Consider the following 125,884-nt stretch of genomic DNA (forward strand, 5'->3'; position numbering starts at 1 on the left):
TGCAAACACAAACACAACTTTAATCGTTTTACAATTAATTTACAATATCAGCACAAACAATACAAATTGATAGGCTGTGGTTTTGGTTGTTTTGCACATACACTTTGAATTTGTTGCACTAAATTAACAGCTGACTCTCAGGGCGCTGTTTGTTCCCAGCTTCCCCCTGAACCAAGCGCAGGAAATGGAATGGGGCAAAGTGAAATGCCCTGCCTTGAGATGATTCTACTTTAAGAGGAAACCTTTTGACTCAGCTTCAACATCCCTGCAGTGCAAATGGAAGCAATGAAAATCAATCACTAGGCTCATTTTTCTTCTCACCCCAGTTCACCAATTTGCCTCTGCACCAGTCAGAAATATTTTAAGTGCTCCTTATCTTCATCAAATCAAAGAGCTTTAAACCACCGTCTACTAATCTAATATCCCTCAAACTTTTTCCTACTGCAACCTTAGTTCTGACAAAGTTGAGTCTTATGCAGAATGTAAATCAGAGCAGAATTCATTTAAAGTGTATGTATTTAAATGTGTACTTAAATGATCTAAAAATAGGAGAACTAGGAAAAGAGAAAAGATAAAGGCAAAACAAAATTTGAGGGAAAGAATCAAAACAAAGACAGGGCAGAGAAAATAACACAACAGTCCTCCCCAACCATGCGGTCCTTGGGGTAGCCAACAGAAAACAGAAGTATTGTTCTCCTCTGCCGAATCTCGGTTTTGAAATCTGGGGCGATGGTCCAAAGGGGAACTGACAGAGACTGTCTGTCTCTGAGATAAAATGGAGCTTCAAAGCAAAGGCCAGTTGAAGTTTAACATTGATTGGAAAGCATCAAAAATGTTTTCTCAAAAAACTAAAGCTGCCCACTCACTAACCTCAGCTTTTAGTGCATTTTTTTGGTGGTTCAATATTGTTTCTTATACATTTTCTTGTTGTCCATCTTGCCATGTGTGTTTCTGTTCATTGTATGAGGATGTCATTATTCTGTAAGCATTAAACACGACTTTTGCACAGAGAGGGTCAGGCAGAACCCAGAAGTATACAGCTGTCTTCAAATCAACCACAGTACCAAAAGTGTAGCATGTAGGGTAATTACAACAGTTTGCAAAATATGTTGTAATACCGAAATGGATGTAAATTATATTTAATATAACCAAACAAGCTTAAACTCACATTTCAAATATAAAGCACTTGTGGTACACTTAAACATAATCAGTTATAAATCCTTGTGAGGATGTGCACATATTAATTCACAAACACAAACCATTGTCAATAGGATTTTGACACCTGTAAGAGATAATATTTGAATGAAACATGCACAGAAACAAACTGTACTCAGCTCGTGTGGGAGATGACTTAAGTGAGGTACTGATGTATTCACTTTCCTTAACACCTCTAAACACCCCACGCCAGAGTCCTCTGCTGGTGTATCATATTAAGATGAGACATAAAAAGAAAGTAAGATGGTATGCTCTGAATGCTGTAACTGACAACAACATTATAAACATGTCACATGCACTACAACATGACAATGGCCAAATATAACAGTATGGAAAGATGTTAGATCTTTTTCTCCTGCTAGATGTGATTCAGCATTGAACACACGTTATTTGCTTCTTCACATTATCTCTGTATTGTTACAATACACAAAGAAATATAGAGTCCAGAGATGACTCACTCCATCATCCCATTATTTTACAATACTCACCTCAAAATTAGTCTTTTTAATAAAAAGTAGTTTATTTATCAGGTATAGTTGCATAGTTAAATGCAAAGAAGTTAGAAAAACAAGATATGAATTGATATGAAATGAATATGAAATAAAAATGAAAAAGTATGGAAAATAATGAGGTGGCATTAAAAAGCTTTTGTATCAAGACTTTATAAAACCCATCTGAAACTGTGTCATTGAGTTTGAGTTCCTGTGAGTGAAATAAGGGGAAAATGCGATTCATTGGAGGTGCTGCTGTTTGAATACCTAACGTGAGTTGCTTAAAAATGTATAACTATGAAATATAATATGGCTTTAAGTAGAGTTATTTTTCATGTGTGAATGCTTGACCTTGGCAGGGAAGTGCTTCAAAATGTCATTCAAAAGTCATGCTGTGAAGAACTGATTAATTACTTATTTGTTACTTATTTATTTGTTATTTTTATTCTGCGCATGTTGGTCATGAGTGAAGGGTTAAAGATACGAAAACTGAATAAAAAGTATTTTAAAAATTGCAAAAATGTTGTTGTTAGGCTCCGTCCATCAGTATATTGAATTTGAAATGAAATGTTGAATACAACATTAAAGTGCCAAGTCTTTATTTTTACATCAATACTGAAAGAACAGACTTGGCTGCTAAATACTGAGTGTTCACACAACTGAAGTGAAGCTCTCAGAAACCATCGCAGGTGTATGAGAGACTGAAAAAAACAACAAAAAAACGGTTACATTTTTAAATAGGCACACAGAGAAGAGCTAGAAAAAAACTAATCTTGTGGACTGATGGAAAATCAAGCATTTATTGCTCGGAGGTGTACCATCTGCTAGTAAAACTGGCACACTATCTACAGATACCACAAGTGCTTCCAAACTCACTGGCATTTTATCATTCAGCAGGACGATGACCCAAGTGGCAACCACTGTTGATGATTAGAATCTGTCACCTTAGTCTAAGTGCAACATGCAATCCCCACAGTCTGAACACCAACCATGCAGGACAGGCAGAGATATCCCACAATAAAGGATGGCCTAAAGGCCTGTGCAGTTGAGGTCTAAAAGAACATCAAAAGGGAAAATGCAAAGACTTCGTTATGTCTGTTGGTTAAAGACCTCAGCATTGTTGTTCCAAGGTGTGTCCTTACAGTGTGAAGCCCACATGTTTTTTCTCTTTATGTTAAACATCACGACAGAATAGTCTAGGGCAACGTCAAAGCAGGGATGTCAAACTCATTTTACATTGTGGGCCACATACAACCCAGTTTGATCCAAAGTGTGAAAGACCAGTGAAAAATATTTAAATTATATGTGTTAATATAAGAAAAAGAATTGCAATTTCAACAGTACGTATCAGTTTTTCGATATAATAAATGTATAAAATTACAGAAAAAGGTACCTCATTGTCCAGACTGTCCTGTATTTATACAGTAAAGCATAAAGTTTTTGGTTCGTTTACATTTGGTTTACTGTGGACCCACTGTAAAGAAATAAAATAAAAAATTCTACAATAGATACATTTAATCTTTTACTTATCTACTTTGGTGTAGTGTGAATGGCAAAAAACTATGAAAATACAGTTAAAAGTTCAAAATATGTGCGGTTCTTCAGCTCTTCTTCTAATATTCTTCCAAATATTATTAATATTATATTAATATTCCAAATATTATTTCCAAACTGAAGTCTTTGCCGCGGAGATCATAGTTCCCAGGACTTAGGTTTGGTACCCTGGCCTATATAGACCAGTGGACTTAAATATATGGTGAAAGTGAGTAAAATATTAAACACCAGTCCCTACATCAACAGCAGAGAGCTGAATCTTGGATGCCTGCTTTCTAAGCAGTGTTTCAGATAAAATGCCAAATCTGAGACTAACCGAGGAAAAAATAACACACATATATATATATATATATATATATATATATATATATATATATATATTAAACTTAAGGAAACAATAAAGATGAGCAAAAGAAAACAGACAACGGTCAGAAAAATATTATTTAAAAAATGTGGTTTGGAAAGATGAATCTAAATTGGATGTTTGAGTATATTTGAGAACAAACAAAAAAACCCAAAACATGATATCTGTGGAAAAAAAGTCTGTATATTTACAGTCTGGGCTAATGTAACATAAATTAGCATACATATATATATATAACATACATATATCATGAATAATTTAGCAAACACCAAAAGTTTAGCTTTGTAACTCCAAATGCTTTGTTTGACTGTGTTTGTACGTGCGTGTGTGTGCAACAAGACAATAAGACAGGCAAAAATTCATTCCTATGAACAATGGGAGTATTTGATTTACACAAAAAGTCAGTTTAAAGGTTATGGCAAGTTTTGAGCTGCGACAGCAGACTGATGAGGGGATTAAATAATTAAAAAGAGGCACTTGCTCATCCTGTCTCAACTGAATCTCAGCTTCTGTACCCAGGTAAAGCAGCTATTTGTGTGTTAAACTCAAAGGCAAATTATTATTTTATGCCCCCTTACAGACAATGCTGAAAACACTTCACTTGAACACAGATTTTGATGCATCAGTAACGAAGTCCAGTTTTCCCAAAAAAAGAAGTAAACTGTGTCAGACATCCTTATAACAGAGTATTTTAACACCTTAAAAGTTACTTTTTTGTATTTTTTCCCTTCAGTAACTTTAAGACATCTGACCATAGAATAGACATTAAGGCGGGGCGCTAAAGCAGACAGTAATGTGATTTGTTGTGATGCCAGCAGCTACTGAAAATGGCAATAATAGGCACCCTGGGATGAGAATGCATTGAAACCGAAATGGTTTTGATTGTAAGCTATTCCGTTCTTTAAATGTCATTTCTTTACTTTGTAAAAGTGAGAATGCAGATGTCATTGTTCTTATAAATCAATGAACATGTATAAATGAAAGGATTTTGCCTGTGTGCATCGAGGCTGGTGCAAGCTGTGTGTGTGTCCTTAGACAAAAAACAGGTAGCTGTCAGGTTTTGTCTCCAATAAAATTTCACAAATCTTCCCATGTGAGGTGTAATCAATGTCTGTTTGTGTGTGGGAGAGAAATAAACTATAGGTGAATTTGGCTGGCAGGTGAAGGGGTCAGTGATGTTTTCAGCACTGCTTTGGCTGATAGTCATAGGAAGGCAGATGGACAGGTTGGCAGAGCGATAGACAGGCCGACGGTTGCGCAGTGATGCTGACAGAGAAAGAAGACAGACAGGTGGGCAGAACAGCAGGACAGGTGAAGGAAATGGTCACAAAAGCAGACAAGCAAAGCGGACAGAGGAACATGGATGAATATTCAACCAGGCAGGGGGTCAGACGGATATTCAGACAGGGACAAAAGAGAGGGCAGGCTTTAAGGTGTACCAACTAGACGAGAGGAGAGGCATGTGAAATCAGATGTGTTTGCAAGCAGAAAGACAGAAAGGTGGCTGCTAGGTACAAATAAAAAGACAGAAATGGGATGTTAGATAAAGAAAGCCAAAGTGGAACAAAAGAGCAAAGTCAAAAGAGTGTATTGGAAGCAATTTTACCTTTTCATGTGTTTTAGGTTACGTTTTGGTCTGGTGTCAGGTAACTTTAATATAAATGATAGTATAATAATAAAAGTCATGCTCAATATGACTAATTGAGTGCAACATTTATTGTAATGTAACACTTTCATTTTTGATCTTCAGTAGGCAGTAGTAAAGTAAGATATTTTTTATATAGCGCTTTTCAAAACAGTGATCTATTACAGCTGTCCCCAACCCCCAGGCCTCGGACCGGTCCGTGAGTCGTTTGGTACCGGGCCGCGAGAGTTGAGGCTCAGGTGTGAAATGTATAGTTTTCAGGTTTTTATTGGTTTTCAGCGTTATTTTGTTATCATTTTTATCGTTTACTCGGTTTTCCTTGGTCTTTTCACGTGTGTTATGAATAAATTTTCTTTTTTCGGTACCGGTACTAGTTTTATTTTGTTGTATTTATCCGCGACAACTTAAAGGCCGGTCCATGAAAATATTGTCGGGCATAAACCGGTCCGTGGTGCAAAAAAGGTTGGAGACCGCTAATCTATTACAAAGTGCTTTACAAACATGTTAAAAATACAATTGAATGAAAATATCTTAATCACACAAAAACAGCATAATACACAAAAGCATTATAATAAAGCATGATCTTGAGGAAAGCTAGTATTCCATTTCAAAATGCCAATCCACACCCTGTGGCTGTTGCATTACTGAAGCAAATTTCCTCCTATAACAATGATCTAAAGTACAGCTCGAAACTATGCAAGACTTATTTAGCAAAGAATTTGTCATCTGGTTTTCTGTGTATAGTGGCACAGAAATCAGACCTCAGGGTATTTTAGTTGTTGTGAGAACAGTTTGATTAAAGGGTATATAAGTGCCCATTAAAACAATTAACACTGTGAGAGGATCTTCAGGAAGCATGTCGCCACATTATCTCATCAAACTGACAGCTACAGTGTAAATGTATAAAAGGCAGTGGATACTGCAAATGGACCATTCTTGGATGAAAGCAAAGTTTGGGTTACAAAATGGTTATTTTAAATAAAAGTTGTCATTTCTATCCTGTCTGTGACTTGACCACATTTCCTATTATCTCTCAGATTGGATTACTAAAAGTATGAGATTTTAAAAAATAAAATTAAAAGTAATAGGGCACTGTGAAAGTGTGGGCCTCTGGAGACTAAGAAAAGTGTGTTATTGTTTGCATATGACCAAGCCAACCCTGATGACTAGTTGACCACACAATAGTCGTTTGATGTGTGGCGGTTGTTTAATACTTTGGAAATATTCCTTCCAAACAGAATGATCATACTGTCTCAAAAAACGAGGAATTTCCTCGAGTCAGGTGAGGATACCAGGCTACAATATGAAAGTGCTGAAAACACATTTTCAGTATTTATATACAAGTGGGAAATTCCACCAGTAAGCCATATTTAAATGGCATGTGGAGGTAATCTTCAATATTTATGTGATTGACCTATTTTTTCATCAAGACCTGGAATAAGAATGAACACTGTGAAGCCCTTATGAAAAGAGCTATGCAGCATATGGTGGCCTGGTATCCCACTTCAACACACAGTGCAAGACAGGCTTAATTCTCACCTTGAATATGTCTCTTGATGTAATTTTCTTTCTGTTTTCCCTCCATCTGTTTTTTCATCTTCTTCAATAGCCTTGATTCTTTAAAGACGCAGCAGCTGAAGCACCATCTTATATCACCTCACATTCTATTTCCATTTACCTGTTCTTCTCCTCTCTCACTCCTCTGCTCTTCTTCCCCACTTACCATTCTCCTCTCCTCACTTTTCATCTCTTATCCACAATTCCCTCCTAAGCTTTTTCCCCCTCTCACCATAACCTCTGCTTCTCTCTCCTCCTACCTACCATTAGTCACCACCTCCCGCTCCTCTCCTGTCAAAATTTCTCTTCCCTGACTCTCTCCCTGTTTCAGTCCTTTCCTGTAAGGTCAGCCCATATTGGATCGATCAGGGTCATCTATCTTCCACTATCTCAGTGGGCGTGCCTCCTATTTCAAAAGTGATCATTAGCCAATCATTAATCTAGATCAGACCATCAGACCATTAACCAATCGTTAATCTGGATCCTGTTTAAACTCGGCCTGCTGATTGGGTCCCAGGTGACCTCTGACATGTGAGTTACCAAAGAAACACATCCGTTAAACAATGTATGATTGGATGTCCTCATACATAAAACAGGTAGCTGTCTGGTTTTGTCTCCAGTAAAATCTCACAAATCTTCCCATGTGACACATAATCAATGTGCTGTATTTTTTTTTTTTTTTTTTTTTGACATGTCAGGATTATGAATAAATGACACCAGTACCATGCCCATGACCATGTCCGCATTTCTTTCGCACTGACACTGTGAAAAGTGAGGGGTGGCTGGGTTGTAAAGTAAACATGGGGTTAAATCTCCTTGGAATGTGCGCAGAAAGACCACGCTCTGGTGCCAGTGGTCTCACCAGCACAGAGGCTGACTCGAGCCAAGCAGCGCGTGCGCTCTGGAAAGCTTCTACTTGGGTGTCTTTTGTTTTTCTGGGTGTTTTTTTAAGAAGGGGGAAACGTTTAAAAAAAAAAAAACAGCTGCCTTTGCCCCTGCCTTGTGGATGATAATGGGATGATTTTCCTTTGACTCCATTAAGCTATCAGACTTTTCCAGAGGTGGATTTCACTGCTTTGGAATGTGTTTGATGCGCATTAACCTTTTTCGACCTAGGCAGGGCTTGCCTACACACTCTGCTGCATTTTCTTTTCTGCCTGTGGAATATGTGGAAATGTTGCCGTTTGTTTCCACGACATGTTTAGTAATCCGAGGCTTGAATGATGAAAATCTTTTGAGATGAAAAACAGCACTTTTGGGGATAATTTTTTGCTTGTGCGCGGCTCGTGCCTAATCTCGCGCCTCAGCAGCCTGTTGTCTGTGTCCGAGGGAAAACGCACAACTTTACCACGAGCTGGAACCGGTCCTGTTGCGGGGGCTACCGCTGGTCTGTGCGGCACACCAGGGCCACAGGCAGGGGGCCAAGACGCAGACCAACGGAGCGGTCCCGGTGTTCAGCCGCTGTGTGGTTGGACCGGGCATCCGGTGGAGCTGTGGAGCGGGGATGATGAAGTCGGTGGGGATGGTGATGATGAGTGGCCCGGCAGCGCGACCAGGCACCAGGGTCTTGCCACTAATATGTTTAGTGTTGTGCGCTCTCATCTTTCTCCCGATTTGCGCTCACTCGCACCCGCAACCGTGCCAAGTGCTCAAACGAATCGGCCACACGGTTCGGATAGGAGCTCTGCACGTTCAGCCTCGCTTGCTCTCTGCTAGGGCTGTCAGCAGCTCTGAGGACTGGGGAAACGAAAGAGAGTTGACAGAAGAGCAGCAGTTGGAGTTGGAAAGACCGTTTAAAACAAGTGCCAGTGCGCCTGGGTATGGAAGCCTTAGGACTAGAGCGTCCGTTAACAGTCAGCGGGGCGCAAACAGGAGTAAAAGCCAGGCACGCCAACGGGAGGAGAACACCTCGGCGGAAAATCGCGTGTTCGCACCCCGAGACTCGGTTCTGCTCGCCGTCGAGGCTCTGAACCGGGCTGGGTTGCTACCCTACAATTTATCCTTGGAGATTGTCATGGCTGTTGGATCCACACTCGGAGAACTGCCCGCGTTCTCCTTTTCCTCTACGGGCAACCCCGAAAACGAGGACCCTCTGTCCTTCGTGGAGAGTGTATGTCACACTGTGGTTGTGCAGGGGGTTTCTGCCATGATCGCCTTTCCACGGAACAGGGACGAGTTCGTCAAGTTGGAATTCGTCTCACTCGCGCTTCAGGTACCTGTAGTCAGCGTTGTGCAGAGGGAGTTCTCGCGCCACAGTAAGGTAAAAAGTTATTTCCTAGCTAAATTTGAACTGTTAACTGTTGATTGCTTCACTTCGGCATACAACTGCAATGTGCTGTGTCTGCACTGGTTTGACGTGTTATAGTAATATAACGCAAGAAACTTTACACCGCAGTCTGACAACCTCTTTAAAGTGCGTGTACACCATGCACCGAATGCATGTAATTTATTTAACTAATTTAAATACGTGTGGATACAGACTACAGTGCACCGCGAGCCATCAGTGGCCATCATTTAAGCCAGGGACTGGAGCTAGAAACGCCTCCTTCAGTGGCTGATTGTTGATGTCCTTTCAACAAGAGCACAGATCTTCCCGTTCTTGTTCAGCGTTTACCTAGTCAATCAAACTTAAATGGCACAATTTAAGGTGAAATGGCACAAGCTGGCTTTCATAACTCTGAAAAAAAAAAGTTTAATTAAACAGTCAAAGACAAAAGGAGCATGGGGAAAAGCCGCTCTGTCCATGGTGCTGAAATCTACTGAATTTAAAGGGTGTTTCAGCAAAAAGAAGAACAGTGCTTCTGCTTCTGCAGAATAAAATGTTTAAAAATGGTTTGATTGACAGTGTGCAGTCAACAACAGTGTGCACCTAGCAGCACATGCCCCGCGGTATAGATACATAAACAAATACTTTGTTGATATTCAGAATCCCACTATGTCTGCATGAGTAGACGTTCAGCACTGTGGTGAAGGAGGTTACGGCAGTATAGTGCAGTCAAAACTCTTAGTCATAAGTCAGTGTGATGCTATATTTTGACATCTCATTTGCTGGACAACGGAGGTGAAGGCAGACAACACTCTTTAGTTAAATCACTGTGTTGGCATGTACATTTATGACCTAACACCTTTCCTTTTAACAAAGAAGTAAAAGGTTGCTCCTTTAGCCACCCAGCTACTAATATTTAGCAGGCCCATATCTAATAATGAGATTAGTGTCAGAAAACTGTAGCATACAAGAAAAACTCATTCATGCAGAACCGTTTTAAGCTGCATAACACTCCTCTCATTGGACCAGTTCAAGAGGTGAATCCACATAATAACCCATGGAGGAGATTTTGAGTGTATTTTGGTGGTTTTACAGTGAGGCTAAAACCTTGCTTCATTAGTAGTTTACATTATACCACTGGAAATACCTTGAGTACAGTTCCTTGTGTATACCATATGGAGTCCAGACTTGGCAGGAAACCATTACATCCCTGTATATACTAAAGTTTGCAGTGGTGTTCTGATTTATTTTCCATATACCAATATACACTCCTTATTATTATTATAAATAATAAGGCACTTTAATCCTTCAGTACAAGTAAACATTTCTTTTGGCACAAACATTGATTCTTTTGTAATTGTAACTCTTTATTTACTCAGACTTAGGTATATGAGTCAAAAGTGCTCAAAAAATTTTAATAGCTAGACAAGTTGTGAAAATTTTGAATACTTGTTGTTTACAGGCATCATATAAATGTGTATATATCTATATATCTATATATCTATCTATATATATATATCTATCTATATATATACATATATATATATATATATATATATATATATATATATATATAAACACAATATAGATTCTTGTCAGGGCTTTTGGAAAATAAAACAATACCCTGAAACCAGTATAAAATGAAATGGATTTTTATTCTGATTTATGTGAATTTTTAACAGTTAAGGCAAAAGCAGCAGCACTTCTTAAGTTGTAGATGGTTGAAAAATAAACTCTTGCACAACAGTGCGAAGCTTGCTGGTGGAGTTTGCAGCTAAAATGAGAGCAAAGGGGAAACTAGTTAGTATTGTAAATACTATATTTATTAGCGTGGAGGGGCATCAGTAATAATTCTGTGGAAAAATCACCTGCTGTGAGTTTGCCCCCTTATTTGTTTGTGCTATCGAGCACAAGAAGGAATAGCCACACGCACATTCCCAAAAATGATTTGGTGTAATACACTGTAAACCTCTTTAATTGGGTGATGCTACAAAGAAGAGATATTGCACATCAGTGAGAGAAAGCCAACAATCTGCGTGTGTTTCTGTATTTGTAATATTCTACACACAAACATCCAAAGGAGGGACAAAGAATGTGTTTTTTCATGCACACATCCAAACCCATTAGCTGGACTGAAGGGTTCTGGGATACTTGCCACCTACTAGGGTATAGTAACGTGTGTGTGTGTGGCTTTGTCAGACAGTTTGTGTCTGTTTATGTGTTGGTGTATGTGTGTGCGTAAGAATGTGTGTGTGTGTTTCTAGGATAATATCTAATTTCCTGCTTTGTGCACAAGGAAGGGTTTCTCTGTAAGGAGTCAGCAGGTGTTTAAAGTCAAAACTGATTCCTAGAAGTGAAATAACAGTAATGGATACAGCTGACAAACCAAAAGTTAAGGATGATTGATTGATAGAGGAGTAGATGGGAAGACTGTTGAATGGAAGGATGAACATGTGCTAGGAAATAGTGTGTGCAGTGCTTGTGTGAGACTTTTAGAGAAATGGCTTAACTCCCTTCTGACTCAATCTAGTTTCACTGGCAAATCCCAACTGCAGGCTGACAGCAATTTCTCTAAAACATTTTTTGTGTGTGAAAAGTGCAAAAACTTTTTGGATGTCTTGAGATGATCTCATTAGTGTTTATTTCCGCACTTTGTTTGACCTTGAGTTTTTTTTTATCCTGGAAAAGTTTAAAGTCAAATTTTAAAGACAAGGTTCACAGCTGAACATTTGTGTAATACAATGAATCATAAAAAAAAAAAAACCTTTTGATAACGTGATCTGCCCACAGTATGTTATGTAAGTGTCAGAATGATGAAGCTGCATGAGAATATGGAGATTATGGAGCAAAGGATAAAGTGACCTCAGAGTAAAGGAACTGGGCTGGGAGTTGTGGTGAGTGGTTTTGATAGCAGGAAAGAGATGAGAATTTAGCATATAAAAGCCAAAGAACTGACGAACTCTTGGCAAAAGGAAGCTCTCTGGGAAATACCAGTCATCTCAGATAGGGGGACTTAGTTTTAAAGTGGAAATATATCCCATGCTGACCCAGAGACTGTGGAAAGATAGCTACATACACGCATATATACAGAAAGACAGAGCATCTTCACTGACAACTTAAAGGATATATGCAAATATCAATTGCTACTTATTCCAGTTATGTGTCAGCACTAACTGGTGCAAAAAATCAACATTGCTACCATAGGATATGCACCAATATAATGATGCATGTGCAATATATACCATATAAACACTTTATTAGGTATACTGCTCCAATGTAATCAGACCTACAGAAAACATGCAATAAATTCTGTCTGTGCTAAGCAGCCTTTCCACATAGTGTCATGCAAATGGTCATTCAGTTTGAGCAGTCGACTTGCAATCTTTAAAACATCCAGCAATCTAACAGTATATGTGGTATAAAAAAGTATAATAGGCCCATGTTAAGTACTAAGTTTAATATATGTGCAAGAATGCCTTTGGAGCCAAAGGTTTGAGCTTTAGACTGCTCTTAATCCTTAGTTTCCATCATGATGTCAAGAGAGTGGGTATCATTAACGCGATCATCTCAGCCACACAGCTCTAGCTGTGATCAGTGCAGTATCTCCCACGCAGTGTTCAAACCTGTTTGCGAGGGCCATCCAATCAGAAGAGACTTGGCTTCAAGGCAAGGCTGGCCTTGAAGGGAGACAGAGGATGAACTGAGGGTGCAGATAGATAAGGATTATTTTGAACTGTGGATCCTCCACAGCTTTTCTAGTGGAATACAAAAATAAAAAATATTAAACTGGTACTGAGCATAATAGGTCTTCCATAACAATTCAGTTGTTCTGCAATGCATTCATTTAACTAAATTGGTTAACTAACGACTGTATTACAATAAAAATTGGTAGATGGTTATTGATTTTTCTTTGATTAGATGATTAATTGTATTAAGAACAATAACTAAGTTATTACTGGATTTGTCCACTGGCTCATGAGTCTGTCAGTCCATGCATTTTTTTTTACCATACAGCAACCTCTGCAAGTTTCTTAGCACAACAAGTTGCAGCTAATGTGTTTTAGATGTGGAAATCACAGGGGGAAATCATTTTTTGAAGCAAGGAGGGATTAAAAAAAGAGAGCACAGTGACAACAGAGCCGGGATTTCACAGCACTCTGAAAGCAGCCGATCTCTGTATTTATGTAGGGGAGCAAGGAGCCACACTCTGTACAATTTTTTTCCTGTTTATTTACATGAAGAACAAAGAGAGGGTTACAGATTTATGGAGATCACAGTGCAGAAGTGCCGCAGTTGAAAATAATCCATCCAATCCTCCTGGAGAATGAGAGCAGGTGAGACTCTGATGCCCTGTGGACTGCATTACCATTTTCCTCCCTGATAGAGGACTTTTAAATCTGAAATAAAACATTTGCAATTGCTTTTGTAGGTGCTTTTGTTCCAGCAATAATCTATCCATGTATATGCAATAAGCTGATTAATAAATATCTTATTTGCATGTCTATTAGACAGAGTGATTAACGGGATAAATCAAATTAAACAACAGATTAATCTAATGAACTTTTTTGTGCAAAGCTTGTGTAAAAGTTGTAAAGTCAATTAAAGTGAGTCACTCAGGCCCCTTAAACAACTTTAATTCTGTGTTTGGTGTTATGGGTTCAGGCAAGCAAACAAGTGTGCGACTGATTAAGTGGCATATTGTATACTGGGTACAGTATGCCGAGGTATACTGATGCAGATCTGGCAGCTCATGCAGCTCATGCAGCCCTCTGATCTATTTAATGTTATTTCAAGTATTACAGGGATGAGAGTGTCACCTTTCAAATGTATCTGCTCTGATCTATGTGTGTAGTCTGCATTTAACTGATTATTGCAAACAAATTAGCAAATTCATTACCACCAAACAGGAAATAACTATGCCAATGAATGAGCTTCAGACTATAGCTCAACACTATGGAACTGAGCATTTTGTTAACAAGGTATGTCTTTTGGAACTAACCAGTGTAGAACAACTTGAAAAACAACATCAATTATTCACCTTAATAGTGAATTTGATTATTTATTCTCTGACAGTAATGTCTTCAGACACCTGCTGAGTTCAATATTGACTCTCTTTTTATCTTGTTTCTATTCTGAGACTCTTGAAGAAAATATTTCAACTGCTATTAAAACCAACATGGTCTTTCATTCATAATTTGAATACATCAGCGTACGAATAAAAAAAGACTTTTATAACCTTTCATGAACATAAAATTAAATAAGACTGAAACTAGAATTAGAAATATAAACTGGAAATTTGCAGATTCTGGTGAAATTGCCATGTTACTGCCGTAAGCTGCGACTTGCTTTCAGGAGTCAGCTAAAAGCACAGACGGAAGTTTTACATAATAATAGTCTTGTAAGCAACCTGATGGTGGTGCTGCGATGAAAGTGGGTTGGATTGGATTGGAAAGTGCATGTATGACAGCATTAAAGAGTTAACTGTTAAGAATGGGACTGTGTTCTTTAGCCTTTAGTTAATTCGAGTATCAGAAATTTGCATCAAGCAATATTTGTTATTGTACTTTGGCAAACCTTAAATTTGGCATGGGTGTAAAGACTAGCCAGACTACTGATAAAACTTTTAAGTTCAAGAGTTATAGGCATTTCACTTGATTTGGCATGATATCTCAAATCAAAGAGATGTGCAGAGAAGACTGGATTCAATATAAAGACCGGCACTGCTGTTTCATAGTTGGTTACAAACTAACGTGAGCTCATAAAGTTTGACATTTTGAGCAATCATGGTTTTAGTGTGCTGGAATAGTGGCAACTGAAATTCATTGGACACTTCATTGGATACACCTTGCTAGTGCTAAGTTCGAGCCTTTCTCTCTTTGGAAGTACCTTAATTTTTCATATCTGAAAATTTCCTCTCAGGTTTTGGTCTAAATTGGTATGATGGTATCACACAGGTGCTGCAAATTTGTGGGCATCAAATCTGTGATGTGAATCTCCTGTTCCACCACATCCCAAAGGTGCTCTGCTCAAACTGGATCATTTTTGTGCCAAGAAAATATTCTCCACTCCATTACACCATAACTACCACTAAGTGTTGGTAGAAGGCTGGATGGATCCTTGTTTTTCTTGTTGTTTACACCAGATGTTGAAACTCATCAGACCAGCGAGCCTGTGATAATCTTAGCCTCAGCTTCCTGTTCTTAGCTGACAGCAGGTGTACCAGGTGTGGTCTTCTGCTGATATGGCCTGTCATCTTCAAGGTGCAACATGTTTGCATCAAGAGATGATATTCAGCATACCATGGTTGTAATTCATAGTTATTGGAGTTACAGTTTCTTTCCTTTTGCAGCTCTAAGGAGCATGGCCATTCTCATCAGACATATGGCATTTTTATTTTAAGAACTTCCACTTATTGAATTAAATAGTTTCTCTTTTTTGGGTCCATCCATCCATTCGCTTCCGCTTATCCTTTTCAGGGTCGCGGGGGGCGCTGGAGCCTATCCCAGCTGTCATAGGGCGAGAGGCGGGGTACACCCTGGACAGGTCGCCAGTCTGTCGCAGGGCCAACACACAGGGACAGACAACCATTCGCACTGTCATTCACTCGCACATTCACACCTAGTGGCAATTTGGATTATCCAATTAACCTATGGTCTTACGTCTTTGGACGGTGGGAGGAAGCCGGAGTACCCGGAGGGAACCCACGCAAACACGGGGAGAACATGCAAACTCCACACAGAAAGACCCCGGCCTGATGGTGGAATTGAACTCAGGACCTTCTTGCTGTGCGGCAACAGTGCTAACCACCGTGCCACCGTGCTGCCCTCTCTTTTTTGGGTCATTCTCTGTAAACCCTAGTGATGATTTAGAGGGGAAATTTCAGTAGATTAGCAGTTTCTGAGACACTCAGACCAGGCTGTCTGGCACCAAAAACTATCCCACAGTCAAAGTCACTTAAATCACATTTTTTTCCTTATTCTGATGCTTGTTTTGAACTTTAGCAGGTTGACTTGACCATGTCTACAAGCCTAAATGCATCGAGTCACTGCCACATGACTGGCTGATTAGATATCTGTGTTTAATGAGCAGCTGAACAGGGGTACATAATAAAGTGGCAAGTCAATGTAAATAACAGGGCGCTGGGGACTGTTTATCAGCCAGTGTTTGTTACTTAATTTAATGTTAGGGGCAAAGTTCCAAAAAATCAGCAGTTTTGTTTGTAGCACTGCTACGGTTGGAAATAAGTTTTCCACACTGGCAAGGATTTGTTAGCTGATTACAGATTAACAGAACAAAGGAACCGAATTCAAACATGTCAAGTGTATGAAAACAGTTAAACCAGCTCTGACCTAAAAGGCAGCAAATGAATCTTAAATGTACTATTTAGAATAAAAATGTCGATTAGAAGAAGAGTAATACGAAATGCGTCACCAATGGTGCAATACATGCAATGCTGCATTACTTGCATAAAGCGCTGAATTGTTTTTACCTCTGGAGGTGGTCCAGCAGATTTAGAACTTAAAGCCAGTTAGGCCGTACATTTTGGAATAAATCTATTTCATGCTTCTCATTTTACTTTCTTTCTAGAAAGATGCTAAAATTGGCGAAAGGTTTTCCTCACAGCAACAATACTATGAGACTGCACAATTTTATTGTATCAGATGAGGTCCTAGTGGTAATCAGCCACCATGTACTCATTGATCTGTCTAGGTCATTAATCAACTGCTGAAATTCTGAATCACATAAATTCAACAAAGGCGTAAACTAAATTAAATGTTGTGGTGCTGAGTAGGTGAAGGGCTCTTTTGAAATGAACTGCAATTCTTAAAGTGACTACACATTTAAAAAATGTGATTAGTTTTATTTATAGAAACAGGTAAGTGGAGGTTATCCATTATACACAGCAAACTATGTTAACTGAAGACAAAAAGTAACTACATTTGGATTTATGAACCCTTCTCTTTTTCCTGTTTCTTCCTCTGCTCTTCTGTTTTATTTCACTTCCTTATGCCCATCCTATTTCTTTCTTTTTCACCAACATCATTTCTCCGCTATCCTCATGTTGCTTTTTCTCACAATATCATCAATTCCAAAACCAATCATCTGATGCTGTGTCTCTCTTGCTATCTGTCTCCCATATATAAAATCCAACTGATTCCCATCGACACTTTGTCCTCCGATCACAACATTTTTATTCCCTCCTTTATTTCCTTCTGTTTATGTTTAACGGTCCCTCCTCTCTATCTCATATTATTTAATTCCACTGCTTTTGCCATTTTCTCATCCATTTATCTTAATCTCTTAAATCTTCTCCTCCTGTCACACCTATTCACCTCGTACCTTTTTAAATGCACTCCTCCACTTTTCAAAATCACATTTTTCCCTGTTTTTTTCTGTTATTTCAACTTTTCCCCTACAACTTTTTTTTTACCTTCCACTCCATTTGCCAATTCAACTCCCATTACACCTGTCCTCCTTTTACCAACTTTTCACAGAATCCTCTACATTTCCAAATGGCGATGCGAACTGTGGAGGCTCCACAATCCCAGCTGCTCTACACCCTGCTGATGATGAATGGCTGGTGGGACATCAGCATTCTGCTCTGCCAGGAATGGAATATTAGTGACTTCCTTTTCCTCATCAAAAACAACACCCGCTTTCACCTGGGCACTCTTGTCAACCTGACAACTATTGCCTTAACCTCTTCAGTATCTTCATCTGCACTACCAACCTCAGCGGTGGCATCAGGTATTGCAACCTTACCCTATTTTTCCTCTGCTGCCTCTGCTTCTTCTTCATCCACTTCTTCTAAATCAGACCAGCAGCAAACTCTCCTGCGACAGCTGGAGACCCTTAGAGAACACTCAGCCACAACAGGATTGGTGACATTTGGGTGCGACATTCGCGAGGTGCGACGTTTGTGGACGCTGGTCACGCGGATGACGCTTCCAGAGTTTCACTGGGTCTTGGGAGACAGCCAGAATGTGGCTGAGCTGAGAACAGAAGGGTTACCCCTGGGGTTACTGGCCCATGGGGTCATGGGATCCCCTTCTCTGGATCACTACGTCCATGACTCATTAGAACTCGGAGCGCGTGCCGTGGGCAGTGCTGCCCAGGATAATCCTGCCTTGGCACTCATACCAGGGACTACCAATTGTATGGATAAACAACAGAGCAATGGGAGCTCGGGGGAATACTTGGCAAGGTAGGGAATATACAGATACAAAGTTTCATGCAATGTCCTCAAACTCTAATAAGGCATTCTATAAGCACAACTCACTTCCATAGAGTGCAGTTATTATTCTGCTACTGTATCGGGGGGAAGAACAGTCAGTTTTGTTTTGCTTTTTTATATTTGCTTAGGCCGATCACAAACATTTTTGGTTGTGCAACATTTATAAAATGATGGTGGGGGCGAGTCTTCTGAAAAGTGGGTGAGAGCACGTTTTGTTGGAACATTTGCACATGGGGAAGCAAGCATTCATCATAATGACACAGCTCTGTGGAGAAATGTCTGGCTGTGTAAGATCAGGTCTTTGTAGGTCTTATAGCCATTTGAAAGAACCTAGCAGGCCAGCCGTACTGCATCCAAATCTGGATCAGAACTTGCCACTTTCAGTGTGTAGGCTGTGAGGACACATGTTGTGTTCTGTAATAAAGGAAATTTTGAAAATGGTTAGAGGATAGTGGGAAACAGATTGCCACCAGCATAGTGGATCAGTGTAAGGCTTACTATATACATGCAGTTTGCAAACCAGACAAACCTAAAAAATGTTGTGATAATTATGCCCCACAAAATGATTATTTCAGCAGCTTAACTTACATGATGGATTTTGGTATAGATGTTTTTTCTATTTTTTTTCCCCTTGCAATAACAGAAAAAAATGATGTGTGTCAGTTCAATGTTCATGTAAAATCACCCAGGTGCCACTTTACTATCTTACCAACATACAAAGGTATTCTGCCCATAGTACTAGTAAACCAAAAATATTGTCTCTTGCCTTTTTCAAACATGCAAAAAATGAATTCATTGGCAAAAATTAAAAGTTACCCAGTACCAGCCAAACATATTAAATGTGACACAGATGACAAAATATGCACATACACTGATCTGCTTCCGTTTGGGTTACCACTGCAGCACCACATTCAGTGAATATAACACACTTGAGAGGTTGATAGAACTTTTGTGATAATCCAGTTAACTAAACTTAGTCATTCAGGATTGCTGAGTTCTTATGGAGTCCATGATTGACGGCTAGTGCTCCACTAATTTGTCAGAACAGCAACTATGCTTGCAAAATGCATGGTATCATCTGGACCAGTAATGATTATGCTCTCTCAGTATGACTGAGTGACTGATATAGCTTGCAGCCGCTGGCCCAGGGCAGTTTGCCAAATTACTGGAGCAGTGGCGATGCCAAAGATCAACTTACTGTATTCATATAGACTCTTGTGAGTATGATGGTTGTTATATTTTCCTTTATAGATATAGATAGGACCCAAGCAAGGTAATCTCTTAAAAACTCTCACTGTGCTAAAGAATCACAAGTGTCATCTTTGCGTGGGATTGGATATTGGTCTATACGTATTATGGGATTCAGTGACAAATAAGTCCTTTGCCTGTTGTCTTTTTTCCAAAAGATACTGTTAGCATTGCCCAGTCACATCAGTTCTTTACAGCTAATATTCCTTGGTGTACCGAATACTGAAACACTGCTTAGATTTTAAGCCGTATACAACATGACTTGCCTGTGAAACCTTGGTCTTGCGCTCTCTTCAAGCTCAGTCAATCCCCTCCCTCAACACTGAATCTCTTTACAGTATTTCTGACACAACTTCTATTCTGTTTGGCGCATGGCCTTTATGATAGGTTTGTAGCTTAAACCTATTCACTGGAACGTTGAAGACAATATAATTACACAGCAAAGCAAGACACGAAGTAGGCAAAGTTCTTCATGTTTCTCGTGCACGGGAGAGAACCGGACAAACGCCGTTCCTTCGCTTGACCCCAGTTGCTCTCGTCCGCTCCCCCGTAACACTGCTCTTTTATTGAGGTTACATGAATATGCATAGGTTCATTAACATATGACGTCTACATACAAACAAAGAGTACCTTGCCTGTGCGATGTGTAAGTGTGTGTGTGTGTGTGTGTGGGGGGTCAGAGTGTGACCCCATAAATGACTTCCCTAAACCTGCTGGTCTGGAAGTCCAGCAGTTCATCTAAACAAAAGGCACTTAGCCTAAAACAGATATAGCTACGTTTATCCTACCATAAAACAATAAGAGAAGGTACGACCTCTCCCATGCTCCCAGAGTGTGGGTGTGGATGCCAGAACACTCTGGAATGCGCACAAAGCCTTTGCAGACTATTAAGGATCACACATCCTATCACTACACAATCAATTATACACCTCTACCAATCTAAAACTAATTATAAAACTCTAAGCATATATAAGTAGATATTTCTAAGCATAAATGACAATCAACATTACAAAACCTAACATTTTATCTCATGCCAAAGAGACATATATGTGCCTATATTTCACCTTTAACTTCAGCTTTTGCAGTATTGTGATTGTCGCTCCTGTGTAAGTTATCAATCCCACATTTGTATATTTCAGGTTGAGTTTAGGAACATTTTCCTGGATGTGAGCACTGACCCACTGCCTAGTTTCATCTTTCATGGCACTCTGTAAACATTAGGTGTCAGCCATATAACTTCTGTCACTGACAAATCATCCTCATTTGAGTCTCTCATGTTACCTCTGTACCTTCTTGTCCTTGATTCTTGTTTTCTTTGTCTGTCTTTAATTTACATATTTTCTCTATGTACCCTATTTTATTGCCCATCCTGCAACTTTTATCCTTAAACCAGAAATCTGCAGGATGGTGCAACATTTTAACACTTTAATCAAGTCTGAGTTTTGTGTACTAATTTATGTGCTGTGTTTTCCATAAATATGGAAATTTCCAAATTGCAAGCCAATGTTAGTCTATATTCTGTAAAAAGCCATTTCAGATTGGCCTCATTGCTCAGTCCACACACAAGCCTGTTCCTTAGTGCGTACTCCCCGACATGGCAATGCTCTCCTAATCTATGAAGCTCTGCCATATACTCCAATATGAATTCAATATTTGACTCATTCCTTTTGTAAAACCTGAACCATTCAGCTATCGCCAGAGGTGTTAGATTTAAAAGCCTCTTAGTACGTCTGAGATCTCATCAAAAGTTTTGTAAGCCAGTTTGCTAGCAGGGCAAGTTGGAAGTTTTAGTGCCCAACTTTTTAAACAAAAGATGATCATCTATCCATATGGCCCATACTCCCAGACATTTTTAGTTAGTTTTGTTTCCTTTTCACAGTGTAATATCACTACTAGTCCTAGTCTAGTCTTTGTTCAACACTTTCAACACTCACATCCCCTCCTCCAGCTAGCTTCCCCATCATCCTAGCATCTATTCTAGGATGGACAGATGAAAGTCCAATGAAGTTGCATCAATAAAATCTGATGCTATTTTGCTCATCTGTTGCATCTGTCTCATATATTAACAGCAGTCATCAATGGATTAAACTACATGTAAAGATACAGTTTACATGCCTTAAATCTTAATCCTGCAGGTACAACTCTGCTGACTCACTTATTCTGTTAAATAGGTATGGTAGGTATGGTACTAGTAAATAAAAGTAGTACTATTTGCACTTTTTTTCAAATATGTAAACAATGTGTCCTTCCTCTTACTACATAGCAATAGAGTTACATATAAAGGAGTGGTTATACATATTTTAGACCATATTGTGCAAAATAGGTTATATTATATATTCATCAGAATATTTTGCATTCTTTGTATTACAGTAAATATCTGTTAGTGTTTCAGGGCTCTTCTTTCTGTTATTAATTAATGCACCGATTTAGTGGAGCTTAGGCTTCATTAAATTAAATATACAAACAGTAAGACTTACACAGTACCAAATCTGGGTTCTCTCCATCCAACAATTAATCAATAATATCCAAATGTACAGTGTATACATTACTCTACTTCTTTCATATCTTTCAAATGTTTACTCGAGCAGTAACAAATAATTCATACACACCTACACCGTCTTGCATTTGCACAGCATGTAGTTTATGGGGATGCACACTGTAGTACAGTCAATAACTGCAGCACTGTGGTAAAATGCTAATATGTAATGAATTGCATTTAACAGCACTGTAATCTGCAGCTGCTCCACTCTAGAGATGTAAGTGACAGTGGATGTGTGATCACCCACCGCTGCATTACAAGTACTGTTTGACCTTTCCTGCTAAGATTCTCCTCAAAACACTCGAATCAGCAGAATGAATATCCAGTGAAGGTAATTATTAAACATAGTGAGCTCAGAGGTCCTGAAGGTCCTTCCATTGCTTTACTTTATTTAAAAAAGGGAGTTGATTCATTTGTCCGTGTTTTACATATTGCAGAAACACTTGCCAAACAAGACCTTTTGTCCAGTGAGAGTCCTCGTGCAGTCTTTGACCCCATGAAAACAGGGAGAAACTACTTGATGAGGTTTAGTTTCCTTTGTATGTGATAGTGGTTCTAATTCAAGCTGTTTCACACATGGGTGATTTGGAAAAGTCAGTCGCACACCTGCCTCGGTGAAAACTGAAAGTATTGGAAAGACTTATATGGAGGGGCTAGAGAAAAAAGAAAAAAAAGCAAAGATGAATGTTTGTAAGCAACCTGCAAATATGAAAAAAATAGTTTTTCTCCCCAAATCATTCGTTTCAGTATTTCTAAAGCTCTGAGACTGTTTGGGCTGTCTGATCACATTCATGCTAAAGGGATTAAAAGATACAGAGAGTGGACTTATATTGAGTCAGGGTCATCATCATCTGTTACCATTACATTTTTTTCCACACTATGAAACATATTACTGTGTGGAGTCTAACAATTACATTAGTTTCGCTTTTCTTTTCTTTTTGAAATCATTTGTAATCTTATTGTGGAGGCAGAGTGCTTTAGTGGTCAGATAAACTGACCCACCTAATCTTTTTTTTTCTTTTTTTTTTAAAACAACACTGGCTGTGGTAGCTGGAAATAATAGATGAGAAACCTAGAAGGCACAAAGAGGTTAGAGCAGCCAATCAGCAATCTTATGGGTGTTGGTCCCCTGAGTCCCTGTGCAGATGTGTGTAAACGTCATTACATCTTTGTATATGGTAAACAGACTAGTACTTGCATACCATTTTATAATCTAATTGACCAATCAGAGTTAACTCTGTATGCAGCCCACTGAATTGAGTTAAACATAATTTTTTCATAAAAAGTTAAAATAATATATCTGAAACATGCACTATGTTATGTTATTATTCTGTACATTTTTGTTATGTTTTTTTTTCTCACCTATAGCACATTTAAACAACAGAGGCTAACCCAAGGTAGTGCCTGCTGGAGTAGCTGAGGCTTGAACCATTGACCTTCCTGTTAGTAGATGACCCACTCTTCCTACTGCCCCTTGTATGACCACTTACAGAAATCTGCATATGAAAAAAACATACTAAACTAGTATTGATAACACAGATCTATATTAGACTATATGTAGTAGCTGTATTTTCACAAGCTGAAGAACATCAGGCACTGAACTAATCGAAATATATTTATTTTTGATAAGAGTTTTCAGGGCAGAATTTATATACACACAGAGGCAAACTCTCTCCAAACCTTAAAAACAAAGTGTGTGTCTATCAAAATACATATAGCAAAGCCATGCTCCAAACAAACTATAAATAAACATGAATAGGATCAATGCTCTTACAGTACTAAAGCATGAACGTAATCTCTTCACCAAATGTCTCATGCTCTAGCTTCCTCTCACCAGAGGAAAAGCAAATGTTCTCTTTAGATAAGGGGCTTGGTTTCCTGTTGTTAGACTGATCATTCAGTGAAGTCCAACTAGGGCTGTGCGATATGACCAAAATATCCCGATATAAGAATTCTATCGTCTAATGATACAAATCACAAAAATATAACATTTTCTGTAAATTCTGTGAATCTCGGGCAGCTCGACTTGCGGGAAGTGTTTCCAGCTGCGTGTCATGTAGCTGGAGTCGAGTGTTTTAACAGATGCATGAAACTACACATTTTTAGACATAAGTTGTAACAGCCGCCGTTTTCTTTGTGAGTATTTATTACACAGCGTGCTGCGGGGGAAAGCCTGTTCTAACGTTTGAGTCTAAAGTTTATTTTTTAGCACCTGGCGGCTCTTTTTTACTTCTCATCCATAAATAATCTGCTCTTTCACGTGATTCAGTTTATTTTGAAAAGTCTCAACAGGATCTTGAGCTTTATTGTGAAAGATTTATGTGGAACATAAACAAGCGGACATGCGATGGTGTTACCATCGTTGTTGCTAACCACAACGCATAAAAACAGGCGCTTGCCCATGTAGTGTGGTTATATTAAATATAAGAGAAAGAGAGAACTTTAAGAAATTAATATAGCCACTACAGTGACCATCAGAACAATGAAAAAAATTATTTTGCGACACCACGAAACAAACGATAGCGTAAAATGAAATGATAGACGTTTTTATATCGTCATCCGATATATATCGTTATATCGAACAGCCCTAAGTCCACCCATAAAAATACACAAAAATTCTACAAATCAATTCAGCATGACCTCAGCCACACCTCTAATCCATTAATACAGACAGTGGCAGACTTCTCTCCCTGGACCCTGCAGCCAGTCAGAAAATGCAAATGAGAGAAAATCTGAGACACATTTAACAGAAGTATCTGACATTTTTCTGAACAAAACCACAGCAGAACATGTATATATTGTTAGCTTAACTGTAATAGAGAGGCCATATCACTACCTAGCTTAGTGGTAAAGAAGCCTCTACAACAGATAGATTTTAATTGCACAGAAAGTTTATATCAGATAAAAGCACATGATCATGGACGCAAAATAGAGCAGATCATATGTTTTACAAGTTTATGAGTGTACTTTAGCCTGCTTGTGGTCTTCATATTTTACGGCACTCTTAGATCTCTGCAGTGTTTGTACCTCTGATCATGCTAGGAGGGTGCAGGGGACATCTTTAAGCTTTAAGGCTGGGCTATAGGCTGGCCACCTCAGCAGATGTCAGAGAGAGTCTTGTATTTTTTGTGCTCTTTGCAGCTTACTTAGTTGCCGCTTCTTTTTTATACCCTAAGAAAATATCAGATGGGCTCAAGTAAACCTTCAATAACGTGTTCAGCATATATGATGCAAACTTTAAAAGAGAGAAAAAAGCAATAATAATAAAAATAACGAGTGTCATTCCGGTAATAAATTGGTGGTCAAAGCAAAATGAATCTGCATACACAGAATGACAAAAGGACTCATTAACAAGCTCTTTGTGCTTCTAATGAGACACCTGAGTCCACCTGCCTTTCCAGAGTTTTGACACTTCTGGAGGCGTCAGTGGCCGCAACTGTAATCAGGCTGTTTCCCACATGAAGTCGGCTCCTTCTGCTTAGTTTTGATTTGGTTAGATGCTAAGAAAATTACTCCACATGAGTAGGTATATCCAAAGCTTAAATGTTTATTGATTGTATAAAGATTTTCTTTCTTACCACCACACTCGAGTTGAGCTGTTTTTCCTGAATGTCTTATATTTAGGAGAAATCCATCAGTTTTTCCTGCAGTCTTGATCAGCCGTTGCTAGTTACAATTGACCAGTCTAGTGACATTGGTCTCACTGTTACTGAAATAAGGGTCTCAGGTTACTGCTGAGTTTGTACAGATGCTGTGTAAATGCTAGCAGAAGGTTAGCACAGGGCAGCCGTGGCACAGGTGGTTGTGTGGGTCGTCTATCAGTCAGAAGGTCAGTGCGTCGATCCCTGACTCCTCCGGTCTGCATGCCAAGGTATCCTTGGCGTCCTTATGCTGAGTTGGCCTCGATGCATCCACTGGAGTATGAGTAAAGGTTGGAAAAATGCATCTTCACATTTCCTCTCTTACTGTTACAACTTTCTTGACCTGGGTTTCAACTATATCTATATCTATTTTTCGTTGCTAAAAAGGTTAAAGGTTAACATTAAGATTACTGTGAGCTAAAACTGCAGACACATATTATTTATACCAGCTATTCATCACTTTTAGCAATCCATGCTGACATTTCTGTTAGCATCCTCACGTCACTTTATGGCAAGCTGTGAGTGCTGACAATTCCTTATATGTACGGGACATAATTTAAATTGATCCAGTGCTTGGCGCATCATCCAATAATGATCTTAATCTCATTTTTTGTCTTCTGTAAGATAGAGGTACTTTGCAAATGTCTATATACACCCACAGGACCATCGATACCCAACTGGGAACAGTGTTGGGGAGTAACGGAATACATGTACCGCTGTTACGTATTTAAAATACAAAATATGAGTAACTGTATTCCGTTACAGATACAGTTTAAAAAGGTGGTATTTAGAATACAGTTACTTTGTTGAAATAAATGGATTACACGGCGGTCAATTCCTATTTCATATGTTAGGCTATACCCTCTCTATTTTTGGTAAATCCACGCCGGTGGAAACCCAAACAAATCACGCATTAAGAGGCTCTGATGCCTGTGTCTCAATCTTGCGGCCCATGTCACCTCTACTTGCGGCCCGCATAATGACGTGGAGAAATATTTTTTAAAAATTATTGTTCAAAAAATTATTTAATATGAAGGCAATAAGCAGAGTGTTACAGGCATAGCCCTAAAGAATGTAGCCTCATGGGCAGTGTAAGTGTAAGTAAGCTATTAAGACTCGACTGTACACTGTGTTCATGTTTTTCTCCGAAACAATAAGTTCCTTTGGAGAAGCCTTTCAACACCTCTCTCTGTCTCTCGCTAGCAAACTTGACCCAGACAACAAAGTAAAGCTAGTTTTTGGCTACGAGCCCGACACGAACCAACGTATTAGCCAGAGGTCCCTTTACTCCCGTTCGGAGCCGCGGACCTGTTTTATATATGCACAGAATAGTTTTCTATACAAGATCGCTGCAAAAAGTGCAGCCTTACCTAATGTCCACCCTACTGTTACTCATTTTATATTAAGATTTAAAAATCTAGTTGGTATTGGTATGGCGAGTATCCTTCAGTAATAGTAATAAATCACACAGCAATAGTACAGTTGTAAAAAGCATGATAATATATTAAGTAATCCAAAGTATTCAGAATACATTACTCTCATTGAGTAACGTAACACGTTACAAAATACATTTTGGGGCATGTATTCTGTAATCTGTAGTGGAATACATTTTAAAAGTAACCTTCCCAACACTGACTGGGAATGAATCCATTAAGCTATGACTTCAACTATGTCGGTAAAATGACATAATTGCAGCTAATCACTAAGTTAAGTAGATACTGGAATCCACAAAAACAAACAAACAAAACAAAAAGAAAGAATCTGTTTTGTAGTTGTTTAACTGCATTGCATTACTAAAATTGAGCTGATAGCAATGTAGAATCTAATGGGATATTTAAATGTTTCTTAGATCTTTAGTAAGCTATAAGAACAATACACAAGTGCTGCATCTCTTTACATTCAGCCTCCTAAATACACAGTAATGTCTCTTTTTGACCCTTTTCTTACAGCGAGCAGCTAGTCAAACACATATCTCTCCATTTTCAAAATAATTAAAGTGCATTTACTTTTACTCTCTAGTTATTTCTCCAAATGTCTATTACAAATCTGCGGGAACATATTTCCCCCATGGTTTACACCATTCATACCCAGCGGCTTTTTAGAGTGAAGATTGTGGTCATTTTCACTCATTTCATACATTTCAGATTCAGTGAGAATTTTGTTGTCTGAATAGCAGGTGCTTGGTGGATGAGTTGACCTGGAGGGAGCAGTTGTCACCACAGCAGTGTTGAAGCCAAAGACCATGTGACAGATGAGCAACGGAAAAATTGTAGCTGTTCTCAGTTGAACACTGAACTCTTCAGGGCATCTGTTTCATGATTATTATGGACCTGGTTGCAGCAGTGTTGCTGGGAATGCCATCAACCTCTCTCAATGGGAGAAGGCAGGTGACATATAGAGGTGTTTGCCACCAGACAGCTGTAGTGTCATGGGACTTGCGTCTGGGACACTATCGAAATAACCAGCTTTATGCTAACCCAGGGCATGTGTGGAGCATAGATATTTTTAGCATGATGGGAAAAATCTAGAATTCATAGCAAATAAGGGCCTCCAAAAGCAGTTTTACCTTATTCTAGCTGAATGGCAGTAATATGCTTACTGTATAGAAAAGTAATGACAAAAACATCAGAATAACACATGAAATGCAGATTTATGCAAACTGGGAATGACTATGTTTTGTATAAAAAGGATTTTTGTGATGCTACACTTTAGAAAGGCACATAAATCATTTAAAAAGGAAGTCAGAAATGCAAGGTCTAGCTAATCTGTGAAACAATGAAACAGCTTAGTTAGCATCATAGCCACACTTTCACAGGTCACAAGGTCAAGACAAAAACACGAATAACTTTTTAAAATATTTACCCAGATGTTTCCATCTAGGTTCTGTAATAAAACTAGCAGAGCGGACGTGAGACTTACACAGGGGCTGTAAATACTGCATAAAATGGAAGGAATTTGAGGAATATAAATTGAAAGTAATAGGAGGTAGCTGTGTACGTGGTACTCATTAATCAGTATCATCCTGCTATCTTGTTGTCTGATAGCTAAAAACTTCCACAATCAGTTTATGCTGATTATGGAAGCTGAAGTTTCATTTTTCAAAACCCAAAACAGCTGTTTAGGTCCTGCCATGATGGCTTAATTAGCTACAAAGAGAACAGCAGACCCCAGATGTCACGCTTTTTGAAATAAGACATGTTTCCTATGTCACTTCCTAATAAGATACTAATCGCTTAGTTAGAATTCCTAATCCTAATTTTATGCATTGGACAAATCTATCAATAAAATCCACATAACTGCACTGTAGGATTAAAAACTGGTATATAGTTTGATGTCTGCTTTTGACATGTTGAAAATTGAAACAAAAACTCTAAGAGATTACGTTTCTGTACCATGACTACCAATATAAATAAATGGCTTGCTTTCGTTTACTCTAGTTAGCCTCCATCTGGGTCCTCCAACTCCACAATATATCATCTGCATACTCCGCAGTTCATGACACACTAGAATACTAACTTGTGTCAGTGTGCAGGACTGGAGCCTATAATATTACACTAACAATTATCCCACAACTCATTTCTCACCATGTTATGGAGTCATACAAACGTAAGTAGGTAGCTTACAAAATTATGTTCTATGTGGAGTATTTGAGTAAAAGGGTAATGTGTAATACATCCCAACACAAATTCTAAATTGGCCATAGGTGTGAATGGATAACCAACTGTTTAGGTTATCAGGTTACCCTCCACCCCATCGTCTTGCCCCATGTCAGCTGGGTTTTAGGCTCAAGCCCCACCTTGACCCTGATCTGGATATGCAGTTCAGAAGCTGGATGGACTGGAAAATTAGAATTTTATGTATCACTGATTTGAGTTTATCACATTTATCTGCAGGCGCTGTTTCAAAGAGGATTGAGTGTTTGCTTGTTTAAATGTATTGAAAAAGTCAACATTTTTCATGGGCTTTACTTATTTTTTTCACACAACTGTAGACAGGCAGCTGTTCTCTGAAATTGCTCCAGGGATAGAGAACTAATCAGCCAGTCATGCTGTAATGCGTGGCTGGTGGGTAAAATAGCCTGATCGTATGGAAGTTGGATTTAGTCCATTTTCAAGTGAGAATGGTTCTCAGGAAATCTTGCAGTTTATTTCTACCAGGTAAAATTTAATTGTCTCAAATTCAAATTTAGTTGTATCAAATTCAAAAATATTGAATGTAATATGCAGAATAAATAGACTGACATACTTTTGAGATACATAAAGATTAATATTACATTATGAGAGTTTATATAATTAATTCATCTACATCATAAATATGATTTATAGTTACTGCTGAATATTCTGCTTGACTCTGCAGTTCATATATTCAGTTTTGCTTTAATTTCCATCTCTCTCCATCGGGCTTTGAACCAAGAAAGATCAGTAAAGGATCAGGCTGTGCATAAACCCTTCATTCTGACATTTACATCCGAGATCTTTTTTCTTTTCTTTTTTCTATTTATCACTGTGTTCCATTCGCCAAGCACTCTAAAAGCTGGACTTTTTGTGACTCATTCATTTGGTCCTGTGGGAAAATTCTTTCAAGGCAGACCACTTTGTATTATGAGAAATGAATTGCCTAAAAGAGAGTATACTGCATAGCATCACAAAGCGATGGAGCACTTCTGCGGGAAGTCAGTGTTCTGCAAACTGTACTGCAATCAGCTGGCAAAAAAAGTAGTTTTCTAGAAAAATGCTCAAATCTGTTACATGTAAGGAATTATAAAAATCAAATGTTTTCTATTGCACATAATATGTTATATTTTGTATCTGCTAGAGCCTGATGAAACACTTTTATAATATAATAATAATGTGTATGTGTTAGTCCCCATAGGGAAATTACTCCTCTGCATTTAACACATTCACCCAGTGAAGCAGTGGGCAGCCACCAATGCAGCACCCGGGGAGCAGTGTGTAGGGACGGTACTTTGTTTGCTTATTGTTTCATTGAAACCTTTACTGCAGGGGTGTCCAATTTCAGGCCTCAAGGGCTGGTGTCCTGCAGGTTTTAGATATCACCCTGGGTCAACACACCTGAACCAAATGATTAGTTCATCACCAGCCATTTAAATCAGCTATGTTGGATCAAGGACACATCTAAAACCTGCAGCACACTGACCCTCAAGGCCTGGAGTTGGACACCCCTGCTTTACTCCAACTGCCCATCATTTAGAAACCAAAGCCATTTAATATCTGATGGTTCTACAGATTATACTTTCATTAAAAAATGCAAAATGTCCTGGGAAAAAAGTTGGCATTGTCCCCAATTTATGGATAGTTTAGAAAACAAGGATGAGTAACGCTCACATGAGGTGCATATTATAAGCAAGAAAGAAGTAACACTTGCTCTTTAGCTTATCAGTAATATGTAGTGTAATAGTCTGTCAATTTTAATGTTAATTGCAAGAGAATAAATGATGAGGACCAACCTCTGTGTTTCACAAATGTAATTCTGTCTTGCATAATAAATCTAGCTGTGGTTTGCAGGAGTGCAAATTTCCATAAATATAAAACAAGTTACCACACTCTCTGGTATAGTAGAAAGCTTGACTGGGGCAAGTCAAACGTAAGCTGCATAGTAAAGTAGCTGCAGGCCATGCATACATGCTTGTTACACTTGCACATAAATCAATGTTGTTTCACTTCTATATTTCTTTAAGTTATTATGATTTTCAATGTTGTTTCACTTGATACGTATTGCAACATATAGACATAAACATGTCGAGAAACCACAGTTTAATAAGCCTTTTCTTATCTATTGTTGCTGTTGCAATACTTTTGTTCTTAAATCCAGTTGATAGGATTAGTTTAAAACAAAATACTGGCATTTGAGGGAACTGTGCAAAAATATTGTAAACATATTTGGGTTTTTTCCAAAACGTTTTAACAATCAGTCATCAAAGATAATATTTTAATCTAATTCAGGGGACCAGGAATGTCAAGCATAAGGTCCAGGGGACAGAATCTCCCCAGCAAAGACTGAAGGAGTTGTAGATTTTGAACTTTTAACTGCTTTACAGTTTTTCCTGTCAATAAAGAATGACCCTCATTCATACTATACTATTACTATTATTAGTAATAGATAAACAATTAAATAACAGAAAGTTGCTGTTTTTTCACTATTTTATACATTTATGATTTTACAGTCGATTCACAGAAAGACAAGAAAAAAATAAATTTTCTTTGAATGAACAAAAATCATATTTTATCATTACAGTACAGGGCAATGAACTACAGAACTTTTTCTGTAATTGTACATGTTGATCATGTAGCTTCACTGGTTTGGCACACTTGAGATTACAGTAGTGAATATGTGGCTCAATGTGTAAAATGAGTTTGACATCCCTGCCATAGATGGTTGACTGAGTAAACAATCTAATATAGTGGCTCTTTATATTTTTATTTGGGCATTCAAATAATTTGGATGTCAGGTAGGGCTCACTGAAAAAGGAAAACGTGTTTTTTCACTTTTATCCTGTGACGAATCACATCTAGTTGGGATTGAGGGGTTTCCAGGGGGTTTAAAGTCAGTGTGCAAAAGTTAAAATCACACATGACGGGATAGCAAAGCCTAAGAAGATAAAAGTGGGGAAAAAATGAAGATAAAGACCTAAACCTAAGATATAAATGTGCATTTTTACAGAGATACACTATACACCCTTCTGAGAGTTCAGTGAGCAAAAGTCCTTTATAACCAGATATTGTGCCGAGACAAATTTCCACAGGTTATCTTATTTATTTTTTCCCCACCATAGACAATCCGTCTTGATAGAAATCATTTTAAACTGATCCATGCCCGTCAAAGTAAAGGTTAGTACCCACATGTGCCAGCTGGATGAACCATAAAGATAGAAAATGGTATATGATAAATGTCCCCTCTGAGGCTTGTATTCCCTGAACCAATGTCAGTGAAACACTTTCTGTTTGCTTCAGGCGAGGATTGGTTTAACAAGAAGGAATACTCTCGGCAGAGATTTCTATGCTGCTACAAAGGCAGCAGCATTTCCTTTTTTCTATATTTTATTTTTAAGAGCAAAATGTTTTCTTGCTTAAAAAAACATTCATTGTTGCTGATTAATGTTGTGAGAGTAATGAATAAGATGGATTTAAGTGCACTCCCATTCCTTTTCATTTAACTTGCTTGGTCAGTGATGTACACACAACAACAGCCTTGTGGTTATATCATGTTAAAAATCTTTTTTATTTTTTATTTTTTTTGGGTGATGCATGAGGCGAGAACACAAGGCAGCCTTGACACTGAGTTAGTCTTGATCTGGAAAATATATGATTCACCCAGACGTCATTCTTTGGCTACAAATACCATCATTTTATCTTTTCATGAAGTGGAAGTGAATCACGTCACGTTGAATAAAAAGTTCCACCATAGTTTTTATTTCGAGCATAGAAGGTAAAGTAGCAGCTCCGGATATAGTGAACTACAGCACGTCAGCAAGTAGTTTTGAAGGTCAAATAATTGTTTGGTATGATAAGTTGAGTGGGGAGAAATATGGAGCTTAAGATAAGTATATTGGGGCTTGGTTTAAATATTTTAGCTACATTTATGCTTGAAGATGTGCTTTCTCAAACTGAAGCTGTTTTCGTAGGAACAGGCAGGACAAACTGAAAACAAACTTCAAATTATGTAGTGTAAATTGGCAGACAAACAGGCAATGGTGGTATTTTAATTAGGTTAGTTTGTTTAAAATAGTGTTGAAATGGTAGTTAGTTGTTGACATCTCTAAATGTTTTTTGGAATTTAAAGTGCTCTTTATTTAAATAATCAGTGTGATTCTTGGTTTTCTTGGGGATCACATTATTTAATGTATTTCCTTCCCCTTAGTGTAATCACTCAAACTGTTGTTTTCCAGGTTCATTTTGATAAACTTAGTCTTGTGTATTTTGTATTTACTTTAAACTTCCTTGTCTAATTTTTCTGATGACTATGTTCCCTGCTGTTTAGCATCTCCCTAAGTGCCTTGTTGTAATCCTGTTTCCTTTGTGTACTGAGCTCTAGTTCCCCATGTTTCTGTTTTCCTGCTTTCTCTCGTGGACTTTGGTTTGCCTTTTTTTTTTTTTATGTAATCGATGCCTGCCTTTGACTCTGCATTTGAGTCATCCAGTCTACCTTTACAAACATTTGTGAGACAATGGGTTTTTCAAAATAACTCACTGAATTCTAGCACAGTACTGTTATAGGTTGTCACCGGTGCAACAAGTAAGTTTGCAAATTGCAAAAGAAGCGGTTAGGAACCATAGCAATTTAGCCACAAAGTGGCAGGCCAGATAAAAAGCAGGGTGGCAAAGTGTTGAGGCATGTAGTGAAATCTGCCAAAGCTCTGCTGATTCAATAACTGCAGATTCTAACCCTCCTCTAGTATTAACATCAGCACAAAAATTATGTCCTAAGAGCTTCATGGCATGGTTTTCCTTGGCTGAGCAGCTCCACTTGGAGTAATGTGTAGGTGGCCCAGTGCTTTTGTGTGTCTCTGAACTCGATTCTGTGTTCAAAGACATCCAAAGTCAGCAGAGACAGAACAGTCCTGTGGGTGTGCCAGTTTAACTATACTGAGCTTGTCTGATTAGAAGAGTTCAATAGTTCATAATGAGTGGAGCCACTTAGGATCAATCCCAGTTGTAATAACTATCCTTGGAGTTCTGATTACGTGATTGGTGTTGCAGCGGTCTGACCCCTTTTTTTTAACTGAGTCCTTATGTGGATGAAACACATGGATACCGGTTTAACTTGGACATCTATATCAATTATTGCTACAAAACTGTGATTCCCTTTTCACAGCTACTTTTCTGAGACACCTTGCCTATATTAATCTGACAGTAAATTCAGACTTGAACTTGAAACATACTCAAATAATACAGATGTCTTGCCTAAACACATGACCTTTTAGTAAGAAAGTGACATTTCACATTTAGCATGGAACACTTTCTGCAATGTCAGGAAACTGCGAGAGCATGACACTGGCTGCCATCAGGAGAGAGACACACTCCCCAGGTAGTTCAACATCTACAAGCTACTGTGAAAACACTGACCTTCAGACAGCTTGCTTGAGTTGTCAGGTTGGCTAAAAACCTGTAAAAGATGAAGGGAAGTTGACAAGGTGGTGGGACGGGAAATTTTTCAGTGAGCAAGGTGACACGATGGAGATATTTTGAAAAAGGTCACTTCAGGTACATCATTACCTCCTCAAGGCATATCAAAGAGCTGTGCATCTACCTGGATGCCTGCATGTTTTCTTAAATTCAAACATATCCAATCCAGTGTGTGTCTTTCTTGTGTGTGGGTGTGAGTGTGTGTGTCTGTTCTGGTATCTGACACTCTCAGACAGCCAGTAGCATGGCTCAGTGAGGGAGATGGCGTGATCACTGGACCGTGGTTTGTCTTATGCTGTCACACATACACACACTCACAGATAGACAGCCACTAAGGCCGCCAAGATAATACACCTCTCTGGTGTTGCTTTTACACCAATAAAGTAGAAATTGATATATGAACTAACCAAGAGTAAAACATAATTGTACATTTAAGCCCATAAATCCCAAGAACAGAGATCCAAACATGTCTGGATAGAAGCGATAAAGAATAAAAAAGCAAGGCAGCAGAAAACTTTTTTTTTTTTTTTTTACAGCTGTGCATCCTGCAATTTACTTTATTGGGCAACATGAACTGTGCTCAGTGCACTCTCAGTCTCTCTGTTGTATTTAAGATATAAAAGAAAATGGGATTCAGCTTTCTGAGTCATAAAGAAGACATATGTATATGTCATGCATATTCATATTTATCAAACATACTGTCAGGGTAGCATCATAAACTTGATCTCTCCAGGATGAGCTGGTCATAAAAAAATGCAACACTGGTCATTTGTTCAAACAACTGCTATTAATGTGTGTCAAAGTCAGAAGTAGTCAGCACGGTGTTGTTGTGCTCTCCAGGATCAGGCTGGATTGGATCAGTGAGTAAACAAAGCATGTAGTGTTGACAAGACAGACTGATGATTATTCTCGTAGGGATGCACCGATACCGATACTGGTATCGGGGCCGATACTGTAAAATGTGTGTACTCATACTCGTAAAAGTTAACCGATACCATGAACCGATACCAACTTATTTCATTAATCAGATGGTGGCATGTCATTTCTGTTGTAGTTTTTTAGATTGGCCACTAGGGGGGCAATTAATATTTTATTTATTATTTATTTTATAATTTTTTATATTTTATTATTTATTTAATAATAATTATTTTGTTTGTTTATTTACAATATGGACACTCTGCAATAATTTAAAAGTTTATTTTATTTGCAAACCTAATTTGTATTTATTTTATTCCAAACAGAAGTGTTTATTCATTATTCTGAAAGCTCGAGATAGTGCCAATAGTTCAGTGATATTTTGTAAAATTACAATGTGGAGACTCTGCAATAATTTGAGCTTATTTTTCACTTGAAATTTTTTTGTGGTCATTTTTATTAAGATTTTATTTTTTATCGGCAGGGAATATAATAAAACCTGTCTTCCAAGTAATTGTATTTGTGTGTGTGTGTGTGTGTGTGTGTGTGTGTGTGTGTGTGTGGTAGAAGTATCGTTTTTTGTACTCTGTATCGGCAAGTACTCAGATCCAAGTATCGGTATCGTATCGGTTTGAAAAAATTGGTATTGTTGCATCCCTAATTTCTTGTCTTTTGGAGGGTTTTTTGTTAATGTTTTTTAAGATTACCACAATATTTCAGCTGCTTTCACCAAGTGAAATCATTTTTATTATTTTTTTACTAATTTCATTTGTAATCCAAACAATCTTTCATCTTTTTCAGTTAGCATCATTTTACTGTACCCACTAAAGTGAAGAGAAGTGAACGGAACTTTAAAATGTAACATTGAAAGGACGCCCTAAATGATACTTACAGAGCATCTTGAGAACATACAATTGTGTACAGTCTAATAAGACCTACGTTTTCTTGAACCTTCTATATCCTATACATTTAGTGCGAAATTTTCACAACAGTTCTTTCAAGCTGCTTTATAATGTGAAGATCATATAATAACAGAGAGAAAAACCCTAGTAATCAAATGACAAAGAAGGAGAGCGACAAGACAGAAGGCGCACGGTGGGAGAGAACCAGGGATTATTAATAACTAATGATTAAACGCAAAATGGTTTATAAACAAATAGTGAGTGAAAAGAGGTAAGTAAATGACATGTGATACACACATATATATATATGGTGTACACCCTGGACAGTTTACCAGTCTGTTGTAGAACTAATACTCAGAGACAGACAACCATTCATACCTGTTAGCTTAACTTCCATGTATCTGGATTTTGGAGACAGAGAACCCACACAACCAATCTGTAAATGTGCAAATTCCATACAGAAAGACCCCATCCAGCCAGTGGATTTAAAACCAGGACATTCTTCCCATGAGGAGATAGTGCCAACCTGCAAACAGTGCTCCCACACACAAAAAATGTATATAAAAAATTTACCTATATCTCTCTTTTTGATACTTCAAATGTCTTTGATTACAAATGGAATTGAATGCACAGAAAATATTAACTTTTTAATATAATTCATTTAAGTCATTTAAGAGGGCTGATTTCTCAGAGAAACACAAAACCTTTAAGATCTAGCATTTAACTGCATTAGTATTAGTGCGCAAAAGAGATAGACTTGTGTTCAGTTTAGACAAACAAATCAAATTAGATTACAAACCTGTTCTCTTGAGACTTCCTGTAAGAATGTTGTCTACAGGGGATAAAATGTGCTATTATACTGAACATCTGTATGCACTGAGCCCAGAGTTTGATTTTTGATTGACTTTTGACTGGGTATCACTCTTTGCAAACATACTAAGTATATTGTTAAAAAATGTTCCCAAAATTGTAATGATGTTTGAGATTAAGCATGTGTCCAGTAAAACTGTGTGTACCCTTCTGCTCGCCTTTTTTCTCTTCCAAGCTTCTTCACAATGTTCCTCGCTCTTTTTTTTTCCCTGACACTTCTTGTTTTCTCTTTCTCTTCATTCTCCTCAGATTTGTAGCCAACACATCATTTGAGGGCCAGAGCGGTTTCATATCCAGCAACAGTCAGAGCCAGAATGTCATCTCAGAAGCCCATCACTACATCTGGTCCCTCCAGCTGGATCCCTTAGGCCAGCCAACCTGGACCCGCCTGGGACGCTGGCGCAGGGGGAGAATTCTGATGGACCCAGCAGCCTGGCCAAACCATCCAGGTTCTGGAGGAGGTGGCGATTGGCGCCGACCTCCACGGTTGCACATGCGAGTAGTGACACTGGTGGAGCACCCATTTGTATTTACCCGTGAAGTGGATTCGGATGGGTTATGTCCTGCCGGGCAGCTGTGCCTGGACCCGCTTACCAATGACTCCTCAGTTTTGGAAGGACTTTTCCATAACCTCAGAGGAACCAATGGATCTGTTCCCACAGATCTAAAGAAATGCTGCTATGGCTACTGCATTGATCTATTGGAGAAGCTGGGGGAGGACATGGGCTTTACTTTCGATCTCTACATTGTTGGTGATGGGAAATACGGGGGGTTTAAGAATGGTCGTTGGACAGGATTGGTGGGTGATCTTCTCAGTGGTGCTGCCCACCTGGCAGTGACATCTTTTAGCATTAATTCAGCTAGGAGCCAGGTGATTGACTTCACCTCACCTTTCTTCTCCACGAGCCTAGGAATTCTGGTCAGTGTTGCTCTTCACTCTCTGGCTTCTTTTTCCTCCTCTTTTCCTCTCCACTTCTTCTCCTAATTTCTGTTACTCTTTAACCCATCTCTCTTTGGTGTGTGTCATTGACCTCACCTCAACTCTCTCCTCTCAGTATGCAGACGGTCAGTATCAATATGTTTTACCACTGCCAACCATACATTATTGGATTCCAGTGCAATCCCATATGCGGGGCTGTTCTGGGGGTTATACAGCTTTGCAGAAAGAACTTATTATTACAATTACTGCAGCTAGTCTCAACAGCTGACAGGCATGGGGATGGTGGTAATCAGTATTGTTACTTTTTCCTAGTATGCTGCTACAGATGTAGACGTTCTGCTTTATTTACAGTGGATGTATTTTCTATTATCTGTATTTTTTTCTTTTTCCCATTCCACTAGAAGTATCTCTCTTACAAACAGCAGCGTCAGAAACAGCATTTGCTTCACAATCACTGGACTGTGAAACCAATTTTCTCCAATTGAGGCAAGGGTACTATAATGAATTTGCACCATCCCACTGTGATCAGTTTTTATTATTATAGAGTTTATTTGTAGTGAAGGGAGAGGGAGGATGGGGAGGGGGGCTGATAGGATCTTTCCATAATAGTCCTAATTAATGTCTTCCAAATACTCCACATTTCCTCTGTTCAATATTCCTTATGCAGTGCTTTTTTTTTTTTCTTCAATCCTGTATCCCCACCTGCCCAGGTGCGTACTCGTGATACAGCTGCACCCATCGGTGCCTTTATGTGGCCTCTACACTGGTCCATGTGGCTCGGCATCTTTGTTTCCCTCCATGTCACCGCCATCTTCCTCACTCTGTATGAGTGGCACAGTCCATTTGGTATGACGCCACGTGGACGCAACCGCGACCGAGTGTTCTCCTTCTCCTCAGCACTTAATGTGTGCTATGCCATTCTCTTTGGAAGAACAGTGGCCATCAAGCCACCAAAATGCTGGACTGGGCGCCTGCTGATGAACCTTTGGGCCATCTTCTGTCTATTCTGTCTGTCCACCTATACTGCTAACCTGGCTGCTGTAATGGTTGGGGAGAAAACTTATGAACAGTTGTCGGGAATCCATGATCCAAAGGTAAAAAACAGTCTTTAGTCACCACTCATGTCTTTATATTGGAGCCAAAGGAAAATATACACACAAATTTATTGAAACACTGACTACAGTGGAATATATAAGGAGAAATATTCAGTGTGATAAGAGTACGTCTTCTTCCTGTGTTTATATTGATATTATTAAATCATAATAACAAATTACAATGATAACATTTGGTTCTGAGTTGTTTTTGTTCTAAATGAATTTTATTTAAACAAATATTTAAAATGTCTAGAGGTTATTTGTTTGCTTTTGTACTTACACTGATGTTTCATTGTCTTAAAATTGTTACTCAGCAAATATACTCTTTAATTAAACACCCTTGTAGGGGCACGTGGGAATTAAGGTGATTAATTGGTTTTCGGCAGTTCATTAAGTCACTGAATAACAAGAATCCTGGAATGTTTAGAGTCGGCATGTTCAAGAAAAAAAAAGAAACAAATTAGTGTAAAGAAACAAAGAAAATGTAAAGCAACAAACTTTCTTGATTTGAGTTCTGAAGGTATCTTGTTTTATTTCTTCTTTCTTGCAGCTGCACCATCCCTCTCAGGGATTCAGATTTGCTACAGTGAGAGAAAGCAGTGCAGAGGACTACGTCAAGAAGAGTTTCCCCGAGATGCACGAGTACATGAGAAGATACAATGTCCCGGCAACGCCAGATGGCATACATCATCTCAAGTAGGGCTATAAGATGCATACAGGCCACATATAGCCTACAGGCAGACATAAATTTTTTTTGGAGGACCATAATCAAATCTTTATTGATTTATGCTCAGTCTTTACTGATCCAGGTACAGCTGTCAGCTTTCCTAATATCGGCTCAGTTAGGTAACTTCTCTAGTCATTGCCCCTGAAAATCAACTTCTGTTTGGTTACACAAGTGAAAAAAAGAAACTGCATCATCTTTGATAAAAATAAAAAAATAAGAGTGTGCGCATACTGAATGAAAGCCAGATTTGAAAAAAAAAAGAGAAGAAAATTGCATCCCTGCTGCTGTCATTCCCCACCACAAGCCTGCCTGTTCTCATTCAGATCTTACCCTCCTCTTTTTCCTGCCACTGCTGTCATCCTCAGCCCTTTCAACATTCAACTAGCAACCCCATGGTGCATAACAGAATATAGTTTTAGGTTTGTTTTTTTTTTAAAAAAAAAGACAGCAGGTCTGCATGGAACACAATTTGAACGGATGAAACAAGATTTATTTTTACTGAGCTTGTAAAATGCTGATTAGAGGGAAAGCAAAAATGTCATCTTTAGAAAATTACAACTTGGCAACAAGACAGTATACAAATGTGCCGCAATGCAATCCTCTGCATTGGGATTTACTTCACTAGGGACTAAGCATTATGTATATACATATGCAAGACACTTGTGCACTAACAGACTGATAGTATATCTCTAATATATACTGCACTAATTGCACTAAAGTTTTCATAGAAGTGTAAGTATACTTGCTTTTCTTGGATTTTACTTTGGATCATATCTTTTGTCATATTTTGATAATTAATTCAATGTACTGCCTGTGGGGTGGAGGAATGTAGTCTTTTCAGCTTCAATGTCTATTTGAGGGGTAATTAGAGTGAGGTCAGCTCTAGTGAGCAATGTTTTTTTTTTTCTTTTTTCCTTCCTAATAAGAACGGACCAACTTTCCAAAGTACACAGTGCTATGTAGAAATATTTTTATCTATTTTTCAATGCCAGACTGCTGTTTAGCAAAAAAAAAAAAAAAGTATTTATAGTTGTACTGTCCTCACCCTCCAATGCCTTGCAAGCCTAGTGTTGACAAACAGACTAAACTCCATGCTGACCAATTTGTAAGCAATTTAATGCACTTCGACATAGTCAGGTCAGCCTGGTAAAGTTCAAACTAAGCATCAGAATGGGGAAGAAAGGTATCTTAAGTGACTTTAAATGTGGCATGGTTGTTGTTGCCAGACGGGCTGGTATAAGTATTTCTGATTATCTTATGGAAGTTTCCCACAGAATCATCTCAGGGAAACCCCCTAAAGAAGAGAAAATATCCAGTGAAAATGCCATGCTGATGTCAGAGGAATATGACAAGACTATGACAAGACTGAGCAATAACTCAATTACCCACTTACTGCAATTATGGTATGCAGAAGAGCATGGAGGGAGCACTCCTGTCAGCTAAGAACAGGACACCGAGGCTTCAGTTCACTCAGACTCACCAAAATTGGATGATAGATGATTGGAAAAACATTGCCTGGTTCAAATGAGTTGCTATTTCTACTGCAACATCAGGTAGGGTCTGAATTTGCCATAAAGAATAGCATAGATCCACTCTGCCTTGTATCAGTGGTTGGGGCTGGTGGTGTAATGTAAAGCTTGTTTTGGGGGGTTTGTTTCTTTCTTTCTTTTTCTCTTGGCACACTTTGGGCAAAATAAAAAAACTCAGCCTAACTGAACATTGTGAGCTTGTTTGACCACATGCTCCTATCTTCTGATGCCTGCTTCCCGGAGAATCTCTAAGCAATGTTTCTAGCACCTTGTTGAATATATGCCATGAAAAATTAAGGCAATTTTAAAGGCAAAAAGGAGCCCAACCCAGTACTAGAGGTGTACCAAACAAAGAGCAAGCAGTACAGCTGAATATTGAGTGTATTTTCACAAGGAGGTAAACATTACAAACATGCTGATGACGCTGACAGTGATCATGGGAATGGTAAATAAGATTGTGCCACACAGGCTGTTGGGGCACACTCTTATTTATCAAATGGATAATTAACAAAAAAAAAAACAAGACAGATAAACAAAATGCTGCTGTATATGTAGCACACATTGTGAAATGCTTGAGAAAATACAGTAATTTAGATGACTACTTGGAGTTGTCATCCCTACACACTAGGCACCGATTACAGTAAGCACTGATTTTTATCAGGGCAATTCTTTTGTTTTGTTTTTTCAATAATGTCTCAACTTTAATGACCATGTCTCACCAGTGCTACTGAAACAAACTAACAACACCACTGACTGCAGCCTGTCTTCTTTATAATTAGAGCATTTGGAAAAAGTTCACTGGCTGAAGCATTACAAGCCATCAGACAGCTGTCATGTACCATTACGGCTGGCCTATTAATGGATATACAGGGAATGCTACTCTAATACGACAGAGAAGACAATTTATTAGAGAGCAATTTCAACCTGCGAGTGTACTTCATAATGCAAAGACTTATCCCTATAACCCCACAGTAATGGAAACTCTGGCTTTACATAAAAGTACATCACAGACATTTTGATGTCAGTAGTGGTGTTTTCCATTCATGCAAATATGTGATTTATAGATAGATGACGTAAAAAGGGATGCATCATGATTTAATCATATTAGTTTGTTAGATGGCTGATGTCAAGATAGTGCTTTGACCATAAATGACATGCTGTGGTAAAAGACCAAGGATGCAAGCTGCAGCATAATTCAGCCGGTAATAATGAACAGGCAGCTTGCGGGGAGAAGATAGTGCAAGATTTCAAACACTGTCCTTGATAACAAGCAAAACACAGTATATCTTGAAAAAGTCTTTGTAGCGTTTGTATCCCGGTAGACTCTAGCTGTCAGTAAAGACATTTTAAAGTTGATTTGTAAAAGCCTCTCAGAGTGTTGTGACTTAATATCTCACCTCTATATAACAGACTTGTGAGGAATACAAATAAATTGGCAAAAACCTGTAGGCAGGCAGTAATTTTCCTGAAAGGTAGCCAATGAAAGGATTGGGGAAAAAGTAAAGCCAAGGCCAGCATCAGAATCATGAAGTTCAAACAAGGCAAAAATATTTGTTGAATCACTTACATTTCATTCTCAGTGATAATTTCTGGGTGTGCTGCCATTTAAAAGGCTTTGTAAAACGCCCACAAGCGCAAAGAAAAACAATTCATTCTTGCATGCTTTTATGCTTTGCTCGCTGTTTTCGGTTTCATTTTCAGTTTGTATTGTGCATTAAGTAGCACCATGTCTGCAGTCAGTCTTCGTGCTTTACCGTTAATTAAACTTTGCATGTTTTGATTTCCAGAGAAGAAAAATGCAAACAGTTTTCATAGGGCCTATACATGAAGTTAGGTAGAGCATAAAAAAGGTTTGTAGGACTTGTTAAAACAGAATGACTGAAGGTGAAGTTCATTCTTTCTACTCACCCTGTGAAGTGACACGAGGACAGACACAGGGAAAATAAGCCTCAGAGTCACAGACGAAGAGTGAGACAATGAGATAAGGTTCATTTAAGTTACTGTCTCGTGAGGTAGTGAAGATTAATTTTTCGTGTCAAATTCAGAAGGCGCCTTAAAATAGTGTAAAAGATTTGCTGTTGGTCACCTGATATTGGGAGAATCACTCAATGAGTCTTGCAAATTATCCATCTATCACACTGCAAATGCCAGTTTGTTTACTTGATGTAGTATTACAAAGTTCAACTGCCTAAAAATGACCCACACAATATAAATTACATTTATTACAATTATATTTGAATTCTTATTATGTTTGCAAAATTATGCAGCACAATATATGCATAATCTCTTACTGTTTAGCTTGAGGAATGATGGCAACATTTGAGTGAACACAAATGTTTGATTTCATCACTATGCTGTGCTGGATGAGTGTTATGAATGTGCACAGGGTACTTTTTGCAGCTGCAGTGTACTTACAGTATGTTGTTTTGCTTACAGGGCTGACCCTCAGAAATTGGATGCATTCATCATGGACAAAGCACTGTTGGACTATGAGGTCTCCATAGATGCAGATTGTAAAACACTAACAGTAGGAAAACCTTTTGCAATTGAAGGTAATGTGCAAGCATATCAATTATGAACATTTTAGATGAAATCTATCACTACTCTGACATGTGAATAGCATCCACCAGCTCTGGTTTTAATCATCACCTGATTTTAAGAGGTCTTTCTGCGTCACTGCAGACTAACTGACCATGAGCAATTTTAGAACAAGCCTAAATTTAACAATATCAATCACTCACCGTTTACACAGTGGTTAATCTTTTGGCTTTCAAAAGCTTACACTCTCCAGTGTCTGCTGTTAATCTGTGGTCCATTTAGAAAGCCTCTTCCTCCCGCTGTGAAAATGTTCCCGTGGCAGTTGCTTCCATTACAAGCCATCGTAGTCCCACATTCCAGCGGTGTTGTTAATTACTTAATGCACTCTTAAGCCTTCAAGATACAATACACATCAATCAGCACGCTTCCTACCAAGGAAAGGTACTTTTGCAATTGGCTGTTGCTGAATTTGTCACACTTTCCTGGCCTGCTAAGACGTTCAGAGATATAATTATATCATCAAGCTTTGCAGTGGAAAAATTATGACTTTTTAAATTAAAAAAGCTAAATTATCCAGGCCTCCAAGTGTATCAGCTCAGCAGCTTGTTTTTCCCATAGCTGTAGACCGGGGAAAGAATACAACAGCAGCATGAAGGTGACATGAAAAAAGGTGTTTTTGCCGTTATGACAGAAGAATAATCGCTAAAGAATCTCTGTGTGTGTTTGTGTGTGTCCAATGGCAGGCTATGGCATTGGCCTCCCTCAGAACTCTCCACTCACTTCCAACATCTCGGAGCTTATTAGTCAATACAAGTCAGATGGCTTCATGGACATGCTGCATGACAAATGGTACAAGGTCGTTCCCTGCGGGAAGCGCAGTTTCGCTGTGACTGAGGTAAGATTAAAGCGAGGCAGTGTAGGGAAAATAGAGCGTATTTATCATTTCATTATATCATAAATGATCATTTCTACAATTTCAAAATCAGAACAATATAATATAACGCATTTGTCTCATTTTTATGTCTTACTCAAATCTTACTCAATTTTCTTTGATGTCAAATATTTATGTGGAAACTCTATTTGAAAGCTCTGAAAAGTCTTATGTACCCCACATAGTGTCTTACTCAGAAAAGTAATCTTTCATATTTTGTTCACTACACATAAAGTCTACTTCAATAATTATACTACAAGATGTCAATGCAAAAGAGGCCATTTTCTCGAGTAACTCATAGTATGAGAAATATATGTTTTATTAGAAATGCAATACTAGTTATTTCTGGCCATATTTCTCCCCGACTGTGACTTCAAACACTATAAAAGAGGCTCCTATAGCTCAGTGCAGACTGCACACAGCATACTGCACTTGATCCTTTTGTACTTTGTTCTTTTTATTTATTTTTCTTAGCTGCTGTGAGGATGGCAACATAATGTCTGTCGATCACAAGGATGTCGCCTAAATAAGCACTCGTGATTTGTACCTTGAATGACAGCGTCTACTAAATACTTAATCTTAAATGTAAATTGCCATTTTATGAGCTCAGAAGCAGGAGTTGTGGCAATGTGGTACGTTGCATTGCCACAGATTCAATGTCACCTAAGTGAATCATTTCCCGGTGTGTAGCAGCTAGACGTGTTATAGATGCTATCTAGAGCTGCAGACATTTAAATTGCTCCGGGTACAATTCATTTTGCACCATCATACCTCAGTCTGCCTAACGTTACGGAGGAGAAATCTGCTCAACTGATATTTAGCTTCATCAGGGTGTGTATTTCAATTTTTTGCCTCACAGAAACCGCAGTACGGTGATCATGTGCACACTTAGGGTTCTCATATTATTGGTAATGATTTTAAATATCAAGTATATATCATTAACTTAAAATGACCTAAACTGATTTCTAAACTTTGTTGTTCACTTGCATACATCGGGCAACATCAGCAGGGACCTCATGTCATATAAGCGATATGAGTTACTGACAAGGTTGGCCCAGTTTTAGCCCTGCTCAGCACTTTTTTTTTTAGCAATTATTTATACCGATGAGTGACTACCACCAGCAGTAAGCCTAAGGATTCTGAAAAGATGAAAAATCTGATGGATTGGCTTCACTGAGGTACAGTAGCCAAGCTCTCTGGCATTCACCCAGCTCTCCGTCACCCCAAAGAATCTGATCCCATTTGAAGTAATAAAATCAATACCAATAAATTGCATATTATTCAATTACCTAACATTAGGAGGACCAAACTTAGCATTACCGAGAAATAAATGGTGATAAAAGAAGTGAAGATGTGCTTTTTTATTGATTTTTTTCTGTTAATTTATGCAGTCAAATGGTGAAATATAACAGCACCATTAGAAATGATTGTTGTATATAGTGGTATGAGACTAGAAGCATGTGTTACCAAAAACCTTTAGCATATAGTATGTGTTTTCATGTGCTGAGCCTTCTAATGAGCAGTGTTGGGAAGGTTACTTTTTGAGATTACAGAATACAGAATACATGCCCCAAAATTTATTTTGTAACTATTCCGTTACGTTACCCAATGAGAGTAATGTATTCTGAATACTTTGGATTACTTAACATATTATCATGCTTTTTACAACTACATTAATGTACTATTGCTGTGATTTATTACTGTTACTGAAGGTTCGCGGCTCTTAACCGTAGTAAAGGGACCTCTGGCTAATACGTTGGGTTCGTGTCGGGCTCGTAGCCGAAAAATAGCTTTACTTTGTTGTCTGGGTCAACTTTGCTAGCGAGAGACAGAGAGAGGCGTTGAAAGGCTGCTCCAACGGAACTTATTGTTTCGGAGGAAAACACGAACACGGTGTACAGTCGAGTCTTAATAGCTTACTTACAACTGGGCTCTTCAGGCACTCTTCTTGGCTGCAGTGGTTATTATTATATTTACATGCTTCCAGCTCCCGTTTCTGCTCGATGACAACTCGTAGTTTTCCACTCTCCTTTTTCTCCCTCCCTCGCTCACAGACACATAACGGGTATGGCAGTCCATTCTCCCTGCAGCACGGACTACACTGCCCATGAGGCCACATTGTTTAGGGCTATGTCTCTAACACTCTGCCTATTAGCTTAGCACAACAACAACAACAAAAAGGCGGTCTCTCACCCAGGAAACACACAGTCGCAGAGAGAGCGCGTCACCCTGTAACCACGGCAACCGTAACGCTGCCGCCTGGAACAACAGAACGTAGCTGTCAAACAAAACCCAAACAGTCCTGACCCCACAATATGAAACAGGGAAGTACCGCCGTGTAATCCATTTATTTCAACAAAGTAACTGTATTCTAAATACCACCTTTTTAAACGGTAACTGTAACGGAATACAGTTACTCATATTTTGTATTTTAAATACGTAACGGCGGTACATGTATTCCGTTACTCCCCAACACTGCTAATGAGGAATGTTGGAGTGTGCTATTGGACACAGACTCAAATGTGTTCTTTATTCACTGAAGCTGGAGTATTAGGCTACGTTCACACTGCAGGGAAAGCGCATCAAATCCGACTTTTTTGACCCTTTGCGACCCATATCCGATCATGGTATGACAGTCTGAACAGCACAAATCTGATATTTTCAAATCCGATCTGGGTCACTTTCGTATGTGGTACTGAATCCGATACATATCTGATGTTTTAGAAAGCGACTGCTGTTTAAATGGTCATGTCGCATTAAATTCGTCTTTTACGTCACTGACACAAGACAGATGCCAATTATCAGCGCCAGAGAAAACAAACGAGAAAGCATTGCGGCCATTGTTAAAGCATGGGCTCTCTTTTTTTCTCAGTGTCCTTCTCTCTCTAATTAATTTCTCAAAATTCTGTCGGTTATGACTGTGCAGGAATTGATAGACTGCTGCAACAACATCTACTAGCTCTGTAGCCGCCATTTTTACTTCCGCAAACAGAACGCGTTGTGTGTGACATCTTCTTTTGCGCATGCGGGCCGCTTTGAGGGCCGTGAACCGTTCACACTAGAGCACGTTTGCTGTCACGTTTCCTTTGTAGTATGAACTACCAGACAAAAAAAATCGGATTTGATCAAAAAATTGGAATTGAGCATTAAGACCTGCAGTGTGAACGTAGCCTTAGATCAGATTAATGTCACATATATACAGTGAGCTCATCTTGACTTTGAAGGATACCGCAGTAGTTTTTTCCCCTATCCCAATGGATTTCTATAGAGTTTAAAATGTATGCCAGCACAGCCAAAGGTTACTATTCTCTTTATTCAACAACTTCTCAGGAATCATTATCTTCCATCCTCCAAAATTTCATTACTGCTAGCGTGCCAAGTCACAAAAATGCATTGATAAATTTAATCCATCGTGTATTCTTCACCAACATGACTTTATAATGTAATCACTGCAGCTGCCCCGGTATCAAAAAGCTATTGCACACTCAGCACTAAAAAGATTCTTATGGGAATATACGTAACTGCAGTAACTGCAACAAGTGGTCAGTTAAGCAAAGTGTTATATCACATTTGTAGATGGCTACATGTACAGACTCGCACAATAATATGGACACATTTAGAACAGAACGAGTGTAAATTAAGATGTGAAGGAGGCAATCACAATCTCGATCGAAAGTGTGATATCCCAGAGGGATTCTCTTATATTTCAGAACAATGAGAAAACTTGTTCCAAGAGATTTGAAATTAATTTCATGACGTGTTTGCCCTGAGTTTGTAAATGCAAGGTGGTCTTACTTCAGATTTCCAATCCTCTGAAAAATTATTCTGTTTTTATTTAAATGAAACAAGCAATTTTTACTTGTGACTGACTTCGTAATGATATTTGGAGGCTATCGCCTTAATTTTGCCCTCAGTTTTTTTTTATGAGCAAAATAAGCTAATAATCCATATGAATGACATGTAAGCAATACATTTAATATATTATTTATTGCATTGTGTGTCTCAAATAATTAGACAATGAGAATTTCAAGATATAAGTATAAAGCTTAAAGTCATTTACTGTCATGTGAATAAGAGGACTTTATGCAGTCCTGTGAAAATCTAACTACACCCTAAATTACAGATTCAGTTACTTATAAAACCATCTTTAGCAGGAATAACTTAAAGTACTTGTTTTCTGTATGACTTTGTAATGCCCTCACACTGTTGTGTGACATACTGGGTCATTGCAACACCTTGATTCTCAATGTTCTATGCTTCATTGTACTGAGATCATTGCCCTGTTGCATGACCGAAGTGAAGCTTCAGCAGTTCATCAGATTGCCTAGCATTTGGCTCTAGAATAGTTTGGTGCAGGGGTCCTGTGGCTGCAAAACCAACCTCTAAATCATCATCACTAAAGTGTTGTGCTTGACAGAGGTGTTTGTGCCGATATGATTTGTTTGTTTTTTGCCAAACATCTTTGTTTTGGTCTCATCTGTTCAAAGGACATTGATCCAGACGTCTTGTGGTTTCTTCAGATTCAGTTTTGCAAACATAAACAGTGCTACCATGTTCTTTTTAGAGAGAAGAGGCTTGCAACACTTCCAAACACACACTTGATCATTTAAAAAAAAAAATCATACTGTCATGAACTTTAATATTTAATGTGCTAACTGGAGGCTGTAACATATGAGGTATTGCTCCTAGGTTTTTTGCAGTTTCTCTGAGCTTGCAAGGTCTGACCTCTGGGTAATTCTGCTGGGGCATCCACTCATGGGAAGATTGTGTCATTGTGTTAACAAACAACTGAATGCTCCAGACCAGTAAATTGCCAAAGCCTTTACTTTTATAGACCGTTGCATAGCATCCTGCGAAAACAATCTGTTTCACTTGACTGTTCATGGATTGTTTTTAAATATCTACTTCTCCATATGCATATCTGTATACACACTCCCTGTATAACCTCCTTTATCCTTCCCACCTTTTCACTTTCTCAAGTTTCTCTATCATATACTGATTGTCTCATTTCTTTCTCTCCAGACGCTGCAGATGGGTATAAAGCATTTTTCTGGTCTGTTTGTGATGTTGTGTGTGGGCGTGGCTTTATCTTTGCTGACCACCATAGCAGAACACATTGTGTACAAGCTGGTGATCCCAAGGGTCAAGGAGCCACGCTTCAAATACTGGCTACACACAAGCCAGGTACGGACCAGACTCACACTCAAACCCACATGTGGTGACCGTGACTGTGGTCACACTATAATTTAAAAATAGTTTGTGCAAGCAATTATGAAAAATCTACTAAGATTTATAAAATGAATAATTTTTATCTACAGTTTCTGGTTTTGCAAATTTTGTGCATTTGTTTTTTGTTCTTGCTTTGTTGTTGCTGCTTATGGTCAATTCAGACACATCATTTACAGTAAGCACATGTTGTTGCTTGTTTTCCAGAGATTACACCGGGCCCTCAACTCAGTCTTCACAGATGACAAACTACCGACTATTACAAAGCCTGAAAAGAGGTACTGTTATTGTCTTTAAAGTGTGGGCATTGTATTATTTCAGTTTGGTCTTTCATCATCTATACTTGATGAAACATCCATCCCTAAGTGACTGATCTGAATCTGATCTGAGCACATATGTGTTGTAATTATTTATGAATTGTTTGGAACATTTATTGTTACCTTCATCGGCACATTACAAAAATTCAGTATATGGTGCAACAGATCCATTTTAAACACTTTACACCAGTTTTTGTTATTTTTGCTGTTTTTCGCAGGTGTGATGTAAGAATTGTTTATTAAATGCTGCTTATTTTCCCATCACTTTGGATTTTTAAACACAATAACATAGTTACATATTACAAACGAAGATGAAAAATGCTCCTAAATGTGATGCATGCTTAAATAGACCACATTGACTGAGACTAAAAATGCAAACAAGGTGTTCCTGTAAGAAGCCAATATTTGAAAGTTAAATGGTGCATTGGCCAAATTATAAGCTGAACAGTAAGTGACATCAATTAACATCCAAATGGAAGTTAAGGGACCCATTTTTAATCAAAAACTAAATAGAAAGGTCAATCTGTTGGAAGCCAATTATCAGTGAGGGAAATTGAGAAAATAATCTCACGCTGACGTCACGTGGTATTGTTGAAAACAGTGGGTGAGAAAGGGAGAATCAGTAAATCATGAAAGCGTCTTTATGTAGGCACTTTCAGTGTCCTTTGCATGGGGCCATTTAATTCCACATATTAGTACATATTAGTTGCATACACTTTAATACTGTGTGCCATAGTGTAGCCCTGCCCTCTTCACATTTAACCATCACACATCTAATCATACCACCACCCTTTCTCTTGATTTGGATTTACTTGCAAAATAAAAGTTCAATTTTATAGTATTACATTCAACTTGAAAGATTGTCCTGCACATTCACATCTACTACTCACTCCACACTGAGAGCACACTCAGGTGGAGCACTTAAAGTAAGGATTAAATACACTTAATAATTATGGAGCCGAGGCCATGTGAGGGATGCCTGTGGTAATGAGGATGGATTGCCTACTCTTGCATAATTATACTCATTCAATCAAGTTATTCTGCATGCTGTCTAAGAGTCAGAAATTATTACCGTCTCATTGTCAGTGCTCTGCCGAAAAACTTGTGTGTCAAAAGTGTCTTTTGTGCAATCAGAGCACTGAAATCAGATCTTCCCGTGCAGGATTTTATACTCTAGACAGTTTCAGCTTGAATTAAACTGTGCGAAACGATGCCAAAATGCATCATTATCAGTCCTAGTCTGTACTGTATGGTACTGAAAATCACTATACAGGATGACCAAATGGAACACATGGATGGAAATTAAATTGGAAATCACTACTACTTAGGATGAAGCTATGGCACATTTCATTTCCTAAACGTGTTAACTAGGATGTGGGAAAACCCACAGACAGCAGAGAACACTGTCTGTGTGAGATAATTAGCAGCAGTGTCTGTAATACCGTGAAATATCCTCGGATGGCCAGTTAAGATTGCATGCTTTGGTATCAAGCACAGTGTTAAGGTCATGAAGCTCTGGCAATGACTGACAGCCAGGCTAAAATAGGATAATCTGTCGCTCTGAATACACCAATGATATCAGTTACAATTCAGCTACAATACTCTATAGTGGAGAATTGTTCTGTCTCTTTAATACCTAATACTAAAATTACGTAAATTAGTTGGGTTTTTTTTAATAAGCAGTACACTTATTTAACATTGTATTTCATATTATTTTATTAACAGTTTTCTTTTTTTGTGGCCTTCCATTTAATATGCATTATTTTATTTTATTTTGTTTTTATCTGAGTAGGGTTTTCATTTTCTAATCCCACTGTCTCATTTAGGAAAATTTAAAATGCAGGTATGATTCATGCCATGGCTGCCATGTGCTTAGATGGAATATGTGGAATTCTCATATAAAGAATATAATTCAAATCGAGTGCATCTTTAGTTCAGGCTGGAAACAAAAATCAAGCTAATAGTTCAGTCATATGCATTTGGCAAATCTCTTGCAGGGCGTGCTGTTTAGGTAATTTTAACTTCATACTTCAAGCTGCTTTGCAACCAACCTCTACCCCAGCTTCTTTTTTATGTAATGTGTCACTTAATGTCAGTTATCATTGATGATTCTTTGAATCTTTCTGCTTTTGGCTTTTCATATATGTTGGAAGGGTTGTGAGAATTTTACTGGAGGAGGACCAAAAATCTAACCTTTAATCCAACCAGTGGTAATACACAGAAAGGCAGCATTGAAGCACAAGTAATGCAGACATAGGGCAGGCAAAATGCAAAATTCAAAAACATGACAAAATATCATACAAGAGGAAACCAGAGACTAAAAACGAATAAAAACACCAGGAACTCCAGAAAAAAAGGTACAGGAAAAAAAATCACTAGAGTAATAGTAACAAGACAATATGGGAGAACAAATGGGTGTATATATACTGGGGTGAGTGATTAAGTAATTGGACACAAAAGAGTAATTGGTAGTTTGGGAATGAATGTAGAAAGCAACGCCGGTCAGATTAATCAGGTCATAGATTATAATTATCAAGGATGGGAAAACTACTAAAGGGAGGAAGTAAAACTGATTAGAATACACAAAGACTAATGATTACAAAATATAGCAGGAAATGACTTGAACCGGAACATAACACTCCAAAACCGAAGGTGAGCAACTTTCCAAAACTTAAATAACTACACATGGAAACAACAGTCTTTCTATACATATATCTTGATTTTAAAACATAGATCCAGTACATTACTATAGAGGAAAAGTTGTCTCGGGCTGGAGAAAATAAATAAAAATGTGTGCTATGTGAAGAACACGTTCTAATGTTGCAGAAAAATAATGATTCAAATTTTGGCATGACTTCAGTGTGACAAAGTTGCACACATTATGTTGCACATTTTTCTTTCTGACCTTGATAAGCATTATATTTTGTGGGTCACTGCATGGTGGTAATTTCTACAAGGGCAATAAAAGTAAAGTCTGTGTTCATATATTTTCCATTGAAATGGTTTCAATCATTGTACCAATTCATAAAAGATGAAGGAGCTGCTCTCGGAGTTAACACCCTGAATACCAAATCAAGGAAAATTGCTTAGATGGATGGATAAACAATGAAGGAATCCAGCTTTTTAGTTAATGCGAAAGGAGGAAATGCTGTAGAATACTAATGAAAAAGAATCATCTTTATCTCACACTTTTCAGAGCAGTGGAAGTGCTTTAAAACAAACAATAAATAATCAATAATATAATCAGAAAAGAAGGATAATATATGTCAGTTAACATTAAAGTATACAAGTCTAAAAACTGACTCCTTTTATTTCACCTTCGGCTTAAAAGCCTTAGTTTTCCACAAATGCTTTAGTGCTGACAGTGCAAAGACCTCATACCTCTATTTCTTTAAATCTAAATGTTCTCAACCACACCAGGGACCTACCTGTGAATATCTCACTTCGTTCAGCCTTACATACTGGTCATATTTCCTGCCTTCACAGTATGCTCCAGTTCCATTTTGATCTGGCCCAGAATTCCTTCATAATAAGTGTTTAAACCGAAATTGGAAATATATATAAATTGATATGCATACATACATCTGTTTTCACGTAACATAATTTCTTGTATTACCAAAAGATAAAAAGATAACAGTTGTGACGATTCAAATATATTTTATCTACTTTTTATGGGGTCTATCATATAACCATGTTAAACACTGTGCTTAATGCTATAAGATAAAAAAAAAAAGCTAATTTTAAATATTAAATCAACAATAATATAATGTTAATGCATTAGTCAATATCAGAATATGCAGCATAATTTTCATTGTTTTTAAGGTGTTCTTTTTTGAGCAGTGTACACAAATTTTTAACATCTGTAAAACAGTATGAAAAATTAAAATATTAAATTTTTTGTGTATTTTGGGTCACTTTGGAAAAAGACTGGTTTAAAGGATGAAATTTATTTTATTTTTACTTATTTCAAACATCAAAATTAGTCAAATTTGACCTGTATAGAATGTAATAGTTATAGAATAGTTGAAGAACTTCCTACTGGTTACATTTGTAAATGCTGAAACTTCCATGATTATCTCAAGACTTCAAAATGTTCCCTCTTTTACTGCAGACACAAGTGCAGGTGTCCTCCTGTCAAAAAGATGCACATATGAATTTAATAAAATTAAAAACAACTCTTTTCATGTTGTGTGTCAGCTTTAGCTTACAGTCTCTTTTGATGTCTGGAGTATCCGATGAAATTCTCCTTGTTACTTTTTTTTATCGCCAAGTGAAAATTCCTTTGATTCAAAGAGCTCGTCTGTTAGGCTTTACTTTGTGTGATGAGAGTATCTCATCTTCACTGCTTTAATAAAATCATGTTAGTTTTTTTTCAGCTTGCAGAGGTGGTCCAGTAGATTTTAAAAAGTTTCTTTTTGGAAAGGAAAAGAAAAGAAATTTTGTTCTCTTGTTAGACTTCAAGTTCAGTAAGGCCTACAGCAAACATTGGAGTTAAAGGGAATATGTTTTATGGTATATTGGTCCTTAATATACTTTAAAGTTGTATTTTCATCTTCAGTAATAAAGAGCAGACAGTTAAGACAATCTGAGGTATTTTTATTATGGTCTACAGTTTGTATACATAAAATATGTTTTCTTAACTTCACTTTTCATACTTTGAATCATAAATATAATTTTGTTAAGTGCATATTTTACAAAATTTGTGTGTTTCTTTAAATTGTAACACTGAATATTTCCCTTGGCTTTTAATTCTCTAACTTAACCAAACAGCTCATAATCTTTAATAAATCAATTGTAGACAATGAAGAAATAAATGAAGCTTATTATATACTAACCAAACAAAACAATGGAATAATAGCTAAATATACAAAATCAATGATAAGGGCAACATCAGCCTCTAGCAAACATTTCCATGGTTGGTGAAGCATAAAAGCAAGGACACAGTGGTATTTTCTCCAGTGATAACAGAACACTCATCTTCTCAACTTCTCCTTTATGTAGTGTAAATGCCTTTATTTATATCTTCTTCCTATTAAGTTCTTGCTGTGTTTTTTTACATGCCTTTTTTAATCTTTTTTAACATGGGTTTATTTTCATAGTCAGTACAATCAAAGAAATTGACATATCACCAAGGTGAACTACAGTTACATGTTCTTCAGAGGTTGTGTAGCTTTGAAGTGCTAGTCAAACCTCTTTGAATTGTGAATTTATATTTTCTTGTTTGTTATCCTTCTACATTGCATGTTACGTGATATTAAATGATTTTTAAAAGGCAAGAGGAATGATGTACATTGGACAATGATTAAGGATCATAGTGCTACTAAGAATGGAGGACAGCAAAAGGGGGGAGGGAGGAAAAAAGAGGATTTGTAAGGTAATACATGTTAAAGGTGCAAATGAACATGAAATCTGTGGTGTTGTGTCAAAGTAATGTCTCTCTGGACCTTCAGTCCACATTACTGCTGCTAGTGCTTGTTAGGGCAAAGATCACAATGGACCTGGGGTTGGATAGGAAAGGTTTTGGGGATCAGGGCTGGTGGTAGAGGAAATTAATTGGACATGAATTTGACTTCTATATTGAGCTCTGGCAATGTCTTCTTTTTTTGTGTTCAGTACCTACATGTGGCGATAGCCTATTCATTAAAAAACTTGTGCATAAGACTGAATCCAAGCATCTGTCAAATATTATTTGGCGAGTTGCTGCTATTCCTGTGGTTTTTCAAACTTTAACACCAGGTTCAAAGTTCTGACAAAACTGAATTGGCAATATAACCATTCAGCCAGTCAGTCAGATAATGAGACGTACTTTAAGAAATTCCAAAAACAAAGCAGTCTGGAGACCCACCGACTGTTTTTTGATGGCCCAGCCTTTGGGGACAACAATGAATGTACAGATTTAGGGCTTTTTAAAAAAAGCTAATAACAAACTGTCACTGTGGGAAGATAACCAATACTTTTGAGATCGCAGTTTGGCAAATGCATTCCCTTTTTATGCCCTCCACATGGATGTTTTACTTGCATTCAGCAGCATTTTAAATGGTCCATAGAACTTGGACTACAAGTAGAACACAAATGTAACTGGGAAATGGTCCAGTACTTATTACTCAGATCATCCATTTGGTGGATTACCTGCTAGAGGATCTTTGTTACTACAGTTATGTGGAAAAAGTCCACTGCATGACCTTGTAGAGCCACCTTTAGCAGCAATAACTTGAAGCTTTCATTTTCTGTATGACTTTATCAGTATATCACATAGGGGACTTTTGGCCCACTCTTCTTGACAGAGTCTCTTCAGTTCATTGAGGTTTGCAGGTTCACACAGCTGCCTGGACTTTGTCAGGACTTTGACCAGGCCATTGCAACACCCAGTTGCAATGGCCTGGCCCAGTAGCTGTGGTACAGATGGCCTCACATTTGACTCTGGAGTGCTTTGGTATACTGAGGAGCTCATGATAAACTCAATAACTGAAAGGTGCAGAGGTCCTGTGGAGGTTTCTTCCGAGCAACACTTTCAATCAACCTCTTACTTACTTGTTTTTTTATTCTTACTGTACTGTCATACTGACATTAAGATATACATGAACATGAACATTTGAAGGTATGACTTGGGGTGAATTTGCTGTAGCGCCCATCCTGGGAAGACTGTGGCAACACGCCTGAATGCTCAACTGAATCAAACTAGTGGTGGTCACACTTGCTATTGGTCAGATAATCAAGTGCATTTGATCTGCAGCATCTGGCTGCTAGTTAGTCAAGGTGTCTTTATATACTGGCAAGGCTGTAAGCCAAGCTAATATCCACCCACAGCTTTTCTTTAAAAGAAATTGTTTAGTTTTGTTTCATTTTACCAAGCGGCTTAACAGGATAGCATTTCCTTAGGGAGGCAAAAAGCAATTAAATGAGGAGGGTTTGGTCCTCATTACCTGGAATGACCTGAAATACTTCAGAATCACTTTAAAAATCTATTATCTTTTAGTCCTACCTAGACTACTGTATCTGTTTATATCTCTACCTATCAAAATCCCCAAATCTCAGTTCCATGACTGGGACAAACAAATATCTTGATTTATTTGGAGCGGGCGGAAACCTAGAATTAAATATAGCACATTATTAATTCATAAAGATAAAGGCGGCTTTTCCCTCCCAAGTCTCTGAGATTACTACCTTGCTGCTCAACTCAAAATAGTTATACAATGGTGTGATGATACTTGTGGGGCCGATGGAAAGACACTGAGAATATGTGTGGGGTCATTCCAATACAAGCCCTGATAGGAGATTAGAAACTGGCAACAGCTTGTCAGAAAGAACTGAACCCCTTGGCATCTTTTACATTGCTTATCTGGTTTGAGTTAGGAAAAGAACTAAATCTAAGGAACCACATTCAAGTACTTAAGTGGGTGGCTTATGACTGAGTTTAAACCAAACCAGCTGGATTTACAATTTAAGAACTGGTCACATAAAGTTATTGATGCATACTGTAAAATAATGGATAAGAATGGCCTTCAAAGTTTTCAAACATTACAAAAAAAATACGAGCTATGAAAAAGTGACTTTTTCATATACCTACAATTATGGCAATATTTGTCCTCAAAAGTGACTAAAGAAATTAATACACAACCTAATGAAATAATTAATCTGATTTTGCAAACATACTTTAAGGGATGTAAGCCAGTTATGTTTAAACTCTACCAGGGCATATTAAAAAGTAGGGGAACTTCAACAGATTATATAAAGGAACGATGGGAGAGAGAGTTGTCCACAGTTATAACTTCTGAGCAATGGGACAATATGTGTGAGACTGCTACTTCAACCTCATCTTCTGCATACTGGCGAGAATTTAGTTGGAAAAACTTGGTACGACTTTTCATAACACCAAAACAACAAACATTCTGGAGGAGCTGTGGAGAAACTGTTGCAAACCATACCCACATATTCTGGTCTTGTCGAAAACTTTCTAAATTTTGGGAAGATGTTATATCAAAGATAGAACAGACTATAGGTTTTAAATCAAAACAACGGCCCATCATAACATTTTATTTAGGAGACTTACCCGAAGAATTAACAAGCAATAACAAATATCTCCTGAAGATTCTCACTGCTGCTGCAAAAAAAGCAATTACTCGTAAGTGGCTCTGTACTGACCCCCCTGTTCTGGACGACTGGTTGGGCGTTGTTGAGGAGATTCATAAAATGGAAAAACTTACCTTTTTGTTAAGGTTGCAAGCTAATATTTATACCACAAGATGGGACAAGTGGTTGAAATCTATCCGAAATTAGAATGGGATTTATTCTTTTTTAATTCCTGTTTGTGCCTACTCACATCTATATAAACTTCTGTATGCCTCACCGAGGCTGCTCTTACATCTGTAGATGTGTTGTCAATTCATGAATATAAAGTCATGTTCTCACTGCCAGAATTGCTTTGAAGGGAAAACCTGTGTTTTTCAGTTGACTGCTTGTTTTGTTACTGTTGTTTTTGTTTGTTTGTTGTGTTCCTTTTCTGTTGTAAAAAAAAAATATGTAAAAGCTTTATTAAAAATTAAGTAACAAAAAAAAACCCGATTATCTTTTATGCACCAAATGAGAAGATTTTGTCTGCCTGTTAGAAAAAACATCAGTATATTACCATACTCACACTCTTGTAGTACTGCATGCCAAGGATCCTTGAGCAAGATACTAACTGCAAGTTGCTCTCCAATGCATTCATCAGAGGAACGATGTGTTTGAATGCTAGATAAAAAAGCACTTACGTAGAAAAATTCATTGAAAAAAAAAAGTGCTATGAGTGGATGAGGCAAGTTGTGTAAAACGCTTTGACTGCTCAGGTAGAGTAGAAAGGTGCTATCTCAAGAATAAAAGCAATGTCTCTTACTCGAATACCACAGTCAGTAGGATTCAACTAATGTCCAAAGTTTCATGATGATTCAAAAATGATATTTAAATGTTGTCTACTGATCAGCCAGCAGAGCCATAAGTCATCCCTAAGAACGTGGTGCTTGTGTAGACAATATAAACAATAAACAGGACAATACCCAAAGAACACCCTTTTCATGTAATGACATATTTAAGGAAAAGCGAAAAACTATTTCTTGGTAAGCAGTCACACTGCTATTCTTCCAAGACTCAATGTAACCCCCATAACAATCATTTCCACTCTTTACCCCCATAAGCAATCTTCTAGAAATTGTTCATCTCTTTCAGCCCAGCTCTGTGTAAATTGCAGTTTGTCATATAACACATTCAGAATTGTGTGTGCAGTGGCAACTCATGGTTTAGCCATAGCTGATGCCTTGATTTTATATTGGATTCGGAATGGAAACATTTCAATTCAATTCAATTTTATTTATATAGCGCCAAATGACAACAAAAGTCGCCTCAAGGCGCTTTATATTGTACTGCAAACATGCAGTCAGATGAACTGATGAAGGTTTCTCCTATTTCCAGGTGCAATGAGGGAAACAACCAGTCTACGCCTTGGAATCCTCCAGAGTCGTCCCACTGTAACAGGCGAAGGATCCTTCCACAAGAGATGCAAAATGACCTGGAACGCCCGTCATCCCAGGATTTCCCTCCTCCACCGCCCCCTTCTCCCCTCCCTCATCCCCACTCTCTCCCTCTGCTGGAGAAACCCCTGCCTATAGTAACTACCTCTAATGGTCGCTCTGACCTGTTAGGAAGGGGTTTGGACCAAGGACTGGGGCCAGGGCAGGGCGGTTCTGGGCAGTGCCGTGCTTTGGGAGTGGGCGACTGCGGTCCAGGTCTGGGTGTGGGACGGAACCCGCTGGTTCAAGAACTGTCAGAACTGGAGAGTCAAATCCTTGTAATCAAGCAGCAGCTGCAGTCTGCCATGAGGAGGAAGAGAGAGCTTGAACAGTACCAATCAGAAAACCAGCAAGCAAACCAGACTGCACCCAGTCAGCCCACTTCACACCAGTCTAACCAGTTTGTTCAGTATACCCAGACCCACCAGCAGATTAAACAACACAAAAACACATGTCCGGAGTTGTGAAGCCAGTCCCAATTTGTCCAGGAAAGAAAACCCTGGTTAACACACTGGACTAGTTTTCAAAACCTCAGCTGGGTCCCGGAACAAATCCTTGCCTGAGTTCTGAAGTTAGAACCCTCCCCGATTTCCAATGGCAGGATCCTCCTTATGGCTCTGGAGCTCCCCTCAACACTCCACTGAAGTGTTCGGCAGTGATCAGATCCTGCTCTGCAATTCCAAGTAGGACATTTCTCACTCCTGGAACATGAGATTGAATTAGATGAGAGGTGCTGGATAAGGGTGAAGCAGGGATCTTGAACCAAATCTGTTCTGTTGTATCACTGAAGAGCTTTGCAATTCCTTCCCCCTCTCAACTGCCCTTATATTGCCATTTTCTTTAACTCCTTTTCATGCCTATCTGGTTCTTTTACCTTTTTCCTGTTTATTTCTTCCTTTTGTCCCTGCCATGCCTCCCCTCCTAAAACCTCATTTTTCCAAGGGTACAGATTTGCTTGCTATGACATTAAGCCTGATCACAGATATGAGGACTCTTTGGTATTTAAGCTTAATAGACTAATTCACCTGAGTCTTTTAAGACTCACTGAGGATTTCAAATGACCTGAGGTTGAACCCAGTCATCTAAGTCTTCATGTTTGTGTGTCTTGCTGAAACCTTGTATCTTTCAGCTATTACCATTGATGTTTCTTGCCTTTGGTAGCATGTTTGTATTGATTAGGGGTATTTTTTCTCTAATAAGCTTTTGAAAGGGTCGGTGGGGTGGTTAGATGTAATCATTTTTTTAAAAAGATAAAGCTTTCGCAAGACACATTTACATACGTAATGAACACCAGGTTGACATCTCATGGTGGATTATAATAAGCGTACACACAATCTTATTTATGGTTCACTGTATAATGTCCTGCACTTCACTGATGCACACTGAATAAACAAAGTCACCTTAACTTGTCAGAGTTTGAGTTAGGGTATAGAAGTATTTCACAGTGAGATCACAACAATGGCAAGCTGGCAACATAAAACCTAAAACAGGATTAAATTGAACAGTCTCCAGCTTTTTCCGCGGTCAGGGACCCAAAACAAAACCTTTCTGTCCAGGCTCTTGAGGTCATACTGGTGCTCTTGTAACATTGTGACACAAAATACACACTTTTCAGTTCCTCCTTTAAGCCAGCTGTTAAATGGTAACTGTATGAACACAGACCACTAGTTTAACTCTGACACATTATTAAATGTGATTTGCATTCAAAAATGAACACAACACAACAGTTCCCTCTCTGGGGCCCTGTTTCCTTGCATCATTTCTCTTTGGGTTTGGACATGTTCTGTTATTAAATATCTTCTTTGCACTTATCTTAGTTGCGGCATTTCTTTTTTTTTTCCCCAGTGTCTTAAAAATGTTAAATTTTACAGGTCTGTAAATGATTTCCTGTACAAATTAGAAAGCAGAGTGTGGCATGCTAAGATTCTGAGGCTCAACCTTGGTTTTAAGTTATTATACCTCCAAAACCTTGACGCTGCTCGTTGCAAAACAACTTATTTCAAACAGGTTTTTTTAGAATCCTTAATCTCATTTATATCTGGCAGCAAAGTGGATTTACTGCCAAGTGACTCAAAGGAAGACCAAAAGCTCAATGATTTTAAGAGGATTTAAGGCATTTCCTTGCACTTATGAGTCCCCAGCTTTGGTAAGAGAGACAAGTGTGAATTGACACTTGAGAACAATGGCTGACAGCCACTGCAAACCAGACTTTTTTTTGTATTTATAAAAGCTTCACCATTTAGATTCATCTGTGGTTACTTATTTCAGCTCATTTTAATAGATTATTTTATAAAAACGTACAGCAGCTATATATTTAAAAAACTCAAACCACTCAGAGGTTTGTTCCCTACCTTGAAAACTACATTTGGTTGTTGCTATTCTTCACTCATATTGCTAAGGGACAGCAATTTGGACAGGAAGGCATACTCAGAACAGCTAACGATGACATTTTACGAAGACGCGGCATGGTAAAATACCGCCGCACACACAAACACAAACAGCTCCTATCTATTTAGCCAGTGTGTCTGCAGGGTAAGCGCAGGCTGTCACAGCTGAAATGAATACCTGACAGAGCAAAAGAGCAAGTGCACAGACTGAGCCGTCAGCTTTCTTTGTGTCTCTGTGCGTGTACGCCTTGCTTAGCTATGACATAAACATCAGTGAAGTCGACGCGGCTGTGACAGGATGAATCACTAGAGAAGCTAAATAACCTGGTTTTAGCACAACTATGCTCATTTTAATCACTTTTCTAGGTAGTACAGGTAGCAGCTGGACAGGGGTGTGGTGTGAGGGAAAAGAAGGGCTGCCTGTCACAAGTTATAACATGAAAGAAGAATAAAGTCATATTCATGGTGTTTTTTTTTTTTGAGTGCCTGTGTAAACACAGGTTCACTTAAACATCCTGTTTTTCTTTTGGCTTCACCCCCAAAGCAACAATATGAAGGATCAGACTCAAATTTCAGTCATCGGCATTCGTTTTACTTAACTTTTCATTCAAAAACAACCCTTAAGGTGTACTCGTACACGTTCTTTATTAAACTCAAAATTTAGGGTCATGGTGTCAGGGTTGACTGCTCGATTCAAACACTGACTGCCAGATTAATTAATGTTTACATTTACTGAGCATACACTCACAGTCAACTGTAGGCTGACTGACACCATGCCTATGAAGTCATTGGTGTAGCCGCACTCTGTTAAAACAGATGGTCTAAAACAAAAAATCATTGCAACAGCTCACAGTTCAGTTTCCAGGGATGCATATCCTCTAAAAGCAGTAATCTTACAACTCTGTTTTAGAATAACTGGCTGCTTTTATGTTTAACATGTTAGGCTTTGAGTGAACATGTCAATATTAGCATATTTCAATATGTCTGGAAATATGTGGCTTTTTCTCATCAGAATCGTATCAACCTATCAATCAATCAATCTTAGTCAGTCTGTCTATGTCTATGAGCACAACTCCTCTCCAGTAGACTATTCGACTCACAGGGTTGCCAACAGGTTATATTTTGGTTACAGGCCTGTTTGATTTTCTACATTTCAAGTCTATGATTTTAAGTTGTTAATGTGAATTTCTGTGCATGTAGAAACCAAGAGATTTGCAATTTACATCAATTTATCACAGTTTATTAACTGTATTAACACAGACAGCTTTGATAGTAGACTGACTCTGTCTTATTGTCGTTTTATTGCCATCCTAACATACCAAAGTCACCTTGAAGATGGCAACTGACTGCAAGTGGCTGCAGATCTAGTGCTTAACTAGAAAGCAACCATTTCAAAGGCAATGCGATTGCAAGTCTGTTGCATATGGTCGCAATATTTTGGTTGAACTGAAGGTTTGTTCAGTGAAATCGTCCTGTGACTCAAACACCTTGAATAACAAACCTGTTTTAGTTTTCTTCAACCTAGGAATGCAATATGTCCTTGGGCTGTTCCTGTAATAATCCAGTGACATTTAGTGATTAAGGACCAACTGCATTACACTTCCATCTTGCAAATAAAAATCCATCTATTTACTATTCAAATGAAATCAAGAGTTAACACTGGCTCAACTTTTAACATTCAGGACTACGTAACACTCTCATAGAAATGATGATGCACAGTGTTTAGATATTGGAGAATTAATTAATCTAATGGGTACCCATCCAGTTTCATACATTATATTACGTCACATCACAGCGGATGGTCCAACAGTCTGTGATCGCTCAGATCAACATTTATCAATTGGCCTATAATCAGAAACTTGTTGACTGGAAGGATAATGTGACTGCATTTTTAGCATGCAGATGACACAGCAAAGGAGGTAGGATTTGTATGCAGCTGAAGTGACACTGCAAGGCTCAAATCAGGGGGAAAAAATGGTAAGTAATGAAAACAAATCTCTGGATATTCAGACAAACACAAGGACAGACACGTTTCACACTTCTTGCATCAAGGTAACTTACAAGTACTGACTGTCAAGATGGATTGTCCTTGTCGTTGGTCACATATTTTCTAAGTAAATATAAAGTTACCATTCTCATTGAAGCGTTTGGGTACATAAAAAGAAACACAAGAGGACACACTGTTGCTACTGACTATTTAATTTTTTTGGACAAACAAAGAAAGAAAATATATGTAGCATTTCAGCTGAAATGCCTTTTTTTGTTCTCAAAGTAAAAGACAATTGTAATCACAATGATAATGAGTAATATCTATAAAACATCTTGACTTCTCTCTTCATGCTGGGCATATCTTCCAATAGGAAATGGAATCACAACATTGCATCACAATCCACTGGTGGGTTGGGGAGAGGGAGGGGTACCTTGAGGAGGAAAAGTGAAGCAGGAGTCATTAGCCTGGTTTTCAGTGAGGAGGGCTAACCAGGCCTCAAGTAAATTACTCAGTTTCAGTTGAAACGAATCTCTTATATTTTTCGCCATGAACTTATTAGGGATGTCTTCCATTGGAATTTCAGTAAATATAATTGGAAAACCATACCAGCATAATCTATACACGGATCTGGCATGGGCTAGCTCCTCTGGATCTCTCTATAGAGAGCTTCCTGTTAACATCAAAGTAAATCTGCAAATTGGGGTGAAGCACACTCATACCATGCATTTAAGCCAATCAGATTTTTGTATATTTAGCCTGATGACATGTCACTACAGGTGCAAAAACACATTTTCTGAGCATTTCAGTGACTCATCCTTGCCATTTCCTCCTAAGGGGAGAGGAGTTGTTCCCCAAACAACTGATACAAAAACATATCCAGGTTTACAGCAGGCAAACAGGTCCAAATGGATCATAATAGTCATACATATTAACAAAAATCCATAAAAAATATGACCTGACATGGTCAGTTAATGTACAGAGATAATAAAAAGAAGGATTCTGTCTTTTTTCTGTACAAATGACAAACACCACAGAACAACAACATCAATATTTTTTTTCCATAGCAGATTTTTCTTACCGAGTGGGGTACATGTGGTGATTGACAAGGCATTTCACCCGGCAGGATGTGATGTAAAACAGAGTGAGTCAGCTGACAGGAAGTGTGCAGGTTTTAACATCGTCAGGATAGGCTACGGCACTCGCTCATACAAAATGTACAAAACACCGTCCTCTAACTACAAACAGCACACCTTGGAGGAAAAAAATGTCCCATGTTTCAATGATCTCAAATAACCTGGAAAAACAATCTGTGCTTATGTTGCGATTTGTGATATTGTTGCCTGATCTGTGTGCCTTGGGAGGTTGAACTGAGTATAGCCCAACTAAATGAAAACCACTGCAAACATGGTGTATTTTGTCCCCCAGGTGATTTAAACAGATATATCAGGAGTGGTTTTTGTAAGCATTCGGAGCCACGTGACATGCGTCCTCGTCATTGTGTCTGGAAGTGCTGTGGAGACGCAAACGTGACCCGGTGCTGCCCCCTTAGTCATGTGACCTCTGTCATCGATGCCGAGTGGTTCTGAAAATGGATGTTGGAGGGAGTATGGGGGAAAAAAAGGGGACAGGGGTAGAGAAAGACAAAGAAAGAAATGAAGTGGATGGAAACAGAAAGCGTGGAAATGAAAAGGTAGAGGAAATCACGTGTCAGCTGGTGCCAAGAGTGCTCTGTGTTAAGTTTCTGTGCATTTGGTTAGGAAGAAAGGGGTGAAGTGCAAACGTCAAGCCTGCCACGTGTCATTGCTTAGTGAACAAAGAAAGAAAGGAGATAGAAAGAAAGAGAAAGAAGGAGAGTACATTTTTAACCAAATAACTTATTGATAACAAAAAATTATCTTTGGATTTATGCACCACCCTCACTTGGACCTTCTAAAAAGGGCATGAAAAAGTAGAAAAAAAGTACACGGCAATAAATTACAGTGACACCAAGTTCCAGAATTACAGAATTCCTTATCTGAAGGGAGGAATTTGCTTTAAGCTGTAGGCCTTGAGGGAGTTCTGCCAATTAATGAAGAAAGATAATGTGCATCATAGAGATTAAAGTTTATGGGATTCCAGGTTAAGTGTTTTTAGCTACCTGTGCGCTCAGGGTCTCCAGTGGGCTCTCCACACGGGGGAAAGTCATCAGAGGCAGACCGCGGTACTCCTCAGTCTTCTGTTTTGTCGCTGCACTGTGGACACCTTTGAAGTTATTCACCACACATATACCCTGTAAGGTATGAGGACAGTTTAACATTAATAGTGAGACAGGCAGAAAGACACACCAAATCACACGAACATTAGAAACTCAAACACAAAAAGTCCGAAAAAGTTGTTTAAACTCTATAAAACGAGTGAAGGGACTTTGTAGTGTAGCTTGATGTTACAGCCGTGTTCACATCTTGGTGAGGCTGCACAGTGGTGCTTTGAGGTTAATGCTATCATCAGTTAAGTTGCTACGGCGATTTAAGGAAGTATAGTCAAGGTTGATCACTGATACGTTTTGCAAATAAATGGGCAAACCAAAATCTTGATTTGAAGATCAAGTGTCTACAATTCATTCAAAGGGTTATGAATATATGTAATAAATAGTATGATAATCCACAACAACAGCTGTTGAGATTTCACTAATTCACAAATTTCAAGGAAAGGACAGCTCAGCTGATTTTGGTCATTGTATGAATTGATATGGCTCATTTAGAAAGGTACAGGTGAGGATAGGAGAATGTCTCTATAGTAGGTTTCTGAAAGTCCTTTATTCATCATTAACTGTTCCCCCCATACTAAACTCTACGCAGCGTGTGTGTGTGTGTGTGTGTGTGTGTGTGTGTGTGTGTGCGTGCGTGCGTGCGTGCGTGTGTGTGTTTGTTAGAGAGAGAGAGAAAGTAAAAGAGAGCGATCCCCTCTCCCAAATAACATTTGTTCCCAAAAATGCATCTGAATTTCAGGGAAAGGAAAACACGTCTCTCTATTTATGAATGTCATTTTAATCCTTAAGGGCTGGACTGAACTACTGGATGAGCGCCCAAAAAATTAGTTTTGTTCAAGGGGATATTATTCAGTCAATTTTGATGCATCTTCATGTTACAGTCTTGCTTCATACAGACCAGTCGCAAGGAGCTTGGATCCAAGGATCCAAGGAGCTTGGATCGGTCATTTTGTTTGGAGGCATGAGCTGTGATGTTGTTTTAAGGTACAGGTTCCTCTAGACACTGATCTGACAATTAGTATTTATTTTTTTAAATTTTAAAAGAAATCCAGGGCCACATCTGGTGGATTTTTTAAAATACAACAGCTAATGGAGGTCTGAAGCCCAGTGTGAGTCTGCTGATCAAAGGGCATTCTGGAGCAGGATGTCTCCCTTTTGGTTGTTATTTTCATTTTCAGGATTGCTGGTTTGATCTTACAGTGCCCTCCCCCATACAGTGTCATGTACCTACAAATGTTTTGGAAAACTAACATCCTGTTCCCTTTCAGCTTTAAATGGCGCAGCAAGAGCCAGCTGTTTCCTTTCTCAATTGCTTTTTGGGACAAATGTTATAGGGTTTTTTTGCTACCTTAAAAAATTCTCTTGTGGGCTTTTCTTTTCTTTCTTGGTGTGACGTAGCTACATTTTCCACATCGGAACTTTTACTGCAGTGATATAAAGTTTATATGGGTATAAAAGAGCAATCAAACATTGCGTGAGTCCCTTAAAGCTGGATATCACGGTGCTAATCTTTGTGGGCTAACAGGTGCAGAAAACAGATGCTGTGTTTCTTCATTTGTACGTTTATAAATTACAGGTAATTGTATTTTTTCCATTTTGTCCACTAGTCAGAATTTTTAATGGTAGAGACACCAGTAAGGTTGCAGTCTTTGTTAACTCCTCCACAGACTAGTTAATCAAAGAAGGCAGCCTGAGGGAGATCCCACCCCACCAGACACCAACCGTGCCCTAAGGCAGCAGCAAAGGAGAAAATTGAGCAGGAGGAAGCTCAAGGTTTTCTTGTTTGTGGCTGTTCATGGGCAGTGAATTTCTAGTGCTCCCAGACCAAGTAAATGAGTGAATTATAGCTCCTAGGGCAGAATTTACAAATAACTATCCTGTTTGACAATTCTTTACATTTTTATCACAACAAGTTTAAATTGCATGTTGAGGTGGCTGTTGTAAACACATTTCTATAAAACTGAACCACCTCCTGCTTTTTCATTCCCCATTGCGTGTCCTATCATTCATGGAAAAACACACGTGTGTGAACTGCCGCCTACTGTTTCAGATGAAGACAAAGTGAATCTGAAGATTGCCACTGAAACACTGAATTGAAAAATCATTTAGAAACTTTCCTGGTCTCAGATTTTTGCAACACAAAAATGCTGCTTTTTCCCAGACTTGTGATTAAAAGAAACTTGAAACTGTGTTGGCGGTTCAGTATTCAATGCAATGTATTATTTATTTTATTTTCCTCCCAGTGGAAAGACGTTTGTTGAGGTGGTTATGAAATGACTTTGGATTACTTTGCACCATCACCTGAGATGCACTGTTCAGTAACTGTTATTTAATTGTGTTTTTTGTCCCCTCACCGTCAACCGGTTGTGGCAGGAGGTTTCTTCCTGTTAAAAGGAAGTTTTTCCTTCCTACTGTTGCCAAGTGCTCGTTCAAAGGGGGTTGTTTGATTGTTTCAGGTTTCTCTGTATTATTGTCAGGTCTTTACCTTACGATATAAATCGCCTCCAGGTGACTGCTGTTGGGATTTAGATAAATAAAACTGAATCGAATTGAACTGAATGTAACCATATGATCTTATGCTTTACATAATTTCATATATCAGCATAAATCTCCATCCCAATCCAGTCACACTCTTGTACATCTAAGCAGCAAAGTGATATGGTTTGCATCTCCACCCTTACAAAGTTATTTTCTATCTTCACATTGCCCATTATGCAGATAATTGAAGACCCTATTTTATCAATTCATCTTTGATAGCAGATGAATTGTAATATTACCTCTTACAGTGGTTGCGACCTATATGAGTCATGCATGCCTTTTAGGTGTCATTTCTACATGCTGTGAATTAGTTTGGAACCACTTTCAAATTTCAGGGGATTTAGCTTCTATTAGACTCAGCAAGTCAGCATGTGCCTTCCCTTGAATCAAGTGGACAGCTTTATATCTTATGTTACCAACATCATCCCGGAGCCAATTCTAAAACCAAGTGCTTAACAATGATCCCTCAATCTGCTGGCAGCGGACAAATCTCTTGAAAGACCAAAGGCATTTGCTGTTTGGTGAGTCCATTCAGATCTCCTCTCTGTGAGCACTGATAGCAGCGGGATTTAAACTATACCTGCTTTCAGCTCTCTCTTTATCAATTCATTTCCTGCAAGATAGCAGTCCATCAACTTGGCTCAGTTCTCATGTGAAACGAGTTTGATAAGCTTCATTGTAAATATAAGGCAAATACAGGGGAATATGGTCAACCTTCATTCATGGTATGCTGATAATAAACTGAAAATAATGTTCAATGACGTAATGACAGATTTCCTTTTCTTTAAGCACTTGAGTTAAAGGCAACTAGACTTACACTTCAAGGCCCTTAAGACTACCATGACCTGGATGGGTGAGAACCTGCACAGACAACTCCATTTCCTTTTATCTTTTCCTGGAGATCAATGGCATAATGTATATCACTTTTAACAGTTTAATCACTGAAAGCTAGTATCAATTATCAAAGAAACAGGTGCAGTGGGTCCACCTCCTCATGGGCAGGGGCAGGGATAGCTCAGTAGGTGGAGTGGTGGCCCCATGATCGGAAGGTCAGGGGTTTGAATCCACTGAACGGCTACCCTGAGGTACCCTTGAGCAAGGTACAGTCCCTACACACTGCTCCCCGGTGCACCTGCTGAGTGGCTGCCCACTGCTTCAGTGAGTGAATGGGTCAAATGCAGCAAGAGTAATTTCCCCACGGGGATCAATAAAGTATACATTATTTTTATTATTATTATTATGCAGCAAGAAAAAGATGTGACCACACTGAACCTCACTGTTTTGCACCACAGCAGGAATTATTTAAAGAATAACCAAGACCAAGCTTCACCTGCACATGTAAATCACACTATCCCAATGCCGCTAACTTTCTTTGGTGCAGTGTTGAGTCAGACTCTTAATTTGTGACCTTTTTTTTCACTTTTTGAGTCGTGACCAAATCAAGATTCTGGCATTTTCACTCATCTCTGCTGTCCTTGGTATTAAGTTCTAATTAGTTTAGCATACACTCTACTAAAACATTACATATATTAAACATTAGCACTTTAATACCATCACTGTAGACAGATGACAGCTGTAAAAGGACTTCTATCAACCAATGTACAAATAACAAACCTCTAGCTTCTTCTTCTTATCTGAGTCTCTCCTCCATGTGTCTCCCGCATTGGCACTCAGGACTCAGCGGCAATTAGAAGTAATGAAGCCTCTGAGGTTATTAAATAAATCTTTTTGGATGGTGGGGGCAGGGGGTGGGGGGTCCCCTTCACCTTCCTTTCTCCTGAGCGAGCTTTCCCATTCAGCACAAAACAACGTGATCAGTTTAAGTTGCAATTATTACCCTGCATTTAATAACAGCATAAAATATGATGAATAGTCTGAAAAAAAGCACATTAACTTGCAGCAGAAGCCAAGCAGTTTGACTAAATCTCGCAGGACACTGATGTTGATTTTACATTATGGACAGCAGCCCAGCGAAACTGCTGTCTTGCTTGGAAAGATGAGCCCACTTTGCACATCTTATCATCAGCAACTGCTACAACAGTTATTTTACGAAGGTAAATAACAGGATGCCTAACCTCTGGAGTACGGAATCTGAATTAATCACATCACTGGTTACTGGTTACGATCTAAAAATTAATTAAAAGTAGTGTTTACCTCATTTTTCTTCTCTTTTTTTGTCCTTGCGCTTACAGATTTCAGGTTGAATCTTGGGTTATTCACTTCCTTCTTCTCTTCAATACCCCACAATCAGCCAGTGTATTCTTAGCTTGATCAATGTAGCTTAAATTACCTTTATCTAAACCTTTATTGAGCATAACATAAATCACACCTCATTCTTTTTTCACCTTTTCATATACTTGGTGCCCTCTCCAACACTTGTACTGTCACTAAAATGAATTCCATCAAAGATATACATAAAAATATTTGCTGTATATACGAATTTTAAGGCATAAATTTTCACATGGTTGACTTTGAAATGAAAACAAACCCACGTTAAAGGCTTTGGGAAGCTGCAGCTTGAATTAATCATCCAATTACCAGTTTGGGTTTGTTCCAAAATGAAGCTCAAAATGAATATTATAATTTGAAAGTAGCTCATGACCAGAATCCACCTTCTCTTTTCTCTCTTCTTCTCCGACCCCTTCTCCACCACCTTCCCAAACCTAATGCAAGTTCTAGTAGTCCTCACCAGAAACAATGCAATAGCTGATCCCAGTATAAATCCAGCCACTACATCTGAACAGTGGTTTCGATACTCTGAAACTCTGTTGAGGCCGGTGAGGAAGGCGGAGCAGAGTGTCCCCAAACAGAGCACTGGTTTGGCCAAGCGGCTGGACTTGGTCTTGATTGTACTGGTGATGTACATCTAGAAGGAGAAAGGTGGAAAGATTAGACGGTTCTTTGTCCCAAATGTCTTTAACAAAAACAAAACAAAACAAAAAAAACAGGCTCCTGCTCTTCTGTTTAGGTGGATTAGGAACAGAGGTCCCATGCAGAGCAACTGGAGGTTTTCCCACTAAAATAAAGTCAAATATTTTATCATTTCAAAATAGTGCAAAGCCCCCATGGTATAGCAAATCAGTCAAGGAAGGCTGTGAAAAAGTTACATCATAGTAGTGTAAGATTCTGCAAAACAGAGAGATCTTTTTTCCCTACAGAGAATAAAAAATTGAACCTAACAAGAGAACCTATTAATAAGTGAGAGGACTGTCAGCATTTAAAAACAAAAAGGTCTACCTGCATATATTTTCACCTCTTGAACTTTCACCTACCTCTATTCCAATCAAGTAGCGAAGGTATCAAATTCATTTTCATCAACAACAATCTGTTCTTGTATTCCTCCTGCTCCTGTTGATAAAATTTGCACTTTCACTCTCTTTTTTCCAAAGATGAGGACCTCACCCTGTCACTCAGATGTCAAACAGCTGCTCTTCAATTATCGCTTCAAAAAGTAATTTTCCGTGCGACCTCCAGCCAATTTTCTAAAAACGCCTAAACTGTCGCTGTGCTAGTGTGAAATATTCCTCACCACAATTTCAAATAGCATGAAGTCCCTCCTTGCCAATTCCTCCATCAAAGAACCAAAGGTGCTGTGTTTATAACAAATACTCCTTCTTACTCAATAGTTTTTAACTCCACATACGTATGTGCAGTACAACTTTAAGCAGCCCGGCTCAAATTATATATTTTCTGTCTGTTTTTTTTCCCCACAGACGAGTAAACCAATTACCTTCTATTCTAAACTAGAACATGGCATTGCTTTTAATTAACTATGCTCAGGTTGAATCCCTGGAGAATTTTCTTTGTCTACACAATATTGGTTGGTTTCTAATTTAAAATGGGATAAACAAACACAAACGTGTTCACATGTGCTACAAAGGGAGAATGAAAGGAAATGAAATACACCTAAATGCAAATATCGTTACACACATTCATGCCTTAAAATATATCGCATGCTGTTTAATTAAACATATACTGTGTCATTACATTAGATATACGTTTCATAAAATGTTTTTTCAAGCCTTTTTTGTCTCTGAAATAAAGGATAAAGTGCGGTCCTCTCACCGTCAGGTAAACGGCAGAGTAAACGCTCAGCGAAGCATCCTTAGATGGGAACGACCGCCGAGCCTTCTCCACCACCACGTGGTTCCCGGTGCAGATGTTGCCGTTGACGATAAACTGGTGATTAAAGCGACACTCGGTGCCAGTGTAGTTGGGCTTGCAAACAGACAGGAAGTAGGGCGAGAGACCTCCAGTCACCACCTGGCCTGCATTGACGAAGATGTCTGTAGCAAACAGACCGAATGCAAACACACCTGCGGCACCATAGACACACAGACGGGAGAGGAGAGAAGAGCACGTGAAAAGACACAAACACAGAGCAATGAAACAATCACAAATAAACACAGAAGGATTTATATAAGTTATCACCCTCCAGTGTGGGTGTTTATCTAGCTCTCAGTTCCACCACATTAAATCGTGACTATTGTGTGTGTGTGCAGACATCACTGAAGATGTCACAGTGTGGTCTGCATCACTCAAACAGAATGGGTGGTATGTCTGAGTGATGCAGACCACCCAGGAAAAATGGACAACAGCAAGCCAAATACAGACCATAAAAATAAGATAGCGTTTAATATGAATGATGGTGCTGACACTTTTAGCCCACCAACACTGACCAGTGTCTACGTCTGCATTCCTTTTGCTGTGAAATATGACTGCTGATTATCTAGCTTGCTTAGCCATGAAATTAATGTGCTTTGTGTTGTCATCCAGGCGGGTGGGGTGAGGGAGTCGCAGAGGGAGGTTTTGAGGGGCACGGGGACATGATTGTGTGAAGGGCAATGAGGGAACTGGGGGGAGGAGGGGGTTAGAGTGAGAGAAGAGAGGGGAGGGAACAAGTGAGCAGGAAATGCCTTAACAATTTCACAAATTTAACAGGTCTCAAAATATAAATCAGGTGAATTGCTGATTGAATTTCTAATGTGTTTTGTAAATTTTTTTGTCTTCAACTATGACAGGAAAGTCCAGCAGACTCTCTCTACTGGAACAGAGTCTGTCTGTCTGCCCAATTCTGGTAAAGCGTTGTTATAAAATAATCAAAATTCAAAGGTTTTATAGAGCTTTTATAGAAAATTGACACACGGACTTGTCCTTGTTTTTAAAATATATTTCATTTCCTTTCTTTTCCATGATAACAGCTGTTAGAGTACCATACAAAAACATATAAGCAATATTTGAAATACATCAGTAAAAGCAAAGGCTTCTCCACAAACATTATTTTACATGAGAGGTTTCTCTATCCCAGTGTTTGCCTGGCCTTTGGTCACTGGTCTGCATTGGGCAGCGTTCTGGTGAAAAAAGCTAATATCACACATCTTTTCCCAAAACAGTTGAGCCTCACTGAGTTTAGCAGTAGAGCAGGGTGATATGACCAAAAATATTTATCACGATATACATTTGAAAATTTGCGATAACGATATAACTGATGATATAACTGATGATATAACTGATGATATAACTGACACGAGACAAAATACTTTACAACTCCACAACTTTATTAGTGCAAAAAACCCCATCAATGTATTTTCACTTAAACAAGCAGCTGTTTTTATGTGCATTAAAGTTATATAAAAATGTAACAGTGTAAATTCCTCGCTGACAGTTTAACCAAAAGGCATTTCCAGTGGAAACTGGACGACATATCCTCAGCATAACCATGTATAATATCCACAAAACTTAAAAAGAGGTTATGCACACACAATACGGTAATATTATGTTGAAGCGCAGTACGTATCACTCCGCGAGGCTCCTGCCTACGATAGCCGTAACGCTCCGACAATCCATCAAGCGGTGCGGCTTCGTAGCTTAGCAAAGTCGTACTAAAACATTTGACAGATTTTCGAGCGCCGTGTACAACATAAAATTGTTTCGAGGTCAGTAAAGACAACCAGAATTCATACATAAGGCACACGGGATTATAAGGGGCTCTGTCGATTTTCAGAAAAATCAAAGGATTGATTTTAAGTGTGCCGTATTTTCCAAACAACACGGCAATAACGACGGCCCGCTAGCATGCTCTACTAAAAATAGTTCTTTGTTGTGTATCTGACGGACGAAAGCTAAACCAGTTCCACCACTGAAGCTGCAGCATTTTTACAAACCAGTTCTGGTTCATCTGTTTCATTCAACGATCCACTTTGGCTCTTCTCATTCTGAGTCGCCGCCATGTGCGTATGAAAACAAAGGCACTGTGCATACGCGTTTTACCCATATTCTATCACGATATTTCATTTTCCTATCGTTGCCAGCCCTATTTAGCAGCATATTTAAATTTAATTAAAATGTGTCATCTGATGCTTAAGCAGTCAACATCATTTAAACGCATTGGTTCAAATTATATTTACTTGATACTTGAGCCAAAAACATTATCCAACTTCACTGCAAAAACAGAAAAGTCATCATTCAGCTACCATGTCATTTTTTAAAAAGTTTTTCCATTTTATCTACAGCTGTTAAACACACTACATCACTGTGACTCAACAACATTACAGCAACAAAGTCAGTACCAGACACACATGTCACAGTTGTTTTGCTACTTGATGGCCATGTTTGTTGAGAGCCGCTTTCTTTATTGAAGTACAGGATAAATCAGAACTGTTAAAAGTTTTTTTTTTTCAAGGTGTAAATCATCAGGGTTGCTAAATCCATGGCTGTCTGCATTGGAGCTCCCCTCACAGGTGACTGACAGCACCAACATTGAGTTTAGTTGTGATATATACAGCATGCTGTGGCGTGGTTAAGGCTTGGCTGATGTTGCAGATGCAACTTTTATTGAGCTATGACATTAATAAACATCGCTCATATAGTTTTGTATTAAATTAAACAAAACAAGGCTGAATTCACAAGCAGCGTCTTATTGTGATGGATCACAGAATTGCATGCTAATGCACTTTTGAATACTAATCTGATCCCTTATTCTACACACAGTCTTTGTGGAGAACTGAATGAAATTATTTCAATCAGATCAGTGATCCATAATTTTCTGGTCTTTCAGTTCATCGCAGCTGCACTGAGGTGATGCGCTAGGCAAATACTGGTGGGACCTTACACATGCTGAAGCCCAAAGTACTTTTCATGTGTATTCAGAGTTTTCAGTCACTGTCTGGTAGCATTAGCACAAGTGACCTTAGGGCAGTTTAGAGTACATTGCAATACAAGGTTCTTACCTATGAAGCGTATGATGCGGCGGATGAGGGGGTTGAGGTAACAACAGTCTCCTGTCACTATTGTTTTCTCCTGGGCCAACAGAGCTTCCCTCGTTGATTTCATCATGTACATGGACACCTCTCCGATAAAAATCTACATACACAAACAAACACAGGCAGAAAAAATAAAAGAGAATATAAATAGGTGAATATGCACACAGAAGAAGCAAAAGGAGCGCAGAACAAAGGCAGAGATTTCAAAGAGGGCAGACGTGACGTCTCCTCCTTAAATATTTAAACTTGTATTTGTCAACCTAACTAAATTAACTTTTAGTCTGAAAAACCTGCTAAAATGTTACATCAAATATCTGCCCGACAGGGTTGGATGTTTTCTTCTCTGCACAGTCTATTTTCACTGTAAAAATATTAATATTTTAGAAAAATAAATAAAAAATACAATTGCTGTGGCAAACACAATTAAACCACAGACAGACACACAGAAACACAGTGTTGTGATCTCAGTCAGCAACATGCAGCATCTACTCCTCACCTCTGGTGCTGTGCACATGCTGCCAGGTTAACAATCATTGAGAAGCTAGAAGGCAAGAGGAGGAATTTTTCCCTCCCAAAAAGATTTGAGAACCAAGGAAGTCTAGATTACGTTTACTTATTAAAAAACTTTTTTTTATAAAGTATATGAATATAAGCTATTAAAAACCCAGTGCAACTTTTTTTTCAATAGAACACACATCACAGGGTGCCATGTGCAAACATAAATCATTTTCCAAAACAAAAGACACAAAATACAGCAGAACAGTGCACCATGCCTGTATGTGTTGTATTGGCTCAGCAGGGATAATATTAAATGAGAAAGGTTTGTTTACACAAGAATAAATATTTGAAAGCAATACAGATTGTCTGAAAGTTGTACTGCATAATTTTCTGTTATACTGGGGCTTAAAATTTGTGTTTTAACCCATAAATAAATACCTTTACTCTGTAAATAAATGCAGAAAACTGGTGCATTAAAATGCAGGAAATTAAATGTCTGACTATCAACAAAAGAGGACCCTCCAGAACCCGCACTTAACAAAACTCACACCCAGCGAACACACAGAAGGAAATGGGGAAACATTAACTTTTGGCATCCTGTTATGGAGCAGAGAAACATTATTATCCAGTCTGGCCTGTGTACATAAACCACTGTGCCTTAATGCAGCCTTTCTTCAGGTCCATTATAGTTTGGACATTTCATCAGGTCTAATGGAAAAACTGCTGCTGGACACACAAAATGGATCTCGCTGCCAGTCGCCTTGGGTGATAAAGACTGCTTCAAATAAATGTGTGTGTTTATCAGAGACAGTGTGTGCATACACTTAGTGCATATGTGTGCACCCATGTGGTTTTGGCCTTTGATGTGTGTTTGTTTGGGGCCTTAGGACAGGTGAATTTTCCTCCATCCCTCATGAATGCTTTCTCATCATGTTCTTGTGAACGCAACTCCAGTCCATCTCTTTCTGTGTGGCAGTTAGCAGCGAGAGCAGCTCAAGTTTTGATGTCAAGAAATGCAAAATAAAATATTTTTAAAAGGAATAAATGAGCACTGAAAGCATTCCCATAAAAAACCGTGTGTCTAAATCTATGCATTTGATTCAGTCCTGTCTGCAACTGTCAGCATGACTAAAGGTGGATTCATATTTTCAAATAAACATTTGTGTCACAGGATGGGAGGCATAGCGCATAGCGAAACAAGGATCAAATGCATCATGGCAGAAAAATCAATCTTCTGATGTCTAATGATCCAAAAATGTCTATCTTTGCAGACGGAGTGACCAAAACAAGCTTTTGCAAGCTTTAAAAACTGTAAAAGGACGACAACTGGTAACAGTCAGACTAGCAGCAGTTGCAGTGAACCAAAATACATTTTCCATTAAATAAAAAGTAGCTGGCATAATTAATTATTAAGCCTAACTGGCTTAATTTGAATTTATTTTTAAGGAGCCTCCTTTTTTAAAGTACCAATAATACAAATTAAAAGTCAACCAATGTTTAAAATTTATGACTGAAGTTTGTATATATAGTCAACAAAAATAGAGCCAAAACCTATGCTATAATTGGAAAGTAGCAATAAAAGCAGCAATGCTTTTTAATAAGGTTCTTATTATAAGGATGCAATGTATGATTAATAAATTGTTAAATTCAATTAGGCCTACATGTTTTTATACTATTTTATACTTTGTTATTGCAGTGTTTTACAAAAAAATTCTAAATATATTTTTAATGCACTTTTTAATGCAATGCTAACTGATTAATTGGGGCATGCTCCCAATGAGACAATGGATGATGTCCTTGTGGATCTCCTCCCAGTTCTGGACCGGGCATCACTGAGCTCCTGGAGAGTCTAAGGTGCAACGTGGCAGCACTGGGATGTTCTGAAACATAACGTCGCCGAGGTGTTCCACTGGATTTAGGTCAGGCGAGCATGACGGCCAGTCAGTGGTATGGAACTGCCTTCATACTGTCGCCCCTGTTCTCATCTGTGAAAAGCACAGAGCATCAGTGGTTGACCTGGTATTCTATTGCAAATGCCAATTGGACTCCACAGTGCTGGGCAGTGAGCACAGGGCCAACTTAAGGATATTATGCCCTCAAGTCACCCTTGTGAAGTCTGTTTCTGATTGTTTGGCCAGAGATTTTCACACCAGTGGACTGCTGGATTTCATTTTGTAGCTGGCATCTTTATCCTGTTCCTCATTGCACAAGAGAGTAGATACCAGTCCTGCCCAGGAGTTAAGGACCTTCTAAGGCTCTAGGTTTCCTAGAGTAACTGCCCGTCTCATGGAATTTCCTCTATGCTCTTGAGAGTGTTGAGACACAGTAACCCTTGTAATGGCTTGTATTGATGTGCCATCCTAGAGGAGTTGGACAACCTGTCCAACCTCTGTACTGTCTCTAGACAACCTTTACCACATGCTACCAGTAGTGACATTGACCCAAGTGTTCCTTTAATTTTTTGAGCAGTAGGTGGCAATGTGAACAATTGGTAAGTCTTCAAACTTCTTCCCACCCCATCTCAGTGCGCTGTCATGTCACCTGTCATAGGTAGCAGGGGTGGCTGTAGCTCAGGTGGTAGAGCAGGTCATCTACTGATCGGAAGGTTGGTGGTTCGATCCCTGGCTTCCCCAGTCTGCATGCCAAATATCCTTGGGCAAGATACTAACCCCAAATTGCTCTCCGATGCATCCATCGGAGTATGAATGTGTGTGTGAATGTTACTTAGAAAGCACTTAGGAAAAATGTGCTTGTGCGAATGGGTGTGAATGGGTGAATGTACAAGTTGTGTACAGCGCTTTGAGTGCTCAGAAAGAGTAGAAAAGCGCTATATAAGAACCAGTCCATTTATGCATGTGAGTGTGTGTGTGCATATGAGAGAGTCAAACTGTAATGGCCAAGTGAAAGAAATGATCCATCAGCCAACAAGGTGAAATGCCTCATGTCATTATGTAGCAGCAAAAGACAGAATGACCTGATGAAAGCTTAAAGTGACTAATCTGGTGGGTTACTACCACCACCTTCTCTAGACCCAGACAGAAAACTTATAACAAAAAAAAAAAGGTGCAGACCAATTTCTTTGACCTGTCTGAGACTCAAAAAGAAAAAAAAGCAGTTTTTAAAGGTAAAGTCAATGTGTTTGTCCCCAGTCAAAAAGAAATTACAGTCAGAACAAATACAGATAATTACCGGTATAGCAATTATATTACAATCACATTACAGGATTTTATGTTTTATGGGTATTTTTCCTTTAGCAAATAGGTCCCATGTGATGACAATGGGTATATAAGCTTCAAAGGACATACATGCAGCTGATAACGTTCTTTCTTCCTTTGTTTTGACATTTAGCTTGAGAAGCTGCTGATAATTAAGCCAATCACTGATGTGTCATCTGCAATCGTAACTAATCTGGATCTGTGTGATAATGTGAATACTGGGAGGATAGGAGGAAGATCAGGACATAGTCACAGTGGCAATCCTCACCACTTTGTGTTGGCTTGAGAGCAAGTTCACAATCCTCCTGCAGAGGTTAAGTCCAAGGCCTTTAAGTGTTGATTCTTTAGGGAATTATGGTAATGCATGCTGTGCTCAAATATACGATTTATTGGCACATCACTGAGAGTGTTATGACGTGTTGTGGGTGAAGCATCATCAGTGGAGCTATACCTCTTGGCAAACGTATCAGGTCCAGATTGGGTGACAAAATGTCAGGAATAAAATACTTCATCTGCATCTCAAATGGATTTTCCTATGATAGATGGAGAACAGGGTGGCAGTCATTTAAGCATATTACCTAACTCTTTCTTGGAACACACACAATGACTGATGATTTAAAACAGGAGGGGACAACAGGCAGGGAGAGAAAGAAGTTTAAAAGACTCCTGTGAGCTGCATCCTCTGATGGGGATACTGCTGGGTCTGGCTGCTTTACAGGTGTTGACATGCTGGAAAAAACTTTGTGTGTCATCCTCTTTAATGATCCGAGTGCCAGCCTTAACGTTTTTGGAAGGCCCCTCAGGGAGAGTGGCGTTCTGACTCTCAAAATGGGCAGAAAACTTATGTACCTCATTGTGGAACAAGACGGTGACATTGTAGCTAAGCCCAGGTGCACAGCCAAAGTGTAAAGTGCTCCTTCCACATGCTCTCAGAGTTGTTACTGCTGAGCCGTGTCTGTACCTTGTCTCTCTAATTCCGCTTGGCTGCCCTCATAGTGCAACAAAGGTCATATCAGGATCTTTTGAATTCTCCTTGTTTTCAAAGGCAAATACAGCATTTTAGGGTGGTGCAGCATTGTTGTTCGTTCACTGTTTCTAGGTAGGTTCTAGTTAGATGTTCATCCTGAGCACCAAGTTTCCTGTACACCTGAGTGTCTCTGTGTATATGTTGATGTTAATGTTAGAGGCACTGATGTCCCATCAAGTTCCTGTCTGCTTGCACCCATCCTTTAAATTAATTGTGTGGCTGTAGTTGGGTCTTCGTAAACAGCCTTAACTGTGCTTGTCTACGGAGCACGTAATCTGTAAGGAGCAAGTATTTTGAAGGCATTAGTGTCCCATTAACAAAGACTTGAGATTATAGGCCAGTAGCTTTTTTCAGGTTGTAGGTAACGCTCTGATTTGACAGAATACATCAGTCTTGCGACTGATGGCTCTGCTTTCACTGCTGTGAGATTTGTTAGCATGTGCTTTGTGTGGAAACAGAGCTTGCATTAGCAAAGAAGCACACTTCTCTTATCATCATAACAGATAAATTTCCTCTTATAAACCACCTTGGCCAACAGCTGTTTTTAGACTAGACCACTTTAATTTCTCATTAATGTTTTTATAACCCTCTGTAGATACTAAATGTTAACGCGTCGCATAGTTTTGTTTAATTCAGCTGAAAATGTTATTACTGTAAGTAACTTTTTAAAATCGAGATGTCAGGCTGTGTTTGTCTGCTGTTGCTTTAGAGATATATGACGCTGTGAAGTCCACATATCTAAAATGAGGTACATGATGATTTGCTGGAGATTAAATAAAACATAAAGTATTTATAATGAGCTGAACCATATAACACTGGTGAGATTTATGAGTTTATGTACAATTTTCCAATAATACAGTTTTACGTGCAGTGTGGTGTTCCCAAAGTGTTTTATGTTCAAAAACCTTCCAATGAGGCTTAATGAAAACAATTCTGCAAAAAAAATCAAGACTTATTGCCAGTTATCACAAATGCTTGATTACAGTTCTTTCTGCCAAGGTTGGCATCCACTTATTGCGTTTAGGTGTGCAATTATTTTTTCATATAGGGCCAGGCAGGTTTGAACCTCTTTATTTATTACAGACTATTGGTCCTACTATCAGTGAACTGTATTAGACATTTGATAAATTGTTCACGCTTCACTAATAAGTGTTTTAAATATTACTGACAATACAAAAGTTTTATTAACAGATCATTTATGTGTATTTTATAAGGACCTCATAACCTATTAACTTACACTTATTACAGTGACTTTAACCATTGCCACACAGGTGAACACTGGTTCAAATAACTCTTTTTAACTAGTATAGGATCAGTGTGTTTCCATGCAGGTTTTTTAAAATGATTAGTTAATTTTATTCTGCTTCTGTTTTGTTTTTTTGATGATGGCATTTACATTTTCTAGCAGCTAGCACTTGCCTAGAAGCATTTGTCTCACTAGAGTCTGTTTCATCGCTGAAAAGGTTAGGTACTACTGACTGATTGTGTTATTTCAACTCATGCAACCCCCCACTTTCCTTTATACAAATGTCAGTAAAAACTGACTGAAAATAGCCATCTCTATGTAACATGCCAGAAAACTGAGAAACAACTTGGCATTCAACTGACACAATGATGTTGGAGCAGAAAATGAAAAGGTTAAACAAGAGACATTAAAAAGAACATGCAAACCTTTCTGAGAGGGCTTTTTTTCAGTAAGTGACCTGACATGAGAGAACAGAACAGACTTCCAGTTTGTGTATCCCAATAGCTTTGAGACATCAAAACTTGTAAAATCTGAAGTCTCTGAAATATCTGTGACGTTAAAAATGATATCAAGCTGCTCAAATGTTTGAAAAAAAGGGACACATAATAAATGATACTCCTAAAAGTTTAGTGTTAGGACCATCCTTCTTTATGCATCTACATCTTAGTTTTTCCTTTTCCAGCTTCCACATTATAATGCGAGTACTAGCCTTTCTCTGAACCTAAATTACAACATTTTTCATAAGGAGAAAAAAAAACTTAGTAATACAAGTGTAGTATTTACTGAGAAATAGAAATGTCTTTGGGTTATGCATTAAAGAGCAATTGTATTACAACTGAAACCAATGAGTCGATGGTAGAAACATGAAAAACATGTTCCTTTAGTCAATAAGGACAGAAAATGAAAATGGGGCAACGGCTATAACTAATGAGATTCTTCATTAGCAACTACTAGAACAATAAAGACTGTTAACAGTATAAAGTATTATTTGGCCTGTTCATATTGTTGGCAAACTGATATACTAAATAACATTGAGAAAAAAAAATAGAAATATCAGGGTGATGATTGCTATTTAAATGCTAAAAATGGGTAATTTTAGCCTGTCAGTAGGAACATGGCAGCATCATAAAATACGATTTAATTTTTTTGAATCTAAAGATCTTAGATATTAATGCAATTGAATCTAAATGCATCATTTTATCATATCATATCGAATACCTCCAGGGGCCTGAGATGCATCTGTTTGCCAGGTTTGGTTGCAGAAAAAGAAAGAAGAAAAAAAACAGACACACATACACAGTTTTGTGTAATAATGGAACAAAGTGTAAAATAAACACTTTGTTAAGTCAAAATAGAGCTTGTTTTGACTTAACTGTGTAACGATACAGTGATATAACTTTTCCCAACTGTGCACTTCCCTTCAACTCTTTAGAAGATATTCACGTCTTTAAGCTCATCAGTTTTGTTTACAGGAGCTTTGAGGAGCTGTTAGACCAATTAGCAGCTAATGAAACAAATGCTTTCCTCGTGATTCAATGCAGAAAATAAACAAAACTAAAACAGAATAGGACTCCTGAAACACCAAATGAACGCTGATACTGCTTTGTGTCTTTGAGGATGTGTGAATAGGATACAGTTTGCATATTCATTTCAGAGGGTGATAATATGTAAAGATGTCGAGCTTAAGGCTTGGTACTCTGCCAAGAGGGGAAAAAAGGAAAAACAGAACAAAAAACAACAACAACAACAACAACAACAACAACAACAACAACCAATGCTGCTTTAAGCTTTAAATCTCTTCTTAATGAGCCCATAATTTTCAGTATTACTACCAAGACACACAATTCAGGAAGTGGAATAAGCCACAAGGAGCTAAAATGGTGTGTGATAAAAAGCACAGATGTTGCCCATTTTGGGAAACATTATCTTTTGTTTCTGTGGGATGTACACCTGGCAAAAGCAATATTTTATCATCTTGGCACTGAAAATGATAAAACGGGCTCTATTTTGCCTTATGCCATGGTTGAACGGGTTTATAGGCTGTTGCATGAACACAACCCATCTAACCTTCACAGCATCCCATTGGTCCGGCCATGTGGAAAACTGCATAATTTACTGACTCTGTACTAATTGGCCCACGTCCCAGCCCTGCCATCATTAATTCTGACTGAATGCCCCTCTGTTTTATGACACGTGGAGATGGAATGACACACAGTGTCAAGCACCTGACAAACCACTCTCAAAGGGCACAATTATAAGGTATGGGAAGGCGTACCAATGGCTAAAGGCAATTTGTAAAAGAAAGGCCATATAGAGCATATTCCAAAGAGGAAGTCACAAAAAAGGGGGCAGAATAAAAAAAAACAGTGGAAAGAAGTGGCAGGATTACAAAAAAGCTTTAACAGCTGACACGGCACTCTCTGAGGAGGGGATGGGACTAAGACTGAGTATTAAATTACGCAAACAATGCGTTCAAATAGGCTCCATTATCACACGATCTCAATCCACTAGAGCACCTTTTGGATGTGATGGAACTTGAGATTCTTGAGAATCTTCAACCAGCTGCTGCTATCATGTCAATATGGACCAAAATCCCAGGTGAGTGTTTCCAGCACTCTATTGAATTGATCCCATGAAGAACTAAGGGAGCCCTAAAGGAAAAAGAAGGTCGAACCCAGTACTAGTAAGGTGTACCTAATGAAGTGGTCAGTGAGCACACCCACTTACTGAAGTAATCACTGCAGAAAGGTGAGTCAAAATTGCACACAGATGCACTCTCACCCCATGAAGTGTAAATAATAACGTCTGTCACATTTCCTGGCCAATCAGAGCACCCTTCCAGATTTTAAACCAGCTTGTGTTATTGTATAAAGCATGTGCACATATATGTGTGAATGCAGAGAGGTGTGTTTCTCTCCGTTCTGCTGACACATCAAGAGACCAAACACCTACATGGAGGTAAATGCAAGCTATGGGATGTCTTTTATTTCCTCCATAAAAGTGACAATAATTCAGATTTTACTTCAGGAAACACGCTTGTGACAACAGTCGGTGTTCAAAGCCTCTATGCAAACAACTAAAGTAGAAGCGCATAAAAACAAGGGACCAAAGGAGGCAGCTGAATGATCATAAATAAATGGGTGGTAGTACATGTGTTAACCGACTGGTGTAACGATCACATCCATGATTAGATGCCTGTTAAAATTGCAATAAAAACAAGGTTATGAGGGAAATGGACATGTGACACTACTGAAAAGGGTTTTCTATATTCATTTAGGGAGCAAAATTTAGATTACAATCAATGGAACATGTAGCAAAAAAGCTGGGAAGTTGATGCTGATTGGACATTAAAGCTGATGGTCCACGATCTTGTTTATGGTCTTTACAACAAGTCTGTCTTTTTGAACAAGAAAACCAGGGCACAAAAAAACCCCAAAAAACATTTGATAAATGAAAATTAATTGTCCTACAGAAAGAATAAGTGATTACACTACACTTCAGAATCACAGCAGCACATCAACCAGTCAAACCCACTGATCCTAATCTCAGTTCTGTACAATCTCCAGCACTGGTGAGATATTTTGATTTTGACAACAAACAAATGCTGGTAAAATAGCTGCTATCAGTGTATCCATAATACATCTTCAAATACATATATACGTGGCCATTTGACCTTCAGACAGCAGCTACTCAAAAACCAAACGTTCTCTGTATTCTCAGACTAACTTGTTTTTTTTCCTTCACATATGGCCCATTGGAGAAAAAAATACATTTAAATATCAAACAAGCAAATGCAAACACGCTTCAGGAAGTGTTCAGAAAATATTTGACATGGGTTTAATAATGAGCTGACCCAAGGGCTCAGAGACAGATGGTGCCTGTTGTGAACGGGCTGAAATTAATAAGCATGGCGCAAAACTGACACCTGGTGGCTGAAACTCACAACTCCTGTTTGAGGCATTTAAATCAGCAGTCCATGCAAGGTATGAGCGTACAAGTCAGCTTGGAAATGACTGTTTTCAGAGAATGATTTCTTATCTTTGCAGCTGGAATTTTTTAAACACCAGAGTAGTAACACAAGTGTGACATGGCTTTGGTGCATCAGGACTGTGCCACCCTCAACAGATATGGCCAAATATGACTCATGGTATTGATTACGCGTGTGTGCTTTACATCCTGTGACAAATTAGCCTAATATGCTAATAATGCCATTACTAGGCAATGGATTTTGCATAACAAGTCCTTGTTAAAATGTCTGCAAACAAATAAAAGTCATGTCAGTGAATGTAATTCTTGCCTTCCATGAGATATGATATGAAGTTGCATTTCAACATATACTGCTCCCTGTATAGCACAGCCTCACATTTCACTTTAGCAGGATGTTTTGTAGAGTATGATAAACAAGTCAAAGAGATTCTACAGACAGGAAATCAGGGACATACATATTATTAGCTGACCCATAAAAAGATATTGAAAGAGTACGGCCTGCAGGCATAAACTGCTTGCCGTGAAATCTTTCTTGCATATTTTTCCATATTTTACCACAGATAGGTATGCAGCTGCTGTAGCGTACAGACAGAAGGCTGAATGAATGATATCTAATGATAGGTATATTATTTGCAAGTCAGTTTTACTTAAAAATGCTGCCACAAAACTGGGTCATGTCACGCAAAATTACAACTTTAAATTAGCCTGCATATACTAGGACACCTAGCAGAGTAATGATAATTGCATTTTTAAATTATTCACTCCTCAAAATAAATGGATGCGAAGGATTCGAAGCAAAGTCAAAGATGAGGAGACCCTGAATAAATAAACCCAAGACGGCTGTTTACGAGAAAATCGTAAAACAATTTGAGCAATCCACAGAGAAGACCTGGTTTTAAACACTGCTGTTTACTTACTATAGCCGTCGGAGCAGCGGCCACCACACAGTACAGGATGAGAGGAGGGACGAAGCTGGACTCCTCCGTGCCAGGGTACGGCTTCATCAGGTCAGCATCATTACAGAAGAAACCCTGCACGTGGACGCTGAACAGGTCTGTGCACTCCATGTAGTAGGCCAACAAGACCGTGCCGGACATGATGACGAGCTGGAAGAAAAACATGTTCGGAGGGAGTTGGAGAGGAAGAAGAGAAAAAAAGAGAAGGAAGAGGGATAGAAGGGAGATGTTAGTTGTGTATCCAGTTCACCGGAGGCTGTCCTGATTCAGTTCCCAGGTGTTAAAAAAAGTAGATTTCATCCAACGAGTTGTATCTGAGTTGATTCCTGAACGTCGCTGTACTTGGCTATGATGTGTCTAACAGGTTTTAATACAAAACCACCACCTAAATCCTCTAAAATCCCATCTCTTTCCTTCTCTCTCTCTCTCTCTGTTTTTCCTCTGTCTCATGCTAACTCTGGTCGTGTACATACAGCCCCCTCCACCACCACCACTACTGGCACCACCATCACTTACCACCTCCTTTCCTCCCTCACCCCCTCATCCTTTTATCCCACTATCATCTTTTGTCTCTGGCCTCCTTTCGCTGTCTTTCTCTGCAGGCAATTTTTTTTTCATACATATAAATGTATATAAATATAGAATCTTTCGTCAATGATAATGAACCAACACAGAAATAGAAATTGCACCAAGCTGCACCGCAAAGGCTTTTTAAAGCTGTTTACGAAAAAGCAGCTGCATTTGTGTCACTCACCCACTAATGTCCCAATAACACTGTCAATTTAGAAAATCGGCTGGGGTTAAATATCAAAGGAAAGCGATGACACATTTTCATTCTTTGACGCGATCAAAAATTAACAACAACGTCACGGGAAGTGGAAGGAATAGTGCATCAAAATCAGTCGAACAATACCAAAATACTATACTAAATGAAAAGAGCTGTTTAGTAAATCGGTAAATCAGTGGCACTGGTCTGCGCCTCACCTATGACTACAAATATGCAAGTAAGAAGATGTTTTATTGATCAGAGGAAGAATTGATAAAGTAACAGAACATTACACAGACTGGCAAAGACTTGTTGTATAAGCACTGATACGCTTTAGCAAACTTTTTCTTGGTTCAAAACCTTCCAAATGTTTAAAGTTACGCAGAGAAAGTTTTGTGGGGTTTTGTTCTTTTTTATTTTAAGTATTGGTATTATGATTGGTTCATATAAAACAGGCAAATGCTTGTAATTCTGCCATCCAACACTTGGTGTCGCTAAGTGACCACAGAGTCAGTAATCCTTCACACAGTTCTGCAATTCTATACTATAGCGTCACAGTAATCACAGTCTTTATGTTTGCAGGACATTTTAGAAGGCATAGCTATCATTAAAAAGGTCAGTCTGACCCAAAGTTAAACATATATTTAGTCACCTCTGGTAGAAATGTCTGCCTTCTCTACAGATAATGGAACTAGGTGGCATTTGCCTTTTTTGTTGCTCCGAGCGCTAAAGAAATACATTTGACAAAGTCAGCATGTCTCCTTCCATTACTTCGCGACCCTTATGAGCTATGAAAACTGAGAAAACTATGAAACTGAGTTATGAGCAGTTTCATAACAACACATTAATGTTTACATCCTGTCATGCTGTTTTGAGCACGGGCCTCTCGCGTCACCAGTAGAAGCATTCCTTTACTGCTCACGCTGCTTGGTTTGTGAAATAAGTCCCAACATCTGTGAAACAGTTTTTCATATGCAATTTGAGTACCAGGCGAATGGCATGTTGTTTCACTACATTCAAGAGAAGACAGACATTTCTATAGCAGATATCTTGAAAATAGGCCAAGACAAAAACATTTATATTTGATTTGGGGTTGAACAGTTCCTTTAATTATCAATCATCTCTCCAAAATGTTGCAACAATGTTCAGCTTGGTGTAAGGGTTTATTATCTCGTTGATGAGACAATACGGCATCACTGACACTGACAGCTTAAGAAAGAGAAAAGTTTCTATGAAAGCTGGCTGCCTTATTATAGAGTCATCCTTTTGTTTGTGCTAAAGGCTACATTTCCCATAAATATCTGTTAAGCAGTTCAACAGCCAATCACCTGTTTAACCGCTGGTTAACAAGTCTTTACTCAGCCAATCACATGGCATAAAATTAATCTAACTCTCAAGATGATCTGCTGAAGCTCAAACTGAGCACCACAATGGTGAAGAAAAGTGACTTAAGTGACCTTGAACATGGCATCGATGTTGGTGCTGAGTGGGCTGGTTTGAGTATTTTGGAAATTGTTGGCGCCAGAGGTCAGAGGTGAGACTGCTTTAAGCTGATAAGAAGGCAACAGTAAGTTAAATATACACTTGTTAGTGTATATTGTTAGAACATATGTAGAAGAGCATATCTGAATGCTACAGCAGCAGCAGACTTACACAGTTGCCACTCAATTTTTGCTAAAAACAGGAGACCAAGTCTACAAGTCACACGGGCTCTGGAAAAATGGACAACAGAAGACTGGACCACTGTTGTCTGGACTGATGAGCCAAAGCTCAAATCATCTCAGGTTAGTTTAGTGAACATAGCAGTGTACTCAAATGACCTCCATAGTCTTCAGATCCCAATCTGATAAAGCACCTTTCAGATGTTGTGGAACGGGAGACTGACAAACATGCAGTCCTCAAATCTGCAGCAACTGTGTGATGTTATCACGTCAATGAGGACCGAAACCTGTGAGGAATGTTTCCAGCACCTTATGGGATCTATTCCATTTAGAATGGTAGGTACCCAGTACTGGAGTAAAGTGAGAGATTGCAATGTTTGCACACCTTTTCTGTGTCCTGAGTTTAAAAATAAATTGCTATATATAACTGCTGCTTTCCAGAAATTCAACAGTATGTTCTTTTCAATTAAATTATTTCATCAAAAGTGATCGTTTTTCCAATAGAAAGCACATGACATATATATGTATTATATGAACTATAATACATTAGTGTGTGAACCAGACTGGACAATCTTGCCTGCAGGATCCAGACAGCGAAGGCAAGAAAGACGCTGTGTCGACAATGTTGGCACGGGCAGTCATGTGACAGATGGCTCTGTGAAGACGTCCAGGTGAGCGCACCTGTGCGTTTATGTGCACTTTGTCTGTTTTAAGCCTACTCTCTGAATAACACCAAGCTAGTTTATATTATTTTTTGCTCTCTGCTGTTGTTACCAGGATACCCTGCTGTGGAGAACATTTTTGTGCAGCTCACACACAATCTCATCTACTGCTACGGTGAACCATAACACTCTGATGTGCACCATATGTAGCCTTGTCACAGGTCATACCTCATAACTAACAATAACAAGCAAAACAGAGCCGCTCACATCAGCAGAAATCCTCCATCTTAAAGCTGCTCGAGAGCATCCAAATTACAGACACGGATACTGGATCCATTTCATGATTTTATGATGTTCAGCAAACAAGCTCCGGCAGGGTAATCGGCTAAAACATTATTCAGGTCTCCTCTGAAAATATGTAAATTCCTCAGCTCGCAGAAATGCCATGTAATACCCTGTGGGATCACGTACCGAAGAATGTCAGGTATACGGAAAGCTGCATATAAACGGGCTTGGACAGATTAATTGGAGGGATGCTATTTATTTATTACTATTACCATGATTTCATTCAGTGTGACCTTCTACTTATTTGCATTTATTTAAAACAGGCTTAAGCTTGCCTGAAGCTTAGTCACAACCACATTTGTATTTGCTCGCCAAAAAAAAAAAAAGAATTACAGTTGTTGGAACAAATAATTAAGCAGCATTTTACATCTTTACAAAGCACACCTATTTCCTCTTTACCCCACAATATTCTTCTATCGCTGCAAACTATAAATCATAGAGGGTCATAAACAATCAATAAGCCATTACAAACGACAAGAGTCATCACGTTGTTTCAAATCTTTAAAACTGTCCAAAAGAAACATGTAATTTCAGCTTCTTCAGCCTGGCTCCGCTCTCTCAGCAATCTATAGTAGAGCCTGCACGGTTGTGAGTCACACCTATAATTACCTTTTGATGTTTAAGTGTACCAAATCTCACTCACCTCAAAAGAAAATTGTGGTGCAGTCTAGTTCCTGGCAGCCGCTCTCCACTTTTGTGACTTTCATAAGCTGGCTTTTCTGTGACACTTTCCCACTCGGTCAAAAGTCCATCTCTCTGCATAAAGCATTAACTTGTGGCTGCATTATATTCACTCCAGAGCCAGTGTCATACTGCATTAGCTATGTGGAGGGGAGACTGACAGAAGTCTGGCTGTAATAAAATGGTTATACAAAGTTAACGGCAGTTTTCTATTATCTTTCTCCACTGGAGTGTAAAATTCACCTATTTTAGCACTGAGGTGTCAGGGAAGGCTTTTTATTTATGTTTTTTGGTGAAGCTCTATTCTTAATGTGGTGTTTCTCAAAGCGTTTGGCTCTTGCCCATAAAATATGTAAGTCTGCTTTATAAACATCATAACCTCTTTAATCGTCTAGTATCTACATCTAATGTGAAAGGGACAGGGCATTGTGACAAACAAACAGAGCCATCACCTTCACTTTACCATTTTGATTCAGTTTCTCTTTGTTATGTATTTTTAATTACATCCTACAAAGTCAGTTTGATCATAATAGCCATCCAAAATTAATTAAATCTTTCCTCCCAAAGGATTTTTTTTTAATCTGCTCTCCCTTCACTCCAAAATCTTTTTACTGTCAGTACCACTGCTCATCTTCTCCCTCACATCATGAAAACAACCAAGAAAATGTTATATAAATCCAACACAAAGTCCTAGATTTTCATTTCACTGTCATGTTGTGTTAGTAGACTGGAAAAAAAGACTGACAGAAATGGGCATCTAAGCCCGACTTGCCAGGCTTTAGACCGTGATATTACACTTCTGTTGTCAGACTTGTCTGTAAGTTACATAGAAGACAGCTACTGTTTTCTGGTTGTTTTGTTTTTTCTACAAACAGGCTTCCAAGTTGGCTACTTGAAGTATAAATGATAATGGGCATGCAGTTATTTTAAAATGGTTTTATGCCTTTATTTAATTCTTAATAGTGCAAAGACATATCAGTGATTTTTGGAAAAATGCAGGTTCATCTACTGTACTTTGGTCAGCAACACCTTTCAAAAAAGTTGAGTCAGCAGCATGTTTACGACTGTGTTTCATTAACTTATTTCCCAACACTCCATAAGTGTTTGATCTATTTATCACATTTCATCCCCATCTTAACTGAAAGCCTTAGCTTCTCTGGGGCACCTGTTTTATACCTCATCATGTTACTAATTAACCTCATTGGCTGAGAAACGCTCTGCCAAACGTCTGCATTATATAACTTTAAAAACTAAAAAAAGATGAGAGTCATAACAAAGTCAAATTTGGATTCAGGTCCATTCATGTGTTAGGCAGAGTGTCCTTTGCCACGTGGAGTTTCAAGACAGATGATTAAATCTTTGTGCAGGGGGTGTAACAATTGCTCCTGCTCAATTTCAGCAAACAGTACTGCGCTAATGTCTTGATCCAACTCTCACTTCTTTCTATTTTTCTTCAAAGGAGTCAGACTTTTTCACTTCCGACCTCATACACAACCATTTTCAGAGAAGTGTTTTTGTGTCTATTAACGCACTTAATAGTAACCTATGAATTTTCCTGAATGTTATGAATCATTCCAAGCCACCTGACTCAATGTATGAACCAGTGTTTTATCTGCAATACAGTGAGAACTTAGCAAAGAAGAAATTTTAAATTGTATCTTTAGGCACTAGCAGTCTGTCGCAAAAACACACAATTTCTTTCTTTAGTTGACTCTGTGAAAAATGCTAAAGATAACACAATTTGACAGGCATGAAATTGTATTTTTGCACCAACAAGGGGATTCCCAAAGTGCTATTAGTTGAAAAATTTGGCATATTTAAGTATGATATGCAGTGTGTCTTCAAAGAATCTGAGGAAATTGGACAAGCAGAGGACAAAAGAAGAAGCGACAGGCCAAAAAATTATATACAATGGATTAACAATGTTTAAAAAGTCATATCCTTAAGGCAAAAAAATCCAAGAACTAGAAATGCTTCTGGTCTAAGGAGCTTGGAAAGAAAAGCGTCTGGACTTCTTTAAGTTGCTTGAAGACGTTTCACCTCTCATCCGAGAAGCTTCTTCAGTTCTAAGGGTCAAATGGTGGGGAGTCCCAGATTTAAACCTAGTGGGAGTTTCCCCCCAAAGAGGGACAAAGGACCCCCTGATGATCCTCTACCTAATCACATGAGTGAAGGTGTGAAAGCGGGTGTGGGTCCCAATCAGCCAGGGTTTCGGGTGAGCTCATTGTGAAACCTGGCCGCACCCTATCATGTGATTTCCTGAGGTCAGATGGCCCAGGATGTGAGTGGGCGTTAAGGCGTCTGGGAAGGGATCTCAAAACTGGATTATAGATGGCAGACAGTTTTTCAGGTTCTTCAGTTGATCCATCTACTGTTTACTAAAGCCTCACCATAAATGGTCTCAGTTGAAGGGTTGCTATCAAGAAGCTATTCTTAAGAAAGCAAAAGAGGAGAAAAAGACTGAGGTATGACGAAATATATAAGAACTAGACTTAAAAAAAAAAAAAAAAAAAGGCATCAGGTCATATAGAGCGATGATTGGGTCTCATTTCAGCCAGTGGTGCTCAGGAACATTTCAAAATTGATGGAATTAAGAATGTTAAAGCTAAAAATTGAAGCATTGTGCGATGAGCTTGACAGAGAATGGAACAAAGAGGCAGCGGACATCCAAAGAACAGCTTTGAAGGTCCTTCAAGAAGAAAGCTAGCCTAAGAGAGTTCATGCTGTGTTAGAGAATAAAGGCATACCACATAATGCTTTTTAAACTCATTAGAATTTACTCTTCATTTTACAGCAACTTTACAGCTGAACTGGGTTTAGAGTATGAAGTGCATTTCAGCTGTTTTTGTACAAACAAATATCACCTTGGGCACATTGTGTACACCTGGGCCTTCCCATTTTCAGTTGTTTTGTTAGTTTAACAGTTTTTAGAAACAACTACCGTAATTGTCGGGCTATAAGCCGCTACTTTTTGCACAAGCTTTGAACCCTGCGGCTTTTAGTCAGGTGCGGCTTTTCTATGGATTGTCCATGATTTTTGTCATATCGTAAGACGATTTGTTTTATTTGTTCCGCTGTTGTACGGCACTACGTTGCCTGGCGGAAGGGCATGTGATCAGACAAACAGTATCAGGGTTCAAGAGTGGTATGTTGGTCACATGTCCATCCGCCAGGCAACATAGTGCCGTACAAGTAGCGCGAAAAACAAACTTCAAATTAGCGTTACGCGTTCAGCGGGAGGCGTGGATGATGAGTGGCGATAAACTTGCGAAAAGCAAGTTATGCCCAACTCCACCGGTGGAATCTGACAGCGTGGAAAAGTGTGAAAACATCCACGATCACCAACGGATTTTGAAGGGCTGGACTGCTGCATGATGGAGAGCAGGACACCGCCACGGCCCTTCAGAGGGTGTTCGACTCTGACACTGACAACGAGGATTTGTTTGGTTTTGAAAGTGACAACGAAGGAGAGAAGCGGAGAGTGGATGACGAAGCCATCCTGAGCCTGTTCGTTTCCGACACTGGAGAAGAGGACTTTGGTGGTTTTAGTGTGCAGGAAGATGGTGGTGAATGACTGACTTTTCTTCTTGTTAAAGCCGTGTCACTGCACCTGAGCCTAAAAGGTAGGCCGAATCTATTTTTCTGGTGTGCTGTAGGTTATTGTTATGTACTACATTTGTTACTCATTTATAAAGCACAGTACATGTTTCATACTTGTAATTACTGCTACTTGTACATTTACCTAAAGAATTATGCAAATATGTACCCATAACATGTTTTTCAAAATATTAATAAAAGGGGTGTGTCTCCAAACAGCCATCTCTTTCCTGACAATTCCCTTTGTGCATATTCTCTTACATATGATAAGTTAACATTGAAACGCCTGCGGCTTTTAGTCAGGTGCGGCTAATGTATGTACAAAACAGGATTTTCCCCTGATTTTAGCTTGTGCGGCTAATATTCAGGTGCGCTTTGTAGTCCGGGAAATGCGGTAATAATATTCATACTCAACCTAAAACCATTAGAGCCACTTATTTTAATGAATATTTCAGACAGACAGCTGTTTGCCTTCACTGCTCGTGAGACATAACAGCACACACATATTCACATTAGCTTTATTTTCCAGTACAAATTACGTCAAACACTGGAATTCAGTTCACACAATATCTGACTTCTTCTGAGCTAAATAACAAAGCCGCTCCCAGTAGTAATGACTGCACGTTGGAAAGTTTACTGTCTAAATTGTGTATACCTAACTAGAAGCTTTAATTAAAGCTTCTCGGAGATAAGGAAAACAAAGAAGATAAAAGAAAGACATTTTCTCAAGAGATTGGTTTACTTTCAGTAGTCTGGCAACCTGTGCTGCTTTAGCAGGCTGCTAACAGTGAGTGCATCCAGCTTTTTCTTCAACCATGCAAAACCTGAAAAAGCTAGATAGCTGTAGCTAGATTAATGAGAGCCCACAGCTCTATACATTACATAATCCCATGCAGGGTAGGTACAGGATATATCGGTCCTCTCTTCACTCTTCCCAGCTTGTCTCCACAGCTCAGCCTTTAATTAATTTCTCATAACTTTTCACTTTTTCCTTCTACTTCCTTCCCCCTTTTTTGCTTGTTTCATCCTGTTTCTTCCTCCCTCATGCCCCATCTTTTTTTTTTTTTTTTTGCAACCCCTTTCATCTCCCAATTTTCCTCCGCACACTCAGAGAGACAAATGGCAGCAACAAATGAACATCCTGACGTCAAGTAACAGATGAAATAAAGGCAACAAGTTACATGAATAAATAAACAAATCACCACAAATAAACATCCTCCCTGTCAGACTGCCTCTGGCAGTGAACTACATGGCCAAGCTGCTCCAATAAGGCCCCTCCGTCTTGATCACGTGACGGCAGTGTTCCTCTGCCTTGCTGTGTTCGTGACAGGCAGGGTGAGTAAGAGAAGGAAAGGAGGGAGAGAAGAAACAAAAGGAGCAGGAAAAAGGAGCGAGACAAACCAAGATGTAGTGATTTAAACGATGGGAAACTGGGTGAAGGGGAGAAAGAGCTCCTGTGGCACCACGTGAAATAGGAAGAGAAGAGAGAAGAGATTGAGGGAGGAAGCAAGTAGAGCCGAGGAAGGAGGGGCAGGAGAGAAATGAGGCTGCGAGGACGTGACGAAGACATCAAAGAGGGGGAGAAAGAGAAATCGAGGATGAGCAGAATGAAACAGGGAGATAGATAGCATGCCTTTGACAAGTGTCACTGAAGAAAAAAGGGGGAGTAAGTGATAACAGGGTAATGAAAATTAGAGAAGCTTGCTACTCATCAGGGTATTACAGTGTCTCTCTTAGGAGTACTCTGCCAATGACTTTTTAAGCTGAGATTGTGATGCAAAAGCCAATAAACCAAATGATGAATCTGAAAGCAAAATCTTCCCATTTATTGGGCACTGATACATAGAGACAAGATGATGAATAAGAATGTAGTAAAGCCCAGTTCAAAAAATGCTAAATATGCCCTTATAGAAGCTCTAACTGATGACTACAACTACATTTGAAATACCATTTAAAGACTCAATATATAGCTGCACCTCATCGCTTTAGCCTTGCAGTTCGATAAAGCCGGCTGCTTTGAGAGAGACGTATAATAAAAAAAAAGGTCAATATCGAAGCGTGAGAGGCCAGGTTGAGATTCTCTTCGGAATAAATATGTCAGATAGCCGAACGCTGATAGAGCCACCCCAATATGTAATAAGAACTGTTGGCGGTGTAGTATTGTATGAAAAATGGGGAGCAAATGCATTTGGAAGCAAAATCTGACCACTGAGCAAATAAAAAAAGTTCAAAATAGGTCACATGATAGCATTTATTAATACTTCGATTCAGGGAAAATTCATTCTGATATTCCGGAAAAATAAATTACAACAAAAATTGGCCAATATTGTGCAAAGAACACATACACGAAGACGTCGTCATTACTTACAGATGAAGTTTTTTAAAAGTCACTTTGTTCATCATCACACTAGCATTGAACATTTAGCCAGTAAAAAGTTAACGTTCATTTGCCACTGGCATTGGTGAATGACACATGTCCATCAATAAGAACTGGCCTAGAGGCCGGTGGGTAACCCTGAAGCATCCTACGGTCACTAAGGAAAATCTACACTCCCCTCTGATCAGCTAATGGTTGCTGGAAGTTGCTGTTGGCAGGTGAAATCAGTTGCAAAGAGGGCGCTGCACCAAAAACCTCCTTGTGAGTCCGTTGGTTGCTCACAGAGTACTATAGTTTGCATGGAAGTTATTAGCTTGTCAGCAAACACTTGCTGTAGCTGTAGTGATACTTGGAAAAAAAAACCAGAAACATTTGCCTTTAAAAAAAAGGGGGGGGGGGGGTTCTTTGGTGCTGCAGCCGACATATTTAGATAGGTGAAACTTTGGAAAACAAACAAAAAAGTCTGAATCTTTTGTGCAAACTATATACAACAATCTGCTACTTGGTCATAGCAACATGCTAGCGAACAAACTGGGGACTGCCACCAACCTCCAGTAATCACTCAGCATATTTTTGCCTAGCCACCGGTAGTTACCATGGAGACACCAGCTGACTTTAGTCCTACATGTTTGGGGCTTTAGCAATCTATTTCACAGCAGCTGCCAGCAGCTTCTAGCATCCACCCGAAATCAGATAGGGAAAAACATGTATTCCCTGGTAGTTGCCAGATGGTTGCTAGGCCTATTGTATATTACCCAAAATGCTCAGGTAATGTATCAAACCCACTGTTAGACTTATTGAATATAAAATTCAGTCTGATGGATAATATTTCCAACATATTGCTGTACTTACATTTAAAACACTGACACATCAGTACTTACCACCTAGATGTTTAATGTGTCACCAGCTTAATCAGTGGTTACATTAAACCCGCCCCTCATTATATCTCCTAATGGGTTTTTTTTGGTTGTTTTTTTTAAAGAGGCCATCTCAGCGTTCCACACAGCGTTCAAGCACTGACACTCTAAATGAGCAAATAACTGTACAATGGTGACACATCGTCAAACAGAAGGAACTGTCTAAAAGAGCTTTTTTAATGATGAGTCACATCTCACATCTAAAAATAATGTATACCAAGATGATGTTTTACAGCTGCAGTATTTTTGATGTTGTTTTGTAGTTTATAGTTACTGTTTATAGCAATTTTCTCGCATAAAATAAGCAGTTTGGCTCAGTGGGAGTGAAAGTGACATAGTAACTGACTACATGTGATCTATGAGGCAAAAACATACAATCACTGCACATCCATGGCCACTGTCTCCTGTTGTTGTTTTCTTTTATTTGTTTTCCATCTAGTATTTTTAGCTCTAGGCTTTTCAAAGTGAAGCTGGTATCGATAATACTGGAGCAAAATTAGACAACACAATCTCATAAGTGACGGTTATGAAACCACATAATATTATAAAGGAAATTATCATCTAGAGGAAGTGCTAGTGAAATGCTATATTGCAAACAATGTACTGTTTGGACTGAAGCGTAGACTTATTTTGGATGAGAGCTGAGAGGCAGGGTACACGCTGGATCTGAGGAATGGCTCCATTTCTCTCTTTCAGATGTAAAATAGAGTATGTTGGATTCATCGGTTTTTGTTTTGTTTGTTTTTTTGTCACTTACTGCACTTTTCTTGAGGAGGCACATGTTCAAAGAGAAACCACGTCTGTTTCATCACCATTGCAGATGCTGAGAGCATGTGCAGCAGTTCTGATTCTCAGAATGGTTTTCACTCTGGCTGTGGGTGGAAATAAAGTGTTCAGTGACATTTCCTATTGCACATCCTATCAGTGTAGTCTTAAACTCACTACACATGCATGCGAGAGTCACATTTCACTTATCTTGGAGGACACGCCCAGAATCACACTAGCAGGCAGTAACACTAATTAACAGAAGGTAACAGTCACATTATGGATGAGTGTCAGGAAAAATGAGCGAGACAAAAAGGTCGGGCAAGAAGAAAGCATGAGATAAAGGCAGAAAGAACATGAGTGTATACACTGATCTGAGACTGTGATGCAGGATATTTCGTCTGAGATGTGCGTCTCTGTGTGAGAGGGAGAACGAGTAAAACACAAAGAGATGGAGGAGAATAACACAAAGTATCCTGAGACATCTCTCTCATTAAGGACTTTCAGCTGACACAGTAATTAAAAATTCAGGAGCTGCACAACTCTTACACACACACAGACTTGCCCAATTACAAACACGCATGCATTCAGCTCCACACTCATTTCAACACTTTACACTCTGGTTAGCTGTGTACAGTTTATCAGAAGACTGGTCGTTCACTTGGTAAATTAACACTCAAAACCATATTTCCATCATGTTCATTTGCCAAACAAGGGTCATATGCATGAATTTATCACTTTATGCAGAAGCCCAGATTATCACGCAAAAACAATGCATGCACGCACACTCCCTCACCTCTACAAAGATGAAACATGGGATGATGGAGTAGCTGCGCAGGGTGTTGTTAGACGCCATCTTTTCTCCTGTCGGGAAACGAACGTTCTCAGGATTCACTGCAGGGTCACTCTGCAAAGACAGAAACATCAAGTGTCAGCTGCCATCATCTGATAATCACAGAAATGCATCTACTTCATCTATTTTATCAGGAGTCCTCAGCAAGATCGGCTATTGATAAGAACCATGTTAACTATTACTATTTTTTTTACATTTACAAAAGATAATAAATAATTTAAAAGCAGATAAGAGATTGCTTTGTTACATTGCAGAAACTAAATTAGAGTTCTACTTGTCAAAAAAAAGATTGTGGTTCGCCAGCTCCTTCCGAGGGATCCCCACAATTCCCAAATCTCTTAGGAAATTCAATCCCTGTGTTGTTGCCAAGGTCAGCCCTTGGGTCTTTTACCAGCCAGCTGTGCTTCCTGTCTATTTTTGTCAATCAACATAAGGCACCTAAGAAAGCTGTTTGGCCTTAATGACTGCAAGAGAAACAGTAAGAATTGGCTTGTGTGCAGGTGCAGTTTTCCATATCTAAAAATCTCCTAAGGCCTCAAACACCATGGAGAAAAACTGATCCCCTCTACTATGCAGCTGTATGTCACTAGAGGTCATTTAAGCATCTGGTCTTCAGATTCCAAATGTTTCTGAGTGAGAAAAGAAGAGTTGCCATCACTTTATATTCACCCCAATCGAGTCATCGCAAAGTTGTCGTCATTTTCATAAGAAGTCCCCTGCTTTGCGTTCACCATCACTACATTATATCAAATTTCACTGGCATCCTAAAGCTACTGTTCACTATAGGAGTGCTAACCTGTGGACACAATTTAACCTAAAAAGTATATACAGTGATGTGCAAAAGTCTTGAACCTTGAGCTGCACAACACGCTTTTTAATTCTTCTTAGTCTTAATTAGTCTTTAATTTCTTCTTAGTCTTCAGGAAAAGTTCTCCAGACTTCTTTAAGGGCATTCTCCTCCACCATATTTTACACATGGCTGTAGACACTCGTTATTGTACATCTCTCCTGATCTTCTCCATACATATTGATAATGATTTAAAACAAATGTTTCAAATTTGTATTCATCACTCCATAAAACCTGCTGCCACTGATTTTCACTGCAGCTCTCGTCTAATGTGGCCTTTTCTCTCGGTTTCTCTTCCTGATGAATGGCTTCTTGACAGCCACCTTTCCACTGACGTTTCTGATGAAGTCTTGGCGAATATTAAGAGATCGTCTGAAGGGCTAAATGCATGTCTCCGGTCCTGTGTCAGGTCATTGCTGGATTTCTTCCTACTTTTAAAGGCATGACTTTCAGATACTGCTCATGTGCTGTAGAGGTTTTTTTTTTATGTCTGTCACTTTTGCCCTCCACAACAAATTGTCATTTTTTGTTATTATTTAAATATTGCTTATGCCACCAACAAATTATTTATTTTTGTGATAGGCTGTTAGCAACAAAAGTGCCTAAAGATACCATTTAAAATAGCTTCTTCGCTAAATACTCTGTTCTGTGTAGACTAAACAGGTCAATCCCTCAAGTTAGTTGCCTTAAATGATTCAAGCTAAGCCACTTAACTTGACCTAGCTTAACCAAGAAAAAGGAAATACTCTTTAGACTAAAAAAGGGCGAAAAAGCAGCCAATGTCCAAAGCAAAAGTTTGAAAAACCGTCAAAAAGCTTGAAGAACTATTGCTCATGAACACGTCGGGTTCCTTCGAAGCAAAATGAGGGTTGGCTCAAGACTTTTGCACAGTCTTCACTTTTTGTTAATTTTCTTAGCTGGTTTTTAGCTGATTTCTCAGTCTGGGTAAAGCTCTTTAACTGTATTTTTAACAGCACAAAGCTCAATACAAAACACATCTTCAGAAAGCATTTACTAATCCTGTCAGCTTTGTTCAGTTGAGAACAAAAGCAAATTCTTAATGAAACAACACGGCAGTATTAACCTTATTAATAAAATTCAATTTAACTTCTGAAGCCGCGCTGATGGAGCCAATCTTCTGCACTCGAACTGCCGCTGCTTCCGTTCTCCTTCTGTCAATCTGTCGCGTTCTTTAACTACATTTCATTATGGCTCCTAATTGTCGAAAAACAATAACATAGCTATTCCCCACAGAGAACAGCAAGCTCACTAGTGAGCGTGAGAAACAAATATGTAGTGAACAACAGAATACTGGAAAAACAAAAACAGCAGTGTCATTTGATTTTCTGCATCCAAACCAGTCTGATATGGCTTTCAGTTTCCAATTGCTGAACACTGGCAGCGCAAGAGGTGCCTTACAGTTTCAGTGGGTGTAGATTAGGCAGGATTAAAAAGTGGTTAAGGAAATCCAGAAATGTCAGTATCTGCTGGAGTAATTGTTGATTTATTCGTGTTAATCAACAAAGCTCTGACCTCACGCAGATATTTAATGTGTCTTATTGGCTTGTAATCGCTCCTAATTCCTCATCAAAGGGTAACCTTGCTAATTTGAGCTTCTCTCTATCTTCAGCACAATTCTGAATCATGAAAGGCTGGAGGAGCATGAACGAGGGGGTCTGTTACCGAGCAAAGTTGGAGAGAAAAATAGCAGTTATTGATTTGTGCTTTCTTAGTTTCTTCCTCTTTTTCTATCATCTATCTAAACTATTCATCATAAATGAACACCTGCTACAGAAAGATTAGATGGTAGAATTATACTACTTCTGCTTTATACCTCATATATATTCATACATATACATATCTTATGAGCGCCTCAACAATTTAATATTTGAGGCTGTGTGCTCTCCTGTAAAAATAACATTTTTATAATAATATTCTTAAAAAGCTGCTACAAGTAAAGAATTAGTATAAATTAATACTTTCACATTTTGTTGTAGGGTTGTTTATCAAAATTGGTTCTTTTAAAGGTAGTGACTAAATGACCAAGTTTGGATTCACAGTAAATCAATCACATTTCTCTACCAAAGCACAGAGGAGAGCAGGTGAGACAAGAAAAAAAAAAAGAGACCATGTGACATCACTTCCAACAAACGTAGCAACCTACAAGTTGTTTCAGGCTTTCACTATGCGTGATTTTCACTACACAAAACCTGAACTAAAAGAATTCTTCAAATTAATCATTAATTCAAAAGCAACTTATATTAGACTTAGCGTAACAAGGTAAGGGTCTAGAAACACAACTGCAAAAAAGCTGCTCAATTAAAAAACAACTAGACAATAACACAACCAAACAAATATGTGTGCTATTGATGTAATGTTTAAAAATTTCATTTTTGAACATTATAGCCAACATTAATACTGCTGCAAGGCTAAAACTGTTTCACTAGGTTCCTCTGAGAGAGGTGTTACTCAAATTACAAATGCATGGCAGTGGGTGCATTAATGAAAACTTCGGAGAACATACTAACGCATTAGGCCAAACACACAAAGCCATTAACTTGCATCTATTAAAAATCATGGTTATTTTTAGTATGCAATTCAGAATGAGATGCAGTTTTTCAGATGATAATCTCTATAGTTAAGAATCAAGCAAAAAAAAAAAAAAAAAAAAAAACCTCACAGAGACTGCAGGGAAATCGTGCAGTCTGGTGACAAGAGTCACAGCTAATGCAAGGATTCTGGGTGGTCTGTTAACTCATTCCAGTTTGCTATAGTATCACTAGTGAAACTAGATGTTACACAGCAGGCTTAAACAACCATCAGGCCACTGAGAAATGTCCCAGTGTTCCCAACTGGCTAGCAGTCACTGCGGATAATGATCACATGACCATGCATCCTATATGTGTTTAAAGCTACAGTAGGCAGGAATCTATACACATCCTCCTGCAGCAGTTCTCTCTCCTCTCCCTCTTCTAAGCCCAGAGATGCACACATATGCAAGTGCTTCATGAACTTTCCTTTTCCAGATGAAAGACTTCGTCAGATCTGGTCCTGAAAAGCAATATCCTAAAATCTCCCATCAAGGACTAGATTTTCTAAAAACAGAGCCCAGAGGAAGTGCGGGAGAACATCCTAAGTACAATATACGCCAAAATGTTTTTTGGGGGGATTTTTTCCCAAATGATGCCAACACAAGTATACAAAAATACAATAGTCTCTGCATTTCTTCCTCCCACTTTCTAAAAGAAGTGCCTCCCAGCAGAAGCTTTATATTAAAAGAACAAACATGATGGTGCATCAATTTTTAAACGCAGGGCAACAAACAGATGAAACACCCAGAATTTCAAGCTTTTACCTTAAAGGTCATGAATAAAGTAAGTAAACTGTACACAATGAATTAAGATTTAATTTGATTTATGAGATTTATAGTTGTTAATGTATAGATAATTATTATCCATTAACAATTTATTAGATACATATATTAACTACAAATTATTAAAATAACTAATAGCTTGTTAAAGGGACATAGCAGTTCAGCAGTTAGCTCAAAGTTTTTTTCTCATTTTATTACATTGCCTCAAGTTGTCTATATGCTGAAAAGATACAGTAAATGTTTAGTTTAATGCCTTTACTGGAACACACTACCAGACTTTGTTCAAGATGTCAACATACCCACCATACTCCTAATTGTTTTGTAACTGCATTTGTCCCTGTGTGGTATTAGATTACAAGGGACAGACTCCGACAACACGACATTTAATAGTGATGCTGCACTTACTTCAACTAAATTGAAAGTGATTCAATGTGAACCTACTAATATTAAATTTGAAAGTCAAATGCATCTTTACCCTTCATACTTTTTTACTTATGGATGTCACAAAAAGTTAATTAAGATCTACAATCACTAGACACTTTATTTTGTATATCTGGTACATATTTGACACACTGTTAGTTCCCCTTAGTTCCTTGTGTTCTTGAACACCGCCTCACTGTACATAAATGGCCTCCACAGATTTCAGTCAGATCAGGATGGGAGATGGGAACGGGTAGATTCAGATCATGGATGTGCAGCCGACAAATCTGCAACAATTGTGTGATGACATTAAGTCAATATGGAAAAAATAATCTCAGGCATGTTTCCAGCACCTCACGGAATCTTTACCACAAAGAATTAAGGCAGTCTAGGTGTGCCTAACAAAGTGCCCAATGAGTGTGTTTCCCTGTTATTACTGATGATTTAGGAGAGGTAGCAAAGGCAACTGCATTAGCAATAATATTACCAAAATATTAGCATCTACTATACAGCACTGTATACTGGAAATACACAATAAGACGGTCTCTCTGCTAAGTTAAAGCCTCACACAAAGATTTACTGATCCCAACACTCACCCTGATTTGAAACCAAACACTTCAGTTTCACTGAGTCATTAGACAAAGGCAGACAGCAATGTTGGCATGTCTAATCAGTCCCTAAGTGCTCGTCCCATCTCATTTAACACTCAATCCAGGCTACTCAAGTCAGTATTAGATAGCAACAATCCACCCATCAGTTTTGTGGCTGCAGGATATCATGCTGCTACATCTTATATACCCATAAAAGAAAATGTTCCAGTCTATCTTCGTCTACCCTTGAAGAAAGATCAGTGCACGTGTTGCTGTAACACAGCATCACTACAGACGTGGAACAGACTTGCTCTGTTGCCCAAGGTCACATGAGCAGAGTGGATAGCTGTCTAGTGTGTGTGAACTGAGGTGTTCCGGTTTAAGGATCGACTTCCAGTTCACTAAAATTGCCAGCACCCACATCAAAAGCCTTGAATGTCATAGAAAAATCTATTAATGGAACCCCACGCTAGTCATCCTTGCAATCCATCTCAGTACACATTAAAAGTATCATCAGCCTCTGGTGACTCAGTAACTTTTCAGATTATGGCATCAACAGCAGAGAAGAAATTGAATAGTCATAGTCATAAAAAAGCCTCCCAAAGTCAGTGACCATACTAATCACATTAACAGACTCCAAGGTATGATATGTTTAAAAAAATTATTTATAATTTCTACATCTTACTGCATTCAACCATGATTTTACAAAGGCAGTCAAATGGAAAGACTTCATGTATCCTGCTGTTATTTTTGTTGCTTTGCGTTTATCGTTGTGGTAAATCTGATCAGAGATACTTGTTTGAGTTTTTATGTACTACTAAATAACTCCCAGTGTATTTAGTATGTATGGAGAACAGGGTACATTTGTTTTTCTAGACTGGTGCATTAAAAATTTGTTGCCTTTGAGATTTAAGTCAAAGCACAGCTGATGATACTCAACAAAAATAGTCAGTAGAGCCCAGCCGATGAAGACATTTGGACAAAATATGTGTATTTGTGTAAAACACTTTAAAGAAATCAGTAATATGGCCTAGTGGTGAGCGGTATAAACAGTATACAGTAGAAACGATATGAATTTGGCCAATGGTAGAGATTTTGACTATACCGCAATAGCGCATGTTGATGGTGTCATCAAGCTGCGCCTGTTTTGGTCAAAAGCATCGCAGCGGCTGCAAGTTGGGTAACAGTAATAGTGAAGAGACGAAGCACGTTTTGGAATATCAGCCAAAAACTGCGCTTCCTCCACTTCCATACCATTGATTCATTAATGTTGGATTCTCTTGCAGCTGCTCTATTCCCATGTTGTTGCAGTATATTAATGACTAACCTCGTATTGTGGATGGATAATCTCAGTTGTTGTCCTGACTGAAGTTTGGTCCGTTTACAGCATCCTGCCATGCGATTGCATTTGACCCTCACGTTAACTTTTATCAAGTGGAAAAAAGTTGGCGTTCATCCACCAGCTTCACTGTTTATGTTATGCTAACATAGCTGTGTCGCTAGCAATCACGTAGCACATCATTATATACCAGCTAGTCCAACTTCAGTAACCCTACAAAAGTCATTGCTGTTTAGTTTCCTGTCTTCGTTTATGTTGGAAGTGATAGCAGAGCTGTACGTTTTATTTTTTTCTAGAAACCTCTCTGTCAGAACATGGCATATCATGTTTAGGTGGAAACTAGCAAGCTAACTTCCAGCTAACTTCTAATTCTGCTCGGTTTTCATGTTTGCCTGGATATTAAACTTAATTGTTACACCTGGTAAAGCAGCGACACGAATTTAGACAGTTTTTAACGCTCAGTGTTCATTTGACTTTGACTGAAGCGGACAGAATTTTGGACCCAGATTACTCTGCGAGGCTCCTGACTACGGTAGCGGTAATGCTCCGACAATCCATTAAGTGGTGCAGCTTCGTAGCTTACCAAAGTCGTACTAAAACATTTTTGACAGATTTTTGAGCGCCGTGTACCACATAAAATCGGTTCGAGGTGAATAAGCACAACCAGAATTCATACATTAAGGCACACCGGATTATAAGGCACACTGTCGATTTTTGAGAAAATTAAAGTATTCTAAGTGCGCCTTATAGTGCAAAAATAAGAAAGAAAAGAATATATCGCGATATATATCGTTACCGCACATGCTTTATGTTATACTGCGATATGGACTTTAGGCCATATCGCCCAGCCCTAATATTGCCTCATTCTGTAGCAGACAGGGAATCAAAGTCAAACGGAAGACGTAGCAAGTACAGTGCCAACCTCCAGACAATCTAGTAAACAGTAGGATCCTTTTACATGTACACATGTAAATAAGGAAGTGATTCGATTTTTGTCAGACCAGTAACAAAATATGAAGGAGCTGTTTTGGGTTTGTGTTTCCCATCCAAGCATCCTGGCAGTTCATTTCATCATAAATCTGGTTAAAGTATAGGTTGAGTGGGAGTTACCGGATCTACTGTTTTTAGTTTGGGTTTCTATTAGTTTTCCAAAACTAGTTTAGGAGAGAAGCCAGAATCTGATGATCCATTGTGTGGTTGGTTCAGGGTTTTCTCCGTCTTTTATTTGTTTTAGCTGGAACTCCCGTTTCCTTTTGTTTCCAACTGCAATTTCTGTTGAATGACAGCAGTGTTGTGGTATCTCAAATGTTGGGTTGCTTTGAACCTTAAATTTAGGGATCATAACAGTAATTTACTCCAAAAAGCTTTAAACTAGTGACCCTCTGTAAAGTAGAAAAATTGAGTGTTTCCAAAACTGAATCTGTTAAGTATCTATTAGTGAAAGGCTTGAGACTGTTCTACCTACACCTTTACTTACTCCGTGGATAATACTCCAGACATGGATGGGAAACAAATGCAGCAGTTGAACCGCAATCTCAGTGTTTTTACTAGGGGGCTCTTTGACAGATGATGGAAATCAGAAAATTGAAGGGGGCTGCACTCAGCATCCAAACAATTGACACCACATTCATTTGTTGCTCAGACACTACGACAGCCTGAACTCACCTAGTCATGGTAAAGTCAACATGATTTCTCTTTTTCTGGTGCCTAAAAACTCAGAGTCTGAAGAGAATTTCAACAAAGGAACACCTTTCTTTCAATACCAAAAGACACTTAATTACAGTGAGTCAGATGAAAGGTGATCTGATCGTCTCACCAGAGGGTAGATCATCAAACAAGCTGCGTACAGGCCTCGTCACGATTCATCAGCATCTCCTCCTCTCAGCCACTCAGCTGTGATGACTTTGTCTGGATGTGACTGCTTTTCTCTCACAGACAGTAAGAGCTGACTGTGAAATATTGAGTACAGAAATATTGTACCTGATTGACCATCTCCTGGTCTCCAGCTGAGTTGTTCTGCTGGAGTGTGATGACTGTCTGAATGTCACAATGACAGAGTTTGTGATAGAGCGAGTGGCTGGGCATGGAAAAATGAAATATTACCTCCCGTTATCACTGCTGGCCTGTTGTTGCTGTAGCCTTGATGTGTCCTCTTTCTACTCTACTTGAACAGAGCTACATCTGTTACTGAAGTCTTAAAAAAAAAAAAAAAAAAAAGAATTTTTAAGGCACCCTGGCTGCTTCAGTACATGATGTTCAGAAATACCAGCACAAGGAAATATACTACCAAAGAAATATAATAACAGGGCAACAGAATACTAGTGGTCCATTTATCCAGTCTAAATTGCTAACAAAAAAAAATTAACACCAGCTACTTCATTAGTGGGTCAGATCCCCTTTTGCCTTCCGAACTGCTTTAACTGCTACTATAGCTCACCTAGTGCAGCAGCAACCAATATGAGAAGGCTTGGAGTCTGCCCCAGAGTTTATGCTTCATTTGTGTTATGGTGAGGTCAGGAACAATGCTCATTGTTACGACTGTTGTCGTAATTTTATCTAATATGTAAATCTGAGTGTGCAGGTGCCCCTCCGTGACTGGTGCATCCAGGGGAACGGATCGCACCGATTGGCTAATGACCAGGAGGCAGCAAATAAGAAGACACCGCCATGGACGGCCAGTCATTCATCCTCGGCCCATCCCAACCGGCAGACTGTATGTTCACTGTTTAGTAATGTTTGTTTAATGTAGGCGTATGTAGGGGTGGACCGCCTTTTTGTTTGATTACAGTTTTCTCCTGTTTTTGTTAGTTAGGGAGGTAAGTCATTGTCATTTGGTTTAATTCTTTTCAATAGGTAAGTTTGATTTATCCCTGAGATAGGCTCCCTTCTGTTTGTTGTTTTGGCCTTAGGTTCACCCCGAAGTTATAATTCGCTCCCTTCCTTTGTTTCTAAATTCACTCATTGTAAATAAATCACTGTCAAAAAGTATTAATTGCGTGATGTGCTGCTTGGGGTTGGACGGGGATGGATCACCCTTGTGTTATGGTCTGGCCACGCCTAGATGGGTCATAACATAATATAGACTGTGATGTTTGAAAAATGTTCACTTGCTACCGAAATGTGCCAAGAAAAAAAAAAATGCCCGCAGCATTACACCATCAGCACCAGCCTGAAGCTTTGATACGAGGCAGGATGGATCCATGCTTTCATGATGTTTATGCCAAATTCTGACCTTACAGCCAAAATCACCCAAATTGTCCAGTTTTGGTGAATTACAGCTTCAGTTTCCAGTTCTTGGCTGACAGGAGTGGCACCCGGTATGCTGCTTCTGTTTTCAGAGTCGTTCTTCTCAGTTGCTGTTGTTTTCCTTTACCAGCTCCACCAGTCTGGCCATTTTCCGTTGAACTCTTGCATCAACAAGCAATTTTGACCCAAAGAACTGATGCTCACTGGGCCCAGGTACTTCCTTTGGTTGCAAGTCCAACTGTGTATTTGCATGTAGAAGTTTAAAAATATTCATCTACGTCTCAAATTATTTATGACCTCAATAAAAACTTTGCTGATAAGCTAATGATCTAAATCATTAGTTAACATGGCTTTACCCTGGGAATACACTGGGTGAGTGTCGTTCACACATTGTCCCTCATGCTGTTTGAAATCACCAGTAGTAGCATTCCAGTATTGGAGCTTTCTGTGTGCATGGGGAATTTTACTTTTAAAACCTATTGGATTTTCTATGCCAATCTTGTATCTGTCTTATTGCCCTCTGGGATGCACTGTGGCACCTCTAGTGGAATCGCAAGCATTTCTTTGAGTGACAGCAATCAGCCCCATGCATTGAAATCCCTCTCCTTACATATTACATCTGGTTTTAAAAAAGCAAAATAATTAACAGCCAAAATGCTCAACTTCAGCCTTAAAATCAAGAATCCATGAACCAATGGGGGGGAAGTCTATCCTTTACAGTGACTTCACATTCTTATGCAACACACAGAGTATTGAGAGTGAAACGTTTTAGTAATGCTGCAGGCCAGCCAGCTAAACTTGGCACAGAGCTTGGGAAACAGGAAGCTCCAGATATGGGTGACAGTTCTCTTTAGGCTCATGACTACGAGCGCCCCCGTTCAAATCGTCTAAATGTTTTCATATTTAGCAGTTTTGCATAAAAATGGAAAACATGTTTTGGATGGTGACATGCCAACTGAGCATTTAGTCCGTCTCCACCCTACACCGTTGTGACTTAATGACAGAACCTCAGAATAATGGCCCAATGAGGCTCACGGTTATGATTCACAGCACAAACTACGGATAGCTTTTTTCAACAAAATGTTTTCCCGAAATGATCACCACAGAAAATGGTTGATGCAGAGCTCATTTTGCTTTTTCTTCTTTCGCCTCTTCTTCTGACTCCAAAACAGTGTGCAGCCAAGATGTCCCATGGCTAACACTCCTGCCAACAGAGCATCTTTGTGGCTATAAATAGTCAGTTTTCAATCTTCCCTTGTAGCTTCTTTAAAAGTGCTTCCTGGGAAATCTATCCCTTTTTTCTGATAGTAGGGTACATTATTTAATACTCTGCTGCTCAAGGATTAAATGACAAATCAATAAATATTTTTCAAAGTCCAAAGACCATTCCTGGATGGAAGATCCACAATCTTCTATTGAACCAACCTCTTCACACTAATGGAGTCTTGTCATTACATATTTTTTCCACATACACATGTAAGAGTGTTAACCTAAAATAATGTCATCATCTTCCCTCTCCCGTCTCCCTCCAAACCAAAACGTCAAACAGGGCACTGACTCAGAGCAGATAGCGTGAACAGGACAGGAGACTGATAAATAGAAAGAGACACATGAGACGTGAGAAAGGACACACAGAGGAGCAAAAAGAAGATAGATGTGTTGTAGGTGGGTCATTTGGGAAGAGAGAACTTTTGCTACCTCTTCTGGGTGTTAGCTTGTCTTTTTAAATCCTTCCTCCTCTTGCTATCAGCCACAGTTCCCCAGGCTTCCAATATCACGCTTACCACTTGCACATATGGAGTAATTTTAGTGTTCAATATAGCATAGCACAGCATATGCACAGGTGTTAAAGATACATATTGTTTGTAATATTATTGTAATAAAATTCCCTTGATTAAAATTGACTGTAATTATTTAACCTCATTAATTTATTAATGAAACTAAGCTTTTTACTTGTGCAATTAGATGAAAAAATATGAAAACTATTACAAAATAATTTGTCAAATGTGCAGCTCTTCCTAGATAGATAACCAAGCTTACATTTTAATTCATAAATGTAAAAAGAACTGCATGCCAGAAGATGAAACAAGAAAGAAAAAAAAAGATCAGGAACATTTTTTGGTAATGTAATACTCAAAATATTCCCCTAGAGAGAGACTTTAAAGAAAGCGAGGAAGCGAAGCTAAGCATGAACAAGCAGCAGGGAAAACACTAAGTTCGTTTCCCTCAGATGTCACCAACTGCCAACACACTCAAGAAACCATTTTTTTAAAGTCTTTAAAAAGAATTCTGTACATTTATTCAACCGCTGACCTGAGCGTCACCCCCACGTCTTTTTTCTCATTAAGCAAAGTGGCACTTGTTCCTGTAGCTCATTTTAGTTCATTGCTGCAGCCATTATGTGACAATGTCACATGTCTGAATTCTCATTTCTGCACTGGAGAAAAAAAAAAGAAAAGTATAATAAAAGGTTTAATTATCTCCTACTTATTTATTATGAGAACAATCTAAATAAATGGCAAGATAATATATTGAGTTTTAAGTTTGAGATTCCCTCTTAATATAATCACATCTGACTAACTTGAGGCTAAACCAGAGTTCCTTATATATTTAAAATTACCAGAACTGTATGGAGTAAATATCGTCTAATTTCGTTAGCAAACAAATGCAAATGCTTCAATGTAATTTGCATATTTAACTTGGGGAATGCATTTCCCCCCGAGGTTTCCATGTTTTCTAAAGCCATGTGCTCAGTGGCATTGTGCAAGTGTTTCTCACACTTCCTTGTAACATCTCCAGATTTACATCTATATTTAGATCAAACAAGCTCTTCATCCCTGAGTATTGAGCTATTTTTCCATAACAGCCACCAGAATCATCACAGCAATGTCCCCTAGACCCAGCTGGAGATAAGGGAGTCTTTCCCCTCTGAGATTTCTTAATATTTCAACACGATCATGCTACAGTGGCTTCTCATTATCCTTGTATCATTTCGTTTGAAAACTACATACCCTAAAAAGATTATGAGTGCTAAAACAGCATTGGATTGTCTGCAATCAACTTTGGTCATGCATCAAATAAGGATACAGAATGTGAATAGGCAGAGCTGGTTTTAGAGTAGGTGGTAAATATTCAGTAATATCCAGTTTAATCATTTATAATTCAGACTTTGCTGAGGACTTTCCAAACCCCCAATCAACACTAAAAGATAAAACAGTTCAAAAGTTCACAAACTGCAGCATCTTGAGGCACTGTTTTGATCAAGAGGAAAAACTCTTTCCTGTTTGAAACTTTAAAAGTCATCTTTAAATTCATCAGGTAATATTTATCCATTTTGGTTGGGGCTCAATTACAGCAGTGGCCTAAAATATGGCCGTGTTAGTGAAAATCTTCCTACCAATAATTTTGAATTCAATAAAAAACCAAAATAAGATGCACAGAAAGATGTGCGGATTGACCGTCTAGAGAACTGAGTTAGCCAATTTCCAGCATTCTTAGCTGAGACTAGTCAGGCTTGTGTATTATGAGCCGTAATGCCATATGAGCATTATGGCGATGATGAGCCAGTCCGTTTCATGCATGTACAAAATACTCACAGCAGCACAGGCAAACAGCCATGCCCACACTCACAGCCACATGCATTCATTAGCATGGAAGGTAATGAGTAGGGGGGACCACTAAAATGTTTGCAAATAAACTACCAACGCAAAAACAGCTAAAGCTTAAGCCATCATGTGCTCAGAGTGAACCACAAGCCAGCAGCCTCGGTATGAGAAAAGGATCAAAGCAGTAGGAAAAAATCTTCAAAAATACAGTTTTACATTTATATAGCAGACAAAATACATCAAAAAGTACATTTTGAACCTTTGGGGGTATTTTAGGCACTCTTTATTTGGTATGCATGGGTCAGACAACACTCACTTTCAAAGTCAGCCTTTAATTTTATATCTATATCTTTTGTATTTGTGATGATACAACATCTGTCTGCAGACAGACAGAAAAAACAGACATAGAATCACCTGCCTAAGTACTCAAAACTGCCTTTTTAATGTGCCCTGTTACAGTATGTGTCAAGTTAACTAAAACTACTTTTGGAAATAAATAAACCTAAGGCTCTGATGGAAATGTTTATTGATACGTAGGATGTCTTCACGACTGCCAACTGCCTTCAAAAAAAAATCTTGTTTTTTCATACTTACTGTGATGCTACAATGAAAATTTTTCAAACACAAAATCTAAACTAAAGTGAGCAAATTGATACAGGAAATTTACCTAAACTAATTAAAAAAAAAAAAAAAAAAAAAAAAAAAAAAAACCACAGATGAGGTAAGTCCGAATTCCGAACGCAGGTCATTCCACACCATCATTCCACACAGCAAACGCTCAGGTGATTTGTCTTTAAGCATGAGGTGGGTCACCAGGTTTCTGGCTGATCTCAGGCTGCACTGTGGTTAGCACAGAAACAGCAATTTCAGAATATATTTTGAAACCAGGCCATGAAGTGCTTTAAAAGTAATAAATAATATCTTAAAATTGATTAACTGAGTAGGTCACCATCCTCATACTGACAGTTCTGGTTACAAAAATGTCGAACAAACTAGCTCTGCTATTGATTCATCTCTGGAGGTCATCTCATGAACTCTGGAGGTCCATTTAAAGGATCACATCTTCCTTTCTCCTCTAATATTTCTAGTAGCATCTCTCTATTTAGAGAGTTTAACATTGACTTTTCCGAACAAATAACGCTCTCTGAAATTGTTGTAACTACTTCTACACTGTGGCTCCCAACAAACTCAAATAACTTTATATCCAAAATATAATGACTAAACAATGACCCTCCAATGTCTAACTAAACATTTTGCCTGTTCCATTTAACACCTAATTAACGTGTCATAATGTTATTAAACAATTTTTCTCTAAATATTTACTTACATAAATTAGAATGCTTCCAATTCTGGAATAACATTAGTATAATTATAATCTTACAGTTTATTTGCAACACTGGTACTACACAGTTGTTCCCTCCGAATTTCTATTATCTGTACTTATGAGGTATTGCTGAGTCATGGAGGCCCATATAAAATGCATTTTTCATTCAAGTTTAAATCATTTGAACTAACACACATGCATCTTAGCTACAGATGTAGTTTCATCTAAGTGAGCCCTTTTGTAACAGTCACAGATTTCTTCCTAATATTGTGAAGTACTATGCTGCATCATCAAGCATTTTTCTATTAGCTCTTATTCACCTTCTCACTTTTTGGGTAATTTTTAATAATTTCTCTTGCAAATATATATTTAACCGCATTATCCGGCGCACAACTGTCTAGCATGTGGCAAAACAAGGGGAAATATTCATGTAGTATTGCCAGTGTTATTGCTAACTATCCCTCACTGAAGCTGCTTTCATGCATGAACGACAGTTTAAGGAGAATCGGGTTGAGATATTTTTCACTGCTTTCCTTCCTTACACATAGCACACAGCAGGACATGATCCACGCGACTGAGGTGAGAGATGCCCGGGAGACAACACGTGACGCCTGTTTGCTAGCTTTGAATGCAACAGAAAAATAAGCTGCACATCGGTGTAGTTTGATAATCACGCTAACACTGTGCTAAGGAGCTAGAAGTTTAAAGACAAGCTAATTTTTGATCTGGCTGTGCTGGAAGTGGAAATTCTCGCAAATGCACACCTTGTCCAGCTCAAAACCTTATCAGCTGCATATATCGGTCTTCTTAGATATAGGAAAGCACTCTCAACTCCAGCAGCAGACCTTATCTCACCCTTGGGGCAACTCATTCCCCAGAGACATCACAGTGACAGATATACTGCCCAATGAAAATACCCTCACAGCACTAATAACACCAGCCCCCACATGTAGTGGTAATCAAAGAGCAGACAGCAAAGCTCAGGATGAGTATGTGTGTGAGGCAGCCTGCATGTATGCATGTGTGTGTGTGACTGCATGTGATCAATAATGAGTTTCTAGTGTGGGAGTAAAAGTGGTGCTGGATATCAGACATGAGTTCAGAGGTCACCGGTTTCAGCAGCTTCACTGCATTACTGATTTTTATTTCTGCATTTCTTTTTTAAACAAGTCATTTGCTGGAGTTTCCTTGCAATTATTTCTATTTGTAACACATTAGGACCACATGAAGCCTGTCACGCTGACACTATATTTATTAAGTGCTGTATTACAGCTTAGTGTATTTGTTTCCACAAAGAGCAGTAAAAATACAACTTTATTCAAGTTCAGCCTGAATTTACATGACTTCATAAAAAGGAATAAAAGAGGCAAAAGTGTTAATTTAGATATCCAGTGTTGCTGAGACAGCTCACGGGTAAGGATGCATATTGAATTTCACATTTTTATTTTGATTTATCACTTACTTATGTGAGGACGAAATGATGCACTAGAGCATAATTTAATTTTCATAAATCTCACGAGATGCTTTACTCTGCTCCAGGCAGATCTCTGAGTATTTCATCTGGAGATTAAGGATGATAAGACAAGCACATTTTAGCTATAGAGTCTTGGGTCATGCAGAAGCAGGGCTGCAGTGCTTCCCTGCTAGTATATCTCAACGACTACTTTGTTAGGTGCACCTATTCAACTGCTTGTTAAAGCAAACATCTCTAATATATCAGCCAATAGCATGGCAACAACTCAGTGCATTTGGTCATGTAGACATGTGCAAGGTGACCTGCTGAAAATCAGGATCATAATGGGGAAGAAAGACAATTTAAGGGACTTTAAACACAGCATGGCTGGTCCTGCCAGACTGGCTGGTCTAAGAATCTCAGGACAGGGATTTTCCCTCACAATGATCTCTAGTTTACAGAGCATGGTCCAAAAAAGAGAAAATGTATAGCCAGTAAGCCACAGTTCTCTCTTGTTGATGCCAGTGTTCAGAGGAGAATGCCCAGTCTGCTTTGAGCTGATAGGAAGGCAACAGGATGTTGCCTTCCTATCAGATGCAGAAGAGCATCTCTGAATGCACAGCAGATAGGGAGCAGAAGACCACACTGCGTGCCTGTCCTCACAGCTAGGAAAAAGAAAGATCTCAATCCAACAGAGCACCTTTGAGATGTGGTGGAACAGGAGATTCATATTATGGATGTGCAGCAAACAAATCTGCAGCAACTCTGTGATGCTATCACATCAGTACAGACCAAAATCTCAAAGGAATGTTTCCACCATCTCATTAAATCTGTCCACAAAGAACTAAGGCAGCTCTTAAGGAAAGTACTGGAAAGCTGTACCTAATGAAGTGGCAAATAATTGCAAAGTCTTGACAAGTGCATTTTTATTATAAGGTTCAAGGAGGACTGCAGTGCTTCCTGCAATGTATATAGCCAAGAGTAAACCATATAAAAGGCACAAAGTCTATAAATAGCTCCGTGTAATACTCACTGCTGTTTTTTTTTCTTTAAATTTAAGAACAATGTTAACTAAAAATGGGACAAATCATTAACTGTAAAGGAAATGGTGCTAGTATATGCTGAATATGTTAACTGCAGAGGCCCACAGAAAGTATCACTGTGCTGTTAAAACTAAAATGATCATATCAATAAAGAAATGTGACCTTAACTGCACATTTTTATGAGAGCAACCACACACCCTAATGAGGTTTCAACTTCATGACCCAGTAGTCATGAAGTATAGTTACAGTATGTCATTGCCAGGCATATGACGTCATTGTGACCTCAGCCTGTCATATTATTACATTTCATGGAAAGGCAAAACACACACAAAACCAAAAATATGGCCTTTGCTGTGTAGAGTGAGACCTCCTACACAAGCCTTCCTGAGTGCAGGCGATGTTTACATGTACTACGTAGTGTGATATACTGACACACTCATGTAAATGCATACTTATGCCAATAAGGAATTAAATGTGCCAAGAGGAGTCTTGTATTCTGCTGAAAGCCAAAGAAATGCTCCCCTGATGCCCAGCCACATGCAATCTGTCTGCTGCATGATATAAATCCTCACTATGCAACAAGGACAAGCATGAATACACCTGAAAAAATACAGACACGCACACACAAAGAGGAAGGCAGAGAAATTCACAGGTTCCAGCTACAAATACTAACTAGAAATCTGCCTCACTGGGCGGGTCACGTTATCCCATCTTATTCCAAGTGTTCAGCCAAGAGACACGTGGAAGATTTAACACACATGGCAACATGCATACAACTTCTGTAAAGACAATATTTGCCCATTACTAGAAATGGAAGCAGACAGCAAATGCAATTAATGTGCACGACTCACACAAACAGCACTTGTTCAACAGCATATGAGGAAAGAAATGACTTCTAAGCACCTGGGCACTATTTACCGACTGTGCTCCTGAGCTGGGAAATGTATCATTTTATCGTTAATGACACCAGATTTTTTAATACTTTGCATTAACTGATCACAATACTTTACACACCTCATATTAAAAAACAATCCTCGAGCATTTTGACCCAATGAAACTAAAAAAAAAAAAAGCTTTTTAAAAAAGGACAGTAGATAAACGCTTACAAATTTATAAGGGTTAAACACGCCTTACCCCATAAACGTTTGCATTCTTACTATGTCATCACTTTAGAGAAATAGGTTAATCTAAGTATTGTTGTACACAATTCTTTCTGAATCTGAGGCCGAGGCTATACATCCATTTCAGAATATAAAGAGAAACGATACCTGCGGACACACACACGCTGATTTCGCGGTTACCCCCTATACACCATCACACATCTTCTACCAACCACGGGATTTCAGTCATTCATCAGAAAGGCATCTACTGCGCCGTGCGTGTCTGGGAGGGCTGTGGACTAGGCAGTCTCTGATTTGGGGGGGGCGGGGAGATGGGCCAATTTTTTATTTTTTTATTTTTTAGCTGGACCGAAAACACAATTTTGCTCAGCAACAGAGGCGACACATTTGCACAAACCTCCGCTTGTTGTTAACGGATACGCAATACAGAAGCAGAAGCAAATAATCGCCAAAAACAAAATAAAAATCATATTTGTGTGAGCGTAAAGCGCCACAGGGAGGTCACTGTTGCTGCTGGCAGAGACAGGTGTCTAAATACCGATATCGATTCTGTGCGAGCTTTAAAGCCATTATTTTCCACGGATTCTCACTGAACCCACACAGAAAGCCTTTTTCATTGAAGAGGACTCCAGCGCTTTGACTTGATTAAGGTCCGAACTTGCCCCAGCAACAGACAATAGCTGCACAGTCCCGTTTCCTCTCATTTCTTCCCCACAGCATCTGCGGGCAACGCAAACACTTACCGCGATGAGATGGAGAAATATTCCACGTAAAATGTGACTCCATTAAAGAAGAAGGTGAAGAATGTGGGTGGGGGGGAAAGGGGGGGAAGCCGTGAACTGCACCCACGCTACTACCGCTACTACTACTCCATCGGCTGGGCAAAGCGTCCGCTCTCGGTTTGTGATGTGGATCACGCAGCGTGTGAGCCCATGAGGATGGATGCTGTGCCTTTTCGGGGGGCGGGGACAAGACGCGTACTCATCTCCAATGGAGCGTATTTAATTCTGTGTAGGGACCCTTGTGTTACAATCAAGTAGGCTGTGTAGCCCGCTTTTATCCAGCCACCCTGCCCTGTAGACCTCCAGGTTAGGGGGAAAAAATCCTGGATTTATTCACCTTGTCTCAGAAAGACAGCATGATGTCTGTTCAGGTCTGCTTAATATATTCATGGAGCTCCACACGTTCACAGGTGGATGGTTTCTGAGATGTGGGTGCTGCTGATTGAATTCTGAAGATTCATACCAGCGCTCATGTTTGGTAAAAAACAAACAAACAAACACGATTTTTGCGATACTGTAGGTAATTCAGATTCATTTTTGCTTATATCACAGAAATGTCGACACAGGTGCATTTGACGATGAAATGTACACACATTAATTCCAAATATGTGATCATTTATATATGCCTGAAATTACTAACAGCTCCTTTAAAAGGGCACTTTCAAAAAGTTTTCTATGCAAATCATATCACACACCTCTCCATGTTGCCTGTACGCATCATCTAGATGTGGAGCTCCTCCAGAAGCAGTATGGGCACACTTTACTTCCTCGTTGTTGTTAGACCCGCCTCCACAGAAACTGAGTTTATCCAATAGCCTCAATCCTTGAAGTACGCTATGCTTCTGGATTTTTCAGCCCCATTCATAGGGGAGTGCTCTTACTCTAAACCATGTAGGGCTAACGCCTAATTCTGACTTTTTTCCTTTAGTTTTGAGACTTTTTTATATTCAGGATTCTAAGAGGAAAATTATAAATATTACAGAATTCTGAAAAAAAGTGACAATTCTGGGATTAACGTCAAATTACAGGTTACAATTACTGAAAAGAGTTAATTCAACGCATATGGGTGGCCCCATTCCTTTTCTGTACAATCTTATCTAATGTTTTTAATAGTAATTTTCTTAATGACATAATGTGCCTATCTGAATAGATTTGTTACCTGGTGTTAGCAGTGGCTTTGTTGGGGTTTTGAATGAGTACAAATAATTGGGAGACAGTTTGATGTGTATAGAAGCACACTGGTAGTTTTTGATTGCTTATTTGTGAAGAGTTTTTCTGTGTTTTTAAGTGTCTGTTTAATACGAATTCAATAAAACTGCACATATGGCCAGTATGCGTGCAGATGAGCAACAGGACAGTAGAACACAACTTTGTGAGTTTGAGAGATCCTCAGTGACGTATTGCACCCTCTTGATGGTGAATCTGTTAGTAGGACAAAGGTACAGGATCCTACTTTTTCAAACGTCTCATGCCCAGAGATCTTTTCTACCTTGTATTTTAACACGGTTGAACAAATTCAGTTCAACAGTCCATGCTGGGGTCCCCATCTTCCTGTTCTATGCATTTTTGGTCTATTTCTTTAAATACAGGTAATATGGTATGGGGTGGGGGGTATTTGCATATAGTTGCATTTTGATTTTGAGCTGATTTTACTGAAGCACTTTCTTGCTGCGAATGCATGTAGCTGTTATTTTTATGGTTATGGTTATAGTTATCCAACAGTTGCCACTAGATAAATGTGTAATTTCTGAAACCATAGTAAATGTCACAGCTATTTTTCCATTGATTAATAAGGCTCATTTTCTCGGTTGTCTAGTCACCAATCACCAGTTTTTAAAATAGCTGTGAAATTTATATCGAAGAGTTCAATTTTAGGACATGCCTCAATTTCCAGAGGCGAAATTCCTTCTGAAGTATAATAAACCCAATGATAAACCAAAGAAATATTCTGATAATAAGAAGCATTCTGAAGGGTTTTATGCTTAATCAATTGCCAAGGGCAATTGTTAAAGCGTTGTCCCTTTTTGTATTAGGCATACTACATACATGATCACTTCCTCAGTACAGGGGCATGGTATGCTAGGGAGGGTTTGGGCTAAGATTTTACTTCTATGACTAATTAGAATCAAACACATTCATGGATAGAACCACAGCTCATTTTGATAGTGCCATTACCTCATGGTTGAATCTTGTGCTTAATTGTACATTACATGTTACATTGATTTGGTTGGGTATTTATTTCTAACAGAATTTTCTGGTTTCCCTTCCCGAGGGAAGACCATTTCTACTTCTTATCCATGTTTTTTTCCCCAAAGTGTAGCTTATTGGATAATTTATCTTGTCTCAAAGGATAGACTAAATTCCTACCACTCCAACCCAGTAACTTGTAGCATTAGCACTGTGAAAGCACTGCTACCATAACTGGGACAGATGCATTTAAGCCAAATCACAGTATTCATCACTGCTACAAGAAACACTGGTGTGTTCAGTGATCTAGATTCAGCGAGCATGCTACATTACCCTCCATGCTCAGGCTCCCCATCTTCCTGTCCTGTGCATTTTGAGTCCAGTTCTTTCACTCCTCCGCTTCTTTCTTAGTAGCTTCAGGTTACACGTACCAAGCTGAGCATGTAAATACAGGTATAAGACCTGATATTACTGTAAAAATCAAGAAATGTCCAAACAGCACAAGTTGATTAGCAAAGGGGATGCAAATTGTTATGGATGGATTTGTATCTAATTTTTGGTACTAAATGGGGGCAGTGATAGCCTAGAGGAAGAGAATCATGATTGGTACTGAATGGTTTTAGGTACAAGTTAACACATTATCTGAAGCATAAACAATAACAATAATTTTTTTAAAAAAATGTAAAAACAAAACATGGGTCATAGTTTTAAGTACAGGACTGCACATCCATGAGCTAATATGCTAGATGAGGTATTAAATTAGATTTGTAAGTTATTTGTATGTTATACAAGTAGTAGAGAACTTCAAGTTCAAAATGTTGGACCTGTCACAAACAAATTAAATGTCAGTAATTTAGCTTGCCAAAAGGGAAAAATTCCCCTTTCTTAAATAATGTGTTATTAAAAAAGAACCCAGATGTAGTCACATTTCTTTTGAATGAATGCAAGGATAATTAGGAATGATCCAAAATGTCAAAAAACAAACTCAGTAAAGAAAAGCCTTAAAACTAACAGCAGCATGAAATGAAATTAGTGAATGCATTTACAGTAAATACTTTCCATTTGCTTCTGCTTTTTCTCATGTGATGATGATATACCATGGGACAGCTGCATAGGAATGCACAGCTGGATGGACTTGTAACGACTCCTGGGTTAACACGTGTCATTTGGTCTCCAGAACTTCATCAAAAGAATATTGTCTAGCAACATTTTACTTTTTAGTGTCAGGCATGTTTGTGGTACTTCTAAAATACTGTAACCTGTTAGTCAGACTGAAATTCATGTTTATACTAACCAGCCGCTTTGTTAGGTCTCTTTTTCAGCTGCTTGTTAATACTCGTTCTATGACAGGAATTCAGTGCATTTAGGCATGTAAGCATAGTCAAGGCAATCTGCTGAGATTTAAATAATAATGCAAATAATGGTGATTTAAGTGACTCTGGATGTGACATGGGTGTAGGTTCCAGAAAGGCTGGTCCGAGTATTTCAGAACCTAGTGATTTGTTTTGTTTTGTTTACTCCAGGGAGAGTGCACTAAAAAAGAGAAAATATCCAGTGTGTAGCAGTTATCTGAGTGAAAATGCCGTGTTGATGCCAGAGATCAGAGGAAAAGGTATGTGTGCAGAAAGACATCTTTGGATGCATACCCCGTCACACCTTTAAGCATATCAGCTACAGCGGCAGAAGAGGACTCCAGGTGTGGTTCCTGTCAGCTAAGAACAGGAAACTGAGGCTTCAATTCACTCAGGCTCATCAAAATTGGATGATAGAAAATTGGAAAAGGGTTGCCTGGTCTGATAAGTCTAATCTGCTGCGGCAACATTCGAATGGTAAAGTCAGAATTCGGTGTACACTATATGAAAATATCAATCCATCCTGCCTTGTCTTTAAGGCTCAGGTGGTGGTGGTGTGATGGTAGGGGCAATATTTCTTTAGCATTAGCTTAGTTTGGTTTGTACCAACTGTGCATATCTTAAACACCACAGCCTACCTGAGTATTGTAACTGATCATGTCCATCCCTTTATCACCACAATGTACCCCTCTTCTGATGGCTGACTTCAGCAGGATAACATGCCATGTCACAAAGTTCGAACCATCTCAAATTGTTTTGTTAAACATGATAATGAATTTATTGTAGTCAAATCACCTTCACAGTTACCAGATCTCAATCCAATAGAGCACTTTTGGGATGTGGTTGAAAATGAGATTCACATTCATAGCAAACAACTGTGTGATGCTATCACATCATATCAGTCAATATGGAACAAAATCTGTGAGGAACATTTCCACCACTTTGTTGAATCTATGCCATGAAGAGTTAAGGCAGTTCTGAAGAAAAAAGCATGTCCGACTCGGTACTAGCAAGATGTTCCAAATATAGCAGCTGGTGAGTGTATATCTATGGCTCATCAGGAGGGAATATGTTGTGATAGTTTTCAAGTTCCTCTTGTTGGAATGTCTCAGATTAATCAGATTGTGTTTTGTTTACTAATATTTTGTTGACACTTGTACAAAAAATTTGGTGTTTCCTCATTAAAATAAATGTGCTGCTAACACTGGGTGATTTGCAGGACACATCCTGATTGTAAATGTTGTATATAGCTGGTTAATATGCCACTGAATTTGGCATGATGAAGCTTTTATTTGTTTGAGTCCTATAATATACTGAACTGGGTGGATTAAACATTTAATTGCTACTGATAGAACTTCAATAAATGCAGAATTTAAAAAACGAAATATTGTATTTGAACCAGTATGATTCTTTAGGCCAGATGTTCCAGCATGTCCAGTTTTGCTGCACTAAATTTCCGAGAGTCAGAGTCAGTCAGCTGGGAAAACTGGTTTACAAGAGAGAGGTCAACTGAGAGTTATTCAAACAGTCAAACAAAACAGCCCGGTGTGGTCAGAGCACACAGGATGTAATTAGAGTAGCAGGAGCACAGTGTTTGTTACAGTAGTAATCTGATATTGAAAATCCCCTTCCCTGAAAACATAATCGATATACTGAACAGTAATTTACAACAAGAGCATGATACATTATTTTCTGGGAAATGTAAGAATTTAACCCCACTGCTACCAGCCGTTTTATCAGATTTATGGTTAGCGTTCACATATTTGATGGTCATATGTTCAGGGTAAAAGGAGATTTCACACCTGAATCTAATTTACATTTACCTGTGACCTCTACTGTTTATCCATGAAGATCATGAAGATATCTGCTGTGGAGACATCAGCCTTTGCCCAAATAAATAAAATTACATGAGAATTGCCATGTAGTTCTCACAGGTCTTTCTGGAGCATCAGACAGCAGCACACACTAACACCATCAGAGACTCTGATGCGTAAAATAATTTCATTTTTATTAATATTTTTATATGCACCTAAACTGACATATACTGTACAAACACACACACAGAGTAATATCTGCTTTCATTGCATCCCACAGCACGCTTGTCATTTCATATAATCTATGCCTATTATGCCTGTTATGCTCTCCATCTGCCAAAGAGGCTTAACACAGACTCAGCAGCATAGTATAGTGTTTTACCAGTAATAAAGCATAGTGGTAAGAAGATGACTAGAGTGCAATCCAACATCTAAACTGAGTTTGGAGTCAAGAGTCTAAATATATATTGTGCTCATCTGCAGTTTAGATGATGGGGTTACATAGTACCCAGCTTTACTCCTCTGCAAAAAAGCTAAAAAGAACAAGGGGAATTATTACAGTAGAAAAGAAGATGTGAAGACAGGTGGGAAGAAACAATTATCAACAAAGACGTGTGATTATACACCCATCAAGGTTATTAGGGTGTAAGAAATATTCTGGCTGAACCACAAATAAATGTACAATAGAATCATTTCATGTCAGTCACTGAAGAATAATTTAAAATGTTTACTCAATTCAACTCAAATTTATTTTAGAGCACATTTTAAAGCAACTCCCACTGAGGAAAGTTTCTTTCTGTTAAAAGGAAGTTCTTCCTTCCCACTGTCGCTCAAACACTTGCTTATAGGAAGTCATCTGATTCTTAGGGTTTCCTCTGTTTTCTTTTTATTATTGCAGAGTCTTTACTTTACAATATAAAGCACCTTGAGGCAACTGTTGTTGTGATTTGGTGCTATATGAATAAAAGATGCTTGAATCAA

General features: G+C 38.7%; 2 protein-coding genes across 5 annotated transcripts; one reads left to right on the forward strand and one right to left on the reverse strand.

Moving 5' to 3' along the window:
• Positions 1-8,295: 8,295 nt before the first annotated feature.
• Positions 8,296-62,240, forward strand: grin3a (glutamate receptor, ionotropic, N-methyl-D-aspartate 3A). Its single transcript, XM_087844450.1, has 10 exons — positions 8,296-9,086; positions 17,588-18,297; positions 37,835-38,504; positions 39,236-39,619; positions 40,170-40,315; positions 44,312-44,427; positions 45,157-45,308; positions 50,367-50,528; positions 50,778-50,848; positions 60,332-62,240. The coding sequence occupies exons 1-10, from the start codon at positions 8,331-8,333 to the stop codon at positions 60,894-60,896; spliced, it is 3,732 nt and encodes a 1,243-aa protein (XP_087700576.1). The 5' UTR covers positions 8,296-8,330; the 3' UTR covers positions 60,897-62,240.
• A 2,765-nt stretch (positions 62,241-65,005) lies between these two features.
• plppr1 (phospholipid phosphatase related 1) lies at positions 65,006-120,293 on the reverse strand. 4 transcript variants are annotated; one of them, XM_006795576.3, is made up of 8 exons: positions 120,246-120,293; positions 100,351-100,461; positions 87,745-87,933; positions 76,822-76,954; positions 73,658-73,908; positions 72,282-72,458; positions 66,944-67,075; positions 65,006-66,388 (listed from the first exon to the last, which is right to left on the reverse strand). In XM_006795576.3, the coding sequence occupies exons 2-8, from the start codon at positions 100,408-100,410 to the stop codon at positions 66,356-66,358; spliced, it is 975 nt and encodes a 324-aa protein (XP_006795639.1). In that variant the 5' UTR covers positions 100,411-100,461; positions 120,246-120,293; the 3' UTR covers positions 65,006-66,355. The 4 variants fall into 4 exon arrangements, with proteins under 4 accessions (XP_006795639.1, XP_006795637.1, XP_006795638.1 ...); XM_006795574.2 differs by lacking the exon at positions 120,246-120,293 and adding an exon at positions 119,512-119,714; XM_006795575.3 differs by lacking the exon at positions 120,246-120,293 and adding an exon at positions 118,916-119,021.
• Between the last annotated feature and the right edge of the window lie 5,591 nt (positions 120,294-125,884).

The sequence above is a fragment of the Neolamprologus brichardi genome, chromosome 7, assembly GCF_056152115.1.
Source record: "Neolamprologus brichardi isolate AB-2024 chromosome 7, ASM5615211v1, whole genome shotgun sequence".
Classification (NCBI taxonomy): domain Eukaryota; kingdom Metazoa; phylum Chordata; class Actinopteri; order Cichliformes; family Cichlidae; genus Neolamprologus; species Neolamprologus brichardi.

Bases quoted from the DNA above. Each gene is read 5' to 3' on its own strand.
- grin3a (XM_087844450.1), top strand. From the start codon at position 8,331: ATGATGAAGTCGGTGGGGATGGTGATGATGAGTGGCCCGGCAGCGCGA. The intron at 38,505-39,235 runs GTCAGTGTTGCT...CCACCTGCCCAG, and splicing joins CCACGAGCCTAGGAATTCTG to GTGCGTACTCGTGATACAGC. The intron at 40,316-44,311 runs GTAGGGCTATAA...TTTTGCTTACAG, and splicing joins GATGGCATACATCATCTCAA to GGCTGACCCTCAGAAATTGG.
- plppr1 (XM_006795576.3), bottom strand. From the start codon at position 100,410: ATGGCGTCTAACAACACCCTGCGCAGCTACTCCATCATCCCATGTTTC. The intron at 67,076-72,281 runs GTGAGGACTACT...CATACCTTACAG, and splicing joins CAGCTATTGCATTGTTTCTG to GGTATATGTGTGGTGAATAA. The intron at 66,389-66,943 runs GTAGCTAAAAAC...ATCCATTTTCAG, and splicing joins TGGAGACCCTGAGCGCACAG to AACCACTCGGCATCGATGAC.